Source organism: Sorghum bicolor, chromosome 1, assembly GCF_000003195.3.
Source record: "Sorghum bicolor cultivar BTx623 chromosome 1, Sorghum_bicolor_NCBIv3, whole genome shotgun sequence".
Lineage (NCBI taxonomy): Eukaryota > Viridiplantae > Streptophyta > Magnoliopsida > Poales > Poaceae > Sorghum > Sorghum bicolor.
This window is the reverse complement of record NC_012870.2, coordinates 72,327,750-72,471,637: the sequence shown is the minus strand read 5'-3', so window position 1 is coordinate 72,471,637 and position 143,888 is coordinate 72,327,750. Positions and strand designations below refer to the sequence as shown.

General features: G+C 43.5%; 7 protein-coding genes and 3 long non-coding RNA genes across 16 annotated transcripts in view; 8 read left to right on the top strand and 2 right to left on the bottom strand.

Annotated features, from left to right (window-relative positions):
- Positions 18,921–24,425, top strand: LOC8085248. Its single transcript, XR_002453211.1, has 9 exons — positions 18,921–19,012; positions 19,626–19,721; positions 19,809–19,910; positions 19,990–20,406; positions 20,479–20,631; positions 20,710–20,964; positions 21,066–21,104; positions 23,106–23,353; positions 24,046–24,425. It is a non-coding gene; the product is annotated as an uncharacterized LOC8085248 (long non-coding RNA).
- LOC8056853 (ABC transporter E family member 2) lies at positions 30,838–36,875 on the top strand. The gene is made up of 12 exons (XM_002468174.2): positions 30,838–31,096; positions 31,777–31,862; positions 31,948–32,045; positions 32,180–32,297; positions 32,451–32,540; positions 32,963–33,267; positions 33,349–33,544; positions 33,646–33,828; positions 34,410–34,679; positions 35,634–35,879; positions 36,288–36,420; positions 36,493–36,875. The coding sequence occupies exons 1-11, from the start codon at positions 30,994–30,996 to the stop codon at positions 36,405–36,407; spliced, it is 1,815 nt and encodes a 604-aa protein (XP_002468219.1). The 5' UTR covers positions 30,838–30,993; the 3' UTR covers positions 36,408–36,420; positions 36,493–36,875.
- LOC8056852 (inositol-tetrakisphosphate 1-kinase 2) lies at positions 37,413–43,651 on the bottom strand. 4 transcript variants are annotated; one of them, XM_021451289.1, is made up of 10 exons: positions 43,158–43,651; positions 41,534–41,615; positions 41,295–41,327; positions 40,941–41,124; positions 40,302–40,394; positions 39,217–39,336; positions 38,932–39,108; positions 38,575–38,630; positions 38,411–38,495; positions 37,413–38,330 (listed from the first exon to the last, which is right to left on the bottom strand). In XM_021451289.1, exons 1-10 carry the CDS (start codon positions 43,340–43,342, stop codon positions 38,293–38,295), a joined length of 1,053 nt encoding a protein of 350 aa, XP_021306964.1. In that variant the 5' UTR covers positions 43,343–43,651; the 3' UTR covers positions 37,413–38,292. The 4 variants fall into 4 exon arrangements, with proteins under 4 accessions (XP_021306964.1, XP_021306963.1, XP_021306965.1 ...); XM_021451288.1 differs by having other exon boundaries at positions 37,413–37,825; positions 43,158–43,649; XM_021451290.1 differs by having other exon boundaries at positions 40,941–41,061; positions 43,158–43,648.
- Positions 50,347–53,817, bottom strand: LOC8085247 (probable inactive poly [ADP-ribose] polymerase SRO1). The gene is made up of 4 exons (XM_002465562.2): positions 52,634–53,817; positions 51,394–51,641; positions 51,168–51,304; positions 50,347–50,800 (listed from the first exon to the last, which is right to left on the bottom strand). Exons 1-4 carry the CDS (start codon positions 53,497–53,499, stop codon positions 50,702–50,704), a joined length of 1,350 nt encoding a protein of 449 aa, XP_002465607.1. The 5' UTR covers positions 53,500–53,817; the 3' UTR covers positions 50,347–50,701.
- On the top strand, positions 62,211–78,405 carry LOC8056851 (maf-like protein DDB_G0281937). Of its 2 annotated transcripts, XM_002468173.2 has the most exons (9): positions 62,212–62,370; positions 62,474–62,545; positions 62,649–62,723; positions 63,130–63,222; positions 75,884–75,953; positions 76,053–76,144; positions 77,492–77,533; positions 77,762–77,842; positions 77,945–78,405. In XM_002468173.2, the coding sequence occupies exons 1-9, from the start codon at positions 62,341–62,343 to the stop codon at positions 78,023–78,025; spliced, it is 636 nt and encodes a 211-aa protein (XP_002468218.1). In that variant the 5' UTR covers positions 62,212–62,340; the 3' UTR covers positions 78,026–78,405. The 2 variants fall into 2 exon arrangements, with proteins under 2 accessions (XP_021318637.1, XP_002468218.1); XM_021462962.1 differs by lacking the exons at positions 77,492–77,533; positions 77,762–77,842; positions 77,945–78,405 and adding an exon at positions 76,612–77,480 and having other exon boundaries at positions 62,211–62,370; positions 76,053–76,164.
- LOC110436293 lies at positions 85,117–90,396 on the top strand. Of its 2 annotated transcripts, XR_002454126.1 has the most exons (4): positions 85,117–86,740; positions 88,572–88,678; positions 88,835–88,958; positions 89,796–90,396. It is a non-coding gene; the product is annotated as an uncharacterized LOC110436293 (long non-coding RNA). The 2 variants fall into 2 exon arrangements; XR_002454125.1 differs by lacking the exon at positions 85,117–86,740 and having other exon boundaries at positions 86,747–88,678.
- On the top strand, positions 98,477–101,406 carry LOC8056850 (protein DETOXIFICATION 48). The gene is made up of 2 exons (XM_002468172.2): positions 98,477–98,998; positions 99,407–101,406. Exons 1-2 carry the CDS (start codon positions 98,855–98,857, stop codon positions 101,183–101,185), a joined length of 1,923 nt encoding a protein of 640 aa, XP_002468217.2. The 5' UTR covers positions 98,477–98,854; the 3' UTR covers positions 101,186–101,406.
- Positions 115,096–116,284, top strand: LOC110431788. Its single transcript, XR_002449249.1, has 3 exons — positions 115,096–115,150; positions 115,488–115,650; positions 116,037–116,284. It is a non-coding gene; the product is annotated as an uncharacterized LOC110431788 (long non-coding RNA).
- LOC8056849 (transcription factor bHLH18) lies at positions 131,313–137,990 on the top strand. Of its 2 annotated transcripts, none has more exons than XM_021460930.1 (5): positions 131,313–131,557; positions 131,647–131,752; positions 131,833–132,336; positions 137,016–137,384; positions 137,606–137,990. In XM_021460930.1, exons 2-5 carry the CDS (start codon positions 131,720–131,722, stop codon positions 137,678–137,680), a joined length of 981 nt encoding a protein of 326 aa, XP_021316605.1. In that variant the 5' UTR covers positions 131,313–131,557; positions 131,647–131,719; the 3' UTR covers positions 137,681–137,990. The 2 variants fall into 2 exon arrangements, with proteins under 2 accessions (XP_021316605.1, XP_021316601.1); XM_021460926.1 differs by having other exon boundaries at positions 131,315–131,557; positions 131,679–131,752; positions 137,606–137,988.
- LOC110431654 (leucine-rich repeat receptor-like serine/threonine-protein kinase BAM1) overlaps positions 143,760–143,888 on the top strand; it is a 3,811-nt gene continuing 3,682 nt past the window's right edge. Inside the window, exon 1 of the mRNA XM_021450898.1 lies at positions 143,760–143,888. This exon is cut by the window's right edge and continues 2,532 nt beyond it. Coding sequence (XP_021306573.1) covers positions 143,858–143,888 — 31 coding nt within the window. The 5' untranslated portion in view covers positions 143,760–143,857.

Here is a 143,888-nt window from a genome sequence, read left to right as displayed (position 1 = left end):
ATGTATGTGCCGCAAGATTTGATGTGACGAAGAATCTAAAGTTTTTGGAAAAACTTTTTGGAAACTGAACGAGGCCTTACATTTTCAGCCGTACATCTGTGCCAATACTCTATATATGTACGTCTAAATTGATTTGTGACAAAAATAAATTGAGGATGTCAAAACAATAACTTCCTCCGCGTTAATGCTGATGAAACGTACTAGAAAAAAAATCCTATAAGGGTTTGTGTTGATTAATCTTTCTTAAATTGATTATATTTATAAAAAATACTGGCAATAATTATATCTTCATATAAGCTTAATAATACTAATTAGGTTTCCATAAATATTAATATTCTCTTGTATATATTTGCTTACAAAGTTAAAAATATTTTAACTTATCGAGAAGTGAGAATAATACTCTTTGTGAGATGAAGGGAATAAGAAAAAATATCCATATTTACTATTTTATATAAAAATAGTCTAAGTAACCCTGAATTTTTATTTAAATTATCATCGTCGCCATTATAAAAAACAAACTAAAATAAATCCCTAATATTTATCTAAATTATCGACCTATGTAATCTAAAGTAACTCTATAAATTAGCAGCCGAATTATCCACTTCTCCCATTATTAATAATATAGTAAAAGAACTAACCTATATATATACACACACACACACACACACACACACACACACACACACGTGTATACAACATGTGTCAAACATATGGAGGTGTGACGAAAAGGAGACAATTATAAGTGGCAACAAAAAGTATATAAAATAATTGGTAAATAAAATACAATAGTGGGATAAAAATAAGAAAATATTTATATAAGTACTCCCTCTGTCTCTGAAAGCTTAACTCCTAGAATCTGTGTCAGACAAACTTTTTTAAGTTTGACCAATTTTATAGAAAAGAACGTCAATATCTATGACATAAAATGAGTATCTTATGAAAATATATTGTATGATAAATCTAATGGTATTAATTTAGTACTATAAATTTTAGTGTTTCTTTCAAAAAATTTGATCAAAGTTTTAAAAATTTAACGTAGGACAACTCTAGAAGTTGAAGCTTTTAGGGACAAAGGGAGTATTGTATTAGAATATGAACAAATAGGGGATAATTATTACTAAAAGCATGTAAAAATGCATGAGATGCAATGCAAAGGAGAAACATTATGAATTGGGATAAAATTTACACTTATTTCGCTTAAAACTACCGGCCCGTGCAATAGCATTGGTCTGATGTAGTAGTAGTTTTAACTACTAAGTTTGTTCGCTTGTTTAAAAAGTCATGACTGAAAGTATTATTCATTGATTTATTGTTAAAGAAAAATATTGTTGGCTGACAGAAAAAATATGGCTTAAAAGCATACTCTGTGGATTGCTGTCGAAACATGAATAAATTTTAGTGGATTATGTGACATGCTAACATGGATAAATAAATTCCTATTAGTGGATGACTTGGCTTGCTAATGTGGATAGCTTGTATGAATAAATATGCATCATAATTAGAAGCACTAGTGGACTACTGACGCGAAAGGCTTGCATATTAAGATTGGCTTTTAATGGGGTTTAGGATTATAAGAGATAAGAGATTTCCATGCCAATCCAAATCTCTGCCGTACCAAACATTATTTGCCTTCGCATGTTGTTTCCCTCCTACATTCTAGCATCCTGCATTGGCAGACTTACTAATTCTCAACCACAATACAAGACGTAGCAGCACGGCCATTTTAGTGCAGTAGGAACGCCTTATAAGCTATACCCTACAAATTAAGTATAATGCCATACAGCCAAACACACCTGTTTTTTTAGCGGTGATATATTGCCATAATGTACATCTCGCTGCCTTACACGTATCCAAGATGATTGCACCAGGATCAGATGAATGTGGCGCACCACCAAATCGATCGGTCATCAGATGCTGATTCTTTTCACATGATTATTGGAGCTCCAAAGGACAACAGTACTACGTGCTTGCATTGTGTGTGTACTGTGTAGCAGTCTGGGGGCCAGCATCCTTCAACAACAACACATGAGATGCCGGCCTTTTTATAGTTCTTCATGCATGCACAGGGCAAGATAGATGCTGCCATTATATAACTGTTATTACTTGCGCAGAGTATATAGGTGGTGCCCAGAGTGCCCTTTGGCACAGGGGATCACGTATAGCCAGCCAGAGCCTGCAGCACTGGCCCTCCCCATATTACCTGACTGGCCTCTGCATCGATCGTTTGACACCAAGGTCTTGTTTACTTGCAAATTTTTTTGTACAATGTGAACAGTAACATTTTCGCTTCGTTTCGTAAATTACATACAAACTTTGTAATTAGTTATATTTTTTTATCTATATTTAATATTTCATGCATATGTACCGTAAGATTCGATGTGACGAGAAATCTAAAACATTTTGTAAAATATTTGGGGAAGTAAACAAGGCCGAAGCATGGCATAGATGGCGAGATGGACACACCAACTAATGGCGGCAAAGGGGTTGTGCTTCATTGCACCGTGGCCCCGCAGTGTCTTGCTCACAAGGGGAAAAGGAAGATGACGCGGGGCCGAGCACCACAGCACATTGGTGCGGCCTCACAAGCAAGAAGCAACCATCAGTTGGGTTTTCTGGGTGTAGGTTGCTTGGGGCACTTGCCACTTGGGTTGTTCCCCTCACTTTTGACAATAACGTTGATGTGGCCAGCGACTACTCCCCATTAATTTCTCTCTTGAGATTTCTTGACAATATACTATTAGATGATGACTTAATAATGATGATGAGATGGGAAACTAATATTTCTGCATTGTGATTAAATTTGTACTGTACCATGATAATGGTCATGATCAGGAGCCTGATGGGCTCAATGATCAGCTTGCGATCTATCTACCAACCGCCCCCATTTAACTGAACTGTACTGTTGTAGCTAGTTGTCCAATAATCATCCTAAAACCGGCCGTGCAAATGGATGATGTTCACTGCCAACCACAATATCATAGGGTATGTGTCATCCAAATGCATGGACTTCAGCTCAAAATTAGCTCGCATCACGTTTAAGAAACACACTCCCAACGAACGATAGATATTTTTCACGCGGAAATCAGTTTATTAAACCGAGGCATTTGTCCTGTACGTCGGATCGTGCTAAAAACGTGAGATGAATCATGAGCTTGACTCGAGTAGTAGCTAGTAGGTTCAATTATTTGACTAGACTACCATACGTTTCTTTATGCAGTGATCTATATAGTTGGAAGTTGGAATAGACGTATTCCGTGTGTTCATTTTGCGTGCTCTAATGTTATTGTCACAGTTATGTTATTGATGCCGTAGTTGAGTACTCTCTCCATCTCAAATTACAAGTCATTCCAACTTTTTTGGAGAGTCAAAATATCTTAAATTTTACTAAATTTATATAATAAAATAATAATATTTATGGAGTCAAATAAGCATCATATTAAGTTATTCATCAACTATATTTTTTGTAATATATCTATTCTATATCATAAATTTTTATAATTATCTCTATAATTTTAGTTAAAATTAAGATATTTTGACCCTACAAGAAAGTTGGATTGACTTATATTTTGGAATGGAAGGAGTATGAAGCAAACCACCTGCAGATGGAGATAGCGTTCTGAACCAAGAGTCTGATTTATAATTTTGTTACAAGTTAAATCGGGGTTATGTAAGAAACTATAGCGCTGTAAAAAACATGTGACTTACTAGTAGGCAAATGCGCTAATAGTTCTACATGTGTAGCCAACACAATAATATATACTTCTCTCCGTTTTAAATTATAAAACGTTTTGTTTTTTCAAATACATTATTTTTATCTAGCTATAGTGTGTGTGTCTATATATATAAGTGCATAATAAAAATATATATATTAAAAAAACTAAAATGCTGAGTTCTGTCATCCATGCATGGTGCAATATTTTACTAAAATTAATCTTAGTGTGGTCTCTGGACTGCACCATCATGTACTTATGAGAGAGAGAAAGAGAGAGCTAGATCAAATATAATTCTTAGCAGGTGAAAAGCATATGAAAAGGTATTAGTTTTATGTAATGGAAGACGTGAGTACTGAAACTAGGCATATTTTTTAGTTATTTATTGTGGCAAAAGTGGATAGTTTACAAGTAGGCGTGGAGGGTGCTCTTTGGATAATTTTCTATACACCTCTCCTATATTTCAAGTGCTTGAATTTTAAGATGATTTCAAGCAACACTCTTGTACTACCAATTAGTACAAGTAAATTGTCATTTTTTAGCTTCACCCGACTTCCTCTGACACGTATGGGCCCCAAGCATGGTCATGGGTACATTTGCCCTCAGGCCGGCGTAGTAAAAATGATGAAAGAAAGGGTGTTATGATCATTTCACTGTTTTAACAACTATGAGAAGCAAATTTACTAAATAGTTTTTTAAAATAGCTTTAGCTCCACCAATGAAGCCAAAAACAATAATCAGATCACTAATAAAGTAGAGCTATACAAACACACCCTAAAAGCTTAGCCAAATGAGACCCAGTGTGTTTGTACGTACACTCAACTTGTATAAAAAAGTATTTTGATTCGACAAGTACCAAATCATGGACGACTTTGAATTTTGGCGTGGAAATTAGTTACGGCCCCGTTTCGCAGTTTTCTTACTTTTTCACCTTTTTAGATTCTTTGCCACGGTTAAAAGAGATCTTATCAAATCTTCTGGAGATTCGTCACTGTCCTTATTGAAGTAGGCGTGCAACAACGACAATTACAGCTGAAGATGATTTCTGTGACAAGTGCCCTCTCGTCTTGCAGTGACGAACATATAAAAGTCTAATAAGAAAAAAAATATAGAAACATATATATATATATATATATATATATATATATATATATATATATATATATATATATATATATATATATATATATATATATATATATATATATAAAAGATAAAAATGGACATATATGTGCGGTGTACTTCACTTTTTATCTTATAAAAATATTTTTATCTTAGTAATAAAAATGTTTTCTTCGTAGTCCGATCCATGTATAGGACAAAGATTAGGCAAGAAGTACGACACCATGCAAAGAGCCCACTCTGGAAATTAAAAGTGCCGCCGATAAATAAAATTTTCCTTCGATATCTTAAAAAAAGGAGTCACTTTTACTAAACATATATAACTTGGCAAAACGAAATTGATAAGGAAGTGTCAAGTGTTGTCTATGTAGTTCCGTTGAAACTATCAACATTTGTTCTTTGACTGTCACTTTGCGAGCTTTGTTTATAAAATACTATACATATAACTTTTAGAATTCAACCACCTACTAGCTTATCTAATTTATTTAGTTCATGACTAAATGGCTTAAATCTTAAGCTCAGAAACCAAATATTGCTACGAGCAGCTGCACTTTGTTGGCGTTATGGTTGAATAGAAATCATATGGTATTTAATAAAGCTAAGTCTAATACTTGTATATAGGTAATTTTCAGAGCGACTTACTGCATTCAAACAATGGTACCTGCTGTATAAGGAGGAGAAGCGACCTTTGTTCAAGGAATGGTTGCAGAACTTTGATTGTGGCGGTCTTTAAGTTTGGTTGAAACTTCAAGAATCAAATCGAAGTTTAGTTCTTTTCCATTTTTTAGCCGTGCTCCCTGGTTGGCTAAACCTTGCTGCTTTGTTACTTTTTTTTATCTCTCATGGACGTGAGAGTGTGAGCCTTATGTTTTTTTTTTGTATTTTGACTATCAGTTATTTATCATCTTCGAATAATAGAGATTGGAACTTTATTCCGTTATTTAAAAAATAGGTATGGAATTTCAGCGTCCCTGTCAGACCACGTACATGAGTGATCGGTCGATGTTGAATTGTATACCAGGGCTCAGTCACAGATGTTTCCTGAGATTTTTGATGAGCTAATAATAAGGTCAAATATGGATTAATATATGAAAACACCCACACTATAAGGAAGTCATGCATGTGTTCTGGAAATAAGCTCAAGTACATATTGTGTATGAGTGTCTCTCTCTATATAGTAGTATAAACAAGTGGTTATACTGTGGACGACTAAATCAGCGACGGTGTACTTATTTTAACCGCCGCAAAACGTTTTTCTGTGACGGATCGTACCAGCCGTCTCTGAAGCACCCGTCATCTTTGTACAGATATGTAGTAGTGACCCATGATCCATCCTCTCGTTAACTAATTGATTACTCGAGCCGGCCTCCATTCACTATCTAGCTCTCTCTAATCATCAATCATCATGGCGTTTGGATCGTCTAATCTAAACCCCGTGGAGATATGCATTGACTTTGGAAGCCACCACCCGACGAAAGGAAAATCTAATGACATGATTAGCGGACAACGAAACAACCAACCGCCGGTGAGAAACAAAAGCGGTTAAAAAGCGCGTGCGCGCACGCCTCAACTGGAAGGCGTGCGTGCGGGTGTGGCGGCCGATGGTTTGCTCCACGTCGGCGTCGCCCAGGTCAGCTGGCTGGTCTGTGGTCTCCGAGCTGAGCCCTGTACACACCCCTCATACAGCCGCTGAACGTGCAGCCGGCCCTGGCCTAGATGAATTGTTTTATCTGGTGCAAAATCCAGGCATAAAGTAGGCTATATGGAATGGCATTTTTTCTTTCATTTTTATAAGGTTTGAGTGCTGCTACTTATTAAGTACGACCACGCACGGGTTCTTTTAGAACTAGTAGATAATCAACTTATTTTTTAGGTCTAAGCAAGTTGCATCGCTAGAAATTTCAGAGAAATGACCATGAGAATACAGAGCCGCCTTTCTTGAGATCAACTTCAAGCACCGAAAATGGATATAATTAACAAGCTAGTGAGTAGCATATATTCGAGATGCAGATTATGTCCGTCAGATTTTTCACATAAATAAATCAGCTCATCAGTCTGCGACAATTAATTGGAAAAGAAGACGTCCCCTAGATATGCTACCCACCAGTTGTTTGTGTACATATATAGCAGGCTCGCCAGCTCATCAGTATATATACAACAATCGGTTGATGAGCTTTTCCAGTTGTTGTAGACTGATGAGCAGTACAGGGCGCCTATATGTGTTGCTACGGTACTTTGTATGTAGAGTAGTGTATCATGGAGATGTTGAATTGAGCACCATGCTACTAGCCACCGCTCATCTCATCAGTGCATGCCTGCTTCCTAGGTAAACACATTAGAATTCCTAGCTACTCGATCCATTCTAAATTACAAGTCATTTATAACTTTATTGAAGAGTTAAAACATCTTAAATATAATTAAAATTATAAAAAATACAGGATTTTATAACAATCTAACAATACTATTTAGTATCAAAAATTATATTGTTTTATTATATAAGTTTAGTTAAATTTAAGATGTTTTAACTTTTAAATAAAATTAAAATAACTTATAATTTAGAACAGAGGTAATAATTGATTATTCCAAACGAATAAAAGAAAACATCATCATCATCCAAATGATACACGTCCATGCAAATTAACGAATGGAAAGAAAGATAGATAGGTGAACAAATAAAACATAAACTGCTGGATGAAGCAAGCGATGGCGCCAGCGACTGACTTGTCGGGATACCGGCAGGAGACCAGATGCAGATAGGGTGGCGCCCACAATGATCTCATATCCTGAAGTGGGGGCGGCGCATCCATCCATTCCTTTGAAAGGATGAAGATGATTATCACCCTCGTGCAAATGCATGTTTGGATTGTCTGTGGTTCAAAAATCTAAGGCCAACTTTTCATTCCCAAATTTATTTTAAGAGTACATGCATGTGTGATGACAAATTATCTGATGTCTGGTCAGAAGAGGTATATGACGCAAAAAGAAAAAATAGTGCACATGGTACATCATCATAGATTGTATATACACGATGATTGAATATTTGCTTGGGCAGCTAGATTTTTTATTTGTAACATTTGGATTTTTTATTGAAATTGATTTCTTACAAATAACTTTTTTTTCTTTGTTTGATTGTATTGGTTCCCTCTCTATCGCATCCATGCATTGCCACAAATTCCATGTAGCTATCGTCCATTTATTTTCTTGGCTTCTTCTTACAGTTTCAAAGTAGCCTACAGTTTCAATTTTTTTGGAAACGAATGGTGGGAGCTCTGTCTCTCAATTAAGGAAGGTGTAAAAGAGTTTTATGTACAGGTCAGGGAACAACAGAAAGGGAGAACAGAGGAGGGAAAATGTAGTGGGAAGGAGGAACACGGTTACAGCACTAACTTCATATTGTTAGCCTTCCCTTTCTAAAGTATTTTTCTTTGTGGCAATGACTTCCTTGATTCTTAAAGCAACCTGTAAAACCAATTCCTTACTCTCCTATTTATCTCCTTCCAAAAATTCTAGCATGTGTACATTACCAAACCGTTGAAGCGCTTTCCGTCTTGTTTTGTGACCTTGCACACAGTCTCCTCCCACCAGGTTCCGAAGCCAGCGGGGTTTCAATTGGTGAGCTCTATTTCTAAATAAAATCACTTTTCAGAATTGTAAATCACTTTTCAGAATTTAAATTTCGAATAATCATCTTATACACTCTATTGCTGATTTGTTTTTTTGCTCTAAAACATCACGAGATTCATCACATTGCTATGTTGGAGCCACTACTGCCTCCAGTGGTCACAGATCGGCCCCTTTTTTTTGACAGAACTGATCAGCCCAGTTATTGCGTCGGCGCCTAAAGTTGTGAAACAAATTTTGCTCTTTTCCTTATGTTGTCCTCTGGCTTGTGAAATATGTTTGCACAACAAATGATGTCTAATGTTTTGTTTGAAATATGTTGACCATATTTGTTTGAATCTTGCATGAACTGTGACAATCGGTTCCAAATAGGACCGACTTCATTCACACATGGAGGGGTCCCCTGGCTCTCCATGCTTAATTAGCACCATGAGCTCTGCAATTTTGCTTGAATCCTGTATGAACTGTGACAAGCAGTTCCAAACGGGGCTGTCATAAACTCTTTGGTTTAATCTAACCTGCTAACGGTGTAGGTTTTTTTCTATTTCTATTTTCTGGTTAATCTCAATTTCTAGACCCTCTCGGTAAACAAGAAGTATTTTTTAAGCTATTAAAATAAGATAATAGATTACCTTAGTATCGTAAATTTTATCGTTCAAATATCAGATGTTTCCAATACCACTCTAGAAGCTCAAAATACACAGTGTATATGCATACCTACAATGTTAGCGAAACAATACTTTGAAAATTGAAACACACAGCGTTCTGCAGATTCAGACCAACACAACAAGCAAGCAATCATCATCCAAGTTTTGTTAGAAAAAAAAAAACCCTTGGACGAAAACATGTGGAGCACTGAGAATAACAAGTCCATCTAGATTAGATATGGTAGCAGCATGTGTGTTTCCTATAGCCTAGTGTTGCTCCAAACTGCCGCCCCATTGCATGTTGCCTCATCTCAGCCCCTCCAGCGACTCAAGCAGAACCTCAGCCAACCGTGCTGTTTCCAAAAGGCTTCCTCTTTGTGCTCTCCAAATCACCAGCACTACGTGACACCACATAGTCTCTATCCAAAATTCCAAGCAGGGGAGACACACCACCTCACTAGCTAGCTAGCTAGCTATTCCTCTATATATGACCATCAATGGTGAGATCACATTATATAGTTGCTAGGCACCAGCTAGCCCCTACTCGAACAGCTTGGGTCGTGTTTTGCTGTGTACTAAATGGTGCCCCTTTTCGTGTTTGGTTTATTTTAGAGGGTTTGGATAGAGATGCACTTTGGAGAGAGAGGTTAAGGAGGTGTTAGATGTGCTTTTTGTGCGTCATGAGTTCACTGACCTTTTTGGTTCAAAAAGTACTGGGACCAATTATTCGGTCGGTCCACTTAAAAGATAGTACTACTTCATCCATCCCAAATTGTAAGTCATTTCAAAAATATTGGAGAGTCAAACTTTTCTAAATTTGACCAAATTTATATTATAAAATAATTATTATTATGGTACTAACTAAGTATCATTAAACTCTTTCTTAATTATATTTTCAAAGTATACCCATTTACGTTACAAATTTTAGTATTTTTTTCTATAATTTTGGTCAAACATGAAAATGTTTTGACTCTTCAAAATTCTTGGAATGACTTACAATTTGGAATGGAGGGAGTAGTAAATTTTGATGTGCAAAGTGTTATTGTTTTCTCAACTTAAATGTACACGGTGCTATTTATTATATATTAAGATATGTGTATAAAGTAACTAAAAATTTTCCCTTTTAAAATAATATTCGAACACTATATGCATGTGATTAGTCTATTTTTAGTTTCTTGTTAACTCTTTTCTAAGTTTATTTATTAGCCCCCACTTTTGAAACAAATTTTGCTATTGCATTCCGAATGCCAAAACATGCAAACATCGCATCTCGTAGAGTATTTGTTTCGGTGGGGTGGGGGGGGGGGGGATTAAGGTTCTGAACAAAAAATGAACATAGCTTCTTGGTAATAAGTTCACACTATTTTGAGTGTGGTCTGATTCTTCTATTTTGACCTTTTGAGGATGAAGCTCAATTTTTTCTGTTAAATATAAGAAAATAAGCTCACACTATCCACTTATTTTGGAAGCTACTATTGCCTTTTTCTTCTTTTTCCGTTGTCATCAGTTTGTGTTACAAAGAATTTGTGCTACAGCTACATATATTTTGTTTTTCAGCCATACGCAATATAGTCGGTAGTGTTATCACATGAGAATCATAGGAACATGCCTCTCAGGTTCTTCTCTAATTAATTAAATTGGTTTTATTCAGGTCATCTCCTGTTATAAGTGGAAGTGGGTCAATAGCACATTTGCTTTGCTTTCATCCCCTCATCACTTACCTCAGAATAGTTGACATTCGTTGGGGAGGGAAGAACATGGAATTGCTTCCGACTCACTTCATGAGATTTTCCATTGATTTGTTAAAAGTTGTATACTTTTGCTCTCCTTTTTCTTACACTCATAAAAAGGGAAATGATAAAGATGCACTCAGTTACTTTGGTGAATTTCACCCTATCATGCAGTATCATTTGGTGAGCCCAGATAATGATCATTAGACATTATTTCCTTTCCTTCAGCATGCTCGTCCACTTATAAGCAACCATGTGTCAAGACTAGAGATGCTAATATTTGTAATAGCAAATATGTCAAATATATTAAAAAAACAAAGAAATAATCCCCGTTTCTTTCTGATGGGTCAGATATATGAGTATAAAAAAGACAATTTGTTTAATTTAATCACTACCCTTGCCGGGTCAGTATATATCATGATTACTCGATGAAAGCGCAGTAGGTAGGGGTATGTAACAGTAGCTATTTTTTGTAGGCAAGAACCCAAAGCCATGGAGTCCACGTCATGATTAGCGCGTCATCTTTGTGTTTGTACCATTCCTTGGACCAATCATTGTTATCTTTGTGATGGTTATCAGCACGTCCCATATCATTGTGTGGTATTGTTTTTCTGAAAAAGGTCTATTTCACTTTAAAAATTCAGATAGCACTTTTTAAATATAGTACAAAATATATGTCTATATACACGTGCAGACACTCACCTTCTCACACCTATAAATACATGTAGGTCTAAACTAATTTTAATTTCCATTGATTTTAGTTTGAGTTATCTAAAAGAGTATTGCTATGAGAACTTTGTCCATCTTGTTCTTATTAACATAATTTGTCAGTTTTCAAACCAATTGATACGATGCCGATAGGAATACTAAGTAATATGTCGACCAAATCTTTATACAACGTGCATGCACCAATCACAAGTGGCATGCACCACGTGTCAACATAGGTTGGGCCAGTTGCATCTTCTTCTTCCTCTCGACTATTGGGTTAGGGGTTTGGAGGGTTCCAGTGGGGATCTCCATATATGCCCGACAACCGTAGAAGGGGGAGGGGCCGGTGGCGGTGGCTAGCTTAGCAGTGGTAGCGGTTCATCAGGCAGCGAGCAAGGCGGCAAGAGCACCGCCGAGCAAGCAAGGCAAGACAACTAGGTAGGAAGAGTTGACAGTTGGGATGATGGGCGTCGTCGATTTTCCTTTGATTGGGAGCAAGAAAGGGTGGGGTGGAGCAGTGATGGAGGATGTAGCGGCGCGGACGGCGCCATGGCGCCACTAGCCAGGGCAGTGGGTGAGGCTAGCAATGACGGGGCAGTGAAGCAAATTTTATATCGATTAGGAGAGGTGGGGTGGAGGGAAAGGGTGGATGGTGGGCGGTGGGTAAGGAGGCGGGGTGAGAGAGGGAGGTAAAAGATGAGCGAGACTAATTGTTGCAACGAGCAATTATTGAAGAAGTGTCCCATATGGCCATATGTCGACACATATCATAAGTGAGCATAGATGAGCGACTAATGAATTAACGCAATTGCTTTAAGGCAACATCTTGCGTTATGGAGTATAATGGAGGTGGACATCTTCTATTAACCTTTAACGTAGGTGGGCGCTTGACCGCGGACCCTGCCACTGATTAACAGAGGCAGTTGCTTTAAGGCGACCTCCTGCGTTAATCGAGCATTAATAGAGGTGGACGTCTTTTGTTAACCTTTAACTCAGATGGGTGCATGACCGTGAGTCCTGTCACCGATTAACGGAGGTGGACATCTTGTATTAACCTTTAATATAGGTGGGCGCTTGACCGCAGACCCTGCCACTGAGGCAGTTGCTTTAAGGCGACCTCCTGCGTTAATGGAGCATTAACAAAGGTGGACGTCTTCTGTTGACCTTTAACACAGACGATTGCTCGACCGCGGGCCCTATCACCGATTAACGGAGGTGGCAACCAAGTGTGCCTGCCTACGTTAATAAAATGGTTGTGTCTCACGAAATCATTTGTATAATAGTAATATAGTAATTGGCTCACCTATGATCTACCATTTCTTCGACAAAAAGTTTATTGGTTCCATGATTTAGCTAGCTGTAAAAAACTCACCCCACCTCTCTTCTCCTTCTCATCTCTCTCCTTCACATCAGCGTATATCCTACTACCGTCTCTTATTCTAGTTGCTCTAAAGTAAGACTGCTTTGTCCAAATAATCTTGCATGGACCCTGCTCTATTCCTCCATCACCCCCTGTTCTTCCCATCCATGCTATCCCCTCCCTTCGTGCCATGTTGCCATCTTCTGTGGTCAACATGCATCTAATCTAAACCCCAATCATTGTTAGTTCAAAAAAAAACCAGCCATCCATGATGCATATCTCCATGGGTGCAGCATGACCAAACCGCAAGGCAACCAACCAGTATACCATCCAATGATGGAGCTGCCTCGTATAAGGATTCATGTGGTGTCCCACTGAAATTTTTCCAGATCTTCGGCAATCAGGGATATGGGGCCATCGGCAAATCGTGAATTAGGGGCTAAACGTGTGACTCGGGACAGCTCCCTAGCTAAGCTGGACAAGTGAGGTACATATATTATATGCTATAACTCAGCAATGTTGTTTATCTCTCCAAAACCAAGTTGATCATGGTATGTTTCATATTTTTTAGTCCCAAAATTGTGATGGATAGTAGTTTATCAATCAGTTCAATGATTAGGTGACCATTATTCAAGAGGAAATGAATGATTAGTTGGCAATGAAAACATCGTGATAAAGATTACCAACTTAATCCAATTCAAATTATTATTTGTATGAAGAACAAAGAATATCGGATCTAAGTTCTAGTCATGTTGGCCACTGATCGATCAAGTAGAATAAACTGCCAAAAACTGAGCAGATGCAGCCTACAATATGTGGCTTCGTTCAGAGATCGATGACAGATGTTGCTAAGGCTATGGCTATCCAGTGTTGTGGGGGATATTGGACTAGTAGTTCAGCAAATTATTGAAGGTGCGGGAATGAACTCTGACCTCACCATTATATTCTCTTCTAGATCAAGTAGAAAATGGAATACTTTTTGGGTGTGTCTTCCATGACTCTTTCACCATTTGCAATGCGCACCAATAATTCTGTGTGTAAGGTCTTTTCTTTTTTTTTATTATGTGTGCACGAGTACTGATTGTCTGCTCATATGCTTTTTCAAGCAGTATTGTCCCTTTTGTTTGTCTATTCTCGTGATTGGACTAGGATGATCTAGCAGCTCAACTAATCCGGCACTTGTTAATTCAGTTCATGATTGCTATGAGCGACCTCATGTATCCAACCCAACCCTTAGACAGTAGTAGTTTTATAAATATTAGCACCACCCATAACGTGTATATCTTGCTTGCATACATTATATATGTAGCCCAACTTTCCCTCATTTCTTGATTTAGAAGGCTGATCTAACTAGCCCCGGCCCTAACTAATCTTTTTTGTCGATATCGCTTAACGTATCGACAACTTTGTCTCCATCTGTGTTTCTCTACAAGCTTCTGATCGAACATGGAATGAACCACGCGTTTCTTTTCATAGTGGTTCTTATCTAGTTCAATCTTAGCCCGCAAGTTGTTGCCGACTATTCGGTTTCGCACTAAACAAAAGCACTACTACGCAACTAATGATATAATCTCCAGCGACAGAAATGTGTCGTTGACACTTGGCACAAAGGAAAATTATCTGCTGCTACTGTCTCAAGCACTGTGGAAATCTGCTCATGTGTGGGAACGAAATCGGCACATTCTTGCCAACTGAAGAAGGATTCTATGTGATAAGGCATCATCAGGATTGATTTTTCCATGTGCTCAAAGTCTCTAGATTGGTCGCAGGGCTGCCGAAGAGGCGAAGACACAGCCACAAGGGGCCCTGACCCTGAGGAATCCTATGCCAATGAATAATCTTCAGACATCATGATGAGCAGTGAGAAAGAAACTATGATTAAACCTCTGTGTCATAGGAAAAAGATAACAACAATTTATTAGTATCTCTCTGAGAAAAATAAAACTGAAAATGCATCTGCGTCCTCTGCAAAAGGCTAAGTTTTCAGTTCATCTTGCGACACTTGTGACTCCCGGCCCTTTATGAATTTCTTTACGGTCCAAAACATGCCGCCAATAATCGAGGTGTGAATAAACCTACCTATTAGCTAGCGGCTTGTTTTATTGTTCACAGATTCTTGGTGTCTTGCGGGAAGTAAGCACGCAAATGATTGATAATAGCAACCTGCAGAGATCACGTCGAGATCTTTTGTTTGCTTTCTGTCCAGTTGAATTGGCCTGCAGCTGCTGTTCGTGGTTGCTGAGAAAGATAAACCACTCCTCCTCCATGAGTGCAGTTGCAATAACAAAACGTACGGGCCAATCATTTGGTCATGCAAAGCGCCGATAACATATAATTGTGGCATATGGCAGCCCCTTTGGAAAGGGACTACGGACGGATAAGAACCTTCTTCTGTTTGTTTGGGCTTAATTTGTTAGGTCAGAAGCAATGGCTACTGGTAAAGAATTCGTGGCAAATTAAAGCAACGACGACGACGCATGAGCCGAGCCGGGAACAAGATCCCGTAATATATTGAGGCATTATCGATCCACAAGTCAAATGGGATGTGCATATCGCAATGAGCAGAGCTCTAGCTAGTTGCCCTTTTAGAAAGGCTGTGCGTTTGACTAGCTAGTTATGATGAGGTGGACATCATTAGGCGTAGCTAGCTAGGGACAAGCTTCCTTCTTGTCCGGTGATTGGCATCATCAGCATGCGTAATGTGTGAATATATAGAGAATCAAAGGGATGCGAGAGATGTACATATAGAATAAGTAATCTAGATGGGATGAGCAGGAGTATATATGCTGCATGCATGGGATAATTATATTAATTATCTGGGGACATTCTGGTTCAACACATGCGTCGTAATGTTTTGGGTGTTTCTGAAACAACTGGTCTGATGAGCGCGTGACAGCATATCTGACCGGCCGGGTGATCACTAAGTTGCTACTAGGGAGGAGGATTTGGCTCCTCAATCGTCGGAGGAGAAGGACTGACATACGAAGCGAAGGACGACAAAGACATGGCGGCCAAGAACGACACAACTCGAGATCAGGTCATCACGATTACATTAACACACCTGCTTCCACATTGCGCGCGGTGGGTTGCCTGATATTCTGAAAATTTCCAAGTCCACTACATGTGTGTTGCCTTCCGGAGCATGTCAACCGAAGCGACCTGGAATTCCGTGGCATTTCTGTCAGCCTTTGAATCCCTCTCTAGCTAGTCTGGTCGTACAAGGTACGTACAGCGGACCGAAATATCCTTGAACGATAATGATTACAGGACTGCAGGATTATTAGTCAGGGTACGTACGGTCCACCAATCAATCATCATCATATCCATCCATGGTGCAATCAAATCGCTTGTTATTATTAGGAAGTGTAATAAGTAATCCTACTACTAGATGTCGCGTGCGTGACAACCCAACCAAATCTAATTAACCCTCATACTGAAATTAAACCACGAGGCTCTGACTATGGCACGAGTCGTCGTCGTCACTGATGAAAGTTGCCGTGCCGCAGCAGTTTGCGCTTGCAGCCTTCAGGGGGTTGCAGCAGGTCTGGTGCAGAGCAGATCGACACAAGTGGATCGCAACGGCAGGCTGGCGCGTTCACGCGACGTCACACGGACGGCCATGCACATGCATGATCGAGCTGGATCGGTCGGGCTGAAAAGGGCGGGACGAAGGCGTGGTGGTCAGCGACGACACATCACCTTGGTGTGGCACGGCGACACCCGCAGCGCAGCAGCAGCCCCTGAGAAGTGACGGGGCCTGGCCAAAAGAAGACGGGTTCCCCGCGGAGCCAAGCAACGGAAGCAGCAGACCCACGGATGATGGAGGATGGGTCGCCGTCGTCGAGCGGCGATTCGGCCGGGACATGATTGAAAATTCCGACCAAGCCGGGGCACGTCGTGTCGTTATACTCCTATCCTATCGACCACTGCTGTCTGCTGTCATTGGATCGTGGATGGTGATGATGATGATGATGAGCAATCGATCGGTGTTCGATTAGTTGGGTTATTATCCGGCGGCAGGTGGTGACGCTGTCGTCTTGGTCGGGTCGGGATGTGTCGGCTCGTCGAGAGGGCAGAGCAGGGAGTGGGCGAGGCAAAGGGATATGGAAAACAATTAGCTAGCTAGTAGCAGTGTTCCTTTGGTTTGGGGGTTGGGAGGGATGATGACACGAGACGAGAGATGATGCATGAGCACAGGGAGAGGACGTCTGCGCCTACCAAAACACTATTTGTAAAATTAAAATGGGCGGGCGAGCGTGACCGAATCCATCCATCGATATCATCGCCTCGTCCTCGTGCGCGTCGCCGCCTGATTGCCTGCAGCCCGGCCGGCCGGTCGGTCGTTGTTGCGCTTTCACCTTTTGTTGCGTTCTTTGTCTGTGTTCGGGTGCAGTGAAGAGTTAGGTCCGCACCACAGCTTTGTACTACTTTTTCCCCCCCGGTATATAGGTAGGTTTCGAGAGGTCATTTGAACCAAAACCAACGAGGACCTAGCATGGTAGAGTCTAGAGCGAGAGAATACAGCCGGGCCTACTACGTACTACAAACGAGTCGTGATCGTGACCGCAGCGTCAGGGCCAAGCGGGAACCTCCGCATGCCGGCCCAGGCGCGCAGGGCCGAAGATGCGCATGCGCTTGGGCGCGGTCACGCCACAACGGCCCACACGTACCGCCGCCGCAACAGAGCCCATGTCGAGAGATTGAAAATGATCGAGGGACATTTTAACTCATTACTCCTTTTCAATCCCTATCAAATCAAACACAGCTTTGTGGTCGTCCAATTTCCCCCCTCAATTCTCTACTCTAAATTGAAATTTTATTCTCCATTAACTTATAAAATCGTTTTTTTGGCATCCTCGATGGTTTAGATAGTGGTTTTATTAATTGATGATATGGCGTCAGGTCGGTCGCCAGGAGATGAATTAGACTATGTTGAAAGGCTAAATCAGACTATATAATTTTTTAAAAATAAAACATTATCCATACTTTTTCTAGAAAAATGTGCAATTAAAAAATCTTAAAATCTTTTATTTTTTTAAAAAAAAAATCATAGAAATTTTGTTCTACGTCAAAAGAAATTATGAAACCAGGTCATACCACTACAACACGTACTTTAATTAAAGGCATTTTGTTAAAGGCATCTTTCTTAAATTGCCTTAATTTCTTTTTATCTAAAGGCATTTTTATGAAATGGCCTTTAAAACTATTTTTTTAAAGGCTAATATAAAAAACGCCTTTAATTATCTGAGCATTAGAGGCATATTTCAAAAATGCCTTTAATTATATGAGCATTGGAGGCGTTTTTCAAAATGCCTTATATAGTCTTTGGTACAACCATACAAGCATGTAGAACGACTTCCATTTAGGCCAGCTACTCGGTCACGGGCTTATCCTGTACACACCACCGATTGGACCTTGCACGAGAGACAGAGGAGGCTCCCTACCTGCGCGTGCCTGCCCAATCGTTCCCCAAAATCAGCGACGACCGCATGTCCGCCTCCGCTCCGCCTCCGCCTCCCGGCTCCGCTCGCGCAGGTGGAACTTGAGGCCTCCGCTCGCCGCCTCCCGGCTCCAGGCAGCCCTCCCCACGAGGGCTCGGGCTCGCCCCTCCGCCCCCTCACCCTCCCGCGATCCCCTTCTCCCGCCGCTCGTCGTCCGGCGGCGCCTCTCTCCTTCCCGCTCCCGACAGGTTCGTCTCCCGTCACCCTCCACCCCTGCCCCCTCTTTCCCTCCCTCGCGCGCTCACGGCTCCCGCAGGACGGCGACGCGTTGACGCCGTGCGTCGTCGGGACCGCTGATTTGAAATTTTGCGCCGCTCCGCTGATTTGATTTGATTTGATTTGATTTCACATGGTAGATTTGAAATCCGATTTGGAACCGGAGCAACGGGCACGACTACGTTGAGCACTTGCGCGTCGGCCAGAGCCAGCCCGCCGATCTGAGCCAAGCTGGGCCACCCCTCGCGGAGCAGCCCGCCGCGCTGCTGTGGAAGGAGTTCGAGGTGCTCGGCATCCACGTCTGCCGCGCCGAGCCCGTGTTCCCGCCACGCCCAGGGTACGGCGCCGCGTTGACGCCGTGCGTCGTCGGGACCTGAAGTCCCTGCACCAGTACAACGTAAGTGCCCACTCTCTCTCGTTCACTCTTCGCTCGCTGTTGGCTTTGATCTGATCTGACTTAGCGCCATTGCCATGGTCCATGGGTTCCCGTGTTTGTGGTGGTTCGTTTCCTTGTAGGTGACCATTTAAAATGTGTTCTCAATTTTTTCTATTTGATTTGATCTGTGTTAAATAAATGGTGCTAGAATTTCACTGTGCTTAACTTTATTACTATTTATGATCTAGTTGGTCCTCCTGTAAATGCAAATTTTATTCCTGCAATGGACACTAGGGCATGGGTTCGATTACTGTTGCTTAGATCTGAATAGATGGTCTTGCTCACTCACTGATAGGCAGACACATATGCTTGTTTGCTTTTGTAGAGACTGTTGCACATTTGCACTATTATTATTTGCCTTGATGTCAATGTGATGATGATAAAATCTAGCAGACAACCTCTATAGTATGCACTAGAATTTTAGAAACGGAAGAAAATATTGTGCATGCTTTCTGCACTACTATTATCTAGCAGCCTTTGTAGTCTATGGAATTTATTACTGGGTAATTTATTTGATAACATGATGTTCTTGTTATATTATCTAATTTCTTTACTCAACAATGTATTTATTTAGCTTAAATCTGAGAAGAACAAGGCCACTAGAGCACTGCAACTGAATGGAAGGCACACCACTGGATCGAGAAGCAATGCAGTTGTTTTAGATCAAATGGTATTTCTTGATTGCAGAGTCATTATTGCTGTTGACCTTTAATCATCGTTTGCCTTTGTGTGGTACCACCTAATGTTCTTAATATAGGAACTAAAGGAAGGAAGACAAATAGGCCGTGCTGAGCTCTATATAGCAACACATACCAGAAAAAATGGACAACCAATTGATGATTACAGCTTTGAAAAAATTGTATGTTGCTTTCTTCCTCCTACTGCGTTATTATTTTACTTATGGTTGAAAAATTTATTTGTTCATAACTTTTTTAAAGGATGAAATCTGAAGAAGATTTCAAGAAGACCCTTCTTTGACTGCTGAGGATACTCATGACAATGATTTATTCTCAACATTGTTCCCAAAAGAGAGGAGTGGAAGGAGGACTGGCCTTGGCCTGTTAGCAGGTGGTGTGGGCTCTGCTCGCATATCTGAAGCTTTATTTGAAATGCAGGAAGTGAAGGAAGAAAATAAAAAGCTTTGGGATGTGGTCAAAACACTAATGTCAAATCAATCTAAGTTACAGCAGCAATACAGTGAACTGAAAACTCAAGTTTCAGGCTCCCAAAAGTGCTCTCTGTTGAAACTAGTTCAAGGGTTGGTACAGTAGATGGGCAACATTTTGCATGAGAAGAAAGATGATAATCAAGAATCAATTTCACATTCAAATAAGAGACATGGAGTAGAACTTGAGGTAAATTATCTCTATTTGAGTTGATTTACTGATTAGATGCAGTTTGTAATTAGTTTTGTCTTCGATCCTTAGGAAATTGAAAATGTTAGGATGCAAAGTCTGCAAAAAATAAAGAAAGAGACATCACAACACACATTTCTGGGAAATACCAAGGACAAGACACCTCCACAAAGTCTTCCAGAGCTATCGAAGAAACCAAGAAAGTTTCAGGCACCACTTACTAAGGTGACTGTTATCTTTAATCATGTTAGCCTTTTCTAATCAAATAGTAGAATATGATAGAGTTAATAGTAATCTTTTTAGGATGATATGAAAGATATAAAGTGTGGTATGGAGATTGGTCTCATATCTCCAAATAGTAAAAAGTTGGTGGCACTAGGGACTGTTCAGAAAACTGATAGGAAAGCTAAAGCTAATGATGGTCAACCATTGGCGGATTATATTGAGGTACTAGTCAGTATTGTTTATAAACAAACAACCATATTGCCTCGTTCACATGGGAAGATACAGAATCTGGGAAGTGCTACTGCTCGCTGCATGCCATGGCCTCGGCAAAATGTATGATTCCTATAGACTTAAAATTGGTTCCTTTGTTTATTTCTAATGATGAAACTTGGCCCTCAAAGCTTCTCATGCACATTGATATAATCACATTGCAGATCATTTGTAGAGATGGCACTCCATTGCACTCTAAACAGGTAGCACACTATCTTCAACACTGACACTGAAAGGTCCTAATATGGCTAGAGGGGGGTGAATAGCCTATTTAAAAATTCTATAAAAACACCAGAGCAAGAGGTTAGTAAATAACAAAGCGAAGCTTTTTGCTCTAGCTCTAAAGAACAATTCTAGTTGATATAATCACTATGCACACAAGAGCTATGTCACTACTTACACTAGAAAGCTACCTAAAGTTTCTATACAAGTGAGAAAGCTACTCTAGTTTGCGGGAATGTAAAAGAGATGGTTTGAACTTTATACCGCCGCGTAGAGGGGATGAACCAATCAATAATATAAAGTCCAATCACCGGGAGAAATCCAATGAACAATCACAAAGGAGACACACAATTTTTCTCCCAAGGTTCACGTGCTTGCCGGCACGCTACGTCCCCGTTGTGTCGACCAACACTTGGTGGTTCGGTGGCTAAGAGGTGTAGCACGAACCTCGTCCTCACTAGGACACCACAAGAACCTACCCACAAGTGAGGTAGCTCAATGACACGAGCAATCCACTAATGTTGCCTTTGGCACTCCGCCGAGGTAGGCACAAACCTCTCACAATCACCGGGAGATGGCCACGAACAATCACCAACTCGTGCCAAAGCTCCTCCGCTGCTCCAAGCCGTCTAGGTGGCAGCAACCACCAAGAGTAACAAGAAAACCGTAGCTAGAACGATCCCCAAGTGCCACTAGATGCAATCACTCAAGCAAATGCACTTGGAATCACTCCCAATCTCACAAAGATGTTTAATCTATGAAGGAGATGAGTGGGAGGTGTTTGATTAGGCTCACAAGGATGTCAAGTATGCTAGAATGCCAAGAGAGTGAGCCCCAAGCCGGCCAAGCACGTATTTATAGCCCCTCAAACAAATAGAGCCGTTGGCTCTTTCACTGGGCGAAATACGGGGTCACCGGACGCTCTTAAAGGGGCACCGGACGCTCGACACCAGCGTCCGGTGCTCCAACGTCAGCCGCGTGTCAGAGTCTAACGGTAACCTGCAGAGCACCGGACGCTGAGCAAGTTAGCACCGGACGCGTCTGGTGCACACCGGTCCCGTGCGCAGAGAGCTCCGCAAACTTGCAGGGTCACCGGACGCAAGCCACCGGACGCACCCTTAGCGTCCGGTGCTCACCGGACTCATGCGCAGAGAGGTTTGCAAAACCTCCTCACACCGGACGCACACCACCGGACGCTCCAAGCTGCGTCCGGTGCCTATCGTCCGGTGCCTAACCCTAACCGAGTCAGGCTGCCTGCTCACCGGACGCTCAGGAACAGCGTCCGGTGCTTCTGAGTCAGCGTCCGGTGAGTGTTCCTCAGTGAGAAACACTCCCGCGACTTCTCCAAATTTCTCACCGGCGCAAAAGAAAATATGCACTTCATTTTCTCAAAAAGCGTCGAATCCCGCCTCGCAAGCTCGGCAGGAGGGAGAGAGGAACCCATCCTCTCTCTACCCTTCAAACTCCACCTCCTTCTCAAAGTGTGCCAACACCACAACGTGTAAACCACCAAGTGCACGTGTGTTAGCATTTTCACAAACATTTTCTTCGAAGGAGTTAAGTTAGCTCACTAGGTTCTAAATGCATGCACATGAACAATGACACCTAGTGGCACTTGATAACCGCTTAGCCAAAGAATTCCCCTCTTTATAGTACGGCTATCTATCCTAAATGTGATCACACTCTCTATGGTGTCTTGATCACCAAAACTAAAACCCTAAGCAATACCTTTGCCTTGATCTCCATAGGGTTTTGTTTTTCTCTTTCTTCTTTTCCAAGTTGAGCACTTGATCATCTTGTGGTCATCACCATCATCACCATGATCATCACTTGCTCCATCACTTGGCATGTACCAACCTCATTATGTCTACACACACTTAGCATAGAGGTTAGTACTAGGGTTTCATCAATTATCCAAAACCAAACTAGGGCTTTCAGACACTTACTAAATTTGGCTTCAAATTTGAAATTTTCTGTTGTAGGTTTGTAGCCCCATTAGCAAAATCACCCCAAACACAAGATGAACTGTAGGACCAAAAAGGTCAACATCAAAAGCTGATGCTACAAGGTTGGACAAAGGCCAAGTTGCTTCACAAGGTTTGCTAGAAAAGAAGCAAGCAAAGAGGAATGTGAGTAAAGAAGAAACAGAGCAACTTACATCATCCAAGTATGTAGAGGGCCACAAAAGCAACATACATATAACAACGTCTCGATGTTAGTACAATTAAAAGTAAGCATTTCTTGCTTCTAGTTTTCTATTTTTCTTTGTCATTTCTAAAAATTCATGGTACTATGACAATTTAGTTTTGGCATCTCTAGGCAACATGTCATTTTTCTACCCTAGATGAATATATGAAACACATAGGCTTGTAGTATGACCTGTGGATGTTGTTACATAATAGGTTTCTACTTCATATGCCATTCTACTTGTTGGTAAATGTCTGTTAAAAACTAGTCAGCTAGCAGTGATAATATAAATAGAACTAGAGGATCAAAGTTTTCCTTTTAAACCTCTTCATCAGGTCTCTGTTTTCCTCACTAGTAGGGCAATAATAGGTGGTGGGGAAGTGCCAAACTTGATGTTCTTAAGAAACATGAAACATATGTAGACTGGTTTAGGTGCTTGGAACTAAGTTTGTTTATTTTTGTTTCTTGGATACTAGTAGTTGGCTTTGTTACTATAGTATGGTCAGGCTGTCAGTGTAACTTTGTTTATGTAGATATGCGTTGACAAGAATTTATGTTGAGCAACTAATTCTAGAATTAATATGGCCATGCCGCTTGTCACTAGAATTTCTGTTTGAAGCAACATTCCTGTTTACCTTTTTTTCCTAATCAGAAACATAAACCTATGTCTAGTAATTCTTGTCCAAATCTTGTGTATATACCTTCACTCATTGGGACATGTTTGGTTTCAAGCAGGAGCAATTGACAAGTGAGGACAACAGACATGTATATAGCTGGATGTGGGCATGCCATTTTCAAGCAAGAGTAACATAATTTGGTTCCTAAACATTGATGTCCAGTACTGTGGCAACATAGTATATTTAGATGGATTTATACTTACATATGTATATATATAGCTGTGATGTGGACACTCTTATAAAAGGAGAAAGAAACTTGCATCAGGAATGGGGACCTAGACATCAGGACTTGGAACATCATTTGAATTGACTATTTTTCAACCTTATTGATTGTGTTTGGTTACAAATATAACTGTGTATAGCCTGAAAGGTTAAATGTTTGGATCATGTTGTTAACGTGTATTTTCATTGGTTAATTTCTCAATGGATGTTGCTGTTTTGATTACTAGCAAATTTCTACATATAATTTGGTTTTGGAGGCATTTTTAATAATGCCTCTATCAGTGTTTGAAGGCTTATACAGAATGCCTTTAAAAATTATTATAGGCAGCTACAAAATGCCTTTATATGTTGATATTGGAAGGCGTTTTGAAAAAATGCCTCAAAAGACTTTTTAAGTCCAGTTTATAGCAGGCATTTTTAAGTATGCTTAAAAAGATTTTTGAAGGCATTTTGATGCCTTTTAAAGGCATTTTTAAACGCCTTCTATAAACAGCCATGTTGTAGTGTACTCTATCATATTGTGCCTAGTCTAGGACTGTTCCCTTGAATCTTCTATGGACTCTTTTTGTGTTTAATTGCTATGATTAGTCGATATTCCTTCCTCAAAAAAATTAGTCGATATTCACCGCTCAGACTAGGTAGAGCGATAGAAGGACAACTGACTTATAGGTGCTTTTGTCATCGACAATGAAATATGGGACGTAGCACAGTAACAAGGTCTAGATTGTAGCATCCCAAAGATAATGTTTATATATGTTTGGACACATAACTCCATGCATCCTCTTCTGCATCGTGTGCAATAGTGGGGATGTGATCAGAGGTTCCTTACCTATTGTTATATAGTTCGGCAGTAGGGTTACAAGGTCAATGTCATCCCTAATTTTGTTACATATTGGTTTCTATATATTCTATTACAATCGGATCGCATTTTTTGGATAACTTTCTACGTATCTTTTTTTTTAAAAAATAGCTTTCCATATATCTTGTGCTACAAGCTAAAGGACGATGATCCGCCTTATTCGTTTGGCTGATAAACTATGACAGAAAGTATTGTTGGCTGATCTGCTGAATGACTGGCAGATTCGGCTAATAAGCTTACACGAACAAGGTGTAGACTCAAAATTGTTCCCCTAATCTGGCCTACCTATGTCCACGGGTTTGGATACGTCATCCACGATGTTATTTGTGGATCACACACTTTCCCATACTTCCTACATAGTAGAATCAAGTGACATTTGTATCTATACTATATATTAAATGTGTCCGTATAAAAATATGAGAAATATGATGTTATTGTCAAATCTAAAATAAAGTTTCATCCAAATCAAACACCGATCGAGCATGAACTAGTACAATCAAAACATGAATAGAATAAATCACGTGTTACATATTCTTCAAGAAAATTGTAAAGGGTACAAAACATTATTGGGGGGATCGGAGTGGCCCTTGAAAAGCATCCGACAATCCGACATAAAAGTTGAACAGCCTAATTAGCTTAACCATGTGAAAAAAAAAACTTGAACTGACATACGAAGCGAAGGACGACGAGTCGACGACAAAGGTGTACCGGAGATCAGGTCACGATTACATTACACCTGCTTCCACATTGCAGTGGGTTGCCTGATGATCTTCTGAAAGTTTCTAGCCGCAGGTCCACTGAACGTAGTAGTAAGTAGGCATGTCGTGTTGCCTTCCGGCGCATGTGTCAGGCCTTTAGTTCCCTAAAAATTTTGTAAAATTTTTCAGATTTTCCGTTACATCGAATCTTTAAACATATACATGGAGTATTAAATATAGACAAAAAATAAAAACTAATTGCACATAGTTTGGTCGAAATTGACGAGAGGAATCTTTTGAGCCTAGTTAGTCTATGATTGGACAATATTTGTCAAATACAAACGAAAGTGCTACAGTGTCGATTTCCTAAAATTTTTGGAACTAAACAAGGCCTCAACCGAAGCGATCTGGAAAGGCCGGAATGAGCAAAATCCACCGCCGGTCCTTGAACTTGGCTGGCGGTGTCATTTAGGTCTCTAAACTTCTAAAGTAATATCTATGAGTCCATAAACTTGACAGACGGTGTCATCTAGATCCCTGAACTTTCAAGGTAATCACCACATGTCCTTAAACTTGGCCGGTGGTGTCATTCCAGTACTTAAACTTTCAAGGTGATGAGTGCAGGTCCCTAAACTTGGCAAGCGGTATCATCCTTGTCCAAATATGGTCTAACCTACTCTATAAGTTGTTATGTGTAAATTAATCAAGCATTATTTATCTAATATTTATCATGAAAATATAAATTATATAAAATAATTTATATCAACAAAAAATAAATTAAAGTGTTAAAATAATTTACACCAACAAATATATTAGGTTTAAATTGAAGTATAAAAATAGTAAAATTAATTAAATATTTATATATCATTGATAGTATTACAAAATAATATTAAAATTCATATATATAGTATTAAAAGTTTTCTCTATTAAAAGTTACTTCTAATTTTAGTATTATTTTTAAAATTTTAATAGTGTTATTATAAAAGTAACTTTTCTCTGTTATTAATATTATCACATTATTATTAAATATTTTAATACCATAATACTACTATTAAAAGTTTTAATACTATAATACTACTATTAAAGGTTATCTTTTCTCTGTTATTAATACTATCACAATATTATTAAATATTTTAATACCATAATACTACTATTAAAGTTTTAATACTATAATACTACTATTAAATGTTACTTCTATAATAACATTATTAAAAGTTTTAAAATAATACTTATTTTAGAAGTAACTTTTAATAGAGAAAACTTTTAATACTATAGGAATTTTAATATTATTTTGTAATACTATCAATGATACACAAATATTTAATTAATTTTACTATTTTTATACTTTAGTTTAAAGCTAATATATTTGTTATTGTAAATTAGTTTAATACTTTAATTTGTTTTTTATTGATGTAAATTATTTTATATAATTTATACTGATAAATATGAGATAAATAATGATTGATTAATTGACACATGTTGGATTCACGTTAGCTTATATAGAGTAGGTTAGACTATGTTTGGATAGGGATGATACCGCTTGCTAAGTTCAGAGACTTGTGGTGATCACTTTGAAAGTTCAAGGACTAGAATGACATCACCGGCCAAGTTTAGGAACATGTGGTGATTACCTTGAAAGTTTAGGGATCTAAATGACACAGTCTGCCAAATTTACAGACTCACAAATATCACTTTAGAAGTTTAGAGACCTAGATGACACCACCGGCCAAGTTTAAGGACCGGCGGTGGATTTTACTCGGCCGGAATATATGGAATTTCATGGCATTCAGCCTTTGAAATCCGGCCTCTCTCTGTACGTACAAGGACAGCGGACCCGAAATATTATCCTGGAACGATAATGATTACAGGCAGGACAGGATTAGTCTGTTAGTCACAGTCCATCAGGTGCAAATCGCTTTGTTATTATACTATAAGCTAGGAAGTAGATGTTGCGTGCGTGACGACCCAATCTAACCCGGCCCTGATTGAAACCACAACTCCACAAGCCTCTGACTCTCGCCGCTCCGAGTCGTCATCACTGATGAAAGTTAATTGCCGTGCCGCCGCAACAGTTGTTTGCGCTTTGAGAGCGCGGGCGAGTGCATGCGGCCGGCCCACGAACGGCCATGCACGCGGTGGTGGATCAACGACGACATCGATCGCTCTCGCTCAGGCACTCATCAGGCGGAAAAGGGAGAGACGACGGCGCGCGGCGTGGTCAGCGACAGCACCATGGCCACGGCCACCGGGGTTGGGTGGGGTGGGGTGGGGAGGGCGCTTGGGCGCTGGCGCTGTCACGGCGGAAATTAAGTTGGTGAGCCTAGTACGTAGCAATCATGGCAGATTGGCATGGCGCGCCGGAAGCAGGAAGCTAGAGGAGGGCAGCAGGCGGGCACGGCACCACCCGCAGCACTACCGACCCCAGTTATACGCAACGGCAAAAGTGACGTACGGGGCCTGGGCTGGGCAAAACAAGATCCCCGCGGAGCCAAGCAAAGCAAGCAATGCAAGCGGATGGGTCGTCGTCGTCGAGCGGCGATATTCGGCCGGGACATGATTGAAAATTCCGACCACTGCACGAACGGGCGCGTCATATCAGACTCCGATCCTATCATCAACTACACTGCTAGCTAGCTATCATGTACGTATCAATGTATCACGATCATGATTCATGGATGACGACGATGATGAGCATTGAGCAATGGGTGTTCGATTGGTTGGGTTAACTCACAAGTGCATACATGCGTACGTGCTGCCGATCGAGATAGAGATAGCCCTCAATCTCAATGTGCTGGGGCGAAATAGCTGCTGCATGCCGCCGGGGCCGGGCCGAACTTAAAACACCAGCTGCTGGGCTGTACTCCTGTCTCCTGGACGCTGGCCGCTTTCTCGCCTTTGTGCTTCTTCGAGGGAGTTGCCAATGAATTGCTGTTGGACTTGGGCCACCGATGTACGTACCATGCATGGCCTTGAGGTAGGGCCGTCGATGAGAAGGTAGCAGTGGAAACCGCTGGACATTGTGAGAAGCCTAGACAAGGGCCGAATGCAAGCGTCAAGCCCAATAGGTAATAGCCCACTTTCATGCATGTGTGTAGCACCAGCACAGCAGGCCCTTTGTACTAATCGACGATTCCTCGGGGGCCGTTTAGTCAGTGAAATTTTTTAGAAAGAGCTACTATAGTGTTTTTATTTGTATTTGATAATTTTTATCTAATCATATACTAACTATACTTAAAAGATTTATCTTACAAATTACATGCGAATCATATAGTTAGTTATTTTCTATCTATATTTAATGCTCTATGCAATGCCACAAGATTCAATACGTGATAAAGAATTTTGAAAACTTTGCAACATATTTCATGAACTAAACAGGCTCTCAACCTGACTCTATCTCCAACGGTCCAAGTCGATTCCATTTCTTACCTCTACTAAAACTACACAAATGTATGATGCAAGCTAAGCTGCAATGAAGTGCAAATAAAATCAGGTGGGGATTTCCCTGTTGAACCTTAAAAAAAGTCCATTACATATAATTGTTCTAGGTTTCTCACATCGTGTCATCAGTCGGAGCACCGCCCATCACCTCATCCTGGCAGCTAGCAGTGACTATGACACTGAGGAGGCTCTCCTCTCTAATTTTTGCAACTGCAGTTCATGAATAAGGATGTTTTTAGAGTTCATCAATCACAGATTTGTTGCTTGTGTTCCAAAGCTCCCAAAATTTTCCATAGGTCAAGTCTGTACCTAGTTTTTCCCCTCCGCACCTCCACTCTTATCAGCGTGCCACACTAACAAGTTTTCCCTTCCTTGTGCACTGACATACTCCATCTGTCCTAAAATACAATACATTCTAAAAAAATTAAGATAACTTAAGGAAACACTCAAACGATACATGTACCCATAGATTATACCCAACTAAATAGTTTTCCTTAAATTATGGTTTTCTTTGTAATATTTTTTACCAAATCAAGGCATAATCATTACATAGAATGTATTATATTTCAGTACAAATTTTAGAAGACATAAAACACTATATTTTAAAACGGATGGAGTAGTCATTATGACTTGCATCTTCTTTCCAGAAAGCAACTTTCACTAGCTCCACATCCCAATTGTCTGTTATTGGACTGCAAGTCATCAACTTTAGTTAAGATGTTAGCTCCTTCCTAGATACATAGCGAACTCCGAGACACAATGCCCGAGATAATGAGATTATTACACCCATAGCACTTTTGTTCCAAGGAGGTTGATTTCAAATAATATATAACTTACTCCTTACTCAGCCATGTAAACAATCAGAGTGAATGGGGGACATGATAGAGGACTTCAAACTTGAGAGGGGACTTAGATAGGATGACCCATTTTACCACCCTATATGTTTCTTCTTTGCACTGAAGGCTTCTCAGCATTAGTACATAGAGCGGAGAAGGAGGGGCTGATCGCTGGAATGAAAATTTGTCTGGCTGCATTGAGTATATCACACTTGTTTTTCGTCGATGACTCACTATTTCTAATTTGTGTGAATGAGGGGATGCTCAACAACATCAAGATTTATCCTTGACTTGTGTGAGAGATGTTTGGGGCAAATGGTTAATAAGGCGAAACCAACAACCCTTTTTAGCCGAAATACAAAGGTGCAACGAAAAAGAAGGTGTGCGATCTTCAAGTCACATGGGAAAACCATGAATGATAAACATTGGGGCTCTTGTGCATGTGGATAGATAGAAAATTGGGACGTTATATAAAAGAATATTTGGAAAAGAATGTAAAGGTGTAAGAAATTCTTGTCATGGTTGATCTGATGAAGTCCTTTTGTGACCAAAATAGTAGCATGGTGTATCGTTTTGTTGCAACGAAGAGGAAGGCAAGCACAAAATTCATTGGGCTTAGCATGGACATGCTTTCAACCTCACGAGAACATATGTCGAGGGAATTCTAATCCATTATAATATTATTGTTAAAATCTCCAATCCATTAAATGAAATTAAACTAAAGAAAGGGACATAGGAGTATTTGTGCCAAGAAAAAAAAAAGGGGAAATAGGAGTAGCACACGAAACCGGGTCCCGATCCTAGGGTTTGGTCTTCCCCTCTGCCGCGAGCACGTGTCCGCCACACTCCCAAAGGGATACACCCCTCGCCTCCCCACCGCCGCCGTTGTACGCTTTTGGCTCCATCGCCCCCTCCACTTCGGAGCCTCTCTTTCGGCGGCGGCGCAAGAAGAGATGGCGGAGCGGCTGACCCGTATCGCCATCGTCAGCGAGGACAAGTGCAAGCCCAAGAAGTGCCGCCAGGAGTGCAAGAAGAGCTGCCCCGTCGTCAAGACTGGTAAAATCCCTTTGCCCCGTAGCTTCGGCGATTCGGACTTTAGGTTTAGATCTCGCCCCCTACCACCGCCTCTATGAGGACGAGGGCCTCCTCTTCTCCGCCTGCTCCTCGGAGTCGCGATCGGTGACCGCCCGCCCGCGTTGTGCATCTTGTTCGGGTTGGGGGCGGCGGCGGGGGCGGCGGCGGCGTGACAGGACAGGGGTGGAGTTGCGGCGACGGCGACGGCGTGACAGGATAGGGTGGGCGGCGGCGACGGGACAGGGGCGGGGCGGGGGTAGGGCAGGGGGCCCGTGGCTGTCCAGCAGACGCCTTTACCATCGGGGAACCTGCTCGTGCGTGGTGAATTCGATGTTAGAAAGTGGCTTTGTTGATTCGTTGGTCCGTCCGCTTGCAAGATCAGAGGAATCGGAACCGCTAGCATCTGGAGCTTCGATTTTTCAGCTGTAGAAATTTGGCTAATATCTCTTGTTTAGTGAATTATTAAATTGAACTCTTGCACATGCTACTGGTTGTATAGTTCGCACTGTAACATGTGAAGGCCCGGTGTCCAAATACAATACCATCCATTTTGCTGAAACAGATACAGTATATTGTTCTCTTCCAAATGTTGATCTGCACGTCGTCTATTTTCTGGCTTAGCATGGATTGCTTTTATGACAATATTCTGTTTTACTGTTTAGGGAAGCTATGCATTGAAGTGACTTCGGCGTCGAAACTCGCTTTCATTTCTGAGGAGCTGTGCATCGGTTGTGGTATCTGTGTAAAGGTAGGCTTCTAACTTCGCCAGCTAACCGTGTATGATGTGCCTATGTGATGTAATGTTCTTCTCACTTCTGTAATCTCTGTTGCAGAAATGCCCATTTGATGCCATTGAAATCATCAACCTTCCAAAGGACTTGGAAAAGGATACCACTCACCGATATGGGCCTAATACCTTCAAGCTGCACAGGTACATACACTCGTCTCATTTTAGTGCTGGGTATGTTTGTATAATTTTTTGCACTGTTGGTCATCTGTATGTTTTCTACTAATCTGGCTCGAAGCTTGCCCCTTTGGGAGCGTTACTGATTTAGCCACCTGCAGGTTGCCTGTCCCGAGGCCTGGTCAGGTTTTGGGCCTTGTTGGAACAAACGGAATTGGAAAGTCGACAGCTCTTAAAGTGTTGGCTGGCAAGCTGAAACCTAACTTGGGGCGCTTCAAAGTATATTTCGATATCTGCTCCATACATAATTTCATTTTCCTGTTCGTTGATTTTATATTAGTGTTTTTTTTTCTTTGAGGAAGTTTCTTCTCTTTCCTATCATATATATAGACCTCAAAAAAAAAAAGATGACATTTTACCTGTGCTATGCAGAACCCGCCCGATTGGCAGGAAATTCTCACATATTTCCGTGGGTCTGAACTTCAGAACTACTTCACACGCATATTGGAAGATAACCTGAAGGTCCTATTTTGCCACTTTAGTTCCTCTGTTTGTACTTCATGCACAGTGTGTTAGTTTGTAGTCTGTAACTGTTAGAACTTGATTTCTTGTTTACTATTGCTATGTGCTGGCTATTTTCATATGCTCTATTTGGAGCCTGTTTTCTATCCCTACAACATGTGCACATTTTAGCAATGTCTGTATTACATCTAAAGTTGCAAGCAATGGATGATTACAGCACTATAAAAATAACAATGGTTATTGCTCAACTTTTGTTGTTAGCTTCATAAATTTAAACAGTCATACATATTCCTTAATTGTTGCTATACCTCTGTAACATACCAAGAACCTGATAGCAGGACATAGGGAAGTTTCATGTGAGTTTTTGTTTTTTAAATGTTTAATTGTTCTGATCCCTTTGGATTCTCTCTTTATTCCCTCAGGCAATCATCAAACCTCAGTATGTTGACCACATCCCAAAAGCTGTCCAAGGGAATGTAGGACAAGTACTTGAACAGAAGGATGAGAGGGATATGAAAGCTGAACTGTGTGTTGACCTTGAATTAAACCAAGTTATTGACCGAAATGTAGGAGATCTTTCTGGTGGTGAGCTACAGAGATTTGCAATAGCAGTTGTTGCTGTGCAAAATGCGGAAATCTACATGTTCGATGAGCCATCAAGTTACCTTGATGTGAAGCAGAGGCTGAAAGCTGCACAAGTCATTAGGTCCTTGCTTAGGCCCAACAGGTAAGACATTTGCTATCATGATTTTCAATAGTTTTTTTTTCATTGAAAATCGTTATTAACATCGGCCCTGTTATGTTTCAGCTATGTCATCGTTGTGGAACATGACTTGAGTGTCTTGGATTACTTGTCCGACTTCATTTGCTGTTTATATGGCAAGCCAGGTGCTTATGGTGTGGTTACCTTGCCATTCTCAGTCCGAGAGGGTATCAATATTTTCTTGGCTGGATTTGTTCCAACAGAAAATCTTCGGTTCCGAGACGAATCTCTTACATTTAAGGTAACCTATCCACATGCTACTTGAAATCCTTATTCTGTGATGGAACTTGAGTTCCTTATCCTATCTTGGAACTTTGACTTACATTAGTGTTGTACTTTAAGATTGCAGAGACTCAAGAAAGTGCTGAGGAGATTGAGACGTATCAGCGGTACAAGTACCCTACTATGAGCAAAACACAGGGAAATTTCAAGCTTACTGTTGTTGAGGGTGAATTTACTGATTCCCAGATTGTTGTTATGCTTGGTGAAAACGGGACAGGGAAAACTACATTCATTAGAATGCTGGTAATGCCATCCCTCCTGGCCGCCCACTTCATATAAGTTTTTTTTAAACTCAAAAGTCATTCTGAGCCCCCCTTCCCTCTGGTATGGTTAGGATTTTAAGTCCTGGGAACGTCTTGTGTTGCCTTATCTACAGTATCAGAAAGTTGTTAAAGCCTCCTATACTAGTTCAGAAGATCAATCTTGTTATTTGGCAGGCATATATCACTGACTTTGTACTGTTTAGTTGCTTTATAGTAGTGAGATGTGGTTACAGCTGTGCTTGACTGCTTGCTGCCACATGAACATGTCATTGTTCTTTTTGCTATTTGTGAATTTGTTGGTGCTGCAAAATCTTGTGTGACTGCATTTTGGTCTGTTGTGTTATTTTTGTGTTGGCCTTAGTTTAATATTTCTTGCTATACAAGAGTGCAAAAATCTTAATTCAGATTGATCATGTTGAAGGGCTAAATACTTTATTTTCTCTGATTGTATTGTGCTATTCAAGGCTTTACTCCTGCATTCCTTTGATTACCAGAAAAAAGTGCACAAGGTCTGTGCTACTTTTTGTCATCTTACGTTCCTTATTTGTTATGTCTGGACAGGCTGGGTTGTTGAAGCCAGACACAGTCGAAGGCACTGATATTGAAATTCCTGAATTCAATGTGTCTTACAAGCCCCAAAAGATTAGCCCAAAATTCCAGAATACCGTGAGGCATTTGCTGCATCAGAAAATTCGGGATTCCTATATGCACCCTCAGTTTGTGTCTGATGTAATGAAACCACTGCAAATTGAACAACTCATGGACCAGGAGGTTGTTAATTTATCAGGTGGAGAGCTCCAAAGAGTTGCTATATGCCTGTGCCTTGGAAAGGTAATATTGTTGTTCTGTTTAATACATTGCTTTGTCTGCTTGATGCTTTCCTTGATTGGCCCAATATAATGTTGCAGGAATAAAATAGATGTGTTCTAGTAGATTCACAACTTTGCATCTTGGATATATTCCTTGCATTTCAACTACACAAATGTTATCCTACTCTCCTTTTTTTATTATTTGTACCTGATTGAAAGTTGAAGTCGTTTAGGACATTGATTACCTACAAGATATCAATTTTAGATGAATTGATTATATATTATGAAATGAGAGTATTTTCTTAATGATTCTAGTAACATTGATCTTATGTTTTTAAACTACATATTTTGTTACATCTTTATCATCAAAGCTCAAGATGTTACTGATACAAATCCTAAATGTCTTGTAATTCTGATCCGAGGGAGTCAATTATGGATTTTCCTGATACAGAAGTATGTGGGTCACACGTGACACTGCTACTTGCCTGAGTGTCATTTACAACATAGCGGGGCTGGAATCAGCCATCTATCTTCTTTTTTTCATCCATGTCTTTGTTTCTACAAAACCAATCATATATTGTTTTATGAGTGGTCCAATTCAATAGACGGTGCATTTTTTTAACCTTCTATAATTGTATAGATGTACTCATTTCATGTATCAATGCATTTTGACTCGAGCATGCATATTGGCCCCTGCCCATGATGACAAATAGAGTGCTGAGTATGCAAGTTGTGATGATGCAAAGCTTGGTTGGCTGACAGCATAGTCCATATATATCAAGCATGATACCTTTTCATTTTCTGCTACTTTTCATTTTTGCGCCTCTTGAATACTATGATACAGTCCAGTTAATGATGATGCGTGAAGACATATATACCTAATGTTTTAATGGAGCTGAGCCTCTGGATACCACTAGTCCAATATCATTTGGATTGATTGTCAGCTTCTGCACACTTACACCATGTGTATGTTCAGCCTGCAGATATCTATCTGATTGATGAACCAAGTGCTTATCTTGATTCGGAGCAGCGTATTGTTGCCTCAAAGGTTATCAAGAGATTCATTCTTCATGCGAAGAAAACTGCATTTATTGTTGAGCATGATTTCATCATGGCAACATACTTGGCTGACAAGGTCATTGTTTATGAGGGGCGACCTTCTATTGACTGTACTGCCAATGCACCACAGTCTTTAGTATCTGGGATGAATAAATTCTTATCGGTAAGTGCAGGATAACGAAATATAGTATTAACCTAGAATTCATGCTCTGTTCTCTTTTCTTTTCAGCCATGCTTTTTCTGCCAGCCAGCAGTGTTTTTCTCTCACAATAAATCAGCCAACAGTAATTTCAGCCATGACTGTTACCAAAAACATAGTATGCTCAATTGTTGGTCCAGTTATAGGCAGTTCTCATAGATTAGTCTTCAGTAATTTTGAATAATACTATATTTGCACTTCAACTTTTATTGACCTGGAGTCTAGATAATACCCCTTACATTGGTTCCTATAGTATTAACCTAGAATTCATGCTAAAAAACTCTGTTGCTGTATCTGTGCCTTTGTTTTGATTTATTCATTATTGGCTTATCTATTTCCCTGCACTAACTTCATTTGCCATGCATTTGGTAGCATCTTGACATTACTTTTAGAAGAGACCCGACCAACTATAGGCCACGTATAAACAAGTTGGACTCTACCAAGGACAGGGAACAGAAGTCAGCTGGGTCTTACTACTACCTCGATGACTAATGAGGAAGTACAGGTTGTCATATATCTGTGTAGTTTTCGTGCACAGAACTACCTATATGTTTACTGACCCTTTTTCCTTTTCCAGAATCTTTTTGGAGAGCTATACGACGCATAATCTTTCCAGGGCGTGGAAGTGAGAAGCTACTTCGAAGCTACAAACTACATCATGGCATGAGACTTGTTTAATAATTGGTTGCAGGAGTAGAGTGCACCGGTTACAACTTATAAAGCAGAGCATGCTGTGTTGATACTGAGTTTTTGTTTGGCTTGACCTATATGAAGAGAAGGATCGGTGTTAAAATGGGCTTTGGGAAGGGAGAACCAGTTTCTGTTTTTAAGCAATACTGTACTGTCAATTTGCCCTCGAGTATATTTGATCCTCAATTTTATAGATCACATTAAAGTTTCGAGCAACAATGTGAAATCTTATGATAAATTGCTGTGCGTATTGGTTATCTGATTGTAATACATTCTTTGGAAACTGTTTGAATGACCGAGCAAACGGATAGCCGACAGTTTGTTCATTATCTCATTTTTTTCGGACGGCATTTTCTCTATCTATAGGCTAAAACCAAAACGTGGTGGCCTCGGTTGCAATTGAAAAAAAAAAAGAGGGAGCTCTCAAAAGTCTGCTCGTTTCTGCATTGAGGCACCAGGAGTAAGAGACGATCACATTTCTGTCGCAGAATCTAGCCCCCCACCCCCACCCCCACCCCTCCCCCCCCAAAAAAAATTGCTTTAAAAAAAAAGAAAATTAGTGCAACAGAACATGGTCCCCGTAGGCGCCATTCGTGGGTCGTGGCCACGCACTGGCAGTGGAAAGTAGCAACCAGACGTAGCCGAAGACTGCCATTTTTCAATTTACAGAGCTGCAGCTCCGATGGCAGTGTCACTTGAGAATGATCCAATCACCAACAGCTATTTGGTGGTCTCCTGACTTCCATAGACCTCAAACTCTGCCAAACTAACCCAACAAAACCCCCCAATGGCCACCAAGCTGCAGAATTATTTCTCTGGCTCAAGAAAACGGTTGACGAATTATGATGGAAGGAGTCCATCACGAAGAAGTCATTCATTCAGTTAAACATTTTACAACATGCGCACAGGGCATCCAAGCATTTCCTTGGTTATTTCCTACTCCAGTCCAGCATGTGCCACCACTTTTGAACACATACACTGCGACTTGCCGACTTCCTCAAGCCTCCGGCTTATGCTATGCTTATGTCTCCAGCAAATGTACATTGGTGGGGACTAGGGAAGCATGGCTGCCACCGTTATATGCCATTTTGTCAGTAATACAGTCTTCGCAAACTTCCTTGCACCTCAGGTCCCGCTTAAGTACCTTTTGTACTTGCTTTGTGCAAGACTTAGTAAGAAGTCTGTGAACATGCGCTCATATCCTGGCATTTTACCGTAGCCTGCACAGTTAAATTGCGTCAAGAAGACACTGTTAGGAGATGCTATTGTAAGGAAATCGTCATAAACTGCACAGTTAAATTGGTCAAAGAAGAAGATACTGTTAGGAGAATAGTGTATCTGATACAATATTCTTCTTTTAGACAATGAAGCACAGTTCTGCATTATAGCTTAAAGTGCAAATTGTGTCCATAGTATTTTCAGTAATGGCGAAAGGAAGCACAAATGGTATTCAAGACATCAGATAAGTGGTCACAATCATGTGCTTAACTATGTAGAAAGATTAATTCCCACAACGTAAAAAACTTCCCTTTATGGCAAAGAATAACTGGCTCTCGGGATGAACTAAGCATAAGTAGCTAGGCTATTTTGCCCCAACACAATCGATATTTGGTCATGGAGATCCTACTGGATTCTTGAACACTCAGAGATGGCCTAGAAGGCCAGAGATTTGTAGTTAGCATACTCCTCACACTTGGCTGGCACAAAAGTTTGGCCCAACAAGTTCTGCATGGACAAAGATAGAGACAGAAACGAAGAGGACAAACCCGAGGTATGAATGACAAGATAACAAAATGACCTCACACCTGGGAAGTAGTTGATATCAATTATGTAGTACCGATCTTTGGTTCCAAGTTCTCTAATCATATCTATATTGAACAATCTCAAACCCTGCAGGATTGAACTTTGCCATGTCAGCCAAGGTAACATGAAACAGATATGTGCAGTTCAGAACTAGAATTACACATACCAGCCGGCCACGAAGCTCCCTGCCCAGTTTCTCTAGAAGTGGCCTTGGAGGAAGCTCTATAATGTATGAGAAATCTATGTTAAGTGATGTAACAAAAGATCACTTGGTGCACTTGGCAATGTATAACGAGCAAATCACATCATGATTTATTAGCCATCTATTTTTCTCATTGAACAAATTTTGCCCTAAACTTCATAATCATCATGACTAATGGAGATATGACACTTCAGACTCATTTGCATTGACAGTTCTCAGAGCAAATTGCATGTTTAATTAAGGGATCACTTGGATTACTGGAAAAGGTACACAAATTTTTAACAAATGGTGAGATTGACAGCAACACTGCACAGTTCTCACCTGCAATAAGAGGGTCAAGATCTGCATCCTCCGCACTAGCTGCAGCACATGAAACTCTTGGCAATCGATAGACGCCAACATTGTTTAGTAAGTCATATGTGTTAACATCAGGAAGAGAGAACCTGCGGACAACCTGTATTGTTTCGCCAATGATATACACCTTAAAGAGGATCCCGCCTGTAGAGGTAATAAATCAGATCCCACATTTCTACTGTTTCAGGGCAAAGTGTCAGGAGATAGAAAAAACAAACAATATAGATGAAAGAACAGAAAATCCGAACATACCATGGTTTATGAATTCCTGTAGAACCAGAGGCGGATCAAGCATTGACAAGGATGCCTCATCATATGCAAGGTATAGTTCGTGACCTTTAGATGTTCCATCAACAACCAATGGCTTGGCAACTGCAAGAGGATAAGCACTTCCAGTCAAGCAATCTCCATTTACTAGCTCCCCACATAGCAAAATAAAAAAGTGACATGTGTGAATTATTTGAGTATAGAAACAGCTTAAGTGCAAAGCTCCAGCGGCAGAATAAGTTGAAACCTACCGCTGACAAATAGGCACCAAATATTCATTAACTAGAACAAATGCGATTACTTAGAATGGTAATGGGTGAACCCAACAGCTTTTAAAGCTCATGAAGGAAGAGTAGAAGGGCTGATACCTAGGTTGTGGTGTCCAAAACTGAAGTGCCAAATTTCAAAAGATGGTTTCAAAACCACAATAACAACAAAGCTTTTCAGTCCCAAACAAGCTGGAGTAGGCTAGAGATGAAACCCGATATGAGCCACAGCAGAAGGGAAAAAACTTGCATAAAATTTTAAGAACCACTAATGATAGTAATATAACTTGAGGAACTAAAGCCTAGTCCATGGTTCAGACACGTGGATTGCTGGATAAGTAGTCGCAAAGCCAAAATTTTAAATGAAAAAAATGCCGCGAGAAACAGGAATCAAATCAATCCGCTCAACTGTTTCCAATTTCTGGAATTGTGCCTCGTCCAGCGATGAAAACAAAGGTGCATTTCAATAGGACTGTAAAACAAAGCTCAGATGTTTTTTATTATATATTTTTTGGGTGTGTGTGACTTAGCTCAAAAGCTAGTTAAGCAAGCACACAAACAACAGTGATGGAGCTTGGTGGGAAATAATTCTGTGGCCTTAGCAAGGAGAGAACCAATCTACCAACAGAAGGATAGAAAAGATATATATAATTCAAATAATCTAATCAAGTAAACATAAACAAATAAGTCCCAAGAAGATAGACTAGACTGAGTGGACCTGATGATTTCAAACGAATTGCTCACAAGCACTTTCCAATGTTCTTTATCCAAATAATTGGTAGCTTGAAGATTGGAATCAATTACCCAAGGGCAAAGTTAGTCCAGCCATAGCTACAGCAGTTGGTATAGAGGATGGATCTTCCGTAATGACCAGTTGTCGTGGGGTACAAACTTCTCCTGCAATATTTCAATGCACATACAATCACATGTTTAATGCAAACATAGTACATCCTTCACAAATTTAAGTTAAAGGTGCACTTTGAGCAGTATTCCTTTTACTAATAGCAATATACTACTTTTGCTATCAATCAAGAAAATTTATCTGTCAATTTGAACAGCAACTGTCCTTGAAATCTGCCAACAGTAAAACAAGTCTCCAACAAATTCAAGCAAGACCTTCTGTTTTTCGATATCTATTAGTTTATATGGTATCATCACAATTCATATTGTCAAAGAAAGAACTGACATAGCAACCCTTAATTGGAAAATTCTGTGGTTCACAGTGAATGGAGTAAAACAGAAATTCTATATATGGCAAACATTTGTGTGCTTGTTACTTTGTTAGTATGGGCAAAAGTCGCAAAACTATTTTCCTTCCTACGACTGTAGTTGTACCATAATTTGGTGGGAACATGATACTTCAATGTGTCAGCATTTTAAGAGAAATGGAACGTAACTTAAACGATGTAAACATTAAAAAATATAAACGAACAGCATCATTACCATAGAAATTTGACAGGTTCAAATCAGCTACTTCTTCAAGCATTGATTGTCGATTGTTCAGATGCTTGATAGCATTTGGTGGGTCAAGGACAGTAACTTCTGGATGTTCTTCATGATAGTCCTTCAGAAAATGGAAGAAACTAAGGAAGCAACGCAATGGAAAGTGGTAACATTGACTTGGAAGCTACAGAAAAGCATTACGACTACGATAAGATTGTAATCGATTGATTTGAGCATACTATTTGTCACCATTGAAAAAAAATACTGGCAGCAACTTTCCAAAAGTGTGGCAGTGAACAGTTTGAAGGAAAAATAGAAAAAAACATGAGAAGTGAGTATATGGCACAATCTTACCTCCAGAACCTGCTGCCACTCCTTCCTAGTAATCTGCATAAGGAAGCAAGAACTCTTTCAGTACAATGGATAGCAGAGGCTGCATAAAACTATGATGACCTTTTCTTGGAACATTAAGCAGAATTCACCTCACTCCAGGATCAGAAAGTTCACAAGTGAGTGATTCTCCCGCAAAACTTGATCTAGGTCCTATGCTGGCGCATTCTTAATATTGCAGGTTAAAATAGGATGTGACTGACCTTGTGTAAAATAACATCAAAAGGGCCTTGTTCTGAGAGGGGAAGAGACTCATCAATCGAGACAAAACTGATTCCATTCTTCCTGACAATGCACATGACAAGAAACTCATCAAGAAGCACAATGGAAAAAAAACAAAAGCTTGGCAATAGCCACAATATTCAATTTGACATGCAGAGCTAGTGATAGCAATATCCATATACTATCTAAGTACACAAAGTAATCCCTCAGTTTATATTCAGCAATATGCTTGAGCAACGAGATAATACTCAAATTAGAAACATAAACGGGATGGTACTTGGGTATATGTCCAGGGGTAAGGAAAGAAATGTTATACTACAATGAACTGCATGGTATCAGGACATTTATTGTTTGAGCTGCAGAGAGGACTACAAGGGGAGAAACTCAAGTACTCAACCGGTTCCAGGGTACAAAAGTTGTCAGGAAAACTGCTCAATTTGCCAAAAATATTTGCCTTGTCAAAATTTGTTTAATTTTACTTTTCCCACAGCCTTTCTTATGTCCATATACCCTGTAACACATTTTACAAGGGTAATCACATCATATGAGAATTCGAGGCATTTACTTTTTAAGTTACTTACAGTCTTGAAAAGCAGAAACACAAACAATAATAAAACAATATAAATAGTTTAAGCAAAAACACTTTGTTGTTCCTTATTAGTTACCATGTGTTGCCTATCCAAATGAGGTAACAAGTAAACAACAGATTCAGCTTGGCTCTTAATCCAGACAACTAACAAGAAGAGATTGTTTGCTGGCAACCCATGTTGCCATCAAATCTAGCGATTGAGTAAGTAAAGTACAAATGAACACAGCAGAGACACTGCCATCAATAAGTTGTCATTTTCCATGTGATGTGTTTATCCAAAGGAATATTCCAAACTAGAATCCCAGATACCATCAACAAGGATTTGCAGCCTAGGCCCATTCCGCCAACTTGGCACCATAGTATAAAGCTATTGACTATTGAGACCCCCTCATGCAGTGGAACTGTCAACATAGGATACACATATAGGGCATATCTACCGATGCCACTGGAATTCCAAATAAACACTTGACAGGCACCTCCGAGTACTAAATCATTAATCCAGCATGCTTCACTCAGAAGCCATTCTCGCTAGCCGCTCCCGCCAACTTTGCACTCCAGTGGAGCCCCGATTCGATCACTATTTGACTAGTGCCGCAAGGAATAGAATAGCATTCCCCTCCACCCCATACCGTGGAAATTATAATCCTTCCAACACAAGAATACTATCCACGGTATCACATTAGCCTGTTCATGCAAAATTCTTCTGACCACCAGGAGCTGGGCAGCATCTAATCAAAACACAAAAGAAATCGCGACTCCAACCATGAACGCTCCTCGTCCCTCGAATTATACACCATTTTCCTCTAAGGCCAACATCTTCCAAACTCTTTGGGCTATTGATAAAAGGAGAGAGAGAAAAAAAAGAGCAATCGTGGAATTGCTCGCCACCCGGCCAACAAATACAAATACTAACGAAAATCTCCCCACCATTCCCCTCAAAATCCATCACCACTCGGCATCTGGCAAACACATCAAATCATTCCCTCATTCTGAGCAGCGATGATCCAGGCTTTTACCTCGCCAGCAGGAGCAGCTTGGGCTGGAGGAAGCTCTTGACCTTCTTCTTCGTGAGGGCGTAGCCCACCACTAGCCGGGGAGCCGGCGCCGCCGCGCCGATGATTGGCGACAACGCCGCCGAAGACATCACAGCCCCCTCCTCGCTCTCTTCCATCTCATCCCGCACCTCAGCATGCAGACGCATCCTTGCCGCTAAATCTCGTCGCAAATGGCAAGGAGCCGAAGGACAATCGGGAACCTCAAGATTAAGTCTGCACAGAGGGTGGGTGGAGCAGAGTTGATGCTTTGCGCGGGCGCGCGATAGGCGGAGAACTAACTGAGGTGGGGGCGAACAAGGGTGGGACGAATACGCGAGGATTTTGGGGGGCAAAATTTTGCCTCCGGGGAGCTCTTAATAATGGCGAATGGCGAGGCGAGTGGAAGGGGGAGGAAGAAGAGGCGGGCGGGTATTTGTAGACGACGGAGAGTGGGTCATTCTTTGTGTCTACAATTCACCTGCCGCATCTCTACCATTACTCTCGTCGGCATAGACCATCGAGCATCCTTGTTACGATTCCAATTTATGTAAAAAAAATATATTCTACCCAAATTAGACGAAAAATCAGTAGATAGAATAGAACTGATCATACACCATACATAATATTTTATATCTGACCGTGATCTAGTCATGAAGAGTTAAGCAAATTATTAATGCCATCGTCTAATGAAGAGTGGATAATCCAAATACACACAATGTTGATTAAGAATATGTTTGGATACACTATAATTATAATAGTTGGCTAAATTATTCTAATTATAATCCGAACAGAATAAGATTATGAGGTCAATTATTCTAATCGGAACAACATATTACGACATCACCAATTCTATAATTCACCTCGGGTCTCTTTTTTGTGATTATGAGTATTTTCACTTGAAATAAAAACAATTTACCATAATAATCTAGGAATCCAAGCACTTCAATGAGTATAGTTTATAATCTAGATTATAATAATTTTATCTATAATCTAGATTATAATAATTTTATCTATAATCTAGATTATAATAATTCAGTTGTATTCCAAACAGACCCTACCAAGTTAGGACTAATTTGAAATGTAGTAATTTTGCATGAATCATGCAATAGTTTTACAAAATCAATTCAATTTTTAAAAACAAACACATAAATAAGTCGTCGTATTGTTTTTTTCTCAAAGGTAACAAAAATAATGGGTAGCAGAGATGAAAACAAAGTGAGGTACTAGCAATAGAAGATATAAAGAGGTGGAATTTAGATAGAGTACTCATTTGAAACAAAGAGATATTGATGAGACAGTCTCACCCTAAAAATTATAAGATCTCTATGTCAAATTAATGTTTGGCAAAGGAATTCGAAAAGTGAGTTCTCAGTCAATCTTTTGAGCATGCGAGAGATTTACTAGGTCCAGGTTGTTTAGGGTAAAACCCTATATCTCAGGTGAGACGAGATTTGGATGTCCTTGTTCTTAGCTCAAAAAACATATAGGGGATAAAAACACCCTACAAAGACATTGGGTCTGGTCTCCTACATCCAAAACCTTTCCCTTACCTAAGTACGCATACACACCACGTATTATCATACAGTGCTGCCAAATCATTCATATCTATAGAACAACGGTACATAGTCTACTGCATCACATCCTAAACACAATTGTAAGGATGCACGGTAAGATAATGGGCGGCGACAAAGTGGGAGCATGCGATCATATATAACACAGTTGCCTCTTCGGTCCTCTCACATTAAATAATGTTTGTTGTGTGTTCGCTACATGAGGCGGACAAACACATAGTGGCAAGGGCCACTATGCACACAGTGTGTACGGCAACAACGACTACTTGATAGCCTCACATAGTGCACCTAGGTGAGCAGCCCTTGTAGGTCAATGAAGTCGGAATCCTCTAGTGTTCATGTTGTGGTTGGTCATCAAAGGCACCCGAAGAAGGTGCCCACCGAGCCGTCCGCTACTTGATCAAATATTGGTCAACGTCCTAATTGATCTTGTGGATATAGGCTAGGCCTATACCTAGCCTGCTTTGGAAGATTAAGTGGAGCATAAGGACCATGTTCCTTTGACACCGACAACAGCTCTGCCTGATGCACTACTAGGCTGAGCAACCCCTTGTACGCAATGTGTCCAACTCCTTCTCTAGGGTCCATTCTTGACAAGCAGGTCCACTCGCGCTCAAGGTGCCTGGTTGGCACACTCGTTTGGGAAGAGGGGCATTCAACCCTAGTCCTCTACTCATCCAGATCTTGATCATCATATTCATTGGACTTGTAGACATAGACTGCATAGGGAACTCATGCCACGTGGCGCTAACACTATAAACCAGTTGTTGTCATCACGCCATATATAATAATATGTATTAACATTTGCTATAAATAACAAAAGCTATTGTATCTCCACTCTTACACAAAAAAAATATAAAAATTATTGATCCACAACAAATCAGTGAATAATACGTGGTATACAAAGAAAACCTAAGTTGTAGAGATCCTATAGGAACATTAGCATACATAGAGAAGCACATTTCATGTACCTCGCTTGTTGTAGAAATATAGCAGTTTTACACAAGCATGAAAGAACAATCAACGAGAATAGTGTACAGTTAATATAAACAAGGTGATTTGGGTATAGCTTTGCCAACTCAAATTTCTAAAATGTGGCTAATAACGTAGAAATAATTAACTAGGCGGTTTTTTTATATTATCAAGGAATATACTTGGAGTCGAGCATGACGTACATACTCAAACCTGAATGGTCCAGCGCTGATAAAAACTGTACCTTCCATGTCTTCCATCTAATCATTTAAGCTAAGTTTATTTTCTGTTTGCCAAATGAAACTTTGTCATTACATTACGTCTGGTTAACTAATGCACTATAGTCTTTTTGATTGTTGAAGAAAGGAACGCTAGTAATCATCGCTACGTCACCCCCTCAATTATGCTGGTGGACTACTTAACTCCTTTAACTTTAAAATCTGGCGTTTTATCCCTTGAACTTTCTAAAAACATTTAAATAACCTCTTCAAACGATTTAGTTTGCTAAAGTAACTATGGTTTTGCTACAACGACATCGGTTTTGTATTTTCCCTTTTTATTTATTTCAACTGAATTTTAAAAAATCATAGTAAATCATAGAAAAATTATAAAATACAAAATCTAATTTTTGTTGGACTCCACATGAGTAGATCTACACAGTGAATATATAATATGACATACTTTAGTATAATGTTTTTGCTGTAAATTTTATAGAAAATAATACGACAATTTTGCTCTATTATTTTCTGTAAAATCTATAGAAAAAACTTTGTACTAAAGTATGCTATATTATATATTCATTGTGTAGATCTACTCATGTAGACTCCAACAAAATTAGTTTTTTTATTATATGGTTTTTATGATTTACTACGATTTTTCAAAATTTCAGCTAAAATAAATAAAAATAAAACGTCTTGAAAAGTTTTGAACTGTAGCAAAACCACCATCAAAAATTGTTTGAGAGGGTCATTTGAATGGGTTTGAAAAATTCACAGGTAAAACGTCTAGTTTCAAAGTTGAAGGAGTTATGTAGTCTATCTCCCATAGTTAAGGGGGTGAAGTAGACTTTTTTGAAATTGGTAAGGCCTTGTTTAGTTGGAGTATGAAAAAATTTTGGGTGTCACATCGAATATTTCGTAGGATGTCGGAAGGAGTATTTGGATACTAATAAAAGAACTAATTACATAACCCGCTTGGAAACTGGGAGACAAATTTATTAAACCTAATTAATTGATCATTAACACATAAGACTAATCATAGACTAACTAGGCTTAAAAGATTTGTCTTGAAATTTCCAACCAAACTGTGAAATTAGTTTATTTTTTTATCTATATTTAATACTCTATACATGTGTTTAAAGATTCAATGTGATAGATGAAAACTTTTTGGAGTTGGAACTAAACAAGGCCTAATTCTACCGCTTGATAGAGTACATCAATTGAAGAAAATGAAAAACATCCTGACCTTGTTTAGTTTCTAAAAAAATTATAAATTTTTCTGATTCCGCGTCATATCGAATCTTATGATGCATATATGGAGCATTAAATATAGATAAAAAATAATTAATTACATAGTTTATCTGTAATTTGCAAGACGAATGTTTTAAACCTAATTAGTTTATGATTGGACAATATTTATTAAATATAAATGAAATTGCTACGATATTCATTTTGTAAAAAAATTTGAAACTAAACAAACCCCACTGTGCTGGTGCTAGCAAAACCGTCCAACTCCACCGCATGTGCAGTCCATGGAGGCATGGACCGCAGACAGTAGTCGTGACTCGTGAGTCCGTAACTATTCCACGTTTCATTGCACTGTTTTCACGTCAACAGGACGGCCTCAGAGATTCCTTGGCCGTTCCAAAAAAATTTTGCAAAATTTTTCAGATTCCCCGTCATATCAAATCTTTAGATGCATGTATGAAGTATTAAATATAGACGAAAATAAAAACTAATTACCCAGTTTGGTCGAAATTGACGAGACGAATTTTTTGAGTCTAGTTAGTACATGATTGGATAATATTTGTCAAATACAAACGAAAGTGGTACTATTCCTATTTTGCAAAAAAAATTTCAAACTAAACAAAGCCCTTGTCGTATTTTGCCCTCGTGCCTCAGCCGTCCATAGACCCGCGTCGTCCGTTTGCTAGGCCACGAGGCGGGGACACGTGTGGCGGTGGAAGCGCGCACGCTTTACGAGCTGTACCGACCTGCGCCATCTGTTCGGTCCTGCACCTCGCGATCAACGAGCTGGATCGAAGGCAGAACAGGACTGGTAAAGTGGTAGAGTACACGCGTGTGGCTAGCATTCACGGGTACTCGTCGATCTGTTGGATTGTGATCTTGCCTAATACCGAGATAATGACAAGATTAATTAACCACGTAATTAATTAAAAGTTAAGTAAGAGATCTACCCGTTATGTATATCTAACGCGATTAGTGATCGGCGGCAACCTTTAGATTTCGTCAAGGAATTAGCCTCCTATCCCACAGCGCACTATATAAGCAGAGGTACTCCTAGTGCCTCCCCATCTCATTATTTCTCACCAAACCGATTAAATCAGGCGCTGAAGGGTTTAGGAAGGTTCCAATCCTGTTCAGGTCAGTGTCGGTTCAGACCAGTGTCGGTGGTATCCCGAAGGTCGTCGGTACCTACCACACACAAATCTGCACATGCAGAAGGTTCCCCAACTCTCGTGATTCACATCCATCACACCACCACTGTTTACTGCATCACCATCGGAAGCTTCAATAACGTCTACAGACGTTGGTCTAGCACTAATCTATTTAGTATTTCTGTATTAATTAATTAGTGGTCATGTAATAGTCTAAGATTAAGATCATGTGTATGAATTATTCATGATTTAAGACATGTTTTGATCTAATACGACCACCTCCAGCTTCATAACTTGCTTAAGGCTTTATTTAGTTGCACTTAAATTGTTTTTAAAAAAATTAAAATTCCTCATCACATCGAGGCCTTGTTTAGTTCACTCAAAAAATCAAAAACTTTTCAAAATTATCTGTCACATCAAATCTTGAGGCACATACATGAAGCATTAAATATAGATAAAAATAAAAACTAATTGCCCAGTTTGTCTGTAAATCGCGAGACAAATCTTTTAAGCTTAGTTACTCTATAATTGGACAATGTTTATCAAATAAAAATGAGAGTGCTATGATGTTAAAATCCAAAAACTTTTTGGATCTAAACAAGGCCCGAATCTTATGGCACATACATAAAACATTAAATATAGATTAAAAATAACTAATTAATTTGTAAGATGAATCTTTTGAGTCTAGTTAGTTTATAATTAGACAATAATTACCAAATACAAACGAAAGTGCTACAGTAGTAAAATGAAGAAAAATAGATCTAAACAAGGCCTAAGCCCTTTTACTTAAATTTTGATTTTTGTAAGATTTCGTACGACTTAAGAGTTCTCGCCTTGTTTGGTAATCATTTAGCGTGAACTTAAGATACAACTTTCTTCCTCCTCGCGCACCAACACCCGCCTTTCCTCGCTCCCCACCCCCGCCCCGCGGTTTCTTTGCCACCGCCCTGCCGCTCACCTGCCGTTGACCTCCGTGTTGCTCGTGTATAGGTTTGGACGCTCACTGCTGACTGTCCCGCCCCCCAAGTACCACCCACGGCAACCTCATCCATCCTCTTCCCCCTCCCGCGACCACCATGGCTATAGGCATCCCCCGCACTGACCTGCCCCGGCTGGCTCCTACACCGCCTACTCTGGTGGTGTCACTGTAGCCTCAGCCTCGTTGTCGTCTCTCTCGTCCCTACTGCATGGCCAGCCAGCCTCCCCTGTTTCCCTCCTAAGCCCATCGGGAGTTAAGGAAGAAGAGAAGGAAAGTCAAGACTGAGAGGGTGCTGAGCGAGCGAATGGTCAAAGCGAAAACAGATCAAGAAACTTTTCAATGATATAGATGGCAGGTAAGGAGTAGCTCTTTTCTTTAATAAGGCAATTTTACCATAATCCAAAACCTATAGCCGATCCATCCATCCAATCCGCCCTAGCCGCCGCCACCGTCGAAACCCTAGTTGTCACCATTTTCTTCTTTGTCTCAGATAGGAGTGGGGTCGCGGTCGCATGGGCGCGGGGTCGGCGACCTTCCCCCCCCCCCTCTGTGCCCACACCAACCTTGCTCACTCCCTGCTCGCCGTGCCACCCACCTCCCCGTCGCCCGCATATAGGTTTGCACGCCTATCGCCCACCGCCCCCTCCCCCATGGCGCTGCCGCCATGCCCATGGGTGCCCCCGTCCCAACCTGGTCCAACCGCCTCCTACGTCACCCGCTCCGATGGCGTCACTGCCCCCTCCGCCTCGTCTCAAACCCCTTCTAAATCTGCCTGAATTGGGAAAGAAGAGAGGGAGAGTTTGAGACAGAGAGAGAGAGCGCGCCGTACCCTAGCCACCACGGTCGGAACCCTTCGCGTACACATCCCACCTACACAAAATACTGTATCCGCTATCGAGTTTCTAACCTGAAGCTTATCCAGTATCAAATAGATGTGTCAATAAACTCTATCAACGTACAGAAGTCGAAGAGAAGTTAAACGGAGAGAATGTTCTTCTCCCTGACAAGCTCCAGAACTCTGAACGGCAAATCTTCGGAACATCTGGCCGGCTCAACAATGGTTCTATTTATGCATAAATCTTTTCAGTCTGTACAGATTATGACAGGTTGCAGGACACTAAAAGAAGAATTTAATCGTCTCAGGAACAGAAACTGCATCTATCCTTTGTGTTGGTTAATGGAAGAACATCGCTGCAAACCCTCTATACGCCCTTGACAGAAACTTAAATCAACAGAAACAAAAGTAAACCTCCCCATCTCTATTTGGTACTACTACAGACAGCTAGCACGTACACTGCTCGAGTCGCTGGAGTCAGAGCCACCGCGTATACCACCACCAAGACGGCAAAATCAAGGAGATAATAATGTTGCGCCGCGCACTAGAAATTTAGCATCCTCGGAGTTTCTTGGCCACGGTAGTCAGCACTTTGTCGCCGACGTAACTGCGGAGGAACCGGATGAACTGGTCTTTCTTAATCTGTCCCATCTGCAGGGGAAAAAGATTGTGTTAGTGGAAGTTTCAGGTTGCTGATGTGCTGTTGCTCAGTACAAGTAGAGCATGATTATGATCAAGTCTTGCAAGCAATAAACTTATGCTATTCTTTTCAGAATTGTAAAGTTGTTTGCAATTGCTCGTCAGGTAGCAATGCAAATTCTGCATATTTTCCTAATAATCTGACTATACAGTCACATAACAGCTAAATTTGCGCATGCAATGGAAGTTGTCAGCAGACAAATCGGTAGATCGAATATAATTGTAAGGGAAGTAGGCAAATTTGTCAACCAAATACTACGGTCCTTCCAACTTGTACATATACTAACTAGTAGAGTGGAAATTACTATCACCAATGTACCTTGAAGCTGCTGTATGTCTCCTGCAGCAGATCGCACTTGTCTGGCACGATCTTCTGGATCTCTGCAAGAAGCCTAGGGAACATGTCGCGAACCACTGGTGACCGCTTCTTCAGCTTTGAGGTCGCTTCTGATGATTCTGAAACCGAAAGTTCATCGAATTATGAAACACCATCCAGTGGCAACCACAGTAGTAACATCTTCGTAAAATTCAGAGAACAAGCTAACCTTGCATCTGCTGCAGCTTGGAGCACTTGAAGCTGACCACGTACTCGGGGAGGATCCTGGTGTTCATATCCTTGTTCCACACAACGTACCACTGTGGATTCTCCAGCCTGTCCACGGCGCTGTCGTAGTTGTGGCTGCTGGGGCAGGACTGTGAAGACCCTGCCGGGACAGCCTCCGGCCGGCCCATCAGCACGCGGCACAGCACGATGTGCGCCTCGCCGCTCCCGTCTGCCTTGGCCAGCATGGCACTGAAACAAAAACGATTTCACATATTGTTGAGATGAAGTTAACTGGAACGATCAGAGATCACTTTGTGGTAGTAACTGGTAAGATGCTGCTAGCAAGCGACGCCAGCTGTTGTTTCCCAGTTCTATCTGGGAGTTACTCCTACTTCACAGTTATACATACTTCCATATATATTTTGTTTATTTTGATATACAAATGCAGACATGCTCGAATTAGCAACAAATTCATTTTAATACGAAGCAACAGGTGTCTTCGTGATTAAGGAATCAAAAAGGACAAGAAATGTAAACAGACTGTAAATTATATTCTTGGAAAGGGCGAACAAACAAGGAATTGGTTAAGGCTTTGGCAAGATATGCTGGCTGCTACTAAGAGCATCCCCAACCGTTTTGCATAATTGATTTGGCAAATGAGGGAGTTTGCCAAGTCTCAAAAAAATATGGCAAAGGTGAAAAGAGGCAATCTCCAATGGTTTGGCATTAATCACTTCGCGCCAATTTTCCAATGCCAAGTGTGAACAAGTTTGGCATATATGCCAATCCTTCCTCTCTTTTTGCCAAGTTAACAAAATTGCAAAGTCTAAATGCCAAACCGTTAGATAAGTGTTTTTAAGACTTTTTTGCAAATACATGAATGCAAAGCTTATTTGCAAAACGGTTGGGGATGCTGCAACTGGAATATATGGCAAAAGGAACATGAACTTTGCTCTAGACCTATAGTTTGATATGGTAAAGCATTAACTGCATAAATAAGCATTTCTGTTCTATGATCTCTATACCAATCGGCAGGCTAGATAGAAAGAGGAACTATGTTCAAAATTCTTAAAAATTCATCCGGAAAAATCAATGCAACTTCATATGCAAGCAAAAGAAATGAGAATCTTTGCAACTGGGCAAATTATTATGACACAACTACATGCCTGGAATCGATCAAAATCGCGAAGTAGAAATTTATCTCAAGAAGAATTGCGATGTGAAAACAGCACGGAACTCACCTCGTGTAGGGGCACTGCGGCGGGGAAAGGTGCATGCCGTCGCCGTGCTTGCGCGCGCCGAGCCTTGTCGCGTTGTTCGTCACGAAACCTTGGTCCACCACGGCGGCCACGTCGTCCGCGGACGCGCCGTACCATGCGAACTTGGCGGTTCCGGCGGCGGCGCCGCGCGCGTTGGCGAGGAGCTGCGCCTGCTCCTGGAACGCCGCGGTCCTCGCGCCGTTCGCGATCTTGCGCACCGCCGTGATCGCCGCACCGCGTTGCGCCATCCCGTAGCTGAGGAACAGCTTGCTGACGACGTGGTAGTACTTGTCGTTCTCCTCGAGCCTCGCCGCAGCGTTCCCCGCCCATGCCTTCCTCCTCTTGGCGTCCACCCCGACCCCGGGCCCGGGGTAGCTCTCCCCCGAGCGCTCGTCCACGCCCGAGGACGACTCGGCCTCGTCCGCCGCCGCCGGCGCGCCGTCGTCCCTCTTGCGCTTGTTCCTCTCTCCTCCGCCGCAGTCGGCGGCGGGCGCCGGGAAGAAGCAGCCCCCGCGGTGGTCGATCCACGCCAGCCCGGTCTCGTCGCCGGTGGCCTCGTCGATCCTGACCATCCGCAGGAAGTCGAACAGGTACGCCTTTCCCCCGCACGAGGCGTCGGCCATCGCCCTCCTCTCCTGGAACGCCCGCCGCAGCCGTGGCACCGCCTCCCCGGTGACGTCGACCCACTTGCCGTCCTCGAAACAGAGGAACCTCGCCGGCGCGCCGCTCCGCCGGAACTCCTGCCACCCCCGCAGCAGCGTCGACGTGCCGGATTCGGCGGCGGCGGCAGCAGCAGCAGCCGCGGGCCGCATGATCGCCGCCTTCACGTCGCCGGATGAGAAGTCCATCGCGCTTGCCTTACCGCCGAGCCCCCGGCCGATCTGCTGCGGCTCAAGCAAGCAGGGCTATATCTGCTCCGCTCCGGGCCTGCTGCCGTGTATCAGGACTCGGGGAATGGGGTCAGGCGGCTAGGCGGTGGTGGGGCGGGAACTATATAGGTTGAGGATTTTGGGACGAGAGCGCGGGCGCGGTGGCGGCCGGTCGGGTCGGTCTCGTGAGGGGCACGTTCGAGGCGACGTCGGCGAGGACGTCGGTTCGGAAGCGTGCTCAAATATTTTCGATCTGTTGTCTCCGCCCACGCACGCTCCTGGCGGCGCCAGGGGCTGTTTTGGGGAGATGACTTGGTGGAGAAGTCTAGAAATGTCCGGTTTAGCCTCGCAACTGTTTCGTACCTAGTCTTGAATCGGGGAGATGATGTGGAGTAGTTTGTGTGCAAGTGTGAACACGGATGTTGTATGAGGGCACCGGCACATGATATCCAATGGAACAGTGCAAATACTCTGGATTCAGGCCCTGTTTAGTTCCCCACCTAAAATTTTTTCATCCATCCCATCGAATCTTGGACACATGTATGGAACATTAAATATAGATAAAAAAATAAACTAATTACACAGTTTAGTTAAGAATCGCGAGACGAATCTTTTAAGCCTAGTTACTCCATGATTAGCCTTAAGTGCTACAGTAACCCACATATGCTAATAACAGATTAATTATGCTTAATAAATTTGTCTTGCAGTTTCCTGACGAGCTATGTAATTTGTTTTTTTATTAGTTTCTAAAAACCCCTCCCGACATACTTCCGACACATCCGATGTGACACCCCAAAAATTTTCGTTCTCAATCTAAACAGGCCCTCAGTCCACTCTGAACACGTAACAAGTCGTCAAGTCTCGTGTTCCACCGTATACCATTCGTCAAGAAAAAGAAGTCTTCCGGCGGAGAAGCTTTTGGCGGCTCTTGAATCGTGATTGTCAGAAGCCATCACCCACAAGCTAGCTAGCCCACAATTTTTGTCGCATGAAACATCCCGGGCGGCCGTGGTACTACTGGTACTCCGACCACCTGTCCTGATTTGGCACTACCGAATTTGCCCTTGCTTCACGGCCGGCCGTGTGTTGCTTGCATGGCAGGTTTGGGCTTTCGTCGCACGAAACGGCGCGCTCCTTTCACTCCGGCAGGCGCCACGCCACCCACGCCCTGGGCATATTTTCCTTGCCGCGTAAGGCTTTCCCTCTGGGCTGGCTCTCCGCGCGACCCCGCGATTGCTTCTTGAGACGCAAGCACATCATCATCCATGTCATGAGGCTTCCGTGGGGTGGGTCCCGCAGCCAGCGCCTGGTAAAGCCGCCGCCGACCTTGTGCCCTCGCGTTGACCATCTCTCTCTCTCTCTCTCTCGTACTTCACGTGGTGGAAGTACTACCACTTTTGAATTCGAGAACGAGATGGCCGACTCCCAGTTGACGAGCCAATATATAAAATACGAATTCGCTAGCTGTGCAGTGCTCCGTGGTGGTCAAGTTATTTCATCGGCGAGCCGGTGGTGTGCGTACTAGAGTTGTACTAATACCTCATTATCGTGGCACTGGCACAGCACATGTGAGAGCTGATGATCAACTTGCTGCCAGCTGCCTGCCAAGGAACAAAGATGATCAACTTTCCCCACCCACAAGGCTCCTACAGTCGCGCACTCCTGCTCCAAAGTGCACCGTAGCCGGCCAATTCTGGAACTTGGAACTGGAACCCTCTGATCCCATCCCAACGCATCAGACTGGGCGACCTGGCAGCACCCCTGCAGCTAGCGTGCAATGCTCCAGCCTGTGCAGCTTTTACGCATTCGTGTTTACACACGGTACTGTAGCCACAACTCTTCCACGTGCACGAAAAAATCGGTGGTGTTCCTATATCTGGCTTTACCAGTTCCCATCGAGAAGGACATTTCACCACTACCGTAATAGTAATATTTATTCACTAAAATAGTATTGACACATAAAACAAGCGAGGCGTGTTTTGTGCCGGTACGCTGCCATTTCAGCACCGGTACAGCAGCAGGCCGGCGGCAAGCCGGCAAGCATATATCAAGCTGCAGCCTTGTTTATTGGATTTTGACACGGTAGCACTTTCGTTTTTATTTGACAAACATTGTTCAATCATAGAGTAACTAGGTTTAAAAGATTCGTCTCGTGATTTACAGATAAACTGTACAATTAATTATTTTTTATTTATATTTAATGTTATATGTATGTGCCCCAAGATTTGATATGATGAAGAATCTTGTAAAGTTTTGGGTTTTTGGGTGAATCTAACCTCGTGACGCAAGCCAATACTTCTGCTACTCTCTACATTCTATCCCTCCTTAATACCAAAAAATTTTACAAAATTTGTTAGATTTCCCGTCACATCAAATCTTTAAACACATGCATGAAGTATTAAATATAGATGAAAATAAAAACTAATTATACAGTTTGGTCGGAATTGACGAGACAAATCTTTTGAGTCTAGTTAGTACATGATTGGATAATATTTGTCAAATACAAGCGAAAGTGGTACTATTTCTATTTTGTAAAAAAAAAATTGAAACTAAACAAGAAAACGAAACAAAACTTGGCACATCAACGCGCGTGGTACACGCAAGGTCGGTCCACGGCGGAAACTGGATGAAATCCCAGGTCGGCCGTCGGCGACCTAGCGCTAGTGTAGTAAAACCCCGGAACGGCTATTCGGCTAAACAAATTGACTACTAGTTAATACGGATTCAATCCTGAACACGATTAGATTAGGTTATAACACACAAGCCCAGTACGTCCGTGGCTGACCACAACCCTAACAAAGTCTCGATCGATCGTCCGGTCCATGTACGCACGTCGCACACGCCGGGCGGCCTCCGTGGACTGGCTTGGGTCCGTGCATTCGGACCAGGCTCAATGTACGTTTCATGAGAGTATCATGCACATTAAATAGGTTGCCACATAAACAAAATTGTTGACTTGGCAGAGTCATTAAATAAAGAAGTTTCATCAGATGAGAGAGGAGTTTTATCCTCATAAAACTCTTGTGGCTCGGTTACCTAGTTTATAGTCTTGGTAACTGTGTCATGAAACTATGCATTAAAACTAGCCTTAGCTCGGAGCCTCCGACGGACGTGGCACAAACTTAGGGCCTAAGCTAACCCTACATCCATTAATACGACTGAGTCGATATATTTTAAGATTGTTTTTTTTCTGCGAATTGTTTTAAGATTAGTATTAATGAAGCATTGACACCTTACTGTCTATATCGTGAGGCGTCCCTAAATGTGAAAAATTAATTAGCTATAAATCAGGGTCTTATATTAATATACTAGGTACCTTAATTACTTGATTCGCCGGCCACATGAAATGAAAAATAAATAAATAAAAATATCTACAGTTTTATGGTGACGTAGAGAAGGATATATATATATTTGTTTAACGGCTACGGTGCAGGATGCCAGGATCCATGCTCGAATTCCGGCTTTAATTTTGCTCGGATCAGGTTCGGTTCTGGTTCCTTGGTGACCTTTTTTTTCCCCTCCCCCTCGACTTTGCTTTGCCTCAAAGCAAAGAACAACGGCCCGTCCTGTGCTGCAAGGGGGAACAAAACAATTAAGGCTTTGTTTAGATGCGAAAAGATTTTGGATTTCGTTACTGTAGCACTTTTGTTTGTTTATGGTAAATATTGTCCAATTATAGACAAACTAGGATCAAAAGATTCGTCTCGCGATTTTACAGTTAAACTATGCAATTAGTTTTTATTTTTGTCTATATTTAATGCTTTATGCATGTGCTGAAAGATTCGATGTGACAGAGAATCTTGAAAACTTTTTGGTTTTTGGTGTGAACTAAACAAAGCCTAAGGCAAGTTCTACCAAATGCGTCCTCCACTTCTCCAGAATTTGCACATGCACCGTACGTTTTTTTTGATAAAACCATGCACCGTACGTTGGTGACGCCCTCTTCTTTTCTCAAAACGATAGCTCGGAGAGCGACCGTTTTGCACCGATGAAACATAAAAAGAGGAAAGGGAGAAATGAGCATCCATTTTTGTCGACCATTTGCAATTTATCTGAAATAACATATCACATTGCATTTCTACAAAAGGAAAAACCTTAGCCCCCAAGTTAATATAAGCTCACAAACAAGCCTGACATGGTCTTCTATGCCGAGGTAACTAGGTAAAGGATTATTGCTTCACTTTGCAGCAAGTAATAAGTCAAGAATTATAGTTCTGTGTAGGGATAAAATCGGACATGGTCGGTAAAGATAAAGCCTCTTTCGTTTTCACTTTTACATTTTATTACAGAAAACAAAATTGAAATTGAGAACGCTAGGAATGCAGATCATCCGAATCGAAAACAGATCATTTCGAGTGGAAATGTGTTGACAACGATTGGAACAAGGAAACACAAAACAGAAACATCGACACATAAAACCAAGAAAACATGACTTCACATATTGATCTAATTAACCTGGCATGGCAAACTACCAACATATAAGTATTCTAGTTCATATAGTAGTCTTCATAATATGACCAGAGTATAAGAGAGTGGTTTACCCAAAAAAAGTTACGATGACCATCAACATGAATTCGAATGGGCTACATGTAGAAGTCGAAACGGACCGAACATGATTTATTCTAACCGTTTTCACCCTTATATCTAAGTATGTGAATTTTATTCCCAAAGAATGTGAATTTTATTTACAATAAATAGCCATAAGGTATGGGTCAACTTCGCACACAATATCACAAGAATGTGAGGTGACTGGTGCAAAAAAGAGATCAGGAAAGGCGGATTGCAAGGAGCATGACTAAAGACGGCCAAGAAACGCTAGATGCACTTCTTTTGGTATTTATGTGATGGAAGGGGTGTTGGCATGGTCAGAATTCCACCTAGTTGACCCTTTTTGACGCAACCCTTGTGTGTTTTTCTTTGCGATCATCAGACCACGCGCCGCTGCGTCACTAAGCAAAGCACACACATCACTATGCGGACAACAAGGTTTTGCATGTGCATGGGAGTCACTAACCTAAGCAAAAAAAAAAGTGCACTTCACTACGAGAACGATTATTACCAAAGCCTAACTAGCAGTCCTTTACTCCTTTTTGATTTGTGCATGTAGAGGGCACCGCGCAACTGTTACTTCGTATGCTAGCCTAATCGGCTGCTCCATCTTTGACACAATACTACTCTGCAGAACTAATGTTTTGGATTTTTTACAACTGCACCGAGTAGAGCACAACCCATTCCAACACACATGGAGTTCCATAACAACCTACTCTAACACACCTGGATTAAGTTGGATACATGAATATTGACCCTATTTGACTAAGGCAAGGTGTTATTAGAGGTTTGTATCATATATATGGAATTCATTACGGAGATCCAAATTGTAAAGAATTGAAGTACAAAAATTTAATATGATCTTATATTGTTTTCTAGCATGCCTTTTTGATGGTCATATATATCTTTGTTGGGAAAAATCCCTTTGTTCTCTCTCTTTTTATGCAAAAATAGCAAAAGGAATATACATGCAGAGGTGATATATTTACCTTCTGAGAAATTTGGATGCCTAGCTATCGTATCCAAAATATATAAAAAAGATACCGAGATTGTTTATGCGTTAAGGAACGCATTTTGGTCCACTTAGTTTATACACATATTAATAAGACTAGTCACTTGTTGCTCTATATGCATGAAAAAGTTTCTCAAAAGCATGAGCTTATGTAGCAAAGGATCCTATTCCGTGCACCTTTCCACTTGGGGGCTTAGTGCTCAACCATGCATAGCTCATGATTTGATATCAGTTAACATTCTTTTAGAGAAAGATTTGCTACTGCAACGTCTATCTATCTGTTGAATACACCTGGCCCATCCTTTTTCTTCTTTGTCTATTTAGTTTCTAGAAAGGTGGAAGAAAGAACTAGAATCTTTATCTTCATGAAGCATTAGCCCCAAAAGGAAGGAATCAAGGAACCATCGAATAAGGGCCCACAAAAGTATAAAAGGCAGGAACAAATGTAGCTGTGAAAATTGTCAAATGTATATGCTACTTGGGCAACTTTCTTTGTAGATAACAATTCTTGAGTATATCCCTTTCTTTGCTTGAGTTACGGCCAAAATATAAAAAAAAGAAAATGAGTATTCTTAAGTAAAGGTACCACTACTAGTGAAAGGATGAACAATGCTTAGATGTGGGTTGAATAGGTGCATCTAAAAAAAATTCTTACACAACTTAAGGCCTGGTTTAGTTTCAAAAAATTTTCAAGATTTTCGGTCACCTCGAATCTTTAGACGTATGTATGGAGTATTAAATATAGCCGCAAACAAAAACTAATTGCACAGTTTGCCTGTAATTTGCCAGATGAATCTTTTGAGCCTAGTTAGTTTATGATTAGATAATAATTATCAAATACAAACGAAAGTGCTACAGTAGCCAAAGTCAAAAAATTTCGTGAACTAAACAAGACCTAAATCAGCGGATAAGTAAACTTTCGAAAGTTCCAAAGATTTGTTCAAAACTGAAGAAGTGGGAGCATAGAAAATAAAGAGAAGAATTGCTGAAAACACATACAGTTAAAAATACCACACTTCCTTGAGGTATGTGGAGGTTTCTAATAAGACACTTTATTTGACAAGAAGCTTCACAAAGAGGGACAATGTTGACTTTCAAACGACGACATAGGGACTTGAGGGCTAACTGATCATCCCAATTAGCAAAGGATTTGAGGGCTACACCCATCGGGTGCACTCACGTAATGCCCGCACCAAAAAAGAGTCAACATCGCCCACGCCTAGGGGTTAATGAGCTCACCAGACTAAAGCAACTCCTGGGCTTGTCCCGTTGAGATCGCAAGCTGTTGAGGACTGCTGGGCTTGGGAGCCGAAAAAGCATGACATGTATTCAGTGAAGACAACCTATCAGAAGCTTGAGCAGGATCAACAGCAGGTTGCCTTGCCAGTGCAAGGCTGTTCAGGTGAACAGTTCTGGAAGAAAATATGGAAGCTACATGTCCCACCAAAGGTGAGTTTTTTGGTGGAGAGTTCTCCATGAGTTTTTGCCGGCAAAATCAGTGCTGCATCGCCGACACATTGAACCAACAACCTTCTGCGAAGTTTGTGGAAATGATAGCGAACCAATTCGGCACATCCTGATTGAATGCACCATTGCAAAGAGCTTTTGGCGAGAGGTCAAGATCCTCATTGGAGTCAAGTTGCCGAGGTTGCACTCACATACTTGGGCATCAGACATCTTGCTGCCTGAATGTTGTACACATAAGGAGAGGAGCATTTTCATCATTGGCATGTATTCATTGTGGATGCAGCGGAATAAGCGACGACATGGTGGACCTACTGCAGGTCGTCAAACCGAAGGAGAAGACGAAATTGTGCCTTGCAAATTTTACGTTGAAGCCTTCTCCGATAGGCTGGATCAAATGTAACACTGATGGTGCTTACTGACCGGAGGCTGGGCATGGTGCATCTGGGGCGATCCTTAGAGATTCCTCTGGCCTCTTTTCTGGGCAGTCGGTCATGCTGGTACCCTCACGTTTTGGATGCCTTGATGATGGAGGCACTAGCCTGCCGTGATGGCATGTTGCTAGCTGAGAGGGAGGTAATGAAGCTGATACTGGAAACGGATAACCAGGAGCTGGTTAGCTTGTGGGCTCGAGGCGACAATCAAAGATCATGCTTAGCGCCAATCCTCAGGGAGATTCGGGAAATTAGCTCGTGCTTTATTGGTTTTAATTTATTGCATGCTAGTCGTGTGTGTAATTGCATAGCTCATAAGGTAGCTCAGCAGGCTACATATGATCACAGAGTTGTGGAGTGGCATGTTGTCCCAACCTGTATTATAAATCTGTTGGCCGAAGAATGTAATCCTCATATCCCCTAATGAATGAAGGAAATTCTGAATCGTAAAAAAAAAAGAAGACTAAAGCGACTCCCAACCTAGGGAACGACAGTCGAGCAAGCATCGCTCTACACGCTCCAACATTGGCTCGGGCAGAGCTCCAATCCTGGTTGACATAGAGGATATTTTCTGGTATCTGCCAGGCACCTCAAGCGTGACAAATGGTACTGTGGTAGAACCACATGGTGTTAGTACCTCTACTGTTTTTTCCTCTTCACCGTAAGGCCGTGTCGACCACTCCAAAAATAGGGCCCCACCTGCAGCATGACACATCACGATGAAGACTCTTACACGACCACCACTTTGATAACCTCGGATCCGTATGGTAGGCTCCCTGGGCATCGGTGTGGGTTCCTAGCATGCGAAGGAAGACGTGAGATGGCCCATGGTTCAGTGGCCCAGAGGGAGAACAAAGAGCTCCACCTCCTATGGCCCGAATAGGCCGTAGACGGGGAGGGATTGACACTGGGAACGTGGATCGCCTGGAGTCGCTGTCTGTCATGTAGTTGTAGATGGAAAAAAAGACGGTTCCTCTCCTTGCCTAGCTTTTTTTTTTTGTTTTTTGTTTAGCCCTAATTACCGTCGCGTGTAAAGTGGACCAAAACAGGGAAGGGGTGAGGCCCGCGTCCGTGTCTTTAGCTTGGGAGCCCAATAACATGTCAACGGACGGGAGACAAGAAAGAACAAATACAGCCCACAAACTAAGTCTAGAAGCCCAGCCCAGAAGCAGCATTTGCTAGCTCGCCTTCGCCTCTGCCAGGGCCCAGGGGTCTGCCGAGGTCTCGCTCTCGCCACAAGCCAATCCTACGGTCCACGGCACCAGTGGCAGTCAGTCCCCTCTCCTTCCGGCTTCCGCAGTCCGCTGCTCTTCTTTCCTGGCATCTTGGAGACGGCGGCGAGACGAGGGGGAGGACTGGACCATGACCATGGCTGCCTCTTCGGCTCTCAGGGTACGCGCGCGGGCACGCATGCGCAGCAAAATCTCACCGTTTTGCTCTGTTGTCAGTATTTTCCTCTCTAACCTGTGCTTACACTGGCGCTGGAATGATGCAGCTAATCCTGGGCTCCTCGTCGGCGTCGCGCCGCCAGATTCTGTCCGAGATGGGATACAAGTTCACTCTTCTTGTTGGTTTTTTGTGCTCTATTGTTTGAGTTGTTTACTTCAGTAATTCTCTTCTCCAGCACCTTTCAGTTCATTAATTTTCTTTTTCCCCCCCGGGGGCTTTAGAGCGCGGATATCGACGAGAAAGCGATCAGAAAGGAGAAACCAGAGGAACTGGTGGTCGCCTTGGCTCATGCGAAAGTAATCCTTTCTCTTCTTTGTTCAAGAACTGGATTATGCTGCCCCCCTTTTTTTGGTGGTTGCTTTATGATTAAAGATAAAGTGATATTTGGAGGTTTAGGAGATGGGACTGTGGGAGTGGAGCTGGCGCAGCAGGCCAGCAATTATATGTTTGGGGTTTAATAGTGTTTTGTATTTACGGTTGGTCAATATTTAGGCACCTAGACCTAGCACATGGACAAATGACAAATCCCATTGTCAAAAGTAACAAAAGGGCCTTTACTGTTACAAATCTGTTATTTAGTTGTCGTTAGTTCTTACTAACATTTGCCCGTTATTAGTTATGTCAGAGTGTATATAATGGTTGATTTAAGTCAGTTGCAATTGGATTAACTGGTTTACTCAGTCTACTTTGTCAATGTTGTAGGCAGATGCTATACTGGAGAAGATGCAGAACAATGGGATGATGAAAGAGATTGTTGATTCTCAAGAGACTACTCTGATGATAACTGCTGACCAAGTATGCAGCTTTCATTTCTTCTGGCATGCTTTGCTTGATAATCTTTCATGAGCTGTGTACTTATATACAATCAAAATGACTGGATCCGTCATGTGTCCCAAAACCATCATTCTTGCTTCATGAGCGACATTGAATCATGAACATGATACCATAGTATTTACAGAGGTAGCGCCTGAGCAATTTTTTAGGTTCAGCTGCTTCTGGAAGTATTCTTGTTTGCTCTACTCTTGAATCGATATTTACTTGGCCACTTTTGTAGTTTAGTTAGGATGCCTGTGAAGCTAAAAGGATAGTAACATTAACCATCAAATATGTTTAGGCAAAATTTGCTTCTAGACATGCAAAACACTGACAAGTGGCTGGTGGGCATCATGAAAACAAATGTCTGCTGGGAGACACTCTGGCTCAGTGGATATTTTTTGGTGGCACTACCTCAAATAAAATATGGTTTCCAGAGAGCGAAGATTATTTTTTTTCTAAATAAGATCACTGCTTCCTCTTTTTGGTGGGTCGACGAACATAGAGCAGCGCAGCGCCTGATGCTAGTGGTTGATCGCACATTTAGGTTGGAATTGGGCTGCACACATGAGTCCAAACGGCACAGCGACACTTATATTATCTTGGGGGTAAAGTTATTTTTGCCCTTGAGGGTATATGCTCCCACTCCCTCCACTGGATTCTGTTAGATTACTCTAGTATCCAGTACTAGTATCTCTTTGGTTACTGTGTTAGTCCTTTACTGCTATTTACTTAGCTGTGCGCCACCCTATGTGGCTGCATGTGTTCTGGCCCCTTGGGCCTCTATATATTGTAATCTTCTATGTAAACACTCAATCAATTAATCAAATCCAGTTGGCATTCTGCCTTCATGGTATCACACGCCTAGTTCGGGTCCTGAGCCGACCCTTTCTCCTCCCGCCCACCCTCCTCTGCTTCCGCACCCCCTCCTCCACTCCCGATGATGGCCGCCTCTGCTGGCGACTCCAGCCTCAGTGCCTCGGCTGCAGCCGCCGCCGCCACCGCCGTTCACGCGGCCCAGCTTCGCGATGACGCCACTGCGGCCGCCCAGAGACTCGAGGAAGAAGTCTCCGCGGCTCGCACCTCCAACGCCGAGCGAGCGGCTCAACTCCAGAAGGAGGCGGATCTCCTGAAGTCCGCCGCCGCCGCCCAGGAGCGCGTCCGGGCCGCTGCTGACGCCCTGTCCAAGGAGCGCGCGCAGGCCGATGCCCTGGAAGCGCAGGTGGCTGCCATTTGCGAGCGCATCCGCCTGGAGGCCCTCCACGACGAAGATGCCCACGACGATGACGAGCACTCCATCTCCAACGAGGCAGCAGCCATCGTGCACCTGCACAGCCAGGCCTGCGCCGTCCAGAACATCAAGTATCTGGTCCCCATCGTCCTCGAGCTCAAGTCCACCCAGTACTCCAAGTGGCGCGGCTACCTTCTGCTCGCTCTTGGCCGGTTCTCTCTGAAGGACCATGTCCTTAGCGATGCCTGCCGCCCTGCCGATCCGGCCTGGTACCGGATGGATTGCGTGGTTGTCTCCTGGATCTTCAACAGCATCTCCCCCGACCTCCTCGACATCATCCACGCTCATGATGGCATCACTGCTCGCGTGGCTTGGCTCGGGGTCGAGCAGCAATTCCTGGGGAATAGCGAGTCTCGAGCCCTGATCCTGGATGCGGAGTTCCGAAATTTGTCACAAGGCGACCTCTCTATTGATGACTACTGCCGCAAGATGAAGGGCATGGCCGACGCCCTCGCCGACCTTGGCGAACCAATCAACGATCGTACACTGGTCCTGAACGTCCTGCGTGGCCTAAATGAGCGCTTCCAGTTCATGGCTCAGCTCATCACTCGGCAGAAACCGTTTCCTTCATTCAGAGATGTTCGCGCTGACCTTCGCCTCGCTGAGCTCAACATGGCACAGTCCTCAGCCGCACCTTCTGCCCTCCTCGCCACCCCGACCAGCAGGCTGCCCCCCACCACGCCGGCACCCAACTCTGCCACTCCTCGCCATCCTCATCCGCAGGGCGTGACCCCGGGTCCTTCTGGCAGCAATCGTGGCCGACGTCGCCGTGGCGGACGCAACCAAGGCACCCAAGGCGGCCCTCAATGGCCATCTGTCTACAACCCGTGGACCGGGTCCATTCATATGTGGCCCGGCCCCACACCCGGCGCCCCTCGTCCTCCACCAGCACGCCCTGGTGTTCCCACTCAGCAGCAGCAACACGCCATGATGGTTGGCACGCCACTTTCCGGCGTTCTGGCTCCTCCTGGACCAGCCCCCTACTCATCGCCGGCGCTGCTCCCTCAGTCTCCGGCGCCACCTCCAGCGTGGTCTCCCTGGACTCCTCAGTCTCTCGCCCAGGCATTTAGCACAATATCGCTCACTCCACCGGGCAGCACCGACTAGGTTTTCGACTCCGGCGCCTCCTCCCACATCGCTGCAAACCCTGGTATTGTCACCCCTACATCTTCCCCTTCTTTTCCCTCCTCCATCATTGTTGGTAACGGTGCCACTCTTCCTGTTGTTGGCACCGGATACTCAATTATTCCCGGTCCATTTAGGCTGAACAATGTTCTTCTTGCTCCTGGCATTATTAAGAACCTTCTATCCGTTCGCCAATTCACCACAGATAACCATGTTTCTGTTGAATTTGACCCCTCTGGCATTTCTGTGAAGGATCTTCGCACCAGGAACACTCTTCTCCGATGTGACAGCTCCGGGCCCCTCTACACCTTGCAGCTGCCGTCAACATCTTCCGCTCCCTGCGTTCTTATCGCCACACCTTCATCCTCCACTTGGCACCGCCGGCTTGGTCACCCCGGCAAGGAAGCTCTTCAGCGCCTCGCTCACTCCTCCTCGATCGTCTGCAGCCAGCCCGCGGATGATCTCTTATGCCATGCCTGTCAACTAGGACGACATGTGCGTCTTCCTTTTACCAGTTCATCATCAAGGGCCTGCAAACCCTTTGATCTAATACATTGTGATCTCTGGACCTCGCCTGTCCTCAGTGTATCTGGATTTAAATATTATTTAGTTATCCTTGATGATTTTTCTCACTTTTTGTGGACCTTTCCACTCCGTCTTAAATCTGACACTTTCACCACGCTTTCTAATTTCTTTGCGTATGTCCACACTCAATTTGGGTGCCGCATCAAATCTGTCCAATGTGATAACGGCCGCGAATTTGACAATTCGGCTTCCCGCACCTTGTTTCTTACTCACGGTGTCACTCTCCGCATGTCATGTCCCTACACCTCGCAGCAAAATGGCAAAGCTGAGCGCACTCTCCGCACCACCAATAATATCATTCGCACACTTCTCTTTCAGGCGTCCATGCCGCCCTCCTACTGGGCTGACGCCCTCTCCACTGCTACCTATGTCCTTAACCGACTCCCCACCAAAACTCTCAACATGTCTACTCCCTTCTTTGCTCTCCATGGTAAACTACCCTCTTACCATGACCTCCGAGTGTTTGGGTGCACATGCTATCCCAACCTCACTGCCACTACACCTCACAAACTTGCTCCGGTTCCGCTCTGGCCCCCCATTCTAGCCGGGTCAGCGCCCCGGCGCCCTCCACCAGATTTCCACGCACCTACAGCAACACCTTCAGCACCGGTGCTGCCCCAGGCTGCAGCCCCGGCACCCACAGCCTCCTCCATGCTGCCACTGGCTGCTGACCCAGCACCCACTGCTCCTCCTGCGCTACCCATGACAGCAGCTTCCCAGAAGCCGCCAGTCACTCAAGTGTACACTCGGCGTCCTCCTCCTGCTGCAGCTCCTATGGCAACAACTTTTCAGAAGCCACCAATCACCCAAGTGTACACTCGGCGTCCTCCACCAGCTGCAGCCCCTCCACCACCATCATCACCGCCCGCTGCTCCTCCTCGCCGCTCCAGCATCATCCCTTCACCCCCACGGTTTGTCAAAGATGCTCCTCCGGTTAGTGCTATACCCATTACACCGGTTGACAACAGCCATGGCATGATGACTCGTGGGAAGTCTGGATACATTCAGCCAAGAATTCTGCATACTGAGGCTCTGTCTTCAATTCCCCGGTCCTGCCGCGACGCCCTTGCTGATCCTCACTGGCGTCGCGCCATGGAAGATGAATATGCTGCTCTCATGGACAATAAGACTTGGGATCTCGTTCCTCGCCCCGCCAAGGCCAACGTGGTCACTGGAAAATGGATTTTCAAACATAAATTTCATGCTGATGGCTCTCTGGACCGTTACAAGGCTCGTTGGGTCCTTCGTGGCTTCACTCAACGCCCGGGTATCGACTACGATGAAACTTTCAGTCCCGTTGTCAAGCCGGCCACTGTTCGCACAGTCCTCACCATAGCTCATTCCCGGAATTGGCCGATTCATCAACTTGATGTCAAGAACGCTTTTCTTCATGGGACTCTCTCAGAAACTGTGTACTGCTCCCAGCCAACAGGATTCGCCAACTCTGCTCTCCCTCAGCATGTTTGCAGACTCAACAAATCACTTTATGGCTTGAAGCAAGCCCCGCGTGCATGGTACAGCCGCTTTGCAACATTTCTGCTCTCCTGGGTTTCACTGAAGCCAGATCAGACACTTCTCTCTTCGTCTACCACCGTGGTCCAGAGACTGTTTTTTTGCTGCTCTACGTGGACGACATTGTTCTCACTGCTTCTTCCCAGCAGCTTCTTCGCCGAATTATTGATGCTCTCATGAAGGAATTCGCCATGAAGGATCTTGGCCCCCTTCACCATTTTCTTGGCATGGCAGTACAGCGACAAGGTGATTCTCTGTTCCTCACCCAACGTCAGTATGCGCTGGACATTTTGGCCCGACATGGCATGAGTGATTGCAAACCATGCTCCACTCCCGTTGATACCTGCGCCAAAGTATCTGCCGATGATGGTCCCTCTATTGCTGATCCCACAGACTACCGCAGCCTCGTGGGTGCTCTTCAGTACTTAACTTTCACCAGGCCCGACATTGCATATGCTGTCCAACAGGTCTGCCTTCACATGCACGATCCTCGGGAAGTTCACCTCGTTGCTGCCAAAAGAATCTTGCGCTATCTCCAGGGGACCCTTAATCTTGGCCTCATCATCCCTCGGACCTCTCCAACACAGCTCGTCGTCTACACGGATGCTGATTGGGCCGGCTGCCCGGACACTCGCCGCTCCACCTCCGGTTATGCCGTCTTCCTCGGCGGCAGTCTTGTCTCTTGGTCTTCCAAGCGGCAGCCCACCGTCTCTCGCTCTAGCGCTGAGGCCGAGTACCGGGCTGTTGCCAACGGTGTCGCTGAGGCTTCTTGGCTGCGGCAACTCCTCCAGGAACTTCATCACCCCCTTGACAATGCCTGCCTCGTCTACTGCGACAATGTCAGCGCCGTCTACCTCTCCACCAACCCTGTTCAACATCAGCGCACCAAACATGTGGAGATCGACCTCCATTTCGTCCGGGAACGTGTTGCCATCGGTGCTGTCCGCGTTCTTCATGTACCGACTACTTCTCAGTTCGCTGATGTCTTCACCAAGGGGCTGCCTACTTCAGTATTTCAAGACTTTCGCTCCAATCTGAATGTCCGCTGCTGCGACGTTCCGACTGCGGGGGGGTGTTAGATTACTCTAGTATCCAGTACTAGTATCTCTTTGGTTACTGTGTTAGTCCTTTACTGCTATTTACTTAGCTGTGCGCCACCCTATGTGGCTGCATGTGTTCTGGCCCCTTGGGCCTCTATATATTGTAATCTTCTATGTAAACACTCAATCAATTAATCAAATCCAGTTGGCATTCTGCCTTCAGATTCACATTGAGAAGTGTGCAAACACACATCTCAATACGAATCTGCATTGAGATGATATGTGTGTTTGCACACTTTCCAATGCGAATCTAGTGGTGGAGGGAGTAGGAGCACATGCCCTTAAGGGCAAAAAAACTGTGTTCCGTGACCTGCGTGTGGGAAGCCAAGAAGCATGGGCGGAGCCAAGGCCCGGCCACCCTGGGCCAGTGGCCGGGCTCCCCTGCCAATCTGCCACTAATATGTGAGGGCGCAAGTCTTTGACAGATGATGATAACATTTGATATACTACGCTTGCGCACGGGTGCCCTGAATCTCTGCCCCTACCTCAAGTTATCACATCCCATTTTCTACAGCAGCGGACATGTGAGCAGCATGTGGCAGGTCACAAGAGCAATGTTGACCACAGTGCCAAGAATACTAGCCTGATTTGATTATTGTATATATCTATGTTTGAATGTTTGATTTTAGCTCATCTTGATATTACGCAATCAACATGTTCAGAAAAAAATCTTTTCCATGGAACACCTCGTGCTCTTCTTTTATCTTTATGTATTTGTGTCCGTATATTGACAGTTTCAATTAATTTTGTTGTTATGTTTGATCATCAACAGTGTTTCATGTAGATCTATAGTGCTAGAAATCATTTTTTTCTTGGTTACTTGTTAAAGATCAGTTTTTATTTGCTCCAAGTTACCTAAATTAACACATACTCTACCTTCACTCTAAAAAAGTTTAGGACCCAATATTTTATCCAACTTTGCATGCGAAAAAATTGTAGCTTGATTTAATATGTTATAATTTGTGTGTGGCTTACAAAAAAAAATGACGTATTGTCCCGCCCAGGCTGTCTAAAACTCCTGGCTCCGCCACTGCCAAGAAGTGATGGTGGTCCATGCGAGATGGGCAAATCCTGCTCCGGGCATGTTCAAGTCTGCCTGAGGCGGCAGAGTGGTTCATTGGTGTGGCAACTGGCAACACTCGCCCTGGTATCGAGGAAGGTGGAGGTATGGCTGCATGGTGAGAAACAAGAAAGCAGCGCTGATTTCCTGTCACGAGCCTTCCACGGCCATGGAGCTCTGTAATTGAGCAAAGGAGAGGCATCGAGGACTGCTAGGGGGTACTTAAGGAAGGAGGAATTGTGCCAAAGCTCACTTGTGGAGGAGGTCGACTCCAATGGAGCAGCAAAAGCGATAGGTGACAGTGGACGATGCTTTGTAAGGAAGGCGTAGGGTGCATCTGCAGCACAAGAATGGATGACACCACATTGTTACTGGCTCTCTATTCAACTAATCAAGGAGCTACCTGGACCATGTTCATATCCCAATATGTTAACTTTGATATTTATTTAAGACATCACATTATAACCAAGAACAATAACTTTCGTGTTGGCGCTTTCCCTACATTCGTATGGGTCATGGCTAGCATTTGTTAACTTATGGAAACCAAAGTTTTGCTCAGACTGTACTGGACAAACTATGAAACTAGTGGTTCTTAGGCCCAATACAACTATAGAAATTAGTGAATTTGATTGCTAACAAATTCCAAGCTGAGAATATCTATAGTTTTGCCACATGCTTTGTCATGTACGGTAATACGTACAGCAGACGTCGTCGGGCTCGGGACGTTAGGCGCGCGGCTGAGCGCGTTCAGCGCGTCGAGGGCGCGGCCCAGGAGTCCCAGGAGCTGTCCAGGGGCTAACACAGGCCCAGTTATCTTAAATTATCTTTGTACTAGCAATTTATATTAGTCCCAAATAGGATATTTAGCAAAAAGGAGTAAGGTAGAAGGGACATAAATATCTGTAGACTCTATTGATATAAGCAAGCAATAACAATTATTTCCTGTCTCCTGTCTCCTTTCTAAAACCTAAGCCTACGGTAGAGGGGTATAACCTCACCGGAGAAGACGGCCGACGGCTACGAGCTTCGTAGCCGCGGTCCTGCCAGTCAAGGGCTTGACGCTCTTGACAACTTGGTATCAGCTATCCGGCGATCCTCTACCTCCACCTCCGCTCCACCTCCCGCCGCCGCCGCCGCCGCCGCCCACCTCGCCCAGCAGCCATCTTCCCCGACCCCCTCCACAGCGTCCACTGCCCAGTCCCCAGCCATGGCTGAACCCACCCTGGCCGATGTTCTCGCGCAGCTCAAGACTATGTCCGACGAGATGACGACCTTGAAGGCCGACATGGCCTCGATGAAGGAGAAGTCCGAGTCATCGTCGTTCGGTGGCGCCGACGGCAGACGCCTGGAGGGTCTGCACGATCAGGACTTCCACCCGAAGCACAAGAAGTGGGACTTCCCCCGCTTCGACGGCACGACCGATCCCATGCTGTTCCTCAACAAATGCGAGGCCTATTTTCGCCAACACCGAACCATGGCAGAAGAGCGCGTGCGCATGGCGTCGTATCATCTGGACGACACCGCACAGCTGTGGTTCCAACAGCTGCAGGAAGATGATGGCACGCCGCTATGGGGAAATTTCAAGGATCTGCTGAATTTGAGGTTCGGCCCTCCCCTCCGTTCCGCCCCGTTGTTTGAGCTCGCCGAGTGCCGCCGGACAGGGACCGTGGAGGAGTATGCCAATCGGTTCCAGGCATTGTTGCCTCGCGCCGGTCGCCTGGATGAGGCACAACGGGTCCAACTTTTCACAGGAGGGCTCCTACCGCCACTCAGCGACGCCGTCCGCATCCACAGCCCGGACTCCCTATCCGCCGCCATGAGCCTGGCCCGCCAGATCGAGTTGATGGAGCAGGAGCGACCGACGCCACCTCCACCGCGGGCACATCAGCGCGGACCACTGGCTCCCATGGTGCGGGCTGTCGCGCCGGCTCCACCGCCTCTCTTGGCGCTCCCGGCACCACCTGCGGCTGCTCAGCAGGGCCGAGCCGAAGGAAACCAACGCCGCCTCACCCCGGAAGAGATGGCCGAGCGCCGCCGCCAAGGTCTGTGCTTCAATTGTAACGAAAAGTTCACGTGGCCATAACAGGTTCTGCCGCCGCATCTTCTTCATGGATGGTGTGGAGATTGATGACGTCGATGGAGGTGCTGCTGATCAGGAGGACGACGCGGCTGCAGAGACTCCCGTTTTCTCCCTCCATGCTGTGGCCGGCGTGGCAGTGGGCGCGCCCATCCTGCTTCGGGTCACCTTGGGCGCCGCCACGCTCGTCGCCCTGGTCGACACGGGGTCCACGCACAACTTCATCGGCGAGGCGGCAGCGCACCGCACCGGGCTCGCCATCCTACCCCGGCCGCGGCTCACTGCCACAGTCGCCAATGGCGAGAAGGTGGCATGCCCAGGCGTCCTTCGGCACGCACTTATCTCCATCGAGGGCATGACGTTCGACGTCGACCTTTACGTCATGCCCCTCGCTGGATATGACATGGTGCTGGGTACCCAGTGGATGGCGACCCTAGGGCGCATCGCTTGGGACGTCGCTACCCACACCCTGTCCTTCCATCACGGCGGCCGGCCTATCTGTTGGTCGGGAGTAGCGTGCAAGACGGCGCCCACGGTACACGCAGCAACCACCCGCGAGCAAGCAGCATCCACGGGCGAGCCACTGTTGGAGGGTCTGCTGGAATCTTTTGGGGACGTTTTCGCTGCCCCGGTGGGTCTTCCCCCCCCACGCGGCCGTGACCATCCGATCCTACTCAAGCCCGGCGCGTCACCGGTGGCGGTGCGCCCGTACAGGTATCCGGCAGCCCACAAAGATGAGCTGGAACGCCAGTGTGCAGCCATGATCGAGCAAGGGATCGTCCGCCGCAGCACATCGGCGTTCTCCTCGCCGGTACTCCTCGTGAAGAAACCGGACGGATCCTGGCGGTTCTGCGTAGACTACCGCGCGTTGAACGCACTCACCGTCAAGGATGCCTTCCCAATCCCCGTGGTGGAGGAGCTTCTGGACGAGCTTCACGCTCGCTTCTTCACCAAGCTCGATTTGCGTTCGGGCTACCATCAAGTGCGCATGAAGCCAGAGGACGTCCACAATACCGCGTTCCGCACGCACGACGGTCTCTATGAGTTCTTGGTGATGCCATTCGGCCTGTGCAACGCGCCTGCAACATTCCAGTCCTTGATGAACGACGTCCTACGACCATTCCTTCGTCGGTTTGTCCTCGTTTTCTTTGATGACATCCTCATTTACAGTGCGTCGTGGGCAGATCATCTTCGACATCTTCGGGTGGTTTTGACCGAACTCCGCCGCCAGCACCTCTTTGTCAAGAGGTCCAAGTGTGCCTTCGGCGTCACGTCGGTCTCCTACCTTGGCCACATCATCACAGCGACGGGCGTGGCCATGGACCCGGCCAAGGTACAGGCCATCCACGACTGGCCGGTGCCCAAGTCGGCACGCGCGGTTCGTGGTTTCCTCGGCTTGGCAGGTTACTACCGGCGTTTCGTCCTCAACTACGGCGCCATTGCAGCTCCTCTGACGGCACTATTGAAAAAAGACGGTTTCTCATGGTCGGGGGAGGCGGTTGCGGCGTTTGAGGCATTGAAGGCGGCCGTAACCACAGCACCGGTACTCGGTCTTCCAGATTTCAGCAAGCCATTCATGGTCGAATGTGATGCTTCGACGCATGGCTTCGGCGCAGTGCTCCTGCAAGAGAAACACCCGATCGCGTTCTTCAGTCGGCCGATCGCGCCACGTCACCGCTCCCTCGCTGCGTATGAGCGGGAGCTGATCGGCCTCGTTCACGCCGTCCGTCATTGGCGTCCGTACCTCTGGGGCCGCCACTTTACCGTGCGCACAGATCACTACAGTTTAAAGTTCCTGCTGGACCAGAGGCTCGCTACGATCCCTCAACATCATTGGGTCGGGAAGCTTTTGGGATTCGACTTTGAGGTGGAGTACAAGCCGGGCACTCAGAACGTGGTCGCCGATGCTCTCTCTCGCCGCGACACGGAAGACAGCACGGGAGTGGTGCTTGCCTTGTCAGCGCCGCGCTTCGACTTCATCGACAAGCTACGTCAAGCACACGCCGAGGAACCGGCCCTGGTGGCTCTCCGAGACGAGATTTTGGCAGGTACCCGCATCTCACCGTGGGCTGTCCGCGATGGTCTGGTCACTTATGCAGGCCGCCTCTGCATCGCGCCTTCGTCCCCGCTGCTCCTGGAGATCATGACTGCTATCCACGATGACGGCCATGAGGGAGTCCAGCGCACCCTACATCGACTCCGGCGTGACTTTCATTTCCCCAGGATGCGCCACCACGTGCAAGATTTCATCCGCACCTGCGGAGTCTGTCAGCGGCTCAAGTCGGAGCAACTTCACCCGGCGGGGCTCCTCTTGCCGCTTCCAGTGCCGTCGTCGGTATGGTCCGACATTGGACTGGACTTCGTCGAAGCTCTCCCGAAAGTTCGCGGGAAGTCCGTCATTCTCACCGTGGTGGACAGGTTTAGCAAGTATTGTCATTTTATTCCTCTTGCTCACCCGTACACAGCAGAATCAGTTGCCACTGCGTTCTTCGCCGACATCGTTCGTCTTCACGGGATGCCGCAGTCTATGGTGTCTGATCGCGATCCCATCTTTACTTCAACATTTTGGCATGAACTCATGCGGCTTATGGGAACAAAGTTGCACATGACTTCGGCATTTCACCCGCAAGCAGATGGCCAGACTGAGGCAGCGAACAAGGTGATCACCATGTACCTACGTTGTTTCACCGGCGACCGTCCCCGTCAATGGCTCCGATGGCTTCCTTGGGCTGAGTTCATCTACAACTCCGCATATCAGTCGTCCCTCCGCGACACTCCGTTCCGCATTGTTTATGGCCGGGATCCGCCGACCATACGCTCCTATGAAGCAGGGGAGACACGTGTGGCGGCCGTTGCCAAGACCATGGCCGAGCGGGAAGAATTTCTGCAAGACATCCGCTTCCGTTTGGAACAAGCCCAGGCCGTTCAGAAACGTCACTATGACAAGACTCATCGGGAGGTGTCTTATGCTGTGGGCGACTGGGTTCTGCTGCGTCTTCGCCACCGCCCCATCGCCTCGCTGGAACCATCGTCCGGCAAGTTGAAGCCCCGTTTCTTCGGGCCCTACCAGGTCACGGAGGTGATCAACGCGGTGGCCGTCCGGGTGGCTCTTCCGGCCCGAGCTCGACTCCATGATGTTTTCCACGTCGGGCTCTTGAAAAAGTGGCAGGGTGATCCTCCAACCAGTCCCCCGCCTCTCCCCGTCATCCACAACGGCGCCACAGTTCCAGAGCCGGAGCGACTGGAACGTTCGCGACTGGCAAGAGGAGTGCGACAGGTCTTGGTGCGTTGGAAGGGCGAGCCACTATCGTCATCATCTTGGGAAGACTGGGATACGTTCCGCGAACGTTTTCCGACGTTCCAGCTCGAGGACGAGCTGGTACAGGAGGAGGGGAGAGATGTCATGTACGGTAATACGTACAGCAGACGTCGTCGGGCTCGGGACGTTAGGCGCGCGGCTGAGCGCGTTCAGCGCGTCGAGGGCGCGGCCCAGGAGTCCCAGGAGCTGTCCAGGGGCTAACACAGGCCCAGTTATCTTAAATTATCTTTGTACTAGCAATTTATATTAGTCCCAAATAGGATATTTAGCAAAAAGGAGTAAGGTAGAAGGGACATAAATATCTGTAGACTCTATTGATATAAGCAAGCAATAACAATTATTTCCTGTCTCCTTTCTAAAACCTAAGCCTACGGTAGAGGGGTATAACCTCACCGGAGAAGACGGCCGACGGCTACGAGCTTCGTAGCCGCGGTCCTGCCAGTCAAGGGCTTGACGCTCTTGACATGCTTGCACATGTTATTACTGTTTATTTGATTTTGTTAACTCCATACCCGTAAAGAAAGTAGTGCTTATTTGATTTTGTTAACTCTTCTTCACATTATGCTTTATGGAGGTTGTGATTCATGATGGAGTGATTAGAGAAAAACCTAGCACTCCAGAAGAGGCACGGAAATTCATCAAAGGTCTGTGTTATTTTGTAGAAGAACTCAGAGTTATTTAAAAAGGTCTGTGTTATCTTGCCCTGTGGTGCTTGACAAACGCATTTTGCTTTCACCTTTCAGGGTACTCTGAAAGCCATGCTGCGACGATTGGATCTGTGCTTGTTACAAATGTGAAGACTGGAGCTAGAAGGGAAGGATGGGATAAAGCAGAAGTACTATCTAAGTTTCCCTGGTATTTTTATTTTAGGAATCAGTACCATATTATACTTATGCTAGGTATTATATTTATTGAAAACCTCAACTTTTCCTGCCAAACTTGGCGTAGGTTTTAGTTGCTTGTTTAATATAATTTTGTCATTTTGTGCAGTGTCTTGTCAGCTTTCTGCCTAAATCAAACCCATCCTCAGCTTTTGTTTCAAATAAAATTTTAAATTTGTAAAGTAGTACTCCCTCCATACCCGAAATTCTTGACGTTTAGGACATGATTGTGGTAACCAAGAATTAATTAATTAGGGGGTATTTTTTCTGCTTTGCCCTTATTAAATAGATCTGCGGGTGCAATAGTTTCAAGAAAGCTTTGTAGTTCAGATGGCTAGTGTGTTGGGGTGTGAGCCAATGGTCTCCAGTTCGAAGCCTCTTTGGCCACTCTTTTTGTTATCCGGCGCTTCGATTTCTGCAGCGGAAGGGAGGCCTCATGGGTGGCGTGCGTGCGGCGCTTGGATTTCTGCAGGCCTGATGGGCAGCGCAGAGGGGTAAACATGTCTAAATTATCCTCTGCTACAGTAAACGTCAGGCTTTGTAAAAATGGAGTAGGAGTCCAGAACGTCTATTTTTTTAGGTATGGAGGGAGTATAAAAGGTTACTTTAATACTTCTTACAAGTTGATGGGCTAACCTAATTTGAGCCTTGATATTTTCTTTGTAACGTAAGAGCCTTGAGCTTGTAGGCCCCTTTGCTCTGTAATAAGGTTGAGGGCTGAACATGAATTCTGTGAGAACGTTTAAATGCTGTTTGCTCTTTTACAAATTGAGGGATAAAAAGACCAAAATCAAAGTTTTAAAACTAGATGTCTAACCTTGTATTTAGAAACACAATTTGCTGTATTTGGTTTTGTTCATACTACCTCTGTTCCCAAAAGAATGTCATTCTAGCTTTGTCCTAAGTCAAACATCATAAGCTTGACCAAATTTATAAAACTAGGACCAGTACCTATGATATCAAATTAGCACCATTGGATTTGGGATTGTGAATTATATTTGTACAGTAATACATGTTTGGTGTCATAGATGTTGATAGTTTTCTCTATAATAAAGTATAAACTTAGTCAAACATAGGATAGTTTGACTTTTGACAAAACTAGAATGACATTCATTTTGAGACGGAGGCAGTTTAGTCCTCTAGATCCTCACGAGATAAAAGGTTTGGCATTTTATTATATTAGCCTTGGTTCTGAGCTATAGCTCATATTTGGTACAATAGAACCATAGTTTTTCAGTTCTGTACTGTGATGCACAGTTCTTTTTCCTGCTAACATTTCTGCTGTAAATGTTGGTGATCAGGTTTATTTCCATAAAATTCCTGATGAAGTTGTGGAGAGTTTGGTAAGTCTGCACTCTGCAACAGTTAACCCACTATTCTTTCTGTGCTCTGCAACAGTTAATATGCTTTGCCATTGTTAAATATACCTCTTCCTTTGAGTGAGTCACAATCTGATGGAATTGGAATCTCACTGGCACACAGATTATGCTGTAAAGCATTTTGGTATTTTTTTTCCTATTCTCTCTGGCATGAGTCTCATCAAATAAACTTTTCACTTCTGTACGTTTTAGATTGAGGAGGGTAACGTTTTCTATGTCGCTGGTGGTCTCCTTGTGGAGCATCCCCTAACTTCCCCTCTTGTGGAAGCCATTGTGAGTTACACATGTTCTTATTCTTGTTGGGATACTGATTTTCTACATGGGGAGTTCAGGGGGCATTGCATCGCATTGTCTGAAGACCGGAACTCTGTGCAGGTTGGTACAATTGATAGTGTAATGGGGCTACCTAAAGCGCTCACGGAGAAGCTCATCAAGGAATCCCTTTCGGAGCCATAGCTACAATCCTATGGACTGAACTGACCTGTGATACAGAAATCATATTGGTGGCGGATTGGCGGTAGCTAAATCAGTTTGGTAGCAATGCAGTGTGAGAATCATGTAATCAATCTTATTTTCCAAACAAAAAAGGCCTTCTGTGATCAGCCCACCATGAATGGAATTCATGCTTAGCTTCCATGACCTTAGGTCTGCTGAATCATTCGTTGTGTTTTCTGTTACGTGTTCGGCCGCAAGGACTTTTAATGACTGGCAGATTGCTTGATTTGGTCCATGAATTCGTGCTAAGTCAAGCTCTGTGGGCACCTCATATCTGTCTGCCTTGTTTTGTTATATCGTCAAATTTTACAAGTGTAACATGCGTTCATTTGGTTGATCAATTTTGTTTCTGATGTAATCGTTGATGTCACAACTACCACACATGTGGCCTGCGGGAAGCGGGCAGGGGCCAAAATACAAATATATCTTGACCTTACGTTTCGTCCGAAGAGGCTGAAATTGTAACATTGGTTAGTATGTACAATGGTGTTTTTTTTAAGATATATTATATATTTTTTCGGTTTTAATTATAGATCATTTTGGATTTTCATGTATATAGAGATAGTGTATATATAAGTGCATAATTATCTATATAAAAAAAATCTAAAAACGATCTATAATTTGGACGGAGAGAGTTCAATTTGGACGTTTGCTAGATACTGTATCAGAAATTTCATCATCGGCCAAATCCCGAATCTCCCGATGGTCACGTTTTAATTGATCTCCAATAGGAATATAGGATGACATTAGTGATCACCATTATTGCTTTTTTAAAATATTAGGAAATAATACTTTATCAGATCACCAATATTCTTCACTAATACTATAGGATCCACATCTCTACAACTAAAAAAGACGTCATCGTCAGCCACACGCGCTAATCGCCCCCCTCGCGCTAATGCTCGCGCTAATCGCCCCCCCTCTCGCGACCCGTCGCCCTTCCCCCACACGCAACCGTCGTGGCCTCCAGCTATCGTCTCTCCCGTGGTCAACCTCCCACGCCGCATCCCCTCTCCCACGCCGCATCCCCTCTCGCTGACCATCCGCGCGAAGCTGCGCTCCATCGCCGCGGTCCAGGAGACGTCGGCGGCGGCGACAGCGAGCTCCTCATCGCCGCGGTCCAGGAGACGTCGGCGGCGGCGACAGCGAGCTCCTCGGCGAGCAGCTCGTGCATCCGTCCCGGCACGCCTCGGCGACGTGCGAGCAGCCGTGGCCGTCGAACACCCCGTAGAAGTCGCGCCTCCCGCCGTGGGAGCCCTCCGCGAGCGCGAACGCCTCGCGCACGGACACGGCGTCCTCCATCTCCCTCCTGCGGCCGGCCACCGACGCGGCGCCGTGCTTGCGCGCCACGAGCAGCTCCCCGGCCTCGAGGCTCCGCTTGGAGCCGACGAATCCGGCCGCCTTCCCCGCGCCCCGTCCCCGCCGCCGGTCGCCGATGTAAGCATTCGCGCTCCCTCCCCCCGTCCCTGCGCAGCCGATGCGATGTCTGCAGCGTCGTCGTCCTGTTCCTTCCGCATCTATTTTCTTTTTTTTTTTGAAATTTTTTGGGGTCGCCGGGTGGTGCTCGGCGGCGCGGTTCCCCCGCGATCGGCCGGCCATTCGCGGGAAACGTCGATCCGATGAGGCCCCTGCATCGGCCAGCGGAGACGCACGCGGCCCCCTGCTAACTGGTGCGCCGCCCTGACCTCCCCATCCTCGGAGACGCACGCGGCCCCCTCCTGACTGGTGCGCCGCCCGCTCCTCCCCACGCGCTGAGACTGCGTCCCACCGCTGCACGATGCGTCGACCATCTGTTCTGCCTCCTGCGCCGCCCGTACTTGCTCCACGGTTAAGGCATGCGGTCGGCCAGGCTCACGCGTTATGGGCAGGTAGGCGGAGCAGAGGCTTGGGGCAGCGGCGGCGCTCGCTTACCCTTCCCAAACCGCACGAGAAGAAGAGGCCACACTTTGCTCCTGGTGGATCTCCACTCGACCAGCTAGGCCACTGCCGGCGGCCAGCAGACCATACGGAAGGGGCGTCTCCAGGTCTGCACTAAAGGCCTTGGGTCTCAGCCTTGCTCCTGAACAAGTTCAAATCTTCGAAGCACAAAGGTAGCTGGCAAAAAGGAATAAAGATGTAATTTTATTCCCCCCCTATCCTTTTGATCTTCTCATCCTGTTTGGTTTAAGTAGAGGTTTCTTTTAATCTTCTAATCTTTTTTGGTTTCAGTAGATGACTCCATTAAGCTGGAGTTGGTAACGAAGGTTCATAAACCAACATTCAGGAGGTCTACAAATCAACATTCAGGCCATCAAGGTATAATCTGTAAACCTGCCCTACCATTTCCATTTTCTATGCTGCCAAAAACACCAAAGCCTTAAGTAGTCCTTGGAGATTTTAATTTTAAAACCTTAAGGCCTTTGCTGCAGTAACTCTTTGCTTCTACAAACTGATTTTAATAGCATGGATACAAATGTGAGACATCAAGATATAATCAGTAAACCAGCCCTGGCATCTCCATTTTCTATGTAGGCAAAAAACATCAAGCCTTAAGTAGTCCGTAAAGATTTCAAAACCTTAGGTAATGCCTGAATGTGAGACACAATACAATAGCATGAATACAAGTATTCTACAATATTGTCTTGCTTTTTCTCAAGAAGCATCCAGACGAAATTAGATTTATTTCCACCAATTCTTTCGAATTTGAGTTAGCAGGTAGTTAGTGGATGATGGGCCATCTGTTGGCTAGAATTGGTAGTGCCGAGGGAGGTTTGGATGGATTCCCTGAAACCATGTTAAATTGTTTTTTTGAAACACCAGTGTTGATATGTTCTCTGTTTTTCCATTTGATCAAAGTTGTTAACTGTGGTTTGAGGGCTGATTTGGAGGGGAAACATGAAACATAGGAGCAGGATCAACTGCGGCGCTTGAGAGAAAAAAATACTTGTGCTTGAAATCCTCTTGCATAGATTGCAACAGTCAATGAGATATCACCATTTCCACTCTCTCTTATCTGAGAAATATGACTAGCTTTTTCCTCTTACTGAGAATATATATGCTTGCCATTATATATTATTTTCAATCATCAGGTATGGAGTCATAGATGAAGTCGGATCGAGTCATACTGTAATTGATGGGTATGCAATTTGTTTGAAGAAAGTATTCCGGGAATCTTTAACTGAATTCTTTTTGCTGTCACAGTTATGTACCTTTGCTGGATTTGCTTGAAATACTAAAAAAATCCAAAATTTTAGGATCCTTAATTTTATTTTAGAAACTTTGTATGCATTTTTTATAAAACTGCTAGAGATAAGAAGTGTAATCTAGGGTTTCCTGAGATTCTCTTTGTGAGAATTTCATTGTGGTGGATGGTCTGATGCAAAAGATAGATATTTTAGCAATTAAAATGTTCCGTATGTAGCAGAGGTTTTGGCATTAGCTCATGGATAAGCTTGAAAAGAGAGAGTGATGTTCATTTTGCTCTGAGGTGAGGTACAGTTTGAGTGTAAATTCCCAAACCATGATCACTCAGGTGCCAAATTTTGAAATTTTCCTATACTCTGAGGTTGAAGATAAATTTTTGTGCTACACATTTCTATGCTATTTACTTGTAGTGTGACGTCTTGGGAATTGCTCTTACAGCATCAACCTTGACGGCGGTACTGCGCTGCACATTGCCGCCTGTGAGGGCCACTGTGACATTGTCAGAGTGGCTGCTCAACTGGAAGACCAACATCGATGTGAATGACCGCTGGGGAAGCATGGTGAGCCCCCATCAGACTTTTCTTCCTATGAATTTTGCGTTGTCAAGTTATCTCATTCGCTTCTCTGATCATAGGGGATAGCTGATCTATTTAAAATTCGTGGTGCAAAATATATTGCAGATGCAGTTTTAGCATATATAAAATTAGAAAACTGATGAAGACAGCCAAAAGTTTGGTAGTATTATAGGACTGGGCCAGCTCATCCACCTGGTGCTTACTAGAAAGGTATCTCTTCTTGTTCAGTTGCATTTAATTAACACTTTCTCTTTGTCACTGAATGCCAGAGCTTCTGGCTTTCCCTTTTAACCTTCTTCGGTGTGCTACAGAGTCTTGCCGCTATGTTCAAACTTCAACCCTTGCTGTTGGGTTGAAATTACGTGCAGTGTCAAGGCAAGGATCCTAGAACTCTAGAAAAGAATATGACTACATATGCATTTGCATTATTTAGGGCCATCGGGTTCACAAGATCTTGGTAATTTTTTCAATACAGATATAAAAATGATAAAAATGCAACTATTAGCTAAACAATCATGACTTTGTCATTTTCAAAATTAATAGTTAATGGGATAAAAAACTCTTGGTTTCTTAAATAATTATGTATTTGAAGCTGGTTTCTCACATAGTTGAACATTGTCATTTTCTTTTACACCCAACAACACATGTTCTGTAGTCCTACTATGGCAGCAGTGGCGAAACAGTCCCATGAATCATGATTGATCTTGCTATATCCAAGTAATTACTCCTCATAGAGGAGAAGAACCACATTCATCTTCTGACAATTTACACTTGCAGCTAACGTGTGTTATTTCATTGGAGAAGTTGTGCTGAAAAAACCAATCTAGCTGGAGAATTACTTGCTGAAAGATGTTGTTGTTTAGATCTTGGGAGGTAAGTGATTGGTCCATAGTTATTTTTGTCAGCAAGCCCATGGGAGGGTATCTCAATATATGAATTTATACAGTGAGAATTATTATCTTCCCAAGTTGTGCCATAAATTTTGATGGAAGTAACTTCTCTTGGATCTTGCATGTAGTTCAGATTCTAAAAAATGTTAAATGTCTGAAACACAATGGTGGATTGTTGGTTTGTTGATCACTCAACCTGTAGAACTATGAGTTAGTGACTTCCTGCATGTCATAATTTGTGTAGTTGATGCATCTACTTTTCTTCTTTAATGGATATGTGGATTTTAATATTTTTTGTCCATGGTTTTATGGAGGTATCGGCAGTACACTGAGGAGGCAGAATGGATCATATATATGACAGATGTTGGTCAGCAACATCACTTTGACATGTTTTTCAGTGTAAGTGCTGAGGGCACCAAGATCTTTTCCTTTACTGTGTTTTTGTTGAATCTTTTCTTGCCTTTCTACAGGCTGCAAGGATGGCCAGTTGGCTCCCAAATCCAACTGAAAGGATAGATCAAAGCCTCTTTAACCTGTTGTAGTTTACCTTCTCTATTTCAGTTTAGTTAGTTTTCTTTCTACTTTCCTGACTTCTTTTTTCTTTTCTTTCATGTGTTTACCAACTTATGTTCAGAGGGCATCTCTGTCGTAGCAAGCTGCAAGGGTAGCTCACCTATGCATGGATTGATAGTGGATTTTAACAACCATGAAAACATTGTCTACTTATGAGTACAATACTAATGGATTGATCATTACAGTATGAAAAATGATTCATTTTAGCAAATGTGTGACCAGATTGTCAATGATGCTTTGTTTATGTTTAATTAGCTCTGACAGATGAAATATAATATGAAATCTTTTATTGTTTTTATCTGACAATTAGTACGTTGACATAAGGTTGTTGATGAAGGCTCATATAATCTTTTTTTATAAAAAAGTTGAATGTATATCAGAATATATCTTTGCTTTTTTAATATTGTTGAGGCATGTGTACATCATTTAGATGTTTTGTGTGACATGATAACATGAATATGGTATGAAAAGTCTGATATTTGCATGATTTTATTAGTTTTTAAGTCACTCATGTAGAAAAGTTTGAATGTAAGTTTATTATTCCTACATATGGGCACTCCTCTCTGGAGTCATCTCCCTCCCTCCTCTGCCCCTTAGCCACCATGACATGCAAAGGTACCATCTTGACGTTGGATTCAGCTCCTATGCCCCTTGCTCCTCAAAGGAATCGTCTTTGCTCTGATATGTGGTTTTGTTTGGTCACGAGTTACTTGTGATCTCCACTGGGGTGGTTTCTTGGCCGGTTATTGACTTACTATTGCGAGGTCGGATTTGGGTCGTTGGATATGGTTCTTGCTGCAGTGGAGAACCAAATCTAAAGCCTATAGGAGAGTGGAGGCCTCCGTGCCTCGCCGACCAATGGAACAATGTTTCAAAGCGTCAAAGGCAAACTAAACTGGATCATAATTCAATACTAGGGGCATATATGGTTGAAGATATATTATTATCTAAAATATGAAGCAGAGTGGCGTTGGTATACCAGTCCTGCATGAAGCAAACTGATAATTCAACAAGATGGTTAGTTCTAAAAGGTTGAGGAGTAGTAGTCTTGTTATGGTGACATGAACTTTTATATGCGTATGTACGAACAATTCTATAAATGCATACCTTGATTATTGCAAACCATCCATGAGAATTTTAGCCATACACAAAATTCAATTTGTAATATTATATACCAAACATCATGCTCGCATTATCTTTTTTATAACAATAAAATGCTCAATTATCAGTGCATTATTTGTTTCCATTGCAACGCGGGGAAAGATTTGTAAAGTAGAATTGGTTAGCCTACGACGTCACGCTCTCCATGACTATGTTAATTTCATATACTTTGTTTTATGGATTAAATGTCACTTTAATATTAATATTTTATTTTACAGTATTATTATCTTATCTTGCGATTTGTGGTTTTTTAATATAAAAATTTAGTTATCCCGTAGCAACGCACGGTATGCTACCTAGTGTTATATTATAATTTTGTATTTCTTTCCTTCTTTTCTTCCTTTTTCTCCAGCCACCCCGTCGAAAGCCCGCGCGGCCTTCCATCCTCGTCGCACCCGGCGTGAGCCGTGCGCGCACCTCCCTCCCTGGACCACGCGCTCGGGCTTTCACCGCCCTCGCGCTGCTCTCGACCGCCCTCCTCCTCCTCCTCCACTTCGCCGCGTCCCGGGGATCCCCGCTCTCCTCCGCCCGTTCCCGAGGATCCCCGCTCTCCGACTCCGATTCTGCCAAGAACAAAACCGAATCCCGCGAAGGTATCTGCGAGCACCTGCAAAGCACAGCACCACACAACGCGACCGGTAACGAGGCTTTGATTACAGAAGGTACCTCCATTTGTTTGTGGTGTCCATTAGTTAGTGTGCTATACATGGATTAGCGTCAGAAATTTTGAGGATCTCTACTGTGGCGGTAGCATCAGACAATACGCGTGCTATTTATGATACTATTATGTAATGCATAGCTGGTTTTGAATTTGCAACCTGATTGATCTGTAGACCTAGTTATAGTACTGACAGTGGCATGGGGGTGCTATTGATGGATCTGTGGGTGCAGTGCAGCGCTTTAAAATTGAACGTGGACTAGTGACAGCGCAGTTGTGTGTGAAGTATTGCCAGTAGCTAATATAGTTGTGTTACATGCATCTGTAATCTGTACAGCATGCTAAAAATTGTATCCCAGCAACCCGTGCTTGTGTCCCTGTGGTACCTGTTTTTCCCCCTGCTAACCATCATCCTTAATGGAACTAAACAAGAAAATTTGGCGTATGGGTCTTCATGTTCGTGGACCATATATGGATATAAATTGTGTGAATTATGAATGGACCAGTAGGAAGATTAGTGACTTCTAGCCCTGCTAAATTAAATGTACACTGTTTCCTGCTCTGCATTATCCCCATTCCTCAATATTGCAAACTAGAGCTGAACACAGACAGTGGATGGTAACTCACTTTCCTTTTGCTTTAATGATCTGTGTATCTCCATATGTTGTACCTGTGTGGTCTGAGTCTGAACACTCAGCTGCCAGTTCCTTCATAATATGGTACCAGATGACCATAGTGAGACAAGGTCAGATCACCCTCTGATCTTTGGGCTTCTCCTGTCGAGAAGAGGCTATAATGATACCAATTTTATAGGTGAAACCCTTTAGTTGATTGATCCCTATGTGGAACCCCTCATTATGCCATCATAGTTTTTTTTGGCTCTTTCTAACTACACATCGCAGACTAGCAAATCCATTATAACTCTTATACTTCTTTCCCTTATTATTTATTAAAAAAAGCTCTTATACTTTAGATACTAATAATTCTTGGGCTTCCAAAAAAACCAATATAATTGAATACGACTTGTACATATCTAATATGGACGGGATGATGCATGCGTGGTTTACATAACGATTCTGATGTTCCTATTCTGGCTTCATGATAGATCAGGTTCTAGTATTTTTTTAGTCTTTAAAACTGGACTTGCACAAGATACAGTACTGTAATGAGATGAAGTATCCATCCCAGTGACATCCTGTTGGATTCTGAAAGGCAATGTTCCTTTCCAAACAAGAAAGCAGACATATATAGGAAATGTTAGGTTTCTTATTTCTTCATTTCGTTTTCATCAACCATCATTTTTGTCTTCTTTTTCATCAATTTGGTAGTTGGCTAAGTGCACATCTTGGTTTTAAAATTATGGCCATTATTAATCAAAACGCTTCTTCATAGGGATTTAGGAGCCTAGAAGGTTTTGATATGAAACTAGCTACATAGGCCAGTACTTCAAAGGAAATGGTACCACTGTTGAAGTCTTCACTGGTAGACTGACATTGTTAAGGGCGTAAGGCTCACTACTGATCAAGATTCAGAGAAAAGCAACCAATGAGATGATTGTTCCATGCTTAGATTGCACCCCAACAATATCTCACAGCTATTGGTTACTTCAATGCCTTGTGGTTATATCAATTGAAAGGTTAGCTGAGTATTATAAGAAAAGTTAAATTCTCCTCATGTGTAGAACTCATGTTTTCTATTTTTCCTATCTGGGCTTGCAACCTGCTTCTAGCCATTGTTCAGTTATTTCTAGTTGAGCAGCTATCCGATGTGAATTCCCTTTAACCTGCCCTCTCTTCGAAGCCGATATATATTATGGTGCTGTTTGGTTCCATCAGTGGGAGTGGCAACGTAAATGCAATCAGGTTACGTTGGTGTGCGTTATATGGGAAAGCAAAGCGGGATTTGTTTGGTTCAATATTGTGAGCAGGCGAGCAGCGATCTGGATGTGGTAAACCCCGTCAAGCAAGACGCTAGTTTTCCAACACTGGTTATGGGCTACTAAGTATAGAAATAATTGGCATTTCTTAGGAGCCCGTGATTTTGAAATCAAGTTGCATGGTTCAAAAGTCAAAACTAACAGATCCAATATAGTGGCACCCAGGAAGAATATATTCTAGGCTTTTTGATAATCTATGATCAACCTCTTTTTATAGTACTCCCTACCCACAGGGGAAGTCGAATTCCTGCTGCCTCCTTGAAAGAGAGATGTTCTGAACCACTAAACGATTGGGGGCGTCACCCGATGATAGCACCATATACAACCACTCGTCATTATACTATAATGATAGTATGAGCAGTTTTTTGGAAATATCAATATACTCTTCGAACTAGATCAAAGAAAAGAGTCTTTACTACTTTTCTGGTATGCTTTCATAGGATTTTTTTTAATTGATGGTTAGGTTAATTCACGGATCATCCCCTACTTTTTGCTTTCTGTTGGGATCTACTTTATTAATGATTGAGCTATCTGCTGCATTCTTGACTAATTACAGTCAACCTTGAACTACTTTCGAATCAAATTCAAAGTACCTATTCCTTGACCTGGTGGATTTCTTTTATGTGTTTTAAAAAATAGATGCTTGCAAAATAATTTGACTTTTATCCTATTGCAACTGATATCAGTTCTCATATTTGGAATATATGAATACCAGAGGATCTATTCATGTTTTTCTATTATTGTTGATTAACTACTTACTCCCTCCATTCCAAATGATAGGTCATTTTAGCTGTGTTGAGTCGAATTTCTCTAACTTTGACCAAATTTATGATAGAATGAACCAATATCTACAACATCAAATTTGCATTAAATTCTCCATGAAATATGTCTTGATATAGCATTTATTTGAACTTGTAGATGCCAGTACATTTTTCTATAGACTTGGTCAAAGTTAGAGAACTTTGACTTAGGAAAGCTAAAGTGAACTATAATTTGGAACATAGTAGTAGATTGTTAGTCTGATCCATGGAGAAATGGCCAGGTGTTCTGCCTCTGTGAGGTGTACTGTGATCAATTATATGAATCTAGTGATTTTGCCAGCCTTTTCTGCAGCAGCAGATTTGCAGCTTTTTCATTGTGCTTGGTGGCAATTATCAGGGTCACCAACTCCTACATTGCTAGGATGGGGTCAAAGTGCTGAAAGATCATATTAATGTCGCTGCTACTGCACACCATTTGCATGCTGCTGTTGCGGTGCTGGTATTCAGTGTAAATAATTTAAATGTTTAGTCAATTGGTAACGCACTTCGGTTCATCTCTGCTACATGGCCTTTGCATGCCTAGTTAGCTACATACTTTTGCTGTGTTGTTTGTCGTACTTGGCATAAAGAGTTCCCCGTAATTACCTTTTATGTTTGTCATGAAAAGGGAACTGATAATTGATGCTTTGTTCTTGCTGAGTTGTTTGTGGGGCCTTCCATGTAATTTGTTCAAACGTTGTTATTGATCATTTTTTTCAACTTGCATATAGTTCCAATCTTTGGATGCATTTGCTTCAGCCCATTATTGATGTCTGAAACACCCCCTCAGATGACATTAAAAGGAGATGGAAGTATAAAGAGAGGATGTTTGTTGAAGGTACATTTCTCATAAGGCCTTAACTTGCGCTTCAGCATAAACTTGTAGACATCTGGACTTGTTAATGTTGAATTGCACTTTGTATACTTCAAGGTCATACTTGGGTTTCATCATATATGGCATAATAGCAATCACAGTTTCAAATGTATTATTCAGGATTCAGTTTGGTGTGGTGTGCTGATGATTGTCCCTGCTGTTGATGTTTGGATGAATTGCTCAAGTGGCTGACAGCCGAGGTGTGGATATGGCAAATGCTGATCATCATGGCCGATAGAGACAGGTACCTCTTCTCTTTCGTGGACTTTAATTTTTGGCATTTTCCTTTTAAATGCACGCCCATCATTATCTGGAATAAATTCCTGCATTAGGAGCCAGCATAAGGTTCTGAACACACCTGATTGCTTTCAATGCCATGTCACAGTGAATTAAATGTTCTCAAAATTTTATCAAGCAAATACCATTGTGCTGTTTCTACTTACTATGTTCATCTTTTAGGCATAATCATGTTTGATACAATACTGGTACTGTACAAGCTCATCACAATCTAAATTGATAAAACAAACTGCTGAAAGTATCTCTGCATAAAAGAAGTTTTTGACTGGCACATCATCTCTTTGCTGTTGATACAAGATATTGACAGGAAAACTTTAGAAATTTTATTTTAGGTATAAAGAGGATCTAGGAAGGAAGCAACCTGATGGCTTCTGAGCCAACTGTAGTTGATTGCATTTTCTTTACATATCATTGATAAAAACATGTAGCCTTGACTGATAGAAGGGAAAGGAGGTGAGCCCCTGTGTGCCCATCATCACAAGATGCCAGCTATATGATCAAATAGGTGAACGGTGGTCACACATAGCCAGATTTTAGGAGCACCAGGTCCAGCTGGTAGTGGGGTGCAACAGTGAGGAGCATGACAGGTGACACACATATGTGCACACCAAGCAAACTTGCCACATTAGTCCAGGCAGATGCATCACCATTGGAACATATTCTGTTGACACGTTGCCTTTTTTAAGGAGTTCTTTTATTCTGCAATATATTTGCAAAGTGATTTTAGTTCTCAGGTGTACCCACATTAACCTGTTTCTGATTTTTGGTTTTCACATTGTTCAAGCTGGTCAGAAATCCTGCCAGCAGTTTGGAAAAGAATGTGCAAGTGGAGAGGTCCAACAAGGCAAAAGGGACTAAGGGAGGAATTCTTCTCTTGGAGTGGGGGTTAAAGTGGCTTATCTTAACATGCATCCGATCCTCCCTCTCGGGCCTGTGATAACGAGATTCAGAGGATGATGCCTCGTCAATATGGTTCCTGTTTCGTCACCTTATTATATGAAAAAGCAATGCCTCCTATCAACCACCCAAGAACCTAACCCTTGAAAGAAAAAATCAACATGGAAGGGTCTCTTGTGGGGTTGATAAATAATTTGGTTTGGTGTTCTTGTCTGTTTTCGGCTCGACACATTAATGTCATAATCGAAATGCCACATGAAGTCTGGCAGCAGCTTGATCTGAATCAAAGTCCATTGTTCAGTTTGTGGCCCTGGAAGAGCTAGAATGAAAACTTGACTGTGCATGTACATATGGTAGGTAAAACTTTCCTTTGTCGTGACTTGTGAGTTTCGCCATATATCTTGCAAACAGTAAAATGATTGTGCATATGCTGGACCATGATTTATGTATATATGGCAAGAGGATGAAAAATCATTTGCTTGCAGAAATGGACCAGCATACGGTTTGAGGGTGGGCCGTGCTTTTTTCGTTTGGCTGTGTAAACATGGTCCTGAATTTGTTTTGGTTTTAAATCTCTTTGCGATGGCCTATATGCTCTCGCCAAAGGTAATTTGCAACCTAACAAACATGAAACATGTAGGATGATTCGCACAGTTACATGCATATGTTGAGGCTCCTCTTCCAGAAAAAAGTTATGTGTAGATCCCCTGCACCGTGCCTCCATATGTCCCAAAAATCCTATCACACGGCCAAGGGTGGTTGGCTTATGCTTAAACTTAGGTGGATGTGCTGACAACTAAAAACCATATCACCCTTGGCCGTGTGATGGCCCTTTTTAGGACGTGATTTTTATCTAAGGTGGATGTTCTGTACGGAGGCGCGGTGCAAGGGATTTGTACCATTTTTTTTTTCTCCCTCTCTTCCTGCCCTTCTGATACAAGGCATAGATGATGGTTTGCCACGATATGGGCGCACAGGGCTTGGACTGTAAAACTTGTCAGTCATCGACAACTAATCTTAGGTAGTAGTAATATCTTGGCCATCTGAGGCGAGACAACCACTAAAACCGGATTTCTCCACTTTTCTAATCATGTTAATTTCCTGCATGGGAGAAAAAAAAAAAAGAGTGATCACGTTGCGTGATGCCGTACACGTGTACGTGGTCATCGAAGCTCCTTTCGCTTCGGATATATTCCCACCTCGCATGCATGAGATTTATACATGTTACAAGTACTAGTCCAGTAGTGTAGTAACTTCTGTTTCTCGAGAAATTAAAGTACCATGACCACTCCCCATCAGACGACAGTGGTCTGGCCGTTCTCGGCATGCAGCTAACGTGTCGTCTAACAAAACCCGATGGAAAAGAGTCCTTCTCGTGTCGGTATGGAACCAACAAGCCTGGGCGGGGTCCCGTCCCATCCCATCCTTCTCGCTCTCTGTAACATGCATGTAGCAGAAGATGGTAACAGGAATGTGCTAGCTGCTACTAGTGTGTGTAGCAACATGTCGCACGTAGTAGTACAGGTGCATGTGATGGATCGCTGCACGCTGCTGCTTGCCTGGCTGACGACAGACACGGACGCCTCCGCGCACCCGTCATGCATGCCCGGCTGCATGCACCGACGACTCTGACCAGCAGATCATCGAGCTAGTAGTGGACACAGACTACACCGATCGATGGATCGGTCCGTCCGTCCGTCCCCGGAGGACCGGAGGCCGGAGCCAATCAGCGGGCGAAACGACGCCGGCGTCCGCGCGCGCGCCCACGAGGCCAACCAACCAGCCGCGTCCGTCGACGCGGACGTGACACGGGCGCGCGCGGGGCGTCCTGCCTGCCCCGCGAGAGACGTACAGCGCGATAATGCCGCGGTACCACGGGGCCGGGGGTAGCAAAGGGAGGGACGTGCGCCGTGCATGGATACCCCCTGGCCGGTACTCTACGTGCGTGACCGCCCACACACACCTACGGGGCGCCAGCCGCCAGCTACACGATCGATCGAGCTGCTACTCCTACTCCTGCGTCCTAGCTACGTAGAGCACGTACCAGACAGATCTCATGCGTCCATCCATAGCCATAGGGGACTAGCAGAGACTGTGCCCATGCATGCCGCCACGTGCGGCGCCCAGCCGGGGCCCACCCGGAAGCGAGTGAGAGCTGAGCCAAAGATCTCGTGCACGCATGCGGCATGTCAAGCGTGTAGATCAGGGACGTACTGCGAACAACTACAACTACTCCGTACGTGCTAAGCTTGTTGCGCACTGTACGTACGAGTGCAGCAGCCTTTACTTTACATACTACGAGCAAGTACATACACGTACGTCGGTCGCGCCTCCTACTGTACTCCTCGATTGACCGATCGATCGACCGATGAATGGCTCAGTCCATCGTCAGTAATAAAAAGTCCGGACTGACTGTGGCCGGTGCATGCATGGTCATGGTCGCATGCATGGATCCATCCATCTTCCATCCGGTCCATCAGTACGTGCACGTACTCCTACACCACATGGGCGGGTATGTACGCATGCATGCATGCATGCTCAGAGCACGTACCCCCGGCCCCCGGCCCGTGGATATAATATGCATGCATGCATGCATGTGCAAGAGGAGTAGAGAGGACCGTACCCGTGGAGCGGTCGAGGCCGACGTGTCGGATGCCAAAGCGTGGATCGTACAGGGGGGGCGTTGTTGCATGCTCAGCCGGATCGGAAGTACTACTAGCTAGCAACGCCCGGGCGCACGCCTGTCCCCCGATGCCCTGCAAGGCCCGGCACCCGGGTTAGTAATTGTGGCGTAATGGCTCGCCGTGCCGTGCCGTGCCATATGCCATTGCCATGCCCTGCACCCTGCAACGCTGCAATGGTGCTTGGCTTAATCTTATGTAGTAGCCGCGCGGAGGTGAGAGTTGAGACTTGAGAGGTAAGGTGTATGTGTTCCCCAAGAGGGCAACTGCTCCCTCCATGCTGGCAATTTACCCCCCTGTCGATTCTCTGTTCGCATGCATCATATCGCTCTCGTTATATTCATTCATGCATTCATCTCTCTGCTGCATGCTGTCTCAACTGTACATGGTGGTGGTATATATATATATATATATATATAGTAGTCCATGCATGCATGATCAATCACCATGCATGACAATGTGGTACCGCGAATGGGCAGACAGTTAAATGGCAAAGTGCGTGCTCGATCGGTCCCGCGCTCCATCGAGTCATTGCACATGCACTTTGTGTCCACTCGATTCAAGTCTTCTTGTCTCATCCCTCCTCGATCCCTCGTGACCTCGAGATGGGCGCCATCAACATAGGCATCCACACTACCTTCTAGTCTATTAGATTCGCCTATACCTCCTGTACCATGGGATACTGATGCTGGCCTGGTATCTACTACCTTGCATCCATAGGTGGTATGTATATGGCCGCGCGCCTACCGCCTAGTTATTACGACCCCCCTCTCTGCTTCACCATATTTGTTCAAGATCACCAACAACCAATGCAACCATATCGACCAAGTCCGAGATGAATCGATAGGAAATCACTATAGGTAAGTATAATATGCCACAATCACCGTACTTACCTCATTCATGATTAAACTTTAGTTTCTAGCTATGTTACGCCTTGACTTATAGGAAAACAACCAATGTCAAAGTTGTTTTGCTAGTTTCTTGACGATGAATTCAAAAGATGTACATTACAAGCACATAGGAGCAGCTACCCACCTTATGTGTGGTCTTACCAGCCGCCAAATGCAGCATTGGAGAGCTGAGATTGAGCCATTTCATTGTCATCTCTCAAATGACTTGGCTCAATCTCAGCCCTTCAATTCCATCTGGTGGTTGGCAATGAGCCATGTCATTAGATGGACAATTGCTCATAAAAAATCTACTGTGACCATGAACTACCCAATGCAAGGTATTTGGGCTAGTCAAGGATGAATCCTACTATATATATCATCGATTGTTGCATTTGGGTTCATCATATGCGAGTGGCAATAGAAAAAAATAAGATAATATGATAATAGGCCAAAAAAAAGGAAATGTAACATGCATTTTGTTAGAAATGAACATGAAAGATGAATGGTCACTACTATTGGCAAAACAAATGTTACCCATATATTATTCGTGTGTTCACAATTATAGAAATCACTTTTTTTTTACAAATGGTTAGATTGTGGAGGTGGTTGGGAAAACCTTCTCTATTCAAGGGCCTCTGGAAATCAAGTCTATTTTAGAGGCATCAGTAACATAGCTTGTATCCAAAGATTATTATCTAGAAATAAAAAAAATCAATAATAAAAAGTAGAGATATTTTTTTTAAAATCCCAAACATAAGGCCTCTTGCCTCGTGCGAAGCTTCCATACCGCTACACACAAAGTCACTTGTGACTAGTGACTAAGTGTAGGATGTTATCCTTTTTATTAGTTTAATGAAAATTGTATCGAATATTGCATCCCCTAAATGATGTCGAATGAGAAAAGTTTAAACTATAGAGTTTTAGATTTTGTCGAGCACTACAAGTTTGTCGTAGGGCATATCTCCATCCGAAGTAGTTTGAAAATTCAAGATTTGGAATTTCAGAATCAGAGAGAGCTTAAACCATTTTTTGGACCCTACACAAATTCAAATAAAAAATGTCAATTACAAAGTTATAGACTGCTTTAATCTAGAACTTTAATATAGAGTTTTCCTTCACCCAACTTTATTTTAAAAAAATATGTTTTTTATGCACTTGTTTTAAAGGTAGGTCAAATTACCAACTACTCCTGAAAACAGAGAGCATTTTTACAAGCGTCTAGAAAAACTAACCACCTCTAGAAATTGATTTCTATAGGTGGTTCTATCTTTATAATCATTTACAATTTTGGAGTAAAAATGAAATACTTCAAAAATTGTTTATATAGTAGTGATTATTTGCATTTTTATTGCTTCATTCTTTCATCTCCTAGTGGAGGTAGGTAGGTTTCCCCCTTCATTTTTGCTATTTAATATTCTTTTGTGTTCGAAAAAATAGTGATTATATCCCTTTCAAATAAATCTCCCTATTTACTCTAAGAACGCATATTAGTTTGGGTTTCGACTAGGTTCCTTGGCAGACTTGTCCTTGTGACTTTGCGTTGCGTTGGGTTGCACCTGAGCCATATTAGTTTGGAATGGATACATTGCAATGAAATATGATTTCCATGCATGCATGCATTTGTGGTGTATGGACTAAATGTGGCGTGGGTCACAAGCCATGTGATCATATTCTAACTAGGTGACCTTGTTATTATTCGTTAGAGTGTATCTCAAGAGCTAATAAGAAAAATACTTGTCAAACTATAAGCTATTCCAAGTAGCCAAACTGAGTCTGAGCATTTTTTCTTTTTTTCTTGGGCGTGCTGGACTCGGGGCTAGGTTGGACAGGCTAAGCCCAACCGTGACCCAGCCAACAAATCAGTAGAAAATAATTATTTTTTTCATCAGCTGCTTTAAGATTCGTGCCATTTTTAGAAGAGGGAGTACTGGAGCAGTTCTCTTTTCTTTTCTAGCTGTACAATTGCCAATATTTGGTTCTATAAAAAAATCCGAGTTCATAACACGATTTTACCTGCTCCTCCTCAACCTGATTCATACGTTGCCCCATCAACCTCTCATTCACACATAGAGTAGATATAGCGTTAGAGACAACCCGGCCTTATCTTGCTTCTCAGTGCGACAACAAATATGTCTCATCAAGCAGCAACATGTCCCATTATATTATTGTCTGCATGAACAATGGAGCAATAATCAGGGTACTGGATGAGAGAGAGAGAGAGAGAGAGAGAGAGAGAGAGAGAGAGGAGTGGGGAATGGATAAGAAAACTACTTAGTTCACATTATGGCCCTAATAAACACATCTGAACTATTATTTGTGAGAGACTAGGATTATTTTTTTTGATGAAACACAGAATAGGAAGCTGGCCCATAGGGAAAACTGAAGGCTACCTCCACATAAGTCGCGCAACTATGTGATATAGCTGACAGGAGTGACGATCAAAAAAGGCAGAGAGGGGAGAGATAGGACAATAATTTTACAGTAGAAACAGGTAGAGAGAGGATAATTACAACCAAACAAATAAACAAAAATTGGCTATATTTTTAAAATATGAATAACCAAAAACTATAATTATAAAAAAATCTAGGTGCCCAACACTATTTGCATGGGCCACCTTGCTAGTTTCTATAGTAAATAAGGCACTAGTATTAGAAGTATATAGTATGGTCACACAAGTGCTCAACGAATCTCTTAGTGATACGTACATTAAGCATTATTGTGGCCAATCATAATGATAATCTTGCATATATAATTATCTATACGTAAGTACACATACTTTTCTTTTAAAAAAATACTGAAATAATAGAAGTATCCCAACAACATCCTCATCAATACTAGTCCTTGACAATTTGGAACTTGTATTGTAGCATACTCTAAAACGACAGCTAGCTTAGCTGCTAGTTAGCTAGAGGCCGGCAGCGCAGCAGAGATAAAGATCTTAGCTGCTAAAGCCATACTGCTACAGCTGCTACCGTGCTACGACGTACATGTACAATAAGCCAGCCGGCCGATGCGCATCTGAAGTGGTACGCACTGAAACGCTGCACACATTACAGGCATCAAAAATCTGAGTGTACGTTGGATGATTGTTCTTGACGCCACCACAAAGGCGGCCACCTGGCTGAAAGGGATCGGAATTAACGGACGGAGAGTCCTGGAGCGGTCCAGCCAGGAACAAATTCATCAGCGTGTTTATATCCGGCAATCCTGGTTACACACAGAAGCAATAGTAATGGGCAGACGAAGCAAAAGTTTCTGCTTTTGCTGGAATGGCAAAAAAAAAAGGGGGCACGGCAAATTAAAAGCTTGTAAAAAGATGGAGCAGCAAAGCAAGGGGGGGAAAAGGTTGGTGTTTGTACTTGTGAGGACTGAAAGTTCAATCAAACCCACCTCAGACGGCACTGGCGTCTTCAGGATTCAGATTAAAACGGCAGGGATTTCTCTGATGGAATTAACCCTGCTGCAGTGCAGGGGGGCCGGGGCACGCCAGGACAGACAGGGCAAAGAGTAAATAAGAGTACACACACATGCCTGCGCTGCCTGGCTGCATTCCGCTAGCTTAAATTCGCGCAAATCGGGTAGCTAGATTGCAAAACCCTGTGCCTGCAACTGCAAGCTGCCCCAGAACTAGGGATCAATGCCAGCAGCTAGCTCTTCTGAGAAGTGAGCGAGAAGCGGGCATTTCATTTGATTCAGAGCGCAGCACAGGGACGCGGACCACCCGTCGCATGGCGTGGCGTGGCGTGGCGTGGCCTGCGTCGCTGCTGTGCACGAGTAGCAGTGAGCAACGGAGACGACGACAAGGTGGTGGTGCGCAGCGCATGCACGCCATGCATGAGCAGCAGCTACCGCATCGGATTCAATTGTGTGGGAGCGGCGCGATGCGCGCGCCAATTAAGCGCGCACAGCCACGGATACCACAGCACAGGGCGCAGCGCATGCAGAGGCCTGCGGCGTGCCCTGCCCTGCCCTGGGTGCGCGGTGCGCGCATCGCAACGCATGCTAATCCTAGCTAGCCGGCGGCCGAGCCTCGCATTCGCATGCGGATCTACAGGCGCAGAGTGAGCTAGTTGCTAGAGAGAGGGTCCGTCAGCTCATCCTGTCACTCTGGACGTGAACTCAATGCTGTGCACTTCACAGTGCAGCCATCACTTCTGGCTGGGACTCTGGTCTCTGGGTGTGCCCTGCCCGGGGCCGCGCCCGGCCCTTGCCCTGTTGCGCGCAATGCCCTCCCCTCCCTCATCGATCGACATGCATGCATCGTTCCAACGTCGACAATGCTCTGCCGCCCGTGCCCGCCGGCCGGCAGCTAATTGCGGCGACCGATCGATGGCCACCACACCAGTATTGACCGCAGCGGGCGGCCTGGGCAGAGAGGGCCAGTGCAAATCAACCCTACTCTACAGTCACGGCAGTGTAGTACGTAGGGTGCAGTTCGGCCGCGAACCACTCGGGCGGCGGTCGAGTTAATCTGCATCGACCACTGAGCTGTCGCGGCGGGGCGGCGGGCGGCGGGCCAGTGTAGTGGCCGTGGGTGCGCAGTGCGCACGCACGCGAGACTGGAGGGATGGATGGATGGAACCCATTTGTTCCGACAGATCGGACGTGCCAATATGCCATTCCAACGCCCAAAGGGATCGCGGAATTTTTTCAGACAACTCAAAGCAAGCGCGCATATTTAGATGCCGATGCCTAGACGCGAGACGCGATCAGGCCATCACAGGTCCGGTGCCCGGTGCCCGGTGCCGGCGCACGCAACGCAACGCAACGCAAGCAAACGGCCGGCCCGCGGGCGCGCCGGCCTCGAATTCGATCCCCCGGCCCGCAACGGCGGACACGTACGCCCGTGCACAGCCGCCCAGCCTTCCCTTGTTTGCCTGGTGCGTGGGCGGGCGGGGCGGCGCGCGGCATTCTCCCGCTCCTGGCGTCCGTCCCCCACCCCCCGAAACCCCCCCGGCGCGCGCGTATATATATGGGCAGGCCACAGCCCCCCCAAGGCGACCCAAACACAAACCAACCAGCACGACTCCTGAATCCTGATCGCACTCCACTGACCGCCTCACCTCCTCTGGAGGAGACCAAAAGGCCGCCGAGCACACCAGCACCACCACCAAACCCAGCAGCAGAGACCACACAGAGAGGGAGAGAGATTACTAAAAGGCTTGCTAGCAAGTTAGTCAAAACGTACTTGTACCTCGCACCGGCCGGCACCAATCACCGGAGGACAGCGCCTCCTTCTCCCTGCGTGCTTATATCTTCTTCAACAGTGGCAGTGGCAGTGGCAGTGGGAGAGAGAGACACGCACACGCGCGCGCGGGCACTTTCCAGGCCCCGAGATCGACCGATCGATCGATCGCGCTCTGCTGCCGTCGATCATGTGCAACGCCGCCGCCGGGACAGACTCTTCCTTGCCGGCGCCGGCGGCGCCGTTCGGCTCTTTCAAGGCCGCTGCGCACCAGCTCCTCCACCCCGTCGACGGCGATGAAGGCAGCGGAGGCCATGCACTGCAGCTCTCCAAGGTAGTATATACATATACCTGCGCCGCCGCCGTACACGTGTGGCCTGGCCGTGCACATTCTTCATTCCCTGCGGCACGGCTAAGCCTAAGCCTAAGCTGCTGCTGCTGCAACTGCGAATGAAGATAGCTAGGCCGGGCGGTTAGTGAGTGGCACGCACAGGCGCCGCTACAGTGCGCCAGTGGTCAGCACCTAGCTATAGCTAGCCGCTGCTTGTGTTGTTTAATGTCTACTGCTTGTGTAGTGTAGTTTACTAGCTTAGCTGGTACTGCCATCCATGTTGCGGTAATAGTAACGGGAAAGAAAAAGGAAAGCGCGAGCTGTTGGAAAATGGCAGCTCGTCCCGTACCTGTGCTACCTAGCTGAGCTCTCTCTTACATGTGTTGTGCTGGATGATGTCACCTGCTGCAGGTGGCCGGCGAGGCTCGGGCGATCGGCAGGGTGTCGGTGCCGATGGCGGTCACAGGCCTGGTCATGTACTCCCGGGCTCTCATCTCCATGCTCTTCCTGGGCCGCCTAGGCGAGCTGGCGCTGGCCGGCGGCTCCCTGGCGCTTGGCTTCGCCAACATCACCGGCTACTCCGTTCTCTCCGGTCTGGCGCTCGGCATGGAGCCCATCTGCGGCCAGGCCTTCGGCGCGCGCCGGGGCAAGCTGCTGGCGCTGGCGCTGCACCGCACCGTGCTGCTGCTCCTCGCCGTGGCGCTGCCTATCTCCGCGCTGTGGGTCACCTCCACGGGTTACGTGCTCAAGCTGCTGGGCCAGGACGAGGGCGTGGCGGACGCGGCGCAGACGTTCGCCGCGTACGCGTCGGCCGACCTCGCGGTGCTGGCCGTGCTGCACCCGCTGCGCGTCTACCTCCGGTCGCAGAACCTGACGCTGCCCATCACGGCGTGCTCCCTCTTCTCCGTGCTGCTGCACGGGCCCATCAACTACCTCCTCGTGGTGCGCCTCCAAATGGGCGTCGCCGGGGTGGCGCTGGCCGTGGCGCTCACCGACCTCAACCTGCTCCTCGCGCTCCTCTGCTTCCTCGCCATCTCGGGCGCGCACAGGGACTCGTGGGTGGGGCCCACCCTGGACTGCCTCCGGGGCTGGCCGGAGATGCTCCGCCTGGCGGTGCCCACCGCCACGGCGGTGTGCCTGGAGTGGTGGTGGTACGAGCTCATGATCGTGCTGTCGGGCCTCCTGGCCAACCCGCGCGCCACCGTGGCGTCCATGGGCATCCTCATCCAGGCCACGTCGCTCGTCTACGTGTTCCCGTCGTCGCTGGGCCAGGGCGCGTCCACGCGCGTCAGCCACCAGCTGGGCGCGGGCCGCCCCGCGGGGGCGCGGCGCGCCGCGGGCGCCGCCCTCTCCATCGGCGTGGGCGTGGGCCTGGCGGCCGCCGCCTTCATGGTGTCCGTGCGCTCCCACTGGGGCCGCATGTTCACGTCGGACGCGGACATCCTCCGCCTCACGGCCGTGGCGCTCCCCATCGCGGGGCTCTGCGAGCTCGGCAACTGCCCGCAGACGGCCGGCTGCGGCGTGCTCCGCGGCAGCGCCCGCCCGGCCAGCGGCGCGCGCATCAACCTCGCCTCCTTCTACCTGGTGGGCATGCCGGTGGGTGTGGCGCTGGCATTCGGCGCCCGCCTCGGCTTCGCCGGCCTGTGGCTCGGCCTCCTGGCGGCGCAGGCCGCGTGCGCCGTCTGGATGGCGCGCGCGGTGGCTGCCACCGACTGGGACGTCGAGGTCGGACGCGCCAAGGAGCTGACCAAAGCCAGCAGCAGCAGCAGCAGCAACAGCCACAGCGAGTGCAACACCACCTCCTCGGCATCGGCTAGTGATGTAACCACTGTGATCGCCACTAGCAACAGCGCTGCCGGGTGCAAGAAGAACAACGGCGGCTACGTGCCAATCAGCGAGAGCTGCAGCAACGACAGCGAGCTGGAGAAACTGGAGGAGGGCCTGATGACCAGCGACGACATCCCGAGTGCCAGCGTCAGCGGGAGCGCGTGTGGTGGTGACACCGATGCCGTGGTTAGGGAGCAGAACCGCGGCAGCGGCAACAGCTGCAATGACAGTGGCGCTGCCGGTACGGCGGCGACGGAGGGAAAGGAGCAGAGGAAGGGCGGGTCGGAGGAGCGGGGCCCGCTCATCAGTGTGTCGGACGGGGAGCACGATGGCGACAGCCGTGGAGGTGGCGGCCAGGTCTAAGCGCGTGTCATGCGTCGATCCATCGACGATTAATCCATTTATTAGTATCTTGCTAGTATTGACTTTGATCGTCATATGCGCCTCCATTTAATCTCTTCTTGTTTCTTGAATTAACTGGGGCGAGGTTTTGTGACAAATTATATTAGTACTAGAAGATCGGTGGAAGAAGATAATATTTTGCCATCTACATATATATAATTTCTTTTCTTTTCTATCTTTAATCACTCCAGTACTATAAATATATTATAATGTGAATGAATGCAGCATGCATATGCATGTAACTCTTTGAGAGCCGCTTGTGTAAAGTGTACTACAGCTCCACATGTCATAGAACGCGATGTGGAGCTAGGTCAAGGTCGTCTCTTATGATCAGTTGAGATATCGATGATGATAGTTTTGACGAGTAGTGCACACGTGAACACATATGCATGTGTGGTGGCGTAGATGTATGGCACTGTTGCCCTGCCTCCGGCCAGTCCACAGTTGATGATTCCCCAGTGCCAGTGCCAGTGCCAGTGGGCAGTGGCGCAGCGCGCGCAGTAGTTTGCCCTTTGCCGTGCCTGCTGTCGCGCTGTTCCCCCAGTGGTTACATACGTGAGGGGCCAATGGCTGCCACCACCACCGGCACTGTTTCCATATTCAACTCATTTGTCCTCCCCCTGTTGTACATGTGCTTTTACGACAAAGTCGCACGGCAAATGAATGGCCTGATGATATCTACAGGCACTTGGGGGTAGCTTGGTGTCTTGCGATTTCGTAAAGGACCATACATGCTAATGCTACTAGCTTTTTTTTTTCTTTTTCGTTCGAGTTGCAAAAAGGGAGGCCATGCATGGTGCGCGGCTGCACTGCGATAGAGTCTTGCAAAAAGGGAGGCCACACACTGTGATAGAGTCTTGCATTGTGAGTGTCCTCACACAAGAGTCAAAGTGTGTAAAAAGGAATCATACTAGCCACTGGCATCATGAACTGGTAACTAATTTATATATAAGTAGGAACAAAGGATCTATGGTAGTGCGTCTCTTCTGGTGGCAAGTCATATTTTGCACAAGTTATAGATGCGGGTTTATTTGGAACTTAGAAATTTTTATATGAGTGAATACTTTTTTCTAAAAAAAATATTTGGCTCCAAATAGTTTCCAATTCAGACATACTCTCTCCGTCCAAGAAAAAGTGACGTTTTTTACTTTCAGACATCGTGTTTGACCGTTCGTCTTATTCAAAAATTTTGTGTAAATTATAAAATAAATAAATCATTAGTAAAGTATATCTAATAATAAAATAAGTATTTACAAAATATATAATATTTATGTAAATTTTTTGAATAAGACAGATGATCAAACAAGATATCTGAAATTATAAAACGATATTTTTTTTGGGACGAAGAGAGTATATATGTAGTATATAGTTTAAGGTGTGCTTATAAAGTGAGATGAGAACTATATAATGTCTGTGCCCCTCTCTTAATACTAATTAAATAAAGGGTGTAAAGGCACCCTCCTCATCACCAACCTTCCTTTCCAAATGGTACTATTTCCCTTTTCTTAAAAACAGCAAAGGTAGCGAGCCACCACCAATCCACCACCATGCATCTCTCGATCGCTCGCACAAAGCTTTCCCCCCAAAGGAAATACATAGAAATGATCACTGCAGTGCTTCTACTCAAGTGCGCACCGGATTTTCGGTACCGGCCGCCAGGGGATCAACGACGTCCCAGCTACTAGCAGGCCGGCTATAGCTCGGCACGTCGATCATCTGAATTTCCCATCTGTGCCGACCACGGCCGGCAATGCATGGTGAATCGGTGATCGAGTCACAGCTCACAAGCTCATGCATGCAACTACCGGCCCGTGCATGGCGTGCCGCCGAAGCCGACGACGACCTCATCGTCAATCCGGCCGGCCGTGATGTCACGGCACATATCGTCCTCTGCTGTCCTGTCAGGATCGATCTGGCCGGTGAATCGATCGTGTCCTGCTGCAGCTGCAGGCCACAAAGAAACTCATCGCCCAATTAATTATATATAGGGTCGATCATGGGCTTGCCCATTGTATCGCGATTGCTGTCCCAACAAGCTACATCATCAGTCGTGGCCGATCGAGCAAGCACAGCAGCAGGGCTAGCTTTTCTTTGCCGGTTTGAAAACGAGGAAACAAAACTTAGTACAGGATCAGAAAGCACAGCTCCACTTGCATTGCCATGCGTTCTTTTGGGCTACGTATCTTAGCCAGCCATTATCAAATCGAGCGCACTAGCGAGAGCATTGCCACAACAAGAGTCTGGAAGTTGTGCATCCATCGCTTGCATGCGATTCCCCCGGATGGTCCAAGGATCACGCACTCACGCTTACTGCCGCGCGCAGGACGACGAGTCCTACCTACGTCCTAACATAACATATATTATATATATATATGATATGAAAGGCCCGGAAAAGAGATAGCACGCGTCGGCTCCCACTACTGCCACACCAATCACTTTTCGAATAGTTGTAAGTTGACTACATACCAGTGTTCGTGTTCCTTGTGACAACAAATTAATATATGTGTAGTCGGGCTCCTTGGTCTAACTAGCGTTCGGTTCTCCAATTTAACAAATGGCCTATCAACGTCAAGTGCTCGGAGTAAAGTTTTAAAAAACAAATTGTGGAAAGTGATAGTACATGTCAACGCATAAATGCCACTTATACATTCAAAGCAGCGGTGAACAACAATATTATGAAAATAATGTCTTTTGGAAAGTGGCCGGGGTGTGGGGCGGTGGACCTTTGTTTCCATGAACTGAGTCAATTATGATTTGGAAAAAAAATCATTAAATAGCATTATATGGCTGACTGAAAAAAGGTTGTTGCTGATGCTATATGCTGATTTGTTGTGAGAAAAAAATATTGTTCCCACTGAGAAGTAATGCTAATAAGTTCAAGCAAATGCGCTTGGGACTAGGTTTAATCGGATAGTTCTGCCACAAATGCAATCAAACTTACATGCATGAATCTTCTCTATTGTTAATCTAAAAGGGAAAAATATTTGCTTGGCCTCTTATGTGGTTTCTTATATGTGATTCCTCTTCGGTAGCATGTCGCGTTAGAAATGCTTTGAAGCTCTAGTCTGTCCAATAATGTGTTGTCTTTAGCTGCAACAATTTAAGACTCGAGAAAATATGGGAAATGAGGATACTTGGGAACTTTGCATCTTCATCAAAGCTTTCAATCTAGCTATCTCCTTCTCAGTATACTCCTCCCACATGGTATCTCGCTCCATCTCCTGTACTTTATCTGTCATTTGGGCAAACCGCTTAGAGCCGAGGATACAATCAGCGTCAATGATAGGGCGATGCATATACCTCAATCAGTCGGTAAAAAGAAGAGAAATAAAAAACGATCTAAATAGGTACAAGGAAAAACAATTATAGGCCTATCAATAGACAGCGGTTTATCGATCGGAGCAACAACGGTGGTTGTCTGTTCGGGTCCGGCCGGCCAATCGACGAGCAACTGCTAATTGGGATGGATAAGAGATGCGCACACGCACTCACCGACTTGGATCACCGTGATCGTGAACTTATCATAGATAGGTTGGTTAGGTTGTTTGTAGTGGAACCTGTCCACCAGAATTTAAGTCCTCAACTTAACATAGATACTCGTTTTTTTAATTTAATTTAAAATTTAATAATATTATACTTTTAATGGTGGACGACGTCCCTGTCGACAGCGAGATGTCTATAATAACTCTATAAATTTTGAAGATCTACCAGCTCAGTCTTTCGGAGATATTTAAAGGGGTAGACTTTGTGCACTTATGTTCATGGGGTGTGAGCTAGTGTGCTGCGCGCGATCGGCTCATCGGCGGCCCAATGATCCCTGCGATTCTCTATCAGTGGCGTACGTAGTGCAGCATGCCCTGCCGCTTGCGGGCCATGCGGCATGCCATCGGCGCCTCTTGGATCCCCGGCTGGCGCGCGACCAGCAGCGTCGACCTCTCCCCGTCCCCCGGCCGGGCCCCGGACCGGCCGAACGGAAGCAAAGCGAGTCGCGCACACGTTACACGTACGTACGTGGATGATGCCAACGTATCACACAGGCACGCCATGACGTACGGGGCCTGCAAGCTTCTGCCTTCTCACAATTCTACCAGCATACGTACTATATTATCCGCGATCCCCGGCCCGTGACACGCCGTCGTCCGTCCATCGCTAGCTCTAGATCGATCGACGACTAGCTAGGTAGCCAAACGTCGTCGAGCTGAATCGACAGGTCGGTGCACGGCAGTGCGTCGCATGCAAATCTTACGTGTTTGCTTTGGCGAGGCAAACGCATGATTGGTTCTCTCCTCTCTTCAACTTGCATTGGTCGTCGCTGCGATCAGAGATCAGATGCCGATACCACGTTGAGGAAAACGATGTGGTACGGACAGGACGTTTGCAGGACGTTTGCCGACTCGTTGATCAATGAGTTTGAGTTTCTCGGGCCTTCCAGAGATCGATTTTCAAGATTCACTGTGACGTCAAATCTTAAAATATATATATATATAGAGCATTAAATATAAATAAAATTAAAATTATTTGTATAGTTTATCTATAATTTATGAGACAAATATATTTGAGCTTAGTTAATATATGATTGAAAAATAATTATCAAATAAAACAAAAGTGCTATATATAATATCTAAAATTAAAAATTTTCGTAAACTAAACAAGGCCTGCATGTTTACGTGAGCAATCCATATGCACAGGGCAAATACATAATAACCATTTCCCCCTCTTCCATATTCAAACCTCATTGTCGAATATATAATAACTTTAAAACAATATTCTATTTTCATGTGCTTTAAAAGAAACAATTTCTTTTTGAGTTACAACACAGATATAGATGTTCACATAGATGGCCACATACTATGAAAGCACGTACACACTACTACCTCTATGCTGAGCACCTCCAAATAACTAAGTCGTTACATTTTAGGCAAATTTTGCTGTAGGGCACTAGAAAAAGCTGTAATTGGCCACTACACACGACAAACGGCGAAATATGCTAGGTACCATTATAAATTTGTGTTTCTTTGTCGAGACACACTATGCCGATTATTTTATTAATTGCTTAGATTTCAGGAGAGAGATGGTTGGTGAAATGTCTTCTTTGCCCTCGTCTTCAACAGTTCAACCTCCAACCTTTTGCTGATATTGCCATAACACATTGTCGCTGCCGATTCATCCCTTTCCTCCTTCAACCACCCGCTCGCCTAGACCATTGGTTCTTCAGGTGGTTCTTGCCAGTGGAAAAAATAGCTATGATGGCTTGCTACATGCACAACGACCTCAGAGCAAACAAGGGAGAGAGAAAGTGGTGTGACGCTTCTTAAAGTGATTCTCACCTCCATGCGAACCCGAATGTTCATCACCTTCGTGTTGGCCGTGGGTTTCTCGCACTTCGAGCCAGCCAATCTCATGGTATTCTCTCACAGGAAAGGGCTGCATCGGTGGTAGTGTGCTATGACAAATATCGGCAAAGGGCTAGAGGTTGAAGACGAGGGCAAAGAAGACATTTCACCAACCTTCTCTCTCCTGAAATCTAAGAAATTAATAAAATAATCGGTGTGGTGTGTCTTAGCAAAGAACCACATATTTATAATGGTACCTAGCATATTTTGCCGTTTGCGGTGTGCAGTGGCCAATTACAGTTTTTTCTAGTGGCCTACAACAAAATTGGCCTACATTTTAAGATTGATAAAGTCAGTGTAGATGTCTTACTATTGAGGGACACGTTGCCTACTATTGAAAAAACTAAAAAAAAGTAAAATCAGGGTAAACATAGGCAAAGCTGATTTATGTGTTGTCGTGTCCCAAGCATGGTCTTAATTTTGATTATGATGACTAGATTTTTTTTTTAAAGGTAATAGTTGAGACACTAAACATAACCCTTCCTTTTTTTGAAAATGTAGCCGGAGCACTACTATATTATATCATTTGACTAGGAGAAGAATGTTATCCAAATTTTATTGTAGTATTACATTGTAGTTGAACCTTTCATTTTTCTTATTAGGCAAAGACCTGAAGCTTTCATCGTCGAGGAAAAGGATAGGTACTTGGGTTATTGAAGGAGCATGATATCCAACTAGTGTGGACTAGATTAATCCTAGGTGAACTAGTAAGACCCAGAAACTCAAGAAGATTAAGCGGGTGTTTAGTTCCCCATAGAATCCAAAATACAAAATGTCAACTACTTTGAAGTGATAAAATACAAAATACCAAAATTTTCAGGGTTATGTTTAGTTTCAACCAAAATACAGAATTTATTATCCTCATAAGAGCCTCTTAAGACTCTTTTTGGGGTTTTTTTGTCTCTTGATGCCAAAATTCAAAATGAAGAATAACCACTTTTTGCAAAAAAAAAAAATACATAGTATTTATTCTATTTTACAAAATGATGGATCAAAACCTAAATTTTTTTAGGAAAAAAGAGAAACTAAACACCCCATAATTTATACTTCTATTAGCGGTTAAACTCCGACCATTCGTACAGACATAGTGGAAACGTAAGGGTACATGCAAGTTGGGTACGTATTGATCTATCTCATCACAAACCAGACCGCACATGCATGGTTACTATAAACCCCTTCACGTTCTTATCTCCTTGATTACGTGTTAGGCAAATAACCACGATAGCTTGTAAAAACACTTACGGAACATGAAATAAGGTTAATTTGAACCCTAGACTTTAGTATCAGATGCAAAGTACGTCTGGAAGAGCCATCAAATGAAACCTCAATAGATGCTCATCTGGCCAGCAGCTATCCTTTTTATTCCTTTTCCATTTCCTTTCATGGCGTCCTGTGCAGAGAATTCGGCCGCGAAAAGAAAATAGGGAATTTTATCTTGACTCCCACCACGCAAATTTGCAAAAGCTTTCTGTCTGAGAAGTGGAGGCAAAGGAAAAGCATCTATATATATACGTATATCAGTATATGATATCTTTTTCGTCAGACCACTTTCTTCTCAAGTTGACACAAGGCGCACCAAATGGGACAACAAAATATTATATTCTCCTCTCCCATATATTTCCTCCTGCTAACTTAATTATATATGTTGTTTATATATACGTGGAATTATATATATGCTAACGCAAAGAGATTCTCCATCACAAAACCAATTTAAAAATAATAAACATAGAGCATCCTTCAGAATGCAGGTATTGGTCTTTTTTCTTGCAGGCAGATCATACCACTCTAGCTTCCTTCAGAATGCAGGTACCAGACTTTATAAAAGGGCAATGTTGACCTGGCGAATTGCAAGATAGAGAGCTATGCGTCGACATGTCTCCTCGCCGTCACGTCGATTCATAGCTCGTTCGTTCCTTCTATCCAAGCGCCACAAAGAATAGCATATATCTGAATTCTCTGACCCATCAGCAAGTGGCATTAGGAATATTGTTTGGTATAAGTATATGGCAAGTTGGGATTAGTGAACAGAGCAAAATGCTGCATGCTCTGCATCGCTCAACACATAACAGTAAGGGCGCTTTAATTTGCATGGATTGTTGTCAAAAAAAAAACATGGATCGGATTCCTACCGCAATCCATCGTCATGACGTAAAACGAACTAATTCTAAAAAAAAGGAAAAAGAACTGAAGTGACCATGTTACGTTGCTCTGCGATTGGGTAAGTCAGTGACGTTTGTTTCAAACTGCGTAGCAGCGAGAACCCTGCTGAAGGTTCTTTGGATTGAAGGAGAAATGCTCGAAAAGGATTCGGCTACTGTTCACTCCTTTGGATTGCAGAAAAACGATCGTAGGTAAAATGGAGGAAATCTTTTTATGCCAGCCATTTTAGAGAAAAATGGAGGAAAACCGACATCCAAGCCAGGCCAACCTCTTTTTTCCATTCCTTTTTGCTGGATCAAGAATACTCTCGAGCGAGTTCATCACTTCAAAACGAAGAATAAAAAGCTGCAAAAAGAGCTCCACGTGCCGACCCAGTCGCTTGAATTGCTTCGGATTATTCATAGTGTGTTTAGTTGGTTTTATAAATATTGAAGTCTTTTCTATAAATTTGGTCAAAATTTAGTTCGTTATTTAACTTATCAGTACTACTTTTCAGTTATAGAATATTGTTTTTCTCTCACAACAAATCAATATCACCAACAGCTTTTTTTCAGCCAGCCGAACAGTTGTAGATATTAAACATTAACATGTACTGATGCTTGTGTTTCCAAAGATTCTAACCCAGTGCGGGAGTTGACGGACTAGTTTGTTCTAATTAAGGTGGCTCTGGGCCTCATCAGCATTTAACATATACTGTGGTGGTACAAGCTGTTAGATATTTAAACAATTTCTATATCATTTTAATTCCATAAATCAACATTATGTTGATGACATATATAATATAATTAATCATAGAAATCATGATATTAAACATGTTCATAGGAATATAGAACATGTGATCTATGAATATGTAGAACATGTGATTATTTAAAATATAAAAGCATAATATATGAAATATAATAACAAGGCAAGACATATATCTTAAAATAGCAATAAACAAGAGACTGCATGTTAAACGACGAAATATAACTACTGAAACATATGAGAAACAGTATATCAAACGATGTGACTGAACCACTAGTGAAACATAGAGACAGCAACATATGAAACGTTTTAACTTAACCAGCGAAACAAGCAGACATGGCATAGATCTTATACCAGAAACATATATAAGATAAAAACAGAAAAGACATGGTAGAACATATGAAACATAACCAGGATAGTATGCGCAACAAAGTAAACACACTACTGCAACATGTACGAACAAGAAGACGAAACACAGCAGTAAGATGAACGGATCATACCCTCCCATGCGCTCCGATGATCCCGATCCTTGACCAATTTCCATGATGTAGAGGATGAAGATGATCTTTCCACCAGGAAGAAGAAATCTGCTCGAACCGGCTCGAGGAAGACGAACAACGGCGGTGGATTAGGCAGTCGCATAGTCGCTCCCTAAAAACCTAATTGTCGATCCCTCGTGCAAGGTCTCGAACGGCAAGGGCTTCGGAGGCACCTGCCCTCTTGCTCCTCCGTGCGCGCGGAGTTACGAGATGAGGATTCCTTCTTCGCAACAGGATTGTGTTCTGAGTTGCGTGATATGTGTTGTAACACCCTAAAATTTATTCCTTTTGAAATATAGATAAAATTATTTAATTTTGTATTTTTGTGCTCATAAAAATATAGGAAAAATAATATTTTTATTAAATTAAAATTTATCATAAGGCTTAGCAATATTATTATGCATACATGCTGGTGCATATGTTTTGATGTGATGCTTGTTGCTCCTTTATGTGTTGATAGTAAGAAAAATATTTAAAATACGTTTAGTAGATCGATCTTCCTTATTCGGCACGTATTTATTTTTTATCTACAACCAAATTCCTTACTTTTAAGCTCAAATTTTTATTAGGACCTTCCTAAAATATTTTCTTTGTCACTCAAAGCACTTCTTTTAGTTCCTCGTCCATCAAGCACTCTCTACAAATTTTTCGGGAATTTTTCTGGCCTTTTCCGTGGAGCATAATCTAAATTTTAGATGCTCCAAATTATCTTATCATGAGCTCCAAATACTTTATTTGGGTTCTTCATGTTTCATAATGTCTCCGGGAATTTTCTCCGAATTTTTAGAGCTTTCGAAGTATTTTCGCGGCATAAATAGTAATTCTGGACTTTTGTAGGATTATTTTATCGACAAAAATAACTAATTCCGAAAATAATAAATCCTTCAGTTTATCTCAAACGCTCAGCCCATGATCTCAAAGGCCAATATATTTATTTGCTAGTGGGCTTAAATAATTAATCAGGCCTATTAGTAAAGTTGAAGGATGCAACATTGATTAGTACCATATCGCCCGTTAATATGAAGCTGGAAAGTTTTTCTCCCTATATATAGGTACCAACCCCTTGGATAAAGCACACAAAAACTACCGTACGAGGAGCCCCTAGTTTGGGAAATTTCTCATGTAGTGAAATATTTTCTCTTCTTATCGCTGCCGACGCACATCTACTACCGACCAACCGATGTGGAGATCGATCGCCTGGATATGCAGCAAGGCTAATGAGCTGTGCAGGTTGCCGATGCGCGAGCTGCTGTCCAAATCACGTGGGATTAGTGGAATCCAAGCGTTGCCAGCAGGTGTTTCTCTTCTCCTTTTCTTATGATGCAAGTTCTGATCCTATGTTCTTGTTAATTAGCACCCTCGTAAACCACCCTTTGTTAGGCCTAATTATTTTTCTCCCATCATGGTTAACTAGATACACCTAGGATCTCCTCGCAGTTCAGTCCTAGCATCTTTAATCTTGTATTGTTTAATCTTTTTAGCCATGTCTCATGTCCTTTTTGCGTTAGATTTGCGGCAACGTAATTTCCGTTGTTAGTATCAATGTCCGTCGTGTTACTTGTGGACATTATAAATTGAACGAATATTATTTTGGTTAATAAGCATCAACTACTTCTCTAATTTTAAAGCATGTGATTTTATACCTCATCGTTGATATATATACAAATATTGATATGATTAATTGCTAATATTAATATTCTTCTAAGATATAAATTTGCATAGTCTAAATACGCATATTAAGTTCAAATATATGCTTTCACATATTTTTTTTTTAAAAGTAAATAACAAACGTGTTTGTAAATAAAATATGACCAGTAGTTTTAACTCTACTTTTTAACTAAAATATAAATTAACTAAATTAATATCTGTCACATGGTTTTATAAATAAAATAAACCGAGCTTATAGCCTTTACTCTTAAATTGAGGTAAATCTCCGTTAGTTGTTTATTTTTTTTAATGTAACTCCGATTAGCGTGTTTTTCATGTATGTGTATTCGTAGCAATACGTAGATTAATTTTCAAACCTTTTCATTGATTGGTGTACTGTTCTAATTATAGCTTTGTTTGCTTCGTGTTTGTTGTCTCCGATTGTTTGTGTTGATGATCGATTTAGACGGTAAACAATTCGTGGTGAACAAGAGTACTTCAGTGATCAAGATCTGAGCCTTGGACAACTAGTGAGACCAGCAGGATAAGCAAGAGCAATTGGATTAAGGCAAGTATAGCATTTGGATTTTATTTCTGTGACCATGATCGTGTGACTAGATTAATGTTAAGTAATAAATGATAAAAATGACTTTTTAGCAACTTGATGATTTGTCTGTACGTGATCACCCGGGACAACAGTGCAACCATGAGGGCTATAATGGCTCTGGCTTTAGCTCAGTATGAAGACCTTTTCTAGCTTGTTAGAGGTTACCCGAAAGGGCGGAGGGGCTGAACCGTTTTGGGTATAGTGTGGCCTCTGTCTGTATGTGTATAGGCTGCGAGTCATTGTGCCATCGGAAGGGGGGCTCTATATCTGCGCGCAAAGGAAACCTTGCGGCCCTAACATGTTAGACGAACTTTTGAAAGGCTTCATAGTGATCCCTGCCGACCTTCCTTGGTAGTGGGTTAAGAGGCTGATCACCTCGGGCGAAAGGGTAAATCATGACTCATGGGTAAAGATGTACAACCTCTGCAGAGTGTTAAAACTAGTATACTAGCCGAGCTCACGGTCAGGAGCGGCCTTGGGGACATCAACATTAAGGGTGATGATTCCTGTGTGTTAAAATACTCATTATTTATTGTTTAATGCTTTACATTATTTATGTCACATTGATCATGAGATTGTGGGATATATACAATCTAGTTGCTATACTTGTGGAGTTCGACATGGACTCACTCTTGCTATTTCCCCCACACCTCAGGAGAAGTTTTGGGCTTGTGATCAACCAGTCAGTTGGATCCTGTAGAGGGAAGTTAATACCCGAAGTTTGGAGTTGTCTGTCCGCTATTTGATATCAAAGGTTATATCTTTTATACTAAGTACGTTATATATTTATGCATTGTCTTTTGATATTACCCCTTATTTGTAGCTATATGTGAGATTTGACTTCTAAGACTCACATATGGTGTATATCTGGTTTTATTCTTAAAATCGGGTATTACATGTGTATACAAGACCAAAGGCTCATGTCCTCTTTATAGCCTTGCGGCAGGAGAGGGAGGAGAGGAAGGGATGGCAGCCGAAGAGACAACAATTTGTGAGTTAAACACAGAGTTGAAACTCCTGTAATTAGTGAGTGCTTAACACACCACATCACTACAGCAAATGGCACTACAAGAAATTCTCTTATACGTGTCGGTTTGATTGTGACCTTCTAACAAATCATCACAGAATGTAGTCATCCATGACGGTCCAAATCCCAGGTGATGATGCATGACAATGGGTTGAATTAATGTCATAAATGGAACATCACGGATCATTTTACGGATCAATTTAGTCATCTAAGAGCATCTCCAACAGTTTGGCAAAAACTGTTTGACAAATCTTGACTTTTGGCAAGTTGATAAAAAGAATGGCAAGTCAAACTCTCTTGTGCGCTAATAGAAAGTTTCTTGTATACCGGCGGAAAGAAAAGTTTCCATGGCCGTCTGGACCGTTCCCAACTGCACAGAGCTAACCATTTGGTCATCAATTGTAATATGCATAATGTTGACTTGTTTTATCTTTTGTTCCCATCTAAGGCCCAGCCCAGCCCAGTGACACAACCCTAACCTAACTCCCCCCACCCGGCCACCCAACTCCGCGGTCCGCACTCAGCCTGGCGGCGCCCGCGCCCCTATCCCTTCTGCGACGCCAGCAACTCCTCCCCAGTCCCCACCCGGCCTCCTGCACGCCGCCGCACGCGGCATGACTCGCGGCTCGCGCGCCCTCGCCTGTCTCCACTCCGGCCTCCCTCCCACGCTGCCTCGACCGCGCCCAGACGCGCTCGGCGCTCGCCCCTCGTGGCCAGGGGCGGGGGGCGCTGCCGGCACCGGCACTCCGGCAGGGCAGCGCTCGGTCACTCGCCGCTCGGACATCAGACTCGGCGGATGGCGAAGCTGCGTAGGGCCGCAGGCCAAACCAGGGGCACAACCGCAGCAGCGCCTGCGCCCTACGGCCAGACCGCCAGAGGCCAGAGCCCCTCACGCGCCCGCCCCTGTCGAGGACAGAGGCCAAACCAAGAGCACCCTGCCGAATTGAAGCCAAGGTATGTATTCAGTATTCTTTCAATTTTAGTTCGTAGTTCTGTAGTTCAGTTCTAATTTTTTTATTTCAATTACTAATTGTGCAATTTTGATTCCAATTAGATGAAGAGGACAAGGACTATTGCATCATATTTTTCTCAACTATTGAAAATGATGCAATAGTCCTTGTCCTCTTCATCTAATTTTTGTTGTGTCTGTTTACTTCTAATTTTTGTTGTAGTTCACTTCTACTGATCCATTTTTATTGTGTCTGTTTAGGATCCCTTGACTAAGAAAATCCATGAAAGACATAAGTTGTATGAATTATATTACTTCGACATCAATTGGTTGGTATAATTGAATGACTGATGTTTTCTCAGTTCTTCTACGAATTGGACTCTTGATTTAGCTTAACCATCTTAGTTTCACTTTATCCTTTTATTCGCTAATCAAAACGTCCTTCTTTGATGCAGCAATAATGGCAACAGAGTACTTCTATCCTTGCCTAGCCACCGGCTCGGTCGCTCGGGTATGCATATGATCTCTAGCTTCAGTTTATTTATTATTATTGCTGCCCTTAAATAGATATGTCATGTGTGCTTTGCTGAAGTATTACTTGTGCTTCGCTATTGAAGTTTAATGAGAATTCAAGAGTAAGCAGGAAGCTTATTTGCAGATGAGTGCAGCACAAGTAATTGTTTTGTTGCTGCTACTCTCGACAGCACCACTCTCAGCAGCACGGTTTTGTTGCTGCTAGTAACTGGGTGCTTAGGATTTTCTAATTATGATTTCTGCAATTTTGTGATTTGCTCCTACCTTGTACACAGGATACTCGCATCAAATTTGACAGCGATTTTGGTGAAGATATCAAATCCCTTGTGAGCCTTTTCTCCCTGTTGACTTATTTAACTTCTCTGGATTTGGGTAGCAATATGTGGTACTGATCTAATTTGAGGCGTGAGTGATACTGCCAAGGTGTTTGTTTAGTTAGGATTGACAAACAAGGTGGTAGTTGAGCTGATAGAAAGAAAATATTAATTTTGCTCTAATGGTTTCCTGATAATTGACTATTGTGTTCTATTTATATGTTATCTCTCCTTTTAGACTCCTAAAAATATCTTGAGGAAGCTGTCATATTTTGTTCTGTCCTTTCCATTTCCAAATATCTTACCATTTTTCCAATATGAACCCACTGATCCATTAACTATTTTTCAGCAATAAAGACCTACATCCACCATGTTGTATAAGTGGAAATTTCAAAGATCTTTGGTCGAAGTGCTACCTGAATGCTTTCAAAGACCCTTGGTCGAAATGCTACCTGAAGGCTTGTTGAGAACACCATCTTGCTGAAGGACGAAAGATTGACAAATAAACAAAGGTATATGCATGTTACATAGATTTAGAATTAGATTGTGCATACAAAGATTTGTACCACTGTTCAATTTGCATTTTGTACACTGCTAATCTTATTGGTTGTTGCTGCCATTTTGCTTGTGGTTTCAGAATTCTATGCTTATTCTGTATGTCGGAATTATTTCAAGCACAATAGACCTAGGATAGACTTAGTATAGAGCTGGTCTATTGCAAGTTTAGCTATGTTTTCTGATGCAAGTCTATGCTCCTATCTTCTTCATATTAAGTTGACAATCTTCAAATAAATAGCTGTGATATAGAAGTTTTAACTTGGCCAAAAGACCCTTGCATTTTTCAAAGATAGTACCTTTACACATGTGAGTTTTATTACTGATCAAGTATTCATTGCAGATGTTTGATGACGCTATATGTGAATTGCGGAAAGAGGATCAAGGTGCTCATGGTGGCTATTTTCATTAGTCATGAAAGATTTTGTTGTGCGAGCAAATCATACGAGTTATGTGTTGTACAAGTCAACATCTTAGTTTTGTAGATACTTGAGTGTAGCTTGGTTATTGACTTAGTATTTCGTGTGAAATATTGTACAAGTACAAATGTTGATAGTTTCAATAAAAATGATGGGCAATATTTGTCAATTATGAGCTTTGTTCCTGTTTATGTGTGTTGACATGACAGTAAAACCATGAACCGTTTATGTGTGATGACATGGCAGTAAAACCATGACGGTTTAGTTCATCACCATAGTCTCTTTCTATAGTTGCCCTATGGATCGTCCATGACGATCAAAAAACCAACCTGTGACGTTCTATTTTCGTCCAAAAAATGTATGACGAGGAATAGATGACGTTCCTATGGACCGTCATAGATAGTTAACTATGACGGGTTTTTGCTTATCTATGACAGAATCAAACCGTCATGTAAAGCCTTATTTCTTATAGTGTGGTGAGTTAAACACGAAGTTGAAACTCCTGTAATTAGTGAGTGCTTAACACACCACATCACTACACCGCATGCCTGCTTGGCTCCCCTCGCCTTGCCATGTCTGGTACAACTCGTATTATTCACAATTAGTTTATTTGATTTATTAAATCTAATTGAGTCTAGCCCAAAATAAATCCAACACAAGCAAGGTTACTAGCACTGCTAATTGTTTGCATTTTTATCACTTGCATATAACTTAGTTTTATTTGTTGTGAAAGGACAGTAGCTTGTTTATGAAACAGGCTAAAGATCGGGAAGCATGTGGCAAAAAAGATAGACAAGACACAACCGATAATGGAGTGATAAAAAGTATCATCTCCTCCATCACCATCTATCATAGGACATACATACAGGCTACGTATAAAACTTACACCCTAATCATTTCTCCTACACGCAAACTTTTAGTTGGAGATAATGCTATGGTTGGTAGTAATAGTGCCACGTGTCACACTGCACCAACCGTCAAAAGCGTCCTTTTGGCCTTTGGGAATAAATAAAATATATTCAGATCGATGCAACCGTGCATGCAAGGGCTGCCATTGGTGCAATTGAAGAATGGTGGAGTGCTCTGTGTTGGGGTAGATGGATCAGATGTGCAAAAGAAAAGAAATTGAATTGATCAACAAATGTGTGGACCTGGTAACCCAATCTAGCACCATGATAACCAAAAAGTAGCAGAAAGAGGCTCTAAACCGAACAAGTATTTGTCCATAGAGCACTAGCTATCATTAAAACAAATGAGCTTGTTCGCTTGAGCTTATTTGTTGAATCTGTCGGCCATTCAACGTGTTTTCTCTCATAATAAATCAGCAAATAGTACTTTTAGCCAAGCCAAATGAATAAGAGTGTCATAGAGAATGTTTGGATCGAAGATTCTAATTGTTAGCCGTCAAAATTAGTTTTAGTGGATCTAAATGCCCATCTAATAGTACAACTAATAGGTTAAAGTGTACTGCTTTTATTATTACTAAATAGAGGTCCAAAGGAGCCTCCACGTTGAGCTTCACTAGAAAGATAAATCTTAAAATTTTTTACAATAATAAAAAATATAACCTTTAATTTGGTAGACTTTAAACATCATCGCCAATAATAACCATATGACATTTCATTTTAATGAATAAAATATATTTCTCATCCCGCTCTTGACATACAAATAATATATTTCGTTTGTATCATTTCATGATCCATTCAAATATCAGATGAGAATTACATTGTGTTGTAGATGTGCTGACATATCAATTTTGTGCCATGCCACCCAATGTGAGATCCTAGGCATGGCATGCCCCTCGTGCTCATATCGTGCATCGTGCCAGTAAGAAAAAATTTTCGTGCCATGCCAATAAAGCCTAAAACTTTTTGTGCCGTGCGCAAAAATCGTGCCACAAGCTGACCTCAAATGATACAACACAAGTTGCAGTTCTACCCAAACTAAATATGATTAAAAAAAATAGCTAGTTTCCTCCCGTTAGCAGCTAACAATTAGTCGTCAGGATCTAAATCAATGACGGACCTAGAAAAAAAATTTAGCTGGAGCGAAATCCAAAGAAAATGAACCAAGAAGACATCAACGCACCGCACTCACATATTATCACATTGAACTCGAACCAATACTCAAAGTTGGAAAATAACTCTTCAAGTCTGCATAAAATTACTTGTCAAAATAGAATTTATAAGTTGCTAATAATTTGAGATGCTAAATTAATTTTTGAGAGAAGAGATGCTAAATTAATAACGAAGTAATGATTTAATACCATTTTTCTTGCCAATGCCACTCCTGGGGACGCCCCTTGAAGGCTTGAACCTCGGCCTCGGTGGAATCCAGATGTTGGTGGAGCTGCAGGAGCGCTTGCTCCTCCGCCGGCGCTAACCTGTTCGCTACCGCGACCATGGCCAGCCCCAGACCCCTCAATACCAGGCACCAGCTCCTCCTCCCCTCTTCCGTTGCCTCCTTGGCCTCCTCCCTCCATCTCCACGAGCACGAGCTTGCTGGCTGCTGCCTTGCTCGGCGCCTAGTCGGGCAGCGGGCGCACCCGACGACCTCGTGGCTAGGCTGGGCGGTGGTCGAGGAAGCGAGCGAGGCGGAGCCACAGAGGAGCGATGCGGCGCCGCGCCTGGCGAAGTCGTGAGGAAGCCGGTGCCGGGTGGGATAGCGGCGGTAGAGTCACACGGGAGCTGGGAGTGGGCTGAACAAAATAATAAAGCCCATCAAGAATTAGCTAATACTGCATTGTCCTCGCGTTGTTCATGCCGCTCGCTCACCTTGCGTCGTCGTGGTTCATCGCCGCTCGCCGGAGATAGAGAAGAACGGCGAAGATGAGGTCTTGGGGTCTGCTTCTACGGCGCCGATAGCTGGGGCGGCCACCCCACCCCGCCCATAGGGAAGGTCCGTCAGTGATCTAAATAGACCCTGGTACTACTAATACCTCTGGCTCTTAAACAAGTGTCATATCATTGTGCCGTAGGTAGGCTACTGATTGCTCCTTATCTTCACCCACGCCATGAAAGGTCAAAAGAACTAATTAGAAAGAGAGAGCAACGAAGAGTATCCCAATCTGTTTTCTATAATAGAAAAATATATGGTCAATGCTGCACCGGTCCAGGAGTATAAAAGAACTTTGGTTCCGTGGTCGCCCGTGGAGGGATGATGCAGGTAGGGTTTAGGGTTTATTGAAGCACCATTGCCTTACATGTGTTCATGAGCAGTGGTGGAGCTCTCGGTATGGCAAGGTGGGGCCATTGCCATACCTTGAGTCATCCATGCATACTGTATCATACTGTTTTATATTTGCTAAAATGCTATAAACTATAGTTTATGACCCTGCTAATCCGTGTATGCCATACCTAAATTCTCACCCGTCCTCCGCCGCTGTTCATGAGCTTGCCGACAAAGCCACAGTGGCGAGAAGGCGGCATTCGCAATGCGAAATGTTCTTTACACTTGTGTTTTTCTGCTCTCATCCTGCCCAGGCGACGTCTCTTTTTCCCACGAGGCTAGGAAACCTAGGGCTTACAAGTTCAAGCTTTGCACGTCCACCAGCAGACCCAACCAGTTATTTTGAAGAATTCAAAGCTTTGCACTGTGGCCGGCCAATGGGCTCCGCCGAGCTGTTTTTTTATCTCCTTTCACAATTATAAAACGTTTTGATTTTTTTCTAGATACATTATCTTTACTATATATCTAATATAGCGCATGTATATTTAAATACATAGCAAAAGCTATATATCTAGAAAAGCTAAAACATCTATAATTTGAAAGAGAGGAAGTGCCACACCAGAACACGCAATCACCGCCAGTTATGCTAGAGCCGGCAATGATAAATTTATCACTTGGAGTTCGTGGCTTCAACCGGCAATGATAGATGGACTATCATTATTGATCATAGCTACGGAATAGAAGTGATAGCCTGCTTTGCACACAAAAAAATCATAATTTTCTTATATGACATCTAATTAAGATAAACTTTATATCAAACTTGTAGAGTTGAAAGAGACTCCAAACCTTTGGAGTTGATAACTTTTTAATTTGAGATGGTTTACAAGTATAAATTTGAGATTATTAGCAATGTTAAGTAGAGATGAAATCAACAATAGGTTGTTGTACTCGACGAGTTCTACAACTTGGCAGTTAACAACTTTTTCATTTGAGATAGTTTAGAGTGTTAAATATACAATATAAGATTCAAGCCTGTGTAGTTAAAAGAATAGTGTCAGTTTTTCAAGCCTCTGAGATGGTCACTGTTATTCATGCATAATTCATTCATGCTTGCGTGGGCGTGGCTCTACTCTAACATAGAGGAGGACACTTTACATAAAAGTTCTCCAAGACATTAGCCTTAATGATTATCTTATAGTATTAGTCCATGCATGTGTCAACTCAAGGAAAAAGCCCAGGCTAAGTAGCATGTCTGTCTCCTAGATGCTTGGGCACCCGGCCCGTGCGACACATTTGACACGTTGATAAGTTGGCCCACGCACACAGGAGAGAACACTGCATTAAAACAACTAAAGCTACACAACTGAGCCTGGATATGCATGGGTGGTCGACATAGATTCTCACCAGCATTGCCTCACCGTGTACGTTAGTTTTGATTCCCATATGGACCATGGTCTACACTAAGAAGAAATAAACTGCCGGCCGGTTGGTCAATCGTCTCCACCTAATGACACATAAGCACATCCAACAACCCACTATACATACAGGCTTCGTCAGTGCGTGGATCATTTAAGCAGCAAGGTTTTGATTAAAAGGAAAAATAAAGTTTCACGCATGGATGGATGGATAGATAGATAGATAGATAGATAGATAGATAGATAGATATATAGATAGATAGATGGACAAAGCTTGTGCACGCATTGACAAAACTGGCCGGGACACCTGCACCGAAAACGCACGCATTGTTCGAAGAAAAACATGTCCGATCCGTTTCATCGTGCTTGAGCACATATATATATATAGCTGCACACATAGCAGGGAGAAAAGTGAGAATAAAGGGGGCATGAAAGAGCAAGCAAATTAAAGGACGGCAGAGCTTTGCATCATCATGCTCCTTTTGATCTCATCTCTTATCACTTTGGAATTAGGAAGTCCGGCCTAGCTAGCTAGAAAAAGGATGACGGGCTCCAAGAAGACCGACCAGCGCGCAGTAACATGACTGGGATTATTTAGTAGTCTCTTTGTGCATGCCGGCCGTCGAGACGCGCCACCACCTGCCCCGGACTTGACTTTGTTTACCGTTTTTGGTAATGTGTGCACTGTAGGGCAATGCAAATATGCAATGTGTCAGTACAGTACTTATGTAAGTAGCTGCTAGCTAGCTAGGGGGTGTAGGGGCTAAGCTAAGCCTAGCTTAAACTTGGCCTGTCCGTGCGTGCTGTGCAATCGGCCTGCTTTCGGTCGGTTTGTCCTAAACGGGAAGTTCACTGCTCCGGCCGAAAACGAAATAGATGCATCATGGGAGTTGTACATGCACGTTGAGGAACAAACAACAAAGAAAAAGCTAGCGACGCCTCCTTTGTTTATGCATTGGTTACAAGTGGATCAGATGCTATTGTTAGTGATGTGTTACAACACAACCAACAAATAATTAAACTAGCGTTGCTTCGACATGTCTCCACCGCATCCATATGCATAGCATTTGTGCATTCACCGCGACAGAACTGGCCTTCATTCCGGTTGCTCACTGTCAGTTCCAAATTCTGACAGCGACAATCCCAGTTTCCAAAATCAAAATGGCAGTATTGGAAGCATGTTGTGTACTAGCGTCGTTTGCTTTTCAAAATGATCTAATGCTCCACCGATCGAGTGTGATGTTGACTTGTTCAATGTAACACTTGCAAATTTGCAACATATATTTACGTGGTCCCTTTTCGATGAACACAGATATTGTTAACTTATGAACCCAAAGTGTACAGTTCATTTTTTCCCTCAAATTTATTTAGTTGTGCCTTTTTAATTGTCTTTATTATTTGTAGAATAAATAAGGTAAAAGGCATGTTATCCTGTACTAATCCATCGATCATTGCTCCCTTAACAATATGATATCTCTAGTCGTGTGGGCGATCGAGAGGGAAATAAGACTAGCGACAACATGAACATCAGTCGTCGGTCACCATGATACAAGCAAGTCATGATCCAAAGTTAGGTTGCGAGTTCCGAAATCAATCAGTAGCCAAAAAGGCTAGGAGCAACTTAATTGGAGTTTTCTTAATCTCGCCTGCCTTCATGTTGCAATCGATGCGACTGTCTTTCTACTTCCTGTGCCAATGCAAGAATCTTTAATTCGTATACAAATCAAACTGTGTTCATCATTCCAATATCTGCATGGACCAGAGTTGAGTCTGAGTCGGATCCACCAGTGATCCATGATCTGTCAGCCGTACCTTGATGAGTAGGAAGGAGTGTATATTTTGTTTGAAGGCACCGCACGATTTAGAGTTGGATCGGTGTTGTCGCAACGTGGTTTTCTGCAGAAAGAATTCGTCAGGGCTGCAACACTTTTAGCTACCACCTACACCAGGCATGACGGCATGACATGTTAAAGAAACAACTTTATCAATCGCAGTAGTGTATATTTAGTATATTTTGGGACGCCCTCTTGCATTGCTGCTGCCATTCATTCTAGTTCTAGAAGAAGAATATTCATATTCACAAGAAACAAAGACGACCGGTCACTGCAATCTTATTGAGTGCCTCATCAGTCATCATATATATATATATACAGATATGCTAACAGCACAAAAAAGCAGGGCATCAGCAGCAGCAGCATCCAGCAACTAGTAGTATTTGACCACCCAGAGAAAATTCGCCAGATAATGACCAGCTTAAGAGCTCGCGCATGCACATTCCGTCACGCTCTCGATCTCCAGTCCCCACAGCGTGCGCGCAATGCGATGCAATTGATCGCAAAGCTCCGGTGTTCATTTCCGGCAAGAAGTTGGTCAAAAACAAACACAAAAAAGGCGAGCGATCGATTCGATCGAGAGATGGAGCTTGCAGGCGCACGAATACGATGGCTTGGCTGGCATGCATGCATTCACCATCAGTTTTCACTGGTCTCCCAAGTGACCGAGTCCCACAAGCCAGGCCATGCATCCAATCCACATGCATCCACCGATGGAATGGAACGGAACGGAACGGAAGATAGAATGGAACCCCAGGCGGAGGAGAAAAGGATCTGCTCTCTCCTTGCAGTGGCGTGCAACTGATCTGATGCGGCCGCAGATGATAAAGCAATAGCTGCATGCAGTGGCCATTTCAAACTCGGCCGCGGACCAGCCCACTAACGCGCGAGCTGAGATAGAGACGACCGATGCTGGAAAGCGACGGCGGCGGTGGCGGCTGCGGCAGCGGCATTGCACCGACGAGCCCAACTGAGAGGATGGATCAGCAACCACGTCGTGGCTGACCAGGATCGGACGGGGCGCCCTGCCCCTGCGGGGGTCCTTGGCCTTGGGTGGGCGCGCGTCGGCATCGGGCAACCGACAGTAGTGGCGCAATTCGGGCCGGACAGGAACGACGATGGCGCCTCTGCTCTGCCTGGGTCAAGGGCCCAGAATCCAGATAGAGATAACCCCCTCCTTGGACTTGGACTTGGACCGTCCGACCCAAGCAAACAAGACATGCATGCCCCGAAAGCAACTGATGGATGCGCGGAACAAACAAACAGTGGCCACTACTACCTATAAGTGTGGCGATCGACTAACAGATTTTTACTGCTTGCTGAGTGAAAAAGAAACAAGCAAGCACCGGTGTGAAACGCATCCAAAGGAACGAGTCTGGCACTCTGATTTTTCTTTGATCGTCATGCTTGCTTGTAACCATCACCATCAGATTTTCCGTGTTTCATTCATCTGTGCTTTGGCCTTTGGCCTTGGCCTAGCCTGCAGGGAAAAGAACCAGCACGTTGTGCGTGACTGAAAAAAGGATACTTGCACCTGAACGAAACTAGCAACACCAACAACAGATTACGTTCTGCGGACGAATCTCCGACCAGATCCACCGCGACACCGACGTAGTACGATCGGCCATCCTCGATCCCAAGGAACGGATCGCACGCAAGCACGCACGCACGCGCGTGCGTGCGTGCGACACCGGCATGCACCCGCAGCCGGGCAGGCAAAAGCGACCAAATAAAACGAGCCTGCTGGACCGGTCCACTCGTTCCCCCCGTGTGCTCGTCCACGTTTCGGCAGAGCCCGGGGCCGGGGCGCAGAATAGTTTCAGAAAAATTAGCACCACTTCCCTGTTTGCAAAGTCGCGTAGCTGACCGCCGACCCACATCCCGGCCCACTGGCCGAGGGACGCGCGCGCGCGCGTTCCAGTTCCAGGCGTGCGCGACGTCGCTCGCGTCGCGTGCGGCCCAGAACACGCCGTGCCGTGCCGTGACGGGGCCATGGCCAACGGCCAACGCGCGCGCGCGTGCCTGGGAGCCTGCCAGATGCACCGAGGGAGCGGCGGGACACGTCGCGGGTCCGCGGGGCCGCCGACACGAGTCGGCCACCAGGTCCTCCTCTGTTTCCATCGTGCTTGGACTGGGCGCCACACGACGACGCGTGTGTGTGAACTTAACGAGCCCGCGGCCCCGAGAACAACAGATTCCCCGTACGTGACGACGTCACATCGTGTCGGTCGTGTCACGACCCGGAAGCAGGCGCGCGCCGTTCAGATTGTGCACGCCACGGCGCCACCACGGTGTTGCGTTTACTGACCCACTCGATCGGTGCCGCAACTGCTTTGCTCTGAATGCTGGGGGTGGAGGGAGCATAAACGTAATGCACGCACGGGGCTTTTTTTGGATTGGAATTCCTGGACTTGCAAATGTGAACGCCTCGGCGCGCTGGTCGTCTAGTCCGGTCGATCCGCCGTGTCCTCCTTTTGCAGCATCAGCAGCCGACTGCGTTGCGTTACACAACGCAACATGAACATGACTCGCATTCCCTTGACATCATCCATGACCTGCTGGTGCCGGGGGAGTCGTCCGTGCGTTCGATTCATTTCGCTTAGCAGCCACGGCACGCCGCCGAGAGTGCACGAAGGAGCACGAGGCCCGCTGGCGCTGAGGCTTCTTCGCCTGTTGCTTCTCTAACGTGTAACGGCCCATCTGCACAACTTGACCACTTGTCACTTCTGAAGCAAAGAGTAGCAAGGGCCAGCTCGTGCATCTTTGGGCCGGATTGGATGTGACCTTAGGTTGATCGGGCTCGGCTCATGTGTTAGCTCCAAAAAAAGTCATACCTTTTCTCCCTCAAATTTCACAAAAGTCTGTTTTCCTCCCTCAACTCTAAAATTAGATAAATCACCTCCTCAACTTTTTAAACCGTACATTTTACCTCTCTGAAGTGGTTTCGAAGGCAGTTTTGCTACAGTAACAGTGGTTTTGTCTTTTTCTTTTCAAATTATTTCGGTTCAATATTTGAAAAATCATAATAAATCACAAAAAATCATAAAATAGAAAATCCAATTTTGTTGGACTTCACATAAGTAGATCTACACAGTGAACATATAGTATAATATGCTTTAGTACAAAGTTTTTGCTATAAAGGTTTTGTCTTTTTCTTTTTCATTTATTTTGGCTACATATTTGAAAAATCATAGTAAATTACCAAAAAGTCATAAAATATATAATATAATTTTTTTAGACTCCACATGAACATATCTACATATTAAATATATAATATGTTGTGCTTTAGTATAATTATTTTGTTGTAACTTTAGATCTATGCTTTTCTGTAATTAATTGAAATAATTCATAGCTGCAACTTCTATAATTATTTTGTCAGACTAAAACATACATGTATTATATGTTCATTATGTATATATACTCATGTGGAGTCTAAGAAAAATATATTCTCTATTTTATGATTTTTCTATGTTTTATTATGATTTTTCAAACATTCAGCCAAAAAATAAATAAAATAAAAGGACAAAACCTTTATAGCAAAAAACTTTGTACTAAAGCATACCATATTATATGTTTACTATGTAGATATACTTATGTGAAGTCAAAAAAATTAGATTTTCTATTTTATGATTTTTCTAGGATTTAATATGTTTTTTAAAGATTCAGCTAAAATAATTAAGAAAAGAAAAAGACAAAACCACTGTTATAGTAGTAAAACCCCTATTCACTGTAGCAAAATCGCCTTTAAAACCGCTCCAGGAAGGTTAAATGCACGGTTTAAAAAGTTAAGGGAGGTGATTTGTCCGATTTTAGAATTGAGGGAGGAAAAGCGGACTTTTGTGAAAGTTGGCGAGGAAAAGTAAACTTTTTCCCCTCTACTCGTACACTATATGTGAGAACAATAGCCCTCTTGAAATTCTATCTTGACTTTTTTTTAAAAAACAAACATGAGAAAAAGTGTACACACCGTAGACTAACTGACTAAGGCCTTATTTAGATCAGAAAATTTTTTGGATTTCGACAATATAGCATTTTCGTTTTTATTTGATAAATATTGTCCAATCATAAAGTAACTAGACTTAAAAGATTCATCTCGCGATTTACAGACAAACTGTGCAATTAGTTTTTGTTTCTCATCTATATTTAATGCTCCATGCACGTGCCGCAAGATTCGATGTGACGCGAATCTTGAAAAGTTTTTGGTTTTTGGGGTGAACTAAACAAGGTCTAAGGCCTGCCTTGACTTCATAATTCCAAAAGTTTACAGGATTTCATATCATATCAAATATTTAGACATATACATAAAGCATTAAATATAGATAAAAATAACTAATTACACAATTTATCTATAATTTAGTTAGTTTATGATTGGACAATAATTGTCAAATACAGATGGAAATGCTAACTCCGACATAGTGTAGGGGCATCCGCTGATTTCGTGCTGACGCCACTTTTAAAAAACAAAACATTTATTTAAATTTGCTATAACTTTTAAACGGTTTATCCATTTTCAATTATGTCTGCATCGGTGTTTTCTACGTGACGAGACAAACAAAACTAGATCACCACTTATATATATTTTGAAAAACTTTGTTTTAGTATAATTTATCTGTACTAAGTACTTATAACATATAAGTTATAACTATAACTTAGTTGCACAAGTTATACGAAAAAATTATGTACATAAATTGTGTTTTATAACTTTTGTGTTTCTAAATTGTAGTATAAGTTATAAGTTAACTCTTTCCCTTGTGCGTTAATAACTTTTTATGTTTGCACTGGCATGAGCTATAAGTTTAATTTATTCTTTTGTGTTTAATAACTTGTGTACATAGGTAGTTCTATATAACTTGTCTTATTTCTTATAACTTTTGTACTCAACTTAATGTGTTATAAGTTAGTACACATAAATTGCTACTAAAATATTTTTTTTGAAAATAAATGCAATTAGGGTCTATTTTTGTTTGTCTCGTCGCGTAGAACACGACGGGATCGTTCCTTTATGTTTTATAAGTTGTGTTTTGATAACTTTTGAGTTTATGTTTTTCACATAAGTTATATATTATAAGTTAGTACGCATAAATTATTACTAGAAAAAATCTTCGAAATACATACAAGTGGGATCTAGTTTTATTCATCTTATCGCGTAGAACACACTGGTGCAGACGGAATTAAAAATAAATTTACCATTCAAAGGTTATAATAATTTAAAATAAATATTTTCTTTTTCTCTGCATGCGTCAGCGCTGACATCAGCCTACAGGGGATGAGGGTGTGTGGAATGGAGAACCCAAAAGATAATGAAGCACACTCGCGCCGTTCAAAATAGATAAAAGTGGAATTAGTTTTTTTTCTAAAAACAGAAATAAAAGTATGTCAGAAATAATTTAATCGCCAGGATCTATTTCAATGAACGTTCGCTATTTAGTCTGGTCGCTCCAACTATAAGGAACCGAGTTCCAAAAAAAAACTATCAGGAACCAGTTTTTCCTTTCCTGGCATTCTACATGGATTAGGGTTGCCGCCAATGGCAGCAATACTTTCCTAATCGAATGTGGACCTGACTGGTGGACCAAACTTGCATCCCAAATTGATCATGGGATTAGGCCGAGATCACCTCCCAGAGCCAGGACTGCGTGTCTTATTAGACGTCTGAAAATAGGTATTCAGCACGGGAACAGGTTCATATAGATGTGCGGATTATTTCGAGCTTTACTTTATTGAATCTTCTTTGTGGGTGTGAAAGCGCTGCTGCTATGCATGCATTTTAACTGCTGCTGCTGCTGCCCGCTGATTTTCTTCTTTGCGAAAAATTGGACTTGTTTGTTCTTTGAACTGAGAAAGTTTGACGCTGGGAGAGGTCATGAGCTAGTAGTTATGCAGATTAGGTGCCATGGAGGCTTGGATAGTCAGAAACCAATACAGTACAAAGCTTTTACCTGTCCTGTCCAATTAATCAATTAATGTGTTCATTGCAGATGGAGAAAAACTTTTGGTTAGTACAAATTGCATCAGGAACCTTTTAAGATTTTCAGCTTGCATTGCATGATGGCTGATGAACAATGTCAGTACTATCTAGTTGTTGCTACAGTACATAGTACCTACTTGAAGCGATAAACCAATGGAATGAGTCAGAGACCATCTTACGGAGTAGTTTACTTGTCATGTTGATGGACAAAAAGGCTCCACTAGAACAAGTTGGAGGACTCAAAGGTTTGCAAGTAGAGACCTCCTGATTCCTGTATTAATGAGAGTGATGCTATTTGCATAGTTGTATAACCTAAGTCTTATATTAATTATATACTTGTGGGATGACAACAAACACACAGCCTTTCAGGATTCGATCACACAACATCCTGACAACTCCAAAGATTATCCTTTTCTGATTTCAATAATTTCCACTAGAGTCTTTGGTTTAGTTGTACCTCTACATTTTCTCCAGATATAGGAGGATCCTGCATGATGTGCCCCATCATGTACAACAGATGGTCCGGACCTGCTAGCTAGTTGCAGCTAGCTAGTGTATCAAGCAAGTTGATGCAAGCATGACTCTGCAACATGATCCCTGGCCTTCTCCAATCAAAGTATAATATACAGTATATAATAGCTTATCGCGTCTGAGCTGAAGCAAGCAGAGCTGTCTAGTAATAATTAGAAGATTAATTGGCATGTGAGTGTAGTTAGGGCAATTCATCGATCCAACTTGAGTAACTTGTCGATGCTGGCAAAGTAGTACTGTGCTGTGTGCTGGCATTGCACTGCCAGCAATGTATATAGTTTTTTTATGGCACTAAACATGATTACAAAAGGGCTAGCTAGGAATAGGAAAATGAAACAGAAACACAAGTTCTTGCATGCCTTCGTTTTCCTGGCCTAAAACCTGATCACAAACGACAATAGAAATACGAAGTCCCAAGTTTCAGTTTTAAATGGTCAAGTTGGCCATGTTCGCCGGCCTACACTATTTGTCAACTGGCTAATTACTGATTAGGCCATGTGATGTTGGGAGATGAGCAGTTTAATTTACCAGTACAGGAAGCCAATCTAAGCAAAATTTGCATATATTCATTTTATATTCAGCATTTGGAATCGCTGTTGGTGACAATTTTTAACCAATCCTGTTCGGAACCGGTGCCAGCAAGTCTGAATTTTCAGTTTTTAAAAGATAGCCAAACTAAGAGCTCCATTATGCTGTTCCTAGAAGCTAACTATCACGTGGCTATTTATTTTTATTTTTTTGAAAAAAAGAAGGAAAGAGCGCTGCCCATTCGTTGAGGTATAGAAAACTCACGGGACAAATACAACCCTAACAGAGGGATTATTGCAAGGGCTTTAAATAAAAGGAGTAAAAACAGAGAGGCGCTTAAAAGAAACAACAGAAGACAAGCATAAAGAGCAGGATACAAATTTATCAGAGGTCTGTCTCGTAGGCAAATTTGTAGGTCCTCAAGTCGACCATAATTTGTTGGCAACCTGAGATTCCGTATATGATCCCTGGATCTCAATTTTCTTGCATCTCCTCTCTCTCTCTCTCTCTCTCTCTCTCTCTCTCTCTCTCTCTCTCTCTCTCTCTCTCTCTCTCTCTCTCTCTCTCTCTCTCTCTCTCTCACACACACACACACACACCAGAGCGGAGCATGCCACGTGGCTTCTGCATTATATTACGGTGGCTTCAACATGAGAATGATGTTACAGAGTTACAGGTGTCAAAATCAAAGTATATATAACTGAATCAAGAGATCATATATCTTTTACTAGTTTGAAAGTATAGCATATCATGACATGACGTGACGACAATTAAAGCGAAGTAATTGCATGATTAGTTAAAGCTGTCCTAAATAGTTTATTATTTGTTTGCTCCACCTGAGAAAGTGGCAGCGCTTGGATCACAGATTTGTTGGCTTTGCATGTGCACACACAGCCATATAATTTTGTATTGTTGTATAGCACTTGCACCTAGCTAGTACAATGCAAAAACATGGTATTTAAACAATTAGCATTGAGCATTGTATGGACCTGATTGGCAGGACTAAGACAAACAATGGACTCTTTTGATTTTCCTTTATGCTTTTCTTCAGATTTTCTTCGGATTAGACTCAGGAGGCAGTTGGCATGGAAGGTTTATCTCCTATTTGTACTCTTGATTTGAATTCCCTTTCTTGGGATTTGCTTCGATCTGTGTGTTGTCTAAAGCTTGCAGGTTCAGCATAAAAAACCGTACGCCATTATCACATGGATCTCCTAACTAAACAAATGGCGAGTGGCGACAGTGCAATATATTGGACGCAACTAATAAAGTTCAGAAATTCCACTCCGCCTCCAACAACAGATGTGTACACACATCTGTACAAAACTGTCACCATCGGAGGGAACCTACTGTAGCTCATAATTTGGTTCAACGAAGCTACATGTTACGTTCATGAACGAATTTCTTACAACTACGCTGTAAGTATCAATCTTAATTTGGAGCTGAGGGAGATAGAGATAGACTACTTCAAAGTTCAAACAAACGGTATTACGTTGGGACAGTTCTAGCTAAAAACGAGTAGTGTCGCTGTCGTCGCCAACCTACTGAATCTTTTTTTGATGAAAGTAGGGGCAAGCCCCTACTGAATCTTATGACAGGCTCTGTTGAGCTATATATATGCCGAAGACTTGTTTATACAGACTTGGTGCAGCATATACATCACATATTTTCTTAGCAAAAAGAAGATAATACGAGATCTTCGCGGATCAGCGCCGTGATGTCAAGAAAAGTAGACAGAGGAATAAATCGCGTTGGCCAAAAAAAATAGGAACGCGTGTGCAGATCCAACCATGCAATCGTGCAAAGAATTGCTAGCGCAAGTGGTTGCCTTTTGTGAGAAACGCAAGGAGCACGTGAACGCCTTCTTCAGAACAGAAGGGGTCCGTAATTCACACCACCGGAGCCTGTATAAAAGCATCACCGAGAGAGAAGTCTTCAAGCAGTGGGAACTGGGAACTGGGAGGGAGAGGGAATCAGAATTAACAGAAGGAAAAAAAAACAAGGTGTGTGTTCAGTTGTTCTGATCTCCGAAAAGGAGTTCTTTCAATATTTTTGGTTAGAAACCTCGCTGTTTATTTCTTCTGATTCGTAGTTTTGCTCTTCTATCTTCTTGTGCCCTCTTAGTGATTTGGAATTAAGATATATAAGATATATATATCTGGGCGATGGATGAACTCAACAAATGGCATTCACATCCGGTAAGACTGCTAAGAACTAGCACAAGGCCCACCTGAAAACTTGAATGCTTCGACTAATTCTTGGTTCTTGTCCCTTTCAGGACTACTCTGAGGAGGAGCTAGCATACATGTACAGGCAGCAGCAAGAAGAAGAGCACGCCGGGATGCAACAGCAACACCATTTTGCTGAGCAGCAGCAGTACTACACACCACCAGCAGCAATGGCGCCGCCTAGGTCCCCTAGCCCCTTCCTTGAGTTCCTTCCTCATCATCATCACCACAGCTCCAGCTTCCCGGGGTTTGGGGTCCCGGCATTACCACCCCGGCTGCCGTTCGGGCCGGTCAAGAATGAGCCAGGGCAGCCGTCATCGTCGTCGAGCAATCGCATCCTCTCCTTCGGCGGACAGCCTCCAAGCACGCTCAACTTCTCCTCAGGAGGAGATTGGCTGGAAGCCGGTGTTGAAGCGGTGCAGCAGATGCCGCCGGAGAGGCGGAGCCGGACGCACTGGAACACCCAGGAACATGTCATTGCCGAGCGCAAGCGGCGCGAGAAGATGCAGCAGCAGTTCGTGGCGCTGGCCACCATCGTCCCGGACCTCACCAAGGTACTGTGTATGCATATCTTGTTCTTGTCTGGTCGTTCTCTAATCCAAATAGGCTGTGGAGAGTGGATCTGTGAGTGGATTCTCCTGCTGTGCTTTCATGCTATACTACCTTGAATAGATATAGATTACGAAAGGATAATTTGATATAAATCGAAACTGAAGTCTCACACATGAGATGGAGATATATGCGGCTATACACCCATCGAATAATTTCTCTATGGATAGACCTAAAAGTCACCGGAACCTGGACGGTGCTGCATCCAACTCCAACGTCCATTGCTGCCCGCCCGCAGCCTGGATTTCGCCGCACTTTGTTTTGCGGGAGGTGCACGTGAACCGGACGGCCGGCGGCGGGCAGATACGCTGCACTGCCGTCAGTCACTCACACGCGAGGACGGGGCCTGTGTGTGTCTGGCTTGGCGCCCGGCCTTTGGCGGCGCAGAGTGCAGGGAGCCGGGAGCCCAGAGCCGGTGAGGTCACGGCAGTTCTGGATCCCATCCAATTAGGTTGAGTGTGGCGGACTGGCGGTCGTCTGCGAGACGAACAGGCCACTGGGTGTGCGGTGTGTGCCGGGCGCCGGCTCCCGGGGCTCGGCCCCCGATTGAGTTCATCCAGTCCAAAGCGTGATAGCTAACCTTTTGTTTTCGAGGGGTGTGAAGAAATTTTATTTTTATATACTGGAGTACACTCCAGTACGCTGTACGCCTCAATAAATCACGCAGTATATCAGTCCAAGAGCCTAGCTAGCCACATCTATTATTGAGAAAAATGCGCACTGCACTCCCCAGCAACACGTTGCACAATGTTCCATCTCACGCGCTGCAGTGAGAGATTTAGCGAACACGAACAGCGAGCTCGACAGTAGGTGGTAACAGTAAATGTTCTCTTTTCATTTCCTTTATATAGCTAGGGCTAAGAAACCGACCTAAGACTATTCCAAAAATGCCCTGTGACGGTGGGGGAATATCCTGACATATTCCTATATTACAGTCTACTGACCACAAGTCACTTAGATAAATTCACACTACGAGTTCATCACGCGCTCCTTGCCAGGGGCTCCAATTCGTTAAATGCTTGAATCCTTCGTTCGGCCGCGGAACCTTCGGCGTAGAGGTGACGAATATTCCTCGGCTTGGTCATGCCGAAGGTTCTTCGGCCCGGGTGCACCGAAGGCTCGTCGGCCCTGCTGCGTCCTCAGTCTTGCTTTCGCCCGTCCTTCATCGTGGGGAGATCCGAAGGTTCCTTTCTTCTCTTCTCGCGACCTCCGCCGTTGACTTAGTCCCTGCATTCACTCGGTATCACAAGAGATGCATTAACATTAGTCTTGTCCAGATCCTCCGCACTGCTGTGCTCGAAGGTTCCCCGGGCGAAGGTTCTGGCCGAAGGTGATCCTCTGGAGCAACCAGGCCGGGGAAGGCGACATTCAGCCCCCAACATCTCTCACCCAACCAGTTAGCTAGACTCACTTCCTTAATCAAAATATAGAACAATTAAATGTGTTTGGATCCATCGAGATTTTAAGAATACCGATAGAAAAAATAATCCCAAAATCCTAAAATCTCATTCAAACATTCTAGGAATCTAACCCACATGCACAAAATTTAAAAAACATCAGAGATCGTTTTTTATGCAGAATCCGGATTTTAGAATTACATCCAAAAACATGTCCTTAGTAGAGTTTCAAGCACATGTTGTTTTTTTTTAAAAAAAATTGTGGAGCTCTTGCTTTGCTTTCTCAAAACTACAAAACGGACTTTGTGTATCCAAACAATATGCCTTAAAGTTTGGCTACGCTACACGGCACTCATAATCCAATATTTAATACTACAGCAGATTTCGATTATGCTATTATATCTTTTTATCAACCAATATTTAATACAGTGTTGATAACGGCTTTTCTTTGAAGATCACATTTTTTATGGATTCATTTATGTGCTTACTTATATATATGATTTAATTTGGGGGATACATAATTTATATATATATGCATCTATAGCTCTTTGAGGGAAACGGACCTCTCAGGATAAAAAAGGTTTTCGTAAAGTACCAATTAATTGCACATGTGGCAAGTGACAATGAAGAAAATAGCTAGATAAACTAAAATATATGGTATTGGATTAATTAATCTTTTGAGGGAGATGATGTACCAAGTTAATATACTCCTCATAGAGAAGTTATCAGATTTTACTATGAATAAAAAACACTCATGTTGATACCAACAGTTTGACACAATACTTGAATAAAAAAGGAATAATGCGTCCAATAATATGCTCAGCGATGAGAAAATCAGGATTCAATGATTATGATAGCCTGTTCAAGTTGCGCCGCGCCCTCTGGGTTGTTTGTTCCTGTTGTGAATAACGGCAGATAAACGACGAAAAACATAAAATCAAATCACAGCGGAGACACAAGATTTAACGTGGAAAATCCCTCCAATGCAAAGGGAAAAAACCACGGGCGTCAGCCAGTAAACACTCCTCACTATTATCAAGAGTTAGGTTACAACGCCGTACGGCGGCTTACAAGATCGTAATATTTAGTGGAACCCTAATTTGGGTATATGTACCGTACTCCAAGGCTCTGGCGACGGGCCTCCGCTTCGCTCCATCAGAAGTCAAGCTTTATAATGTGTAACTGAATTTGGAACATATTCAACAGTTCTCAGTTAAGAAAAAAAAATAACTTCAATGCAAATAGCATAAATCATATATGTCATTATTTTTTTACTAAGTATTTAGCAATTTTATGAATTAGCACTGGATTGTAGGTGGCTTCACACTAGTCTATTTGCACGTGTTCAAGGTAAAGGAAAATTGACAACTGAGCCCTGGCTCAAAAAAATACGTGCACACCAATGTGAAATATGTGTTTTTTTGTCTGAAATTCGATAATACACCTACACCAAACTAATAAAATGCAGGTTCAGTATCCGTGCTCTAACAAGAATGAGACTGCCATAAAAAGCCTAAACTAAACAAACATTGTGTGAAAGTAGAGTAACTAATTAAATGTAAACCTTTGCCTATAGGACTAAGCTAGCTAGGAGTATACTGACCTCTTTATAGATTACTTAACTAAAACACTGAATTGTACATCTATCCATGGCCATCCAGAAATTGTCTCTAGACCTAAAAGGGTCGTGTTGCTTCAGTGAAGCAATGCCGAACTGCCGTTTCAGTGAGAAATGCCAGCAATTGAGGATCTGATCGAGGCTCAAGTGAATCATGATATTCATTAATTAAGCACTAACAAAGGATCTGAATTTATCAATGATCAGAAGGGCAGCGTGGTAGTTTGTTTGTTTTTCAGGGTATGTAGTAGTAATTTGTTGATAATGTGCATAAATATGAGAGGGTTTGATTTGGTATATAATATAGAGAAAAGCTTTGATAAGAGAGAACAAGCTGCTCTCCTTGTTTGAGATCAGAGAGTACTAATTTACTACAAGTTTGTTTGCTTTCAAATAGATCCCTTAATCAAGTAGTTCTGGTACTCCTAGATCTTATAGAACTACTCGGTAGGAATAACATCTCATGTTTGAACAACACGTAGCCCCCCGAAGTAGTGGTCCTATATAAATATGTGTTCTGATCATTCATCATTCTATGCGGTAGCAGTTTGAATTACATTGTTTGTTTGATCTGTTGCATATGTAGACACACATGCCAGACCACTAATTATTGCATACTAGTTCACCAACATGTTCTATATATATATACAGAGTCGAATCTTATAACATGGTATTTTTTTAGCTCAAACCATGAAAAAAGATATCATGCTACGATAGATAATATTAGTAACATCTTAAGTATGTATCTAAATATAAATTTAGGGGGGTTTAATTGGATCATGTTTTAGCATGATATAGGTGGGTAATTTTGATGCAAATCTATAAGTTAATTTATGTACATTGTTTTTGCAATAACAAAGTTGGGTAAATTTTTATAGAACAAAATACTCATATATCCAAATATTATTATTATCCATGGTGATAGAGTCAATTGCGTTGAGGAAGATCTTTCTGATTTTTATAAAAATGTTTAGGATTTATATTTTATAGCATGTCTAGTGTTAATATAGACTGTTAAATATTTCTGGTTAGTGACGTCTATGGTAGTTTCTTTATTTTCCTTGCTTCTAGTAGGTCCCATTCTTCCCACCTTTGTATCATCCAAGTATGTCTTCCGTTTGTTGGTTTTTGCGTTTCCCATGCTATTTTTATGGTTGTTGTGTTGCCTTTCTGGCCTCTTATATATTGCCACCATGCTTGTCATGCAATTACAAATAATATGCTCTTTCTCACTATTGGATCCTGATTGTTCCTTAAATGTAACACAAACTTGTTGCACCATAAGATTTACAAATCTTTCCTAGAGTTTGTTTTGCTTATTAATTGGAAGTTGGATATTGGATTGAAAAGGTGATTTTTTGCTAAAGCAAAATAAGCCACACACTTTGAGAATAGCAAATATTCAATCACTAGTAAAACTTATCTTGTATGAAATGGACGATGTTACGATGCCCATGAAGTTTTGAAACATGGACCATGGGCGGGGACTTGATGACTTGGTTCAAATTGTAACAAAACTTACTTAGGTATAATCAGTATGAGCAAACTATATATTTAAATTTAAAATATGATATTCACTGACAAGTATTAAATGACGTGAACTTTTCAGACAGATAAAATCTCTCTACTAGGGAGTACCATCGAGTACGTGAAACAGCTCGAGGAGAAGGTGAAGACCCTAGAGGGGCGAAGGGAAAGGAGAACATCCGATCCCACCATCCTCGAGACCAAGTGCCGCATATCAACTGATAGTGACGCCTCATGCTCCAACGACAGTGCCTTTGCTGCGGGTGGGTTCAGCCCGACGGTTGAGGCGAGCATACATGGCGACACCGTCTTGCTGAAAATATGCTGCTTGGAGAGAAGAGGAGTGCTGGTGATGATCATCTCCGAGCTTGAAAATCAGGGCCTCTCCATCATAAACACTAGTGTTTTACCATTCACAGACTCGTGCCTCAACATTACCATCACTGCAAAGGCAAGGCACTTTTGTCCCTCTCATGTTTAATTACCGTATGTGAGGTGCTTTTTTTTCTTTTGTGAATAATCACTCTGAGGTGTTGTTTAATTAGCTAGGAGTAGTTAGTATATGGTTATTCTTCAACCTTTTGGATGGTAAGCACTTAAAGTATCATAAGAGGTTGCTCGTAATTTTTTATGGCGTTCAAAAGTTTGACAATTAGTTTTGATTTTATGCAGATTGGAGTAGGATTTTCATCAACAGTTGAGCTCATAACGAACTTGACCGCAGCACTCAGAGGTTCTAGTACTTGAGAGTTGATACGAACGGTAGTAAAAATTGGAGTAGCGAGAGTGGAATGTAAATCACGTCTTCTTCTTCTTCTTCTTCTTATTTTGGCAAGGAAAATTGCGTCTTCTATTTGCGTTGCTCTGCTGAAAGTTATGGTTTTAATAGGTTTTCCCTTCTTTATAGGGTTTGAGGGTTAGGGGTAGAGGTGAGGGGATTATATACTGATGAAGCACGTTTGAAATGAAACACTTGTACAATCGATCCTCTCTCTATTTCTTTTTAGCATGCTTTGTGTACATTCTTTGATTTCTTTTAGTCCTTTCATCTCTCAAAAATATGAACAACAGAACAAGGTTGACATGATTCCTGGAGTACGTTCTTCAAAATCATGATACCTTACATGATCCAAAAACAACATATGCTGAAACTTTTTAGATAAAAAAATAACATTCCGGCCTCCAATAATTCACAAGTAAATGAGTATAGCCGTTTAGATATAGTTATACAAAGTAACAACACTCAAGTTCCTATCCTAATCTAATTTTGCCATCCAAATTTGTTGTAGAATTCTAACATCATGGCCTCCCATAAGCGACTGTCTTCCTCTAACAGCACACAATATATCTTGCACAAATTTGAAACTCGGCCTCCAAGAAGTTGGGGTTCCAAACCCACCTTGAAGATGGACCTCTAAGGCGACACCTGCAAGGAGGAAAACCAACGTCTCGAGTCACCAACGTCGCCCGCCTTAAAATCCAATGCAAGATTTTCAACTAGAGATAAGTGGACTGGAGAGCCGTACATGGAGTACTACCGGCTTAACAACCTTGTTTGTATTGCCATAAAAAAACAATCTTTACAGTTCAAAAAAAACAATCTTGATTATGTTCTGATCAGGGATACATAAACAAGTAAACAACCCATTAAAGGGTATGCTTCAGACTACACCGAGCTGTAAAATAGGGTCAGCATTCTCGATTCTATGGAGCCAGACCTATGAACACCCTTCGTCTCTAGTGAGTCAGGCCCGATTATTCTTCCCTTTTTTTTTGAGATTCAGGCCCAACTATTCATGGGGCCCAAGGGAAGCGTGGGCGGGGAAAAGGCCCACCAGCCTCCCGCAGGCCTACTACACCAGGGCCACTTACCGTTACCGGTCGGCGGCCCAATCACAGCATCCAGCTCCTCTCCGCCGCCTCCCGCTACTAAAGAGACTCTGGAAATATCAGCATTTCTTTGGTCGAAGCGAAGCACAGCTCAATCACGCGCAACCAACGAGGTCCAATCTCCCATCCCAATCCCGTGGCAGGCAGGGTTGAGAACTTGAGAGAATTCATCAGCTAGCCATCAGACAACGCGCGCGATGATCTTGGGACGTGGTCCACCTGGACCAAGGAATTAACTCCTGCCTCAAACCAAAGATTGCCAGACTGCCCGATGGTGGAAAATGACAAGAACACGAGACGGAGACGCTGACCTGAATTAACTACGTGATCGTGCGTGCACATACATAGATGGGACGAGCTTTGACCCACGACCCGGTGTTCTTCTCTGGATTAGCGACCGGAATTCTTAATGGATCCGTCGATGATCCCCTGGTAGGCATTGGTACCTGGGGGTCTGGGGTTTGGCCAGGCGACTGCGTACCAGCAGAAGCGTCCAAGTGAAGCTCACCGGGAGACAGGGAGGAAGACGCTCGAGACGACGGTGGTGGACTGCTGGTGGTGCAGCTGGATCGGAGCCTGGAGCCCTGCAGTTGTGGTTGTGGAGCCCTGCTCCTGAGTATCAAAGTATTCAAGTCGCGTTGACATCGACGAACGATTTCGATTCAACGCAAGGGATCGAGGAGCAGAGCAGGCCATTAATTGTGTGGTACAATGTAATTAATACGACATGATCATTCATTAGGTTTATTGCTCTACAGATAACAACGTCGTAAAATTAACGAGAGAGCAGGCGTCGACTACGTACCCCGAGTTGTCAAGATGTTGGTTTGCATACTACTATAGTACATTAGTACTACGTACAAGACAAATCAGCTACTACTCGATTGCTCAATCAGCAAAACGGACACTACTGCAGCTAGCACAGTGCCGGCAGAGGACCGTAGCATAATACGGCCAGGATCTTGCACTATGATACGGGCCGTATGTCGGCCCGGCCCCTACGCTACGACAACTACAAGGCTGGAAATGTGGCAAGATGAGCCTACTACTTTACTATAATCGCCAGGACCACGCATCGAACATCTAGAATCTAGACGTGCACGAGGCACCTCACAGGTCACAACAAACAAAGCACTGCTGCTGCTGCTAATCCGCGCATTTTACTCTAATCTACGGAGTGGACCGCTTGCCTCTGGCACTGCACGGAGTGGACCGTGTGCGGGGTAGAGTGGGCCGTCTGCGTTCAGAAATCAAGAATACGTACTCACACAGCTCGTCAGGCCACAGCACAGCAGCAGTCCCATGGCACTAGTCCAAAGCCACCAGCTTGAATAGCGTTTCTATATATGCACTCGCTGAAACGTTGGCGAGTGGTGACGGGAAACTAAAACAACAGAAGAAGGGGGCCCGCACCGCAAAGTGTTTATTAATCGCGGGCTAATGGTGGGCTACCGCCGCTTTGTTTAATGGAAAAAATATACTTTAGGTCCTTCAACTTTCGCGAAAGTCTGATTTTCATCCCTGAACTCTAAAACCGGACAAAATACATCCCTCAACTTTTAAACCGTGCACATTACATCCTTGACCTGGTTTTGAAAGCGGTTTTATCTTTATCTTTTTATTTAATTTAGCTGATTTTTTTTGAAAAAGCACAGTAAATCACATAAAAATTATAAAATAGAAAACTCAATTTTGTTGGACTTCAGATCAGTAGTTCCACACATTGAATATATAATATAGTATGTTCTAGTACAAATTTTTTTGATGCATCTTTAGATCTATGTTTTTCTGTAATTAATTAGACTAATTATAGCTACATTTTCTATGGTCTAATTGTGATGAAATTTATGCGGCGAGCTAATTATTCTATGTTTGAGTTATAGTAAAAATTTTATACTCATTGAATCATGTATTACTTAGTTATAGATTTATTTAGGTTTATGCTTGTTAAATTATAATAAATCTATAACTAAGTTATACATGATCTAATGAGTAAGAACTTTTTTACCATAGTTTAAACATATAATAATTAGTCTAAAATAAAAAATTCACCACAATTGGACCATACAAACTATAGCTATTATTCTAATTAATTATAAAAAAATAGTTCTAAAGCTACAATAAAAATTTTGTACTAAAGCATACTATATTATATGTTCACTATGTAGATCTACTTATCTGGAGTCCAACAAAATCAGATTGACTATTTTATGAATTTTATGTGATTTACTATAATTTTACAAATATTCAGCCAAAATAAATAAAAATGAAAAAGACAAAACTGCCTTCAAAACCACTCATAACCATGTCAGGGACGTAATATGCATGGTTTCAAAAAATGAGGGATGTATTTTACCCGGTTTTGAAGTTTAAGGATGAAAAATAGACTTTTGCGAAAGTTGAGGGACGTAAAGTGGACTTCTTCCTTGTTTAATCCGCTGGGAGCAGCAGCAGGCGCCCAAAGCGGCCGCCGCGTTGGGCCGCTCGATCGGGCCCGACCCAGCCCCACGCCGGGCACCGTGCGACACTGCAAGTCTGCCACGCATCATCATTTCCTTCTCCCCGGCCGCCACCCCGCGCGGGCTCCCTTCCATTCCATTCCATTCCTCCTCCCCCTGGCCTCCTCGTTCGCCCGCCGAGACGGGGTCGGCGGCCGTGTTCGCAGGCAGACAGGGACTCGCGGTCGCGGGGTTCGGGACCGCATCATGGCCGGCGCATCATGCCGGCGCCGGGCCGGGGGCCGATCGGTCCTTCCGCGCGTGTTTCCGCTGCCCCGGGTGGAAATGATTCAGGTGCCCGCTGCCACGCTGCGTTTGCGAGGAATCGTGGCTCCTCGTGGGTCCTCCTCCCCTCATGCGGAGTTTGCCGAATGCTTTGCTTGCTTGCTCGCGCGGTTTACGGACGCTTGCGCGGCACTTTAGCTTTGTTTTGTTCCTTGATTGATGTTTGCTGATATGACGGGCATTCTTGGATATGTTTGTGACTCACGTCGTCGTCTGAGAGGTAAATAAATAAAAATAAAGACGCCCTACCTGTCGTTAGAAGATGCGGTCACGGTAATTTCCATGTTTGTAGGTAATTCGGCGTACCAATTACTTACTGTACGTAGTATACAAGTGAGTAGTACTACTCTCCATGTGCACCCAGGCTCACGCTCTCCACGCTTACCGCACTGTTTACTTCCCCGAACTGGTACGAGTACAGCGGGCTCCGTTTCTTGCTCCCGATACGGTAAATGCAGTCCTGCCACTGCCACAAGTTTTGGTTGGGTCACTTTTCCATGAATGCGTGAGCTCATGCTCATCGTACATAGGCCCCATATGTCACTGATGGAGGCGGACTTGCCGTGGGCGAAGTGCATGGACCATAATTACTCCTCACGACATTAGTCTGTACTTCCATCAGCATAACAATCATCAAAAACTTTAGACATTCAACACCAAATGTAAAGCTCTGGGTACCGAAATTCACTTGTTCGGATCCGCAGGGCATCACATAAAAAGATTGTCAGTACTCCACTGTTTCTATCACATTAAAACCCTCGAACTATCTCAAAATGGAAGATGAGAACTTAGCTTTAAAACTTATTCGCTTATCTAAAAAGAAGTCAGAGCTGAATGTACTTGTCCTTGATTTGTTGTGAGAGAAAATTATTGTTAAGTAGCTGATAGATTCGGCAGATAACCTCAAATGAATAAGACCTTAAGCCTCATTCGAGAGGAACGGTGTCAGTTTCTACAGTATTAGTACTAGGGAGTCTTATTATACACTCTAGTAAAAAGTATCTTTTTCTAAAAAACAATTTGTAAGCTGATAAAATCAGAAAAACTAGCTTCATCGGTTCTAGGTAAAAAACCAGAGGTAAGAAAAATCCTTCTAAACAGACCCTAATCAGCAATCCCAGAGAAACTACTACTCAAAGCCTGTAGGTGGAGAACTCGAGAGCGTCTATGGCCTTGTTTAGATAAAAAAAATTAAATTTTGACACTGTAGCATTTTAGTTTTTATTTGTCAAATATTGTCCAATCATGACTTTGCATACTAGTCCATCCACGAAGGTGTTTTTTTTAATTAAGAAGTTAGCGCCTGTTTAGATGCACTCAAAAATCTAAAAGCTTATAAGGTTTTTCATCACATCGAATCTTACGGCAAATGCATAGAGCATTAAATATAAATAAAAAATAACTAATTATATAGTTTACCTGTAAAATCGCGAGACAAATCTTTTAAGCATAGCTAGTCCATGATTAAACAATATTTGTCAAATACAAACGAAAGTGCTACAGTGTCAAAATCCAAAAAAAAATTACATCTAAACAAGGCCTAAACAAGGAAGTGTAGATGTCACATGTACAAGTTTTGTCATACTAGCTACCACCCCACCATTACAACATGACTAGAGTATAATTTCAAATGTACCATACATACACTCCTTGTTATTCAAGCATAAGATGTTTAACACAATGATACGGTCTCAATACATCACTTTGACTTATTTTTTTTATAAGAACATACTACTTAGTTAAATTAACTAAGTTTAATAAATTCATCTCGTAGTTTTACTGACAAATTCTGTAATTTTTTTATTAGTATCCTAACACCTCACGAAACACCCTATATCAGGCGATACCTGATGTAACACCCTTAAACTTTGCGCCTGTTGAGGATTCTAAAATTGACCAAATTGTAAGTAAAAGAAATTTGACCAGTAAATTACATGAGGGGGTACTCCCAAATCTATGTTTGCGGTGCCCTTTTCTCTCTTTTATTCACATTAGAGCCCCTTTGAAATGCAGGAATGTTACCGAATAAGAGACGGCTGATGTAACGATGACACACTGCAAGTCTGCAAAAAACCTTGAGGCCATGGAAAAGGAGGCAAAGGAGCACAGTGCAAATCTATAAAAAAAAATCCCACGCTGTCAAACAAAACAACAACGGAAAGAAAACGAACGGAAAACAACACACTCTCTATAACCCACTACCCACGCTGTCCGCCTGCCTCGGACACCCACTCCACTCACCTCACCATCCATGGCGATGGCGCCCTCCACGGCCGCCGCCA

What these genes read in the sequence shown, in the direction of transcription:
- LOC8056853 (XM_002468174.2), top strand. Translation starts at nt 30,994, where the DNA reads ATGGCGGAGCGGCTGACCCGTATCGCCATCGTCAGCGAGGACAAGTGC. An exon ending in GTTGTGGTATCTGTGTAAAG is followed by an intron (nt 31,863 to 31,947) that starts GTAGGCTTCTAA and finishes TCTCTGTTGCAG; the next exon opens with AAATGCCCATTTGATGCCAT. An exon ending in TCCTTGCTTAGGCCCAACAG is followed by an intron (nt 33,268 to 33,348) that starts GTAAGACATTTG and finishes GTTATGTTTCAG; the next exon opens with CTATGTCATCGTTGTGGAAC.
- LOC8056851 (XM_021462962.1), top strand. Translation starts at nt 62,341, where the DNA reads ATGACCATGGCTGCCTCTTCGGCTCTCAGG. An exon ending in GATACAAGTTCACTCTTCTT is followed by an intron (nt 62,546 to 62,648) that starts GTTGGTTTTTTG and finishes CGGGGGCTTTAG; the next exon opens with AGCGCGGATATCGACGAGAA. An exon ending in GTACTATCTAAGTTTCCCTG is followed by an intron (nt 76,165 to 76,611) that starts GTATTTTTATTT and finishes CGATTTCTGCAG; the next exon opens with CGGAAGGGAGGCCTCATGGG.
- LOC8056849 (XM_021460930.1), top strand. Translation starts at nt 131,720, where the DNA reads ATGGATGAACTCAACAAATGGCATTCACATCCG. An exon ending in ACAAATGGCATTCACATCCG is followed by an intron (nt 131,753 to 131,832) that starts GTAAGACTGCTA and finishes TGTCCCTTTCAG; the next exon opens with GACTACTCTGAGGAGGAGCT. An exon ending in TCGTCCCGGACCTCACCAAG is followed by an intron (nt 132,337 to 137,015) that starts GTACTGTGTATG and finishes TGAACTTTTCAG; the next exon opens with ACAGATAAAATCTCTCTACT.
- LOC8085247 (XM_002465562.2), bottom strand. Translation starts at nt 53,499, where the DNA reads ATGGACTTCTCATCCGGCGACGTGAAGGCGGCGATCATGCGGCCCGCG. An exon ending in CAAGCTGCAGCAGATGCAAG is followed by an intron (nt 51,305 to 51,393) that starts GTTAGCTTGTTC and finishes TTTCGGTTTCAG; the next exon opens with AATCATCAGAAGCGACCTCA. An exon ending in AGACATACAGCAGCTTCAAG is followed by an intron (nt 50,801 to 51,167) that starts GTACATTGGTGA and finishes TTTCCCCTGCAG; the next exon opens with ATGGGACAGATTAAGAAAGA.
- LOC8056850 (XM_002468172.2), top strand. Translation starts at nt 98,855, where the DNA reads ATGTGCAACGCCGCCGCCGGGACAGACTCTTCCTTGCCGGCGCCGGCG. An exon ending in ATGCACTGCAGCTCTCCAAG is followed by an intron (nt 98,999 to 99,406) that starts GTAGTATATACA and finishes CACCTGCTGCAG; the next exon opens with GTGGCCGGCGAGGCTCGGGC.
- LOC8056852 (XM_021451288.1), bottom strand. Translation starts at nt 43,342, where the DNA reads ATGCGTCTGCATGCTGAGGTGCGGGATGAGATGGAAGAGAGCGAGGAG. An exon ending in GAACCTGTCAAATTTCTATG is followed by an intron (nt 40,395 to 40,940) that starts GTAATGATGCTG and finishes GAAATATTGCAG; the next exon opens with GAGAAGTTTGTACCCCACGA. An exon ending in TGGACTAACTTTGCCCTTGG is followed by an intron (nt 39,337 to 40,301) that starts GTAATTGATTCC and finishes ATCCTCTTGCAG; the next exon opens with TTGCCAAGCCATTGGTTGTT.